At 42.9% G+C, this 144,179-nt stretch overlaps 3 protein-coding genes across 4 annotated transcripts in view; all 3 read right to left on the reverse strand.

Moving 5' to 3' along the window:
- LOC129842085 (neuronal acetylcholine receptor subunit non-alpha-3-like) overlaps window positions 1-2,773 on the reverse strand; it is a 20,595-nt gene extending 17,822 nt beyond the window's left edge. Inside the window, exon 1 of the mRNA XM_055910476.1 lies at window positions 2,257-2,773. Within this exon, the coding sequence (XP_055766451.1) occupies window positions 2,257-2,320 (64 nt within the window). The 5' untranslated portion in view covers window positions 2,321-2,773. The remainder of the gene's footprint in view (window positions 1-2,256) is intronic.
- Window positions 2,774-31,361: 28,588 nt separating this feature from the next.
- chrna6 (cholinergic receptor, nicotinic, alpha 6) lies at window positions 31,362-88,887 on the reverse strand. 2 transcript variants are annotated; one of them, XM_055910473.1, is made up of 10 exons: window positions 88,403-88,887; window positions 71,224-71,363; window positions 69,093-69,137; window positions 64,468-64,577; window positions 63,124-63,331; window positions 62,587-62,817; window positions 60,823-61,049; window positions 38,472-38,619; window positions 37,726-37,992; window positions 31,362-32,619 (listed from the first exon to the last, which is right to left on the reverse strand). In XM_055910473.1, exons 1-10 carry the CDS (start codon window positions 88,458-88,460, stop codon window positions 32,494-32,496), a joined length of 1,560 nt encoding a protein of 519 aa, XP_055766448.1. In that variant the 5' UTR covers window positions 88,461-88,887; the 3' UTR covers window positions 31,362-32,493. The 2 variants fall into 2 exon arrangements, with proteins under 2 accessions (XP_055766448.1, XP_055766449.1); XM_055910474.1 differs by having other exon boundaries at window positions 37,726-37,989; window positions 88,403-88,885.
- A 52,522-nt stretch (window positions 88,888-141,409) lies between these two features.
- Window positions 141,410-144,179, reverse strand: part of LOC129842084 (neuronal acetylcholine receptor subunit beta-2-like) — a 31,122-nt gene continuing 28,352 nt past the window's right edge. Inside the window, exons 7-9 of the mRNA XM_055910475.1 lie at window positions 143,716-144,179; window positions 143,215-143,360; window positions 141,410-142,865 (exon numbers count right to left, since the gene is read on the reverse strand). The exon at window positions 143,716-144,179 is cut by the window's right edge and continues 66 nt beyond it. Of these exons, the coding sequence (XP_055766450.1) occupies window positions 142,850-142,865; window positions 143,215-143,360; window positions 143,716-144,179 (626 nt within the window). The 3' untranslated portion in view covers window positions 141,410-142,849. The remainder of the gene's footprint in view (window positions 142,866-143,214; window positions 143,361-143,715) is intronic.

A 144,179-nucleotide genomic window follows, 5' to 3' on the forward strand; every position in this document is an offset into this window, starting at 1 on the left:
GCACCATGGACAATGACTGTAACTGTGAGTGTACAAAGGTCAGTCTGCTACGGTGTAAAACACTAACACACAGATGGTCTCCAGATATAGACCTTTGACCTCTAGGTATACTCAACCTCTCTGTCTCAACTGTTGTTTACCCACAATGCAAAGGGACAAGGACCCCAGAGGAATGTAACACTTTTCAAAAAGATTAACCCTGTCCCTCATCTCTCATCCTCCCTCGAGGTGTGTGTGTGTGTGTGTCTGTGTGTGTGTGTGTGTGTGTGTGTGTGTGTGTGTGTGTGTGTGTGTGTGTGTGTGTGTGTGTGTGTGTGTGTGTGTGTGTGTGTGTGTGTGTGTGTGTGTGTGTGTGTGTGTGTGTGTGTGTGTGTACATTGTGCCAGACAGGTTGTACTGTTTCCTAGCAGCATACTGTATCTGGGGTCAGATTGTTATTTGACTCCTGGTGGTTCGAGGTCAGGGGTTTGGCACAGAGAGCTGATCTTAGAACAGCACAGGTACAGACATGGACACACACACATGGACACACACACAGGTACACACACACGCATGCACACACACAGGCTGTGTTGACAGTGAGGATTTATATCTGGTTGATGCAGCGACTCCACTTCCCAGGTTAGAGTGGTGTAAAGGCTCGGGAGTTAGCAGATTCACACGCGCACGAGCACGCACACACACACACACACACACACACACACACACACACACACACACACACACACACACACACACACACACACACACACACACACACACACACACACACACACACACTCAAACATATTCAATCTATCTATTACTGTGTGTTGCAATCTATCATATCCCATCTATCTGTTACTGTGTGTTACAATCTATCATATCCCATCTATCTGTTACTGTGTTACAATCTATCATATCCCATCTATCTGTTACTGTGTTACAATCTATCATATCCCATCTACCTGTTACTGTGTTACAATTTATCATATCCCATCTATCTGTTACTGTGTTACAATCTATCATATCCCATCTATCTGTTACTGTGTTACAATCTATCATATCCCATCTATCTGTTACTGTGTGTTACAATCTATCATATCCCATCTATCTGTTACTGTGTGTTACAATCTATCATATCCCATCTATCTGTCACTGTGTGTTACAATCTATCATATCCCATCTATCTGTTACTGTGTTACAATTTATCATATCCCATCTATCTGTTACTGTGTTACAATCTATCATATCCCATCTATCGGTTACTGTGTGTTACAATCTATCATATCCCATCTATCTGTTACTGTGTGTTACAATATATCATATCCCATCTATCTGTTATTGTGTGTTACAATCTATCATATCCCATCTATCTGTTACTGTGTGTTACAATCTATCATATCCCATCTATCTTTTACTGTGTTACAATCTATCATATCCCATCTATCTGTTACTGTGTTACAATCTATCATATCCCATCTATCTGTTACTGTGTGTTACAATCTATCATATCCCATCTATCTGTTACTGTGTTACAATCTATCATATCCCATCTATATATTACTGTGTGTTACAATCTATCATATTCTATATATCTATTACTGTGTGTAATACAGTCTACTACACTATGGAAGAACGATAGATAACACTTTCACAGCTAACGCTGAGTGGACTGAACGGAGAAGTGAACTGAACCGAGCCCTCTATAATGTCACATGGGCCTGATTTAAACTACGCAGACAAAGTGTAGTACAGGCTTTACGTAACGGTTTGAGTCAAGCAACACAACAGTAGGTAGACTCATTTTAAACTTAGGATCGGCAACAGCTGTAGGCTGCCTTTGTAATTGTTTATTTGTTTGTTTGTTTACTTCCATTGAACAATCAATGTTGTTGTCTTTTGTTTTGTATTCAAGGGTCCTTTACTCGACCCAGGGAGGGCGCTACACACCCACCCGTTAAATAAATCATTTTTGCAGCTGTATAGCTTACATTTCCTTCACTTGATCTAACGGATAAACCTAACGGTTTATTGGCACTGCATTGGTGGGAGAGAATGGGACGGTTTGTCTAGCGGTTCTGTGTCCCGTTTGAAATCAAATCAATAGGCCTATCTGATTCTGGACATTTCAAAGTGGACCCTGCGGCAGGATAAACGTCAGGCTGGCTATATAGAACAACACTGCATTCATAGAGAACACTAGTAACTCAAACCGCTGTATATTAGGATCTGCAGTTTCTGTAGCATTGATTATTCCTTATCCCTTATGCCTACCTTCAATAGTGGCATCGCCGACCGAGAACCACACCAGCCACAACACTGCAACCGCAAACTTCATGCTTCCTCTTCGCGCGGCTCCAGTTACCCGTTCTCGTTCTAGTCGTCTTCAAGGTGCGTTATATCATCTCCTGCGAACACAAATCCGTCCGTATCACAATAATCAGTCGGTCCGTAGCCGAGACTAGTATAACAACCGGACGTGCTTTGCCCGCTTCGGAACGATGTAACGATTAAATGATGAAGGACGGACAGGGAAGAAAACGACGATGTTGTTGCTCCATTATGTCCGACGACAACTGTTTTACAGCGGCAGGACTTCTTATTAGTGGGTTTCCCCTGAGGGTTTCCATTTGTGTCCCAGTGTGGACGCTCGAGCAAGCCGACCGGGTGCACGCGCTCAAAATCCGGTGTTCGGTAGGGGGGCTGGCCCAGCGGCAGATGAGGGAGGAGAGACGGTGGAATGTGATGGAGACAGGGGGTGCGCGTAGCGTATGTGTGTTCTATAATAACGGAGGAATATGGCGGTACCGGGGTAGAATGGAGATCCTAGTCCTCCGGGGTAGACTATCACGGACCAGCATAAATTACAACATTCAGTAGCCAACAAAAATTGTGTAGGATTAATTATTTATGAAGTATCTATGAATGAAATTCATAGCCTAATTGTAGGCTACACATTTTACTAAACCATCCAATCTCTTCAGGAATCACCAGTCACATTTGAATGTGAAATGGCCCAGGACCACCAGCGACGTAGAGGGGCCACTGACACACACACGCACACGCTCAAACTCACGCTCACGCACACACGGTGTTACAAGCAGTGAGAATCCCCATGGCAGTAAATCATCAGTCACTGTGACTCCTCACCAGTAGGCTACAGTATAGACTATTTACAGGATCTCTCAAAGCACCATTAGGCTACAGTATAGACTATTTACAGGATCTCTCAAAGCACCATTAGGCTATGGTATAGACTATTTACAGGATCTCTCAAAGCACCATTAGGCTACAGTATATATCTGTTACAGGACCTCTCAAAGCACCATTAGGCTACAGTATAGACTATTTACAGGATCTCTCAAAGCACCATTAGGCTACAGTATATATATATGTTACAGGACCTCTCAAAGCAGCATTAAACTACAGTATATATCTGTTACAGGACCTATCAATGCACCATTGGGCTACAGTATATATCTAATACAGGATCTCTCAATGCACCATTAGGCTACAGTATATATCTAATACAGGACCTCTCAATGCACCATTAGGCTACAGTATATATCTAATACAGGACCTCTCAATGCACCATTAGGCTACAGTATATATCTAATACAGGACCTCTTAATGCACCATTAGGCTACAGTATATATCTAATACAGGACCTCTCAATGCACCATTAGGCTACAGCAGAGTCATATATACACTACCGTTCAAAGTTTGGGGTCACTTAGAAATGTCCTTGTTTTTGAAAGAAAAGCTATTTTTTTGTTCATTAAAATAACATCAAGTTGATCATCAAGTTGAATAACATCAAGTTTGAAATCTTTTTAATGAATTTTTATCTTATTAACACTTTGTTCTAGCTAGCTATTTGTGTAGGTAGCTATCAAGTAAACACAATGTGTTTCCTTGATAGCAGTGTAGACATACAGTGTAGACATTGTTAATGTTGTAAATGACTATTGTAGCTGGAAACGGCCGATTTTTTATGGAATATCTACATAGGCGTACAGAGGCCCAATATTAGCAACCATCACTCCTGTGTTCCAATGGCACGTTGTGTTAGCTAATCCAAGTTTGTCATTTTAAAAGGCTAATTGATCATTAGAAAACCCTTTTGCGATTATGTTAGCACAGCTGAAAACTGTTGCTAATTAAAGAAGCAATTAAACTGGCCATCTTTAGACTAGTTGAGTATCTGGAGCATCAGCATTTGTGGGTTCGATTACAGGCTCAAAAGAAACAAAGAACTTTCTTCTGAAACTCGTCAGTCTATTCTTGTTCTGAGAAATGAAGGCTTTTCCATGCGAGAAATTGCCAAGAAACTGAATATCTCGTACAACGCTGTGTACTACTCCCTTTACAAAACAGCGCAAACTGTCTCTAACCAGAATAGAAAGAGGAGTGGGAGGCCCCGGTGCACAACTGAGCAAGAGGACAAGTACATTAGAGTGTCTAGTTTGAGAAACAGAAGCCTCACAAGTCCTCAACTGGCAGGTTCATTAAATAGTCCCCACAAAACACCAGTTTCAACGTCATCAGGGAAGGCACTTAACCCCAATTGCTCCAGGGGCGCCGTTGATAATTGCTAACACCGGCCGTGACCCCACTCTCCCCACTCTAACACCGGCCGTGACCCCACTCTCCCCACTCTCCCCACTCTAACACCGGCCGTGACCCCACTCTCCGAGAGTGTCTCAGGGTGAATACTTGTACATGCATGAAACAGGAGAAATACAAGCACCCATATCATTATTAGCTCTAAGGTCAACTTAACATCTGCTGAATGTTACCAGTAACATGGAGTCTGTGACAGACAGGAACACAGCTGGTCAGGGACCCGGGTTTGGACAGAGTTGGTGATGGGTGCACAGATCACATGGACCGTACCTCCACTATTCAACGGAACCGTGTTGCCATGTCAACTGGTTTGACTGGCACACCTAAAGTACCATTAACTGTATAGACGGTCTAGCTACTCTAAACTGTATTGGATTGTACCCCCCCCCCCCCCCCCCCCCCCCACACACACACACACATTTAGATGGCTGCACATTCTCAGAGAAACCACAGCACACAGGAGATAATGAGCAGATAATGGTCATTTACCGTACAGCACCTCTCTGGAAAGTGGATTACGTACAGGAGATATCCATCCAGGGTGTTTACATACAGACAGGGGAAAATGATGTTCTCATGTTCTGTTCCCTCTCCTGTTGTAGTCTGTTCTCTTCATGCATTGGTTGGTGGACTTCCAGACTTGTGGAATTAGTATACTGTAAATGGAATGATAGCACTGAGTAGAATGTTCAAGGTAAATAATGTCAGTAGTGAGTAGAATGTTGATGGTAAGTAGAATTGTGTGCGGTGGGTAGAATCACTCGACTGCGTGCTGGATGTCAACAACAACAGAATGTTAGATTTGAGTAGAATTCTCATTGTAAATAGAATGTTGTGCTATGGATAGAATGAACACTGGATGTCAACAACAGACTGTTAGCTCAACTGCAGTGAAAAATAGAATGCTATCTGTCTGGTACATTAGCTACATGGAGAGAGTTAACAGTATAGTGAATCTGTATGCTACAGTGCATAGCTAAGCGGAGGAGGGAGTTATTCCCGCTTCATTCGGTCCATGTTTAATTCATTCTGGCTATTAAAGGGAGTCGTAAACAACGCATGCTGGGCCGGTGAAGGAAATCTCTCTCTATCTACCATTCCCATCTCTCTCTCTATATATATATATATCTCTATCTATCATTCCCATCTCTCTCTCTATATATATATATATCTCTATCTATCATTCCCATCTCTCTCTCTATACATCTCTCTATCTATCATTCCCATCTCTCTCTCTCTCTCTATATATCTCTCTATCTATCATTCCCATCTCTCTCTCTATATATCTCTCTATCTATCATCCCCATCTCTCTCTATCTATCATTCCATCTCTCTCTCTATCTATCATTCCCATCTCTCTCTCTATCTATCATTCCCATCTCTCTCTCTAAATATCTCTCTATCTATCATTCCCATCTCTCTCTCTATCTCTCTCTCTCTATCTATATCTCTCTTACTCCATCTCTCTCTCTCTCTCTCTCTCTCTCTCTCTCTCTCTCTCTCTCTCTCTCTCTCTCTCTCTCTCTCTCTCACTCCATCTCTCTCACTCCATCTCTCACTCCATCTTCATCTCTCTCTCTCTCTCTCTCTCTCTCTCTCTCTCTCTCTCTCTCTCTCTCTCTCTCTCTCTCTCTCTCTCTCTCTCTCTCTCTCTCTTTCTCTCTCACGCCATCGCTCTCTTTCTCTCCATCTCTCTCTCTCTCCGTCTCCATCTGCTAATTAAGAGTGGGCTAAAAGCAGTTGGGGGTAACAGCAAGGGGTACCACTCTACACACACACACACACACACACACACCCACCCACACTAATTAAAATCAAACACTCTCGTGAGGACATATTAACTCTTTGGATCGTGTCAACATGGACGTTTCTACTGGACCACAGTTCTCATCAGTCATCAAACCCAGTCTAACTGGAACACCTGATCACTGTGTTGAAGCTGAGAGACCCTGCCCTGAGGGAGCCCAGCCCTCTCCCCCAACACACACAAACAACTCAGTTCATGTGCTGAAAAAAGTTATGGGCTGTTGTCAATTCAATCATTGATTTTGAATGAATCTCTGGAATGTAAATGGATATGTCATTGATGAACCCTGGTCTGCTCTGTCTGTCAGTATTAAATAATGTCAGGACTGGTCTGGTCTGTCTGTCTGTAATAAATACTGTCTGGGATGGGCTGGAATGGGATGGGATAGATATATAGATAGCTGTAATCATATAAACTGTTGCTCTCTCACTGCTGTTAAGAGCCTGGTAGAGGTTAACTTTAGCTGAGTCAGCACTCTCTCTCACTCACACACACACACACACACACACACACACACACACACACACACACACACACACACACACACACACACACACACACACACACACACACACACACACACACACACACACACACACACAATACTGTCTGGGATGGGCTGGAATGGGATGGGATAGATATATAGATAGCTGTAATCATATAAACTGTTGCTCTGTCACTGCTGTTAAGAGCCTGGTCGAGGGTAACTTTAGCTGAGTCAGCATTCTCTCTCACTCACACGCACACGCACACGCACACGCACACACACACACACACACACACACACACACACACACACACACACACACACACATACATACAGAAACACACACACTCTCTTAATGGGCACCTTATTCCCTATAGCAGGGTTCCCCAACTGGAGGCCCCACAGGCAAATTTGGCCCGTAGCAGATTTTATTTGGCCCCCCAATACTTTAAAAACACCAGCAAATCTGCTCCAAGTTATTTACACTTTGGACCTCTGTTTCAAAGTATTCCCACGGATAATTGAGAGACGTATGACTGGATATAAATGCAAGCATGGTTTGAAATTCTTATGTTTTAGTCAATTTGCAGTCTACAAATTATTTGTTATTATGTTCCGGCCCCCTGACCATCCCTCCAAGAGAAAATCATGACTGAATCTAGATAAAGATCTCAGCCCTATGGAATGTACTACTTTTGACCAGGGAAATATTATATTTTTATAATTACCATGCTATCATTCCCATGTTATAATTAGCATGTTATTATCATCGGGTTATTATTATCATATTATTATAAGGCTATTACTATAATTTTATTATTATCATGTTATTATCATCATGTTATTATCATCTTGTTATTATCTTCATGTTATTATTATCATGTTATTATCATCATGTTATTATCATCATGTTATTATCATCATGTTATTATCATCATGTTATTATTATCATGTTATTAGTATCATGTTATTATCAATCGGGTTATTAGTATCATGTTATTATTATCATGTTATTGTCATAAGGATATTATTATCATGTTATTAGTATCATTTTATTATTATCATGTTATTATTATCACGTTATTATTATTATCATGTTATTATCATAAGGTTACTATTAACATATTATTATTATCATGAGGTTACTATTATCATGAGGTTACTATTAACATGTTATTATTATTATCGTGTTATTATTATCATGTTATTATCATGAGGTTACTATTAACATGTTATTATTAACATGCTGTTATTACCATGTTGTCATGTTCATTTTGTTAAGATCATGTTATTATCCGTATGTCATTAATATCATGTTATTATCATCATTTTATTCTCTTCATGTTATTATTACAATGTAATTAATATCAGGTTATTATGATCATTAAATAATGATGATGTTATTATCATCATGTTATTATTATCATGCTATTATTATCATGTTATTATTATCATGTTATTATCATCATGTTATTATTATCATGTTATTATCATCATGCTATTATTATCATGTTATTATTATCATGTTATTATTATCATGTTATTATCATCATGTTATTATCATCATGTTATTATTATGTTATTATTATCATGTTATTATTATCATGTTATTATCATCATGCTATTATTATCATGTTATTATCATCATGTTATTATTATCATGTTATTATTATCATGTTATTATCATCATGTTATTATTATCATGTTATTATTATCATGTTATTATTATCATGTTATTATCATCATGTTATTATCATCATGTTATTATCATCATGTTATTATTATCATGTTATTATTATCATGTTATTATCATCATGTTATTATTATCATGTTATTATCATCATGTTATTATCATCATGTTATTCATCCTGCTGTACATCTTCCTGGTGTTTGAAAAATGAGTTATATTTACGCACGCACACACACACCCCCACACACACCAATCCCATAGTGCTTTCACATCTGCGTGATGTCCAGACTGACAAGCTATAATTTCCTGTGATTTTGTCTCAACAACCATATTTAACTTCCATCTGGAAATGGACAATAATGATGTTGTTCTCTGACCCTCCCTTTCAACCTGGGGTTCATCCCAAATGCCACCCTATTCCCTATTTAGTGCACAGCAATAGTGCTCTAGGCAAAAGTAGTGCACTACAATAGTGTTATAGTCTAAAGTAGATCACTAAAATAGTGTTCTAGTCTAAAGTAGTGCACTACAATAGCGCTCTAGTCTAAAGTAGTGCACTACAATAGCGCTCTAGTCTAAGGTAGTGCACTACAATAGTGCTCTAGTCTAAAGTAGTGCTCTACAATATTGTTCTAGTCTTAAGTAGTGCACTACAATAGTGCTCTAGTCTTAAGTAGTGCACTACAATAGTGCTCTAGTCTAAAGTAGTGCACTACAATAGTGTTCTAGTCTTAAGTAGTGCACTACAATAGTGCTCTAGTCTAAAGTAGTGCACTACAATAGTGCTCTAGTCTAAAGTAGTGCACTACAATAGTGCTCTAGTCTAAAGTAGTGCACTACAATAGTGCTCTAGTCTAAAGTAGTGCACTACAATAGTGCTCTAGTCTAAAGTAGTGCACTACAATAGTGTTCTAGTCTAAAGTAGTGCACTACAATAGTGCTCTAGTCTAAAGTAGTGCACTACAATAGTGTTCTAGTCAAAAGTAGTTTATTCCAATGACCAGATACTAGACTGGTATATTCTAACCAATGAAGTGATACAATACTGGTATATTTTAACCAATGAAGTGATACAATACAGGTATATTTTAACCAATGAAGTGATACAATACTGGTATATTTTAACCAATTACATAATACTAGACTGGTATATTCTAACCAATGACATAATACTAGACTGGTATATTCTAACCAATGACATAATACTAGACTGGCATAGCGTGACTTTCTGGATCAAACAGTGAGAGAACTAAACCAACTGAATCAAAATGAGAGCAATTACACAACACGAAGTAACAAACATTGTGTGTGCGTGCCTGTGTGTGCTTGTGTCGATGCAAGCATCTGCCCTGCCACATTAGTGGGGTTGTATTTACTGCTGGGTGACCTGCAGACAGACACACACACACACACACACTGGTGACACACACACACTCAAACACACAGTGTGTGTGTGTGTGCCTGTGTGTGAGTGTGGTGTGTGTGTTTCATGGGTTAATACTGGAGGATTTAGAGACTAAACTTAAACACTTCCTCACTCTCAGGCACTTTGATAATTAACAAGCAACTGATATAGTGTACATGTCAACGCTCCAGATTTACGTACCGTCAGACACTGTGTTCAGTACCTGTGGGTGCTGTGTAAGGTACACTGCGTTCAGTACCTGTGGGTGCTGTGTAAGTTACACTGCGTTCAGTACCTGTGGGTGATGTGTAAGGTACACTGTGTTCAGTACCTGTGGGTGCTGTGTAAGTTACACTGCGTTCAGTACCTGTGGGTGCTGTGTAAGGTACACTAAGTTCAGTACCTGTGGGTGCTGTGTAAGGTACACTGCGTTAGGTACCTGTGGGTGCTGTGTAAGGTACACTGCATTCAGTACCTGTGGGTGCTGTGTAAGGTACACTGTGTTCAGTACCTGTGGGTGCTGTGTAAGGTACACTACGTTCAATACCTGTGGGTGCTGTGTAAGGTACACTACGTTCAGTACCTGTGGGTGCTGTGTAAGGTACACTGTGTTCAGTACCTGTGGGTGCTGTGTAAGGTACACTGTGTTCAGTACCTGTGGGTGATGTGTAAGGTACACTGTGTTCAGTACCTGTGGGTGCTGTGTAAGGTACACTGTGTTCAGTACCTGTGGGTGCTGTGTAAGGTACACTACGTTCAGTACCTGTGGGTGCTGTGTAAGGTACACTGTGTTCAGTACCTGTGGGTGCTGTGTAAGGTACACTGCGTTCAGTACCTGTGGGTGCTGTGTAAGGTACACTGAGTTCAGTACCTGTGGGTGCTGTGTAAGGTACACTGTGTTCAGTACCTGTGGGTGCTGTGTAAGGTACACTACGTTCAGTACCTGTGGGTGCTGTGTAAGGTACACTGTGTTCAGTACCTGTGGGTGCTGTGTAAGGTACACTGCGTTCAGTACCTGTGGGTGCTGTGTAAGGTACACTGAGTTCAGTACCTGTGGGTGCTGTGTAAGGTACACTGTGTTCAGTACCTGTGGGTGCTGTGTAAGGTACACTACGTTCAGTACCTGTGGGTGCTGTGTAAGGTACACTGTGTTCAGTACCTGTGGGTGCTGTGTAAGGTACACTATGTTCAGTACCTGTGGGTGCTGTGTAAGGTACACTGTGTTCAGTACCTGTGGGTGCTGTGTAAGGTACACTACGTTCAGTACCTGTGGGTGCTGTGTAAGGTATGCTGTGTTCAGTACCTGTGGGTGCTGTGTAAGGTACACTGTGTTCAGTACCTGTGGGTGCTGTGTAAGGTACACTGTGTTCAGTACCTGTGGGTGCTGTGTAAGGTACACTGTGTTCAGTACCTGTGGGTGCTGTGTAAGGTACACTGTGTTCAGTACCTGTGGGTGCTGTGTAAGGTACACTGTGTTCAGTACCTGTGGGTGATGTGTAAGGTACACTACGTTCAGTACCTGTGGGTGCTGTGTAAGGTACACTGTGTTCAGTACCTGTGGGTGCTGTGTAAGGTACACTGTGTTCAGTACCTGTGGGTGCTGTGTAAGGTACACTGCGTTCAGTACCTGTGGGTGATGTGTAAGGTACACTACGTTCAGTACCTGTGGGTGCTGTGTAAGGTACACTGTGTTCAGTACCTGTGGGTGCTGTGTAAGGTACACTGTGTTCAGTACCTGTGGGTGCTGTGTAAGGTACACTGCGTTCAGTACCTGTGGGTGCTGTGTAAGGTACACTGTGTTCAGTACCTGTGAGTGCTGTGTAAGGTACACTACGTTCAGTACCTGTGGGTGCTGTGTAAGGTACACTATGTTCAGTACCTGTGGGTGCTGTGTAAGGTACACTGCGTTCAGTACCTGTGAGTGCTGTGTAAGGTACACTATGTTCAGTACCTGTGGGTGCTGTGTAAGGTACACTGCGTTCAGTACCTGTGGGTGCTGTGTAAGGTACACTGCGTTCAGTACCTGTGTTCAGTACCTGTGGGTGCTGTGTAAGGTACACTGTGTTCAGTACCTGTGGGTGCTTTGTAAGGTACACTGCGTTCAGTACCTGTGGGTGCTGTGTAAGGTACACTGTGTTCAGTACCTGTGGGTGCTGTGTAAGGTACACTGCGTTTATTATCAATGTGAAACAGTGTACTTCAGCTTTAAAGCTTCAGTCTGTGATTTGTACAGCACATTGGACTTTTCAATTAATGATATATAGCCATTGATTCTAGAAGAATTTAACATAACAAAACAACTGACTGGGCAGCTGTTTTGTTGTTGTTTCAATTACAAACTATAGCTTTAAAGTGACTAACTAGACAACATTGTTCTATAATTGTTTGAGATTAGTGCACGGTCGGTCAGTGGGCCGATGAGAGATGCATCCTATTGCCGTTCAGAGAGAAAGACACACATTGGAGAGGAAGGTATCCTAGTGGTTAGAGCGCTGGGCCAGTAACCAAAAGGTAGCCTAGTGGTTAGAGTGTTGGGCCAGGAACCAGCAGGTAGCCTAGTGGTTAGAGCGTTGGGCAAGGAACCAGCAGGTAGCCTAGTGGTTAGAGTGTTGGGCCAGGAACCAGCAGGTAGCCTAGTGGTTAGAGCGTTGGGCCAGGAACCAGCAGGTAGCCTAGTGGTTAGAGTGTTGGGCCAGGAACCAGCAGGTAGCCTAGTGGTTAGAGCGTTGGGCCAGGAACCAGCAGGTAGCCTAGTGGTTAGAGCGTTGGGCCAGGAACCAGCAGGTAGCCTAGTGGTTAGAGTGTTGGGCCAGGAACCAAAAGTTGCTGAATCGAATCCCTGAGCTGACAAGGTAAACATCTGGTGTTCTGCCCCTGAATAAGGCAGTTAACCCACTGTTCCCCGGTAGGCTGTCATTGTAAATAAGAATTTGTTCTTAAGTGACTTGCCTAGTTACATTAAAATCATCAAACAGGCCAATTATGTGGCAGGGCTTGCAAACTATCACTGATTACAATGGGAAACCCAGCTGCTACCTGCCCAGTGTTGTGAGCCTACCATATGAGCTACTAAGACCTTTAAACAGGTTAACAGTCACAGGGTCAAACAAATTACCAGGAAGTATAATCAGAGCATGTGCTGACCAGCTGTCAAATGTCTTCACTGACATTTTCATCCTCTCCCCGACCCAGTCTGTAATACCTACGTGTTTCAAGCAGACCATAGTCCCTTTGCCCAAGAACACCAAGGTAACCTGTCAAAATGATTATCACCCCGTAGCACTCCCATCTGTAGCAATGAAATGCTTTGAAAGGCTGGTCATGGCTCGCCTCAACACCATCATCCCAGACACCCTGGACTCACTCCAATTCCCATACTGCCCCAACTGCTCGACAGATGACACGATCTCTATTGCACTCCATGCTGCCCTTTCCCACCTGGAGAAGAGGAACACCTACGTGAGAATTCTGTTCATTGACTACAGCTCCGCGTTCAACATCAAATTGCCCTACGAGCTAATCACTAAGCAAAGGACCCTGGGACTGAACACTTGCATCTGAATCCTGGACTTCCTGACGGGCATTTTTTTTACGTTCAAACAACTCTCCTGTGAAGTCGTGACTTGCGACATACGCCTAATTTCCTGAATCCGGTCACATATAGGGAATAGGGTGTGATTTAGACGTGTCCCTGGGTTCTGTTTGTCCTGTCTGCCTCTCTGCAGGGCCCTACAGCTGTGACTGCATTGGGAGGGCATCGACTGTACACACACACACACACACACACACACACACACACACACACACACACACACACACACACACACACACACACACACACACACACACACACACACACACACACACACACACACACACACACACACACACATCTGCATGAGAGTGAGCTAGCATACACGCACACACGAATGCACACACACGTTTACAGAGACACACACGTGTTCACTAACAGAGTCGTCAACACAGACACACACAACACACCATCTCAGACTTCTATACTGTCTCACCCTATGGCAGTGGGGAGTTGGAGAGCGAGAGAGACAAGAAAGAGAGGGACAAGAGAGAAAGAGAGACAGAGACAGAGATATGAATAGAGAGAGAGAGAGTGAGAGAGATTAATAGATAGATAGATAGAGACAGTGATCTGTGACTATGACAATGTGATGATCATGATTTTCCGCCCCAGTTGCCGTGGGATCCCGGGAGCAGCTGCGTGCGCTCCGACGTTCCCAGCTTTCCGATAGACGTTCCGACTGGAACCGGTTGATTCCTAATGATTCGGAAAGGAAGGAATACTGGCAGGCCTGCTGACCAGCACATGCTGAGGGGCGAGAGGGACAGACAGGGAGAAAGAGAGGGATGTAGACGAGAGAGAGAGGGATGTAGATGAGGGAGAGCGAGAGAGATGTAGACGAGGGAGAGAGAGGGAGATGTAGACGAGGGAAGGAAGGGATGGAATAGAGGGAGTTGGTGGAGGGGAGGGAAGGGAGATAGATGGTAGAGAGAGGGAGAGAAAGGGAGGGAGAGAGAGGGAGGGAGAGAGAGAGAGAAAGGTAGATGGTAGAGAGAGGGAGAAACAGAGAGGGATATGGAGAGGTGGTAGAGGGAGAGAGAGAGAGGGAGAGAGGGAGAGAGAAAGAGAGAGGGATATGGAGGTGGTAGAGGGAGGGAGGGAGAGAGAGGGATGTAGACGAGGGAAGGAAGGGATGGAAAGGAAGGATGGAGTGAGAGGGCAGGGAAGGTAGAGAGAGGGAGAGTGAGGGGATATGGAGAGATGGTGGAGGGAGGGAGAAGGAGGAGAGTGAGGGGATATGGAGAGGTGGTAGAGGGAGGGAGAAGGAGGAGAGTGGGGTGTCCCCATAACACAATGAGATTTAACATAGAAACATTCTCATATTGTCCGTATCTGACATGTCTGTCAGTTCGTCGTGATTAAACAGCGTCGTTTGAAACCATGCGATGTTTGTGTGAAAGCATTCATGTAGTTCATGTAGCTGTCAATCCATAAGCATCATTCCATATGTGTACATCACATGTGTAGCTCATGACAATTACAGACAGATGAAAAACAGACACTCTCATACTGTCGAGACAGTTGTCACTAGGTTTTCATGCAGTTGTTATATGGGGAATGTTTGAATTGACAACTGTTGATATCAGCTTGGCTTCTAAGAATAGAATAGATCTTTATTATACATTTCGGAGTAAATTCTTCTACAACAGTACAATACAACAGTAGGGTTATAACAATACAATAGTCTGGTTATAACAATACAATGGTAATACGGTGATGTTTGCTGCAAGGTGGGCACTATGTGAGGTCAGGAGTCTGATGACTGTTTCTGCTGTTATGTAAGTTTGTCTCTTTGAGCCTTCTCTTCCCCTGTTCTTCTCTCATTGAAGCTGTCACAAAGAACCTACTGGATTTAGACAGGGCCTGAATCACAAAGACAAGTTCCCTGCACCTCTCTCTCACACACACACACACACACACACACACACACACACACACACACACACACACACACACACACACACACACACACACACACACACACACACACACACACACACACACACACACACACACACACACACGCTGTACACTCCGTTTAACACACCCACACAGAGAGAGGGATGGATGTACACACACACACACACACACACACATGTCTACTTCCACCCAGGAAGTGGTGTGTAGGGGTTAGAGAGTGGTGATGGTGGTGGTGTTTGAAGCAGCTCTACTATCCTCAGGGTGGTGGAGCTGTGAAGCTCTACAATACAGTTGATAGGAACTCAACATTCTGTAGCCATACAAATATCACTCCTCCACACATGCTACACTGCAGGCCTGGAGCTACTACAGTAGGTGAGCAGGCTTTTGCTCCAGCCCTGCACTAACACAGATGATTCAGCTACACAAGGTTCTGCCCACCCCCCTCCTAGAGAGCTATTGGATGAGCAGGCTTTTGCTCCAGCCCTGCACTAACACAGATGATTCAGCTACACAAGGTTCTGCCCACCCCCCTCCTAGAGAGCTATTGGATGATCAGGCTTTTGCTTTAACATTTAGCTAATTACATTTTCGAGGGAGCAGCTGGGTTTGTGATGTAAGGACTGCAGCCATTTTGTGTCAAAACATTCCCCAGTCACCTCCAAGGCTTTGAGCCAGTACAGTAAAGCAGTTTCATTCACAATAAGACAAACTGCCTTTAGCTAGTGGAAACTGATAGTGTACAGTCATTTTAATGTCAAAACATTCCTCAGTCACCTCCACTTTTTGAACCAGTACAGTAAAGCAGTTTCATTCACAATAACACTGTCACGTCTACTCCCGCTCACCCTCTCCGGCGCTCGACGTCACCGGTCTACTAACCACCGGTCCTGGCAACCCTCATTACCTGGCAACCCTCATTACTCACACCTGGCAAACCCTAATTATGCGTATCTGGCAACCTTCATTGCGCACACCTGGCAACCCTCATTACTCACACCTGGCACCCCTTTTTACTCACACCTGGCAACCTTCATTACGCACATCTGGCAACCCTCATTACTCACACCTGGCAACCTTCAATACGCACTTCTGGCAACCCTCATTACTCACACCTGGCAACCTTCATTATGCACTTCTGGCAACCCTCATTACTCACACCTAGCAACCTTTATTATGTGCACCTGGCAACCTTCATTACGCATATCTGGCAACCTTCATTACGCACATCTGGCAACCTTCATTACGCACACCTGCGTCTCATCATTAGGCACACCTGGACTCCATCACTTCCCTGATTACTTCCCCTTTATTTAGCCATCTGTTGTCCTGAGGTGTTATTGTTTTTTCTCTCACGTTCAGTACACTTCACATGTTTGTTCCTTTGTATCTGTTCAGCATTACAACTCACCTTCTGTACCGGCTTTCTGACTACCGGCGTATACGTTACAAACACAAACTGACGTAAGCGAGTGGAAACTGACGGTGTAGAGACGGGGACGGGGGGTGGGTGGGGGGGTTAAGCTAAACCCTGCTGTGCCAACAATGGTTACTAATTATCACCACCCGCTCCTTCTCTCTCTGGCTCTCGCTCTTAATGAGGGTTCTAACGATTGTTCAAACGAGGGGAGGATTAACAGGAAAAGGGTTCCGAGAGGTTCCAGGAAGTTAGTCATCATTAAATGCGTGATAGAATGAACGGGGCAGAGCTCAGATAGAACGAACGGGGCAGAGCTCATGGACAGGGACAGGGCACGTACAGGGACAGGGACAGGGGCAGGGGCAGGGGCAGGGGCAGGGGCAGGGACAGGGGCAGGGAACGGGGCACGGACAGGGACAGGGACAGGGTTACGGACAGGGACAGGGACAGGGACAGGGACCGGGGCAGGGAACGGGGCACGGACAGGGACAAGGACAGGGTTACGGACAGGGACAGGGACAGGGACCGGGGCAAGGACAGGGACAGGGACAGGGACAGGTACAGGGGCAGGGACAGGAACAGGAACAGGGACAGGGACAGGGACAGGAACAGGGACAGGGACAGGAACAGGGACAGGGACAGGGACAGGGACCGGGGCACGGACAGGGATAGGGACAGGGGCACGGACAGGGACAAGGGCAGCGAAAGGGACAGGGACAGGGGCAGTAACAGGGACAGGGCACGGACAGGGCAGGGACAGGGAACGGACAGGGCAGGGACAGGGACAGGGGCAGGGGCAGGGGCAGGGGCAGGGGCAGGGGCAGGGACACGGACCGGGTTACGGACAGGGACAGGGACAGGGACCGAGGCACGGACAGGGACAGGGACAGGGGCAGGGACAGGGACCGGGGCACGGACAGGGGCAGGGGCAGTGACAGGGACAGGGACAGGGACAGGTACCGGAGCAGGGACAGGGGCAGGGGCAGGGGCAGGGGCAGGGACAGGGACAGGGACAGGGACATGGACAGGGACCGGAGCAGGGACAGGGGCACGGACAGGGACAGGGACAGGGTGAGGGACAGGGTCAGGGACAGGGACAGAGTGAGGGACAGGGACAGGGACAGAGTGAGGGACAGGGACAGGGACAGAGTGAGGGACAGGGGCAGGAACCGGAGCAGGGACAGGGACAGGGACAGGGACAGGGACAGGGGCAGGGACAGGGACAGGGACGGGGACAGGGACCGGGGCACGGACAGGGACAGGGACAAGGGCAGCGAAAGGGACAGGGACAGGGGCAGTAACAGGGACATTGCACGGACAGGGCAGGGACAGGGAACGGACAGGGCAGGGACAGGGGCAGGGGCAGGGGCAGGGACACGGACCGGGTTACGGACAGGGACAGGGACAGGGACCGAGGCACGGACAGGGACAGGGACAGGGGCAGGGACCGGGGCACGGACAGGGACAGGGGCAGGGACAGGGACAGGGGCAGGGACAGAGTGAGGGACAGGGACAGGGACAGAGTGAGGGACAGGGACAGGGAGAGGGACAGAGTGAGGGACAGGGGCAGGGACCGGGACCGGAGCAGGGACCGGAGCAGGGACAGGGACAGGGACAGGGGCAGGGACAGGGACAGGGACAGGGACGGGGACAGGGGCAGGGACAGGGACAGGGTGAGGGACAGGGTCAGGGACAGGGACAGAGTGAGGGACAGGGACAGGGACAGAGTGACAGAGTGAGGGACAGGGACAGGGACAGAGTGAGGGACAGGGGCAGGGACAGGTACATGAACAGGGACAGGGACAGGGACAGGGACAGGGACAGGGACCGGGTTACGGACAGGGACAGGGACAGGGGCAGGGACAGGGACAGGGACAGGGGCAGTAACAGGGACAGGGCACGGACAGGGCAGGGACAGGGAACGGACAGGGCAGGTACAGGGGCAGGGGCAGGGGCAGGGGCAGGGGCAGGGACACGGACCGGGTTACGGACAGGGACAGGGACAGGGACAGGGACCGAGGCACGGACAGGGACAGGGACAGGGGCAGGGACAGGGACCGGGGCACGGACAGGGGCAGGGGCAGTGACAGGGACAGGGACAGGGACAGGTACCGGAACAGGGACAGGGACAGGGGCAGGGGCAGGGGCAGGGGCAGGGACAGGGACAGGGACAGGGACATGGACAGGGACCGGAGCAGGGACAGGGGCACGGACAGGGACAGGGACAGGGTGAGGGACAGGGTCAGGGACAGGGACAGAGTGAGGGACAGGGACAGGGACAGAGTGAGGGACAGGGACAGGGACAGGGACAGAGTGAGGGACAGGGGCAGGAACCGGAGCAGGGACAGGGACAGGGACAGGGACAGGGACAGGGGCAGGGACAGGGACAGGGACGGGGACAGGGACCGGGGCACGGACAGGGACAGGGACAAGGGCAGCGAAAGGGACAGGGACAGGGGCAGTAACAGGGACATTGCACGGACAGGGCAGGGACAGGGAACGGACAGGGCAGGGACAGGGGCAGGGGCAGGGGCAGGGACACGGACCGGGTTACGGACAGGGACAGGGACAGGGACCGAGGCACGGACAGGGACAGGGACAGGGGCAGGGACCGGGGAACGGACAGGGACAGGGGCAGGGACAGGGACAGGGGCAGGGACAGAGTGAGGGACAGGGACAGGGACAGAGTGAGGGACAGGGACAGGGACAGAGTGAGGGACAGGGGCAGGGACCGGGACCGGAGCAGGGACCGGAGCAGGGACAGGGACAGGGACAGGGGCAGGGACAGGGACAGGGACGGGGACAGGGGCAGGGACAGGGACAGGGTGAGGGACAGGGTCAGGGACAGGGACAGAGTGAGGGGCAGGGACAGGGACAGAGTGAGGGACAGGGACAGGGACAGAGTGAGGGACAGGGGCAGGGACAGGTACATGAACAGCGACAGGGACAGGGACAGGGACAGGGACCGGGTTACGGACAGGGACAGGGACAGGGGCAGGGACAGGGACAGGGACAGGAGCAGGGACAGGGACAGGGACAGGGACAGGGGAGGGAGCTAAACTACTAGCAGCACACTGACATCCATTTCAGTTAGAGAGATCAGAATGGAGTGGTCATTTTTAGACCCAAGAAAGTCTGTAGTTATATTTTACCAAATTAAAAACAGCTAAATGTGTAAATGTAATATAGCAGGTTTGACAGAATCGAGCCTTAAATAAACACGTAGTATCCAAAAGAAAACAAAGATGCCAGGTCTTCTCTCTTCACAAGGTCAAAGGTTAACCTTACCATATGGAAACACTGAACATGCCATGTGCCGTGTTGCTATGACCTACTAAAGCACTATGCTGGAAGAAAATCTGTGGAAGTTAAATAGGCCAAGTAGTTGTAGTGGAACCGTAGTGTCTTCACAACACCATCTCTTATTGAGAGAGAGACTCCTTCTGGTTAGCAACGCTTCACTGGGCCCTAGTGATAGCAATTCTCTATCACACACACACACACACATGTGGGCATACACACCCCTTAATGTGTGTTCATAGACATACAAGTGCATTCTTAGAGCCTACACCCATGTGGACCAGAGACGTGGGAACAGATGAGGTAGGTGTTGTATTGGGTGCTATGGGAAGGCACTCTCTAACCTCACAAACTCACGGATCACCGTCTCTCTCTTTCTCTCTCAGGAAAAGTCTGAAATCCTCAGAAAGTCTTGGAGAGGGAAGGTGTTATGGGGATTTGAGATGTCACCATACAGGAAGCCTGTTTCTGATGCTTTCCTCGTGTGTGTGTGTGTGTGTGTGTGTGTGTGTGTGTGTGTGTGTGTGTGTGTGTGTGTGTGTGTGTGTGTGTGTGTGTGTGTGTGTGTGTGTGTGTGTGTGTGTGTGTGTGTGTGTGTGTGTGTGTGTGTGTGTGTGTGTGTGTGTGTGTGTGTGTGTGTGTGTGTAGCACAGCCAGACCAGTGGACTAGAAACACAGTAAAATATTCAGTGTGTTGAATAATGAATGGGTCCATTTGCACCGTAGCTTCACTTCTGTATAGTGTCAGTAAGTCAAGGTCACCGCTGCAGATGTGACGAGGAAAAACTACAGGCCTCAAGTCAAACACTTTGGAAATATTAGGGGAAATGATTTAGACGAATCCACAACAGCAATCAGAAGTCACATGGAAGTATAAACACACACACACACACACACACACAGACACACACACACACACACACACACACACACACACACACACACACACACACACACACACACACACACACACACACACACACACACACACACACACACACACACACACACACACACACACACACACACACACACACACTCACCACCCTAGAGAAATGCTCCAACGTAGGGGAGAAGAGAGTCCTGGGGAGTGATTTGACATTCCCCTGAAGAAGAGAAGGAGAGATTAGTTTGAGTATTTACCTTCTTTTATCCCTCTCTCCTCTCTAATCTGTGTGAAGTGTGTTCTCTCTCCACAGGGTCCATGTGTGTGTGTGTGTGTGTGTGTGTGTGTGTGTGTGTGTGTGTGTGTGTGTGTGTGTGTGTGTGTGTGTGTGTGTGTGTGTGTGTGTGTGTGTCTAGGTGTAGGTGTGTCTTGCGTTTCCACATTACCAACAGCGTACTTCCTTCCCTTCTCAGACACTTTATTCCTTGCATTCATACTGCTCCATCTATTTACCACAAAATAAATAATTCTCCCTCTACATTATCTTCACTTCAGCAGCTTGCCAACAAACGTTCCACAGCAAAAAATGATTATATATCACCATAAATCAGTGGGGGCTCCTCAGAGGGAATTTAATAAAAATGTAAATACTGAAACATTTAAAAAGTTATCCTTTTTAGATAAATGATAGTAAATATATTCACTTCACCAAATAATTGAATAAAACACACTATTTTGCAATGAAGGTCTACAGTAGCCTCAACAGCACTCTGTAGAGTAGCACCATGGTGTAGCTGGAGGACAGACAGCTTCCATCCTCCTCTGGGTACATTGACTTCAATACAAAACCTTGGAGGCTCATGGTTCTGACCGCTTCCTTAGACTTACACAGTAATGATGACAACTTCCGGAGGACATCCACCAACCTATCAGAGCTTTTGCAGCATGAACTGACATGTTGTCCACTCAATCAAAGGATCAGAGAATGAATCTGAAAGTATAAAGTACTGAAAGTATAAGCTACAGATAGCTAGCACAGCAGTGCATAACATGTGTTGAGTAATTGACTCAGAGAAAGACAATAGTTGAACAGTTTTGAACAATGTATTTCCAAATTAAGGACAAGAAGAGAGACAGAGAGAGGTTAAAGGTTAAATTAAATTAATAATAAATTACACCCTAGATCAGCTGGATGCAGGCAAGAGTGTACAAGGCGGTATTGAATGTGTCACTGTCTGTCACCTTGACTACTCAAAATTGTCTTGACCTGTGCACCTACAGTACTGTATGTTGTAAACTTTCATTCATAGGCTAGGTTGTAGCAACCTCATGATGGGTATAGGGAAACATTAGAGCATCATGTAGTAGCCTGAACCCTATCACTGTTACATAGAACTGGGTGAACGGAATATGAATGACAGTCATCCATTATGATGTAATAGACATAAGACCATGCTCATTAAAAAGAAGAATCATCCTCCCTCATCTGAAAGGGCAGCGACCTCCACCACTATGACTATAAGTGGGATTATTACACTGAACCCTTGATGTTGTTGTTCAGGTTGCTTCAGTCCCTGGCTTGTTATTAAGCCCTATGCAATGTGATTATCTTCTTTTGTCACAGTCACTGCATCGTACATTTACTAGGGGTATTTATGAAAACACAGGCGCACACACACACACACACACACACACACACACACACACACACACACACACACACACACACACACACACACACACACACACACACACACACACACACATACAGTGAGAAAAAAAAGAGAGTCAAAGCTGTCCTCCCCCCATCTCTTCTTCTAATGTACACCCTTTCCTTCTATACCCTTTCTACTACCTCCTCCCCTTTCCTACTATACCCTTTCTACTACCTCCTCCCTTTCCTTCTATACCCTTTCTACTACCTCCTCCCTTTCCTTCTATATACCCTTTCTACTACCTCCTCCCTTTCCTTCTATACCCTTTCTACTACCCCCCTTTCCTTCTATACCCTTTCTACTACCTCCTCCCTTTCCTTCTATACCCTTTCTACTACTTCCTCCCTTTCCTTCTATACCCTTTCTACTACCCCCCTTTCCTTCTATACCCTTTCTACTACCTCCTCTCTTTCCTTCTATACCCTTTCTACTACCTCCTCCCTTTCCTTCTATACCCTTTCTACTACCTCCTCCCTTTCCTTCTATACCCTTTCTACTACCTCCTCCCTTTCCTTCTATACCCTTTCTACTACCTCCTCCCTTTCCTTCTATACCCTTTCTACTACCTCCTCCCTTTCCTTCTATTCCCTTTCTACTACCTCCTCCCTTTCCTTCTATACCCTTTAAACTACCTCCTCCCTTTCCTTCTATTCCCTTTCTACTACCTCCTGCCTTTCCTTCTATACCCTTTCTACTACCTCCTCCCTTTCCTTCTATATATCCTTTCTACTACCTCCTCCCTTTACTTCTATACCCTTTCTACCACCTCCTTCCTTTCCTTCTCTAATATAATTTATACCTCCTCTTTCCTTCTCCAATGTCCTTTACGTTATGTGATAATTTTTTTGTCCCACAAAAAACGCAACAACGCTCCAATGCAAAGCCCTTACTCTGTCACTCAGAAATACATCCCAGTGTCTTCCTGCCTGGCAGCTGAAAAGCTTTGCCAGTGTGTGTGTGAGTTTGTAGGCTACCTGCCCCTCCATCTCCGAAGCAGTCTACCGTAGCCCCTCCCCCCTCTGAAGCATAGTCTCCTGTAGCCCCTCCCACCTCTGAAGCATAGTCTACTGTAGCCCCTCCCCCCTCTGAAGCAGTCTACTGTAGCCCCTCCCCCCCGAAGCATAGTCTCCTGTAGCCCCTCCCCCCTCTGAAGCATAGTGTCCTGTAGCCCCTCCCCTCTACGAAGCATAGTCTACTGTAGCCCCTCCCCTCTCTGAAGCATAGTCTCATGTAGCTCCTCCCCTCTCTGAAGCATAGTCTCCTGTAGCCTACTGATGTTACAAGTGTGATTCAGAAATTAGGGAGAGAGATGTTTAATTAGAGAAGAATGGATTAACTTTTTCAATGTTAAGGGTTCTATAGTTATCACGTTTCACATTGCATTCATTAACTACAAAAAGGTAAAACGTGTTTTTATTTTAGTGCCGCTCTGCACACACAGACTTGTTAGCTAGCTGGCTCTGGTCCAATGTTAAGCCAACTCTCTGAAGTACAAAGAAATTCACAGTTCCTTCATAGAAGCTTCTCCTCCGTAGGTATACTTCTGTGGGCCTAACTCAGATTATTCATGTTTTATCAAGAAGATGGCCAGCTCTTCAAGCCAAGCCTCCTCCTCCTCTCTCACTCTCTCCCCAGCTGCTGTATAGCATACCCACGTATATACTACACTACCTAACCAAAGCTCTCTCTCCCTCTCCCTTTCTCTCTCTCTCGCGGGCGCGTGCACTTTCTCTCTCTCGTCATCCCTCCCTCTCTTCACCCCTCCATTCCTCCCTCTATCCATAGCAGAAATAACTCCAGTGAGACTTCAGAAGCCCCTAAACCAAAGACTACTTCCATAACAGCTCTGTGTGTGTGTGTGTGTCTGTGTGTGTGTGTGTGTCTGTCCGCTCAGCCGACCGTGACCATAACAGTTCTGTTCACCCAGTCAGGCCCATCGTCTCCACTTGCCTTTTATTAGGCCCTTATTAACTGTGTCCATGTAGCACCAGGCTACACGCGCACACACACACGCACACACGCACACGCACACACACACACACACACACACACACACACTTCCCTGTCCTCCCCAGTGTCTCTGTCCTCTGGGCTAAAACCTTCATGGCACAATGAGCTGGCCTAGAAGATTACATTACCAAGTGAGTCAAACTGACTGTGATCTTCTGGGTCTCACGGTGCGTGTGTTTGTGTGTACTTCCGTGTACCCAATAGGCCTTCTCCATACAGGGACACGGGCAGGACGGAGTGATGAGCTCTGACAGCTCCAACAGAGGGAAGGAAGGAAGACGGAAAGGTGGAGAGGAAGAAAAGGGATGAAATAGAGGACTAGTCCACAGAGTTTGTCAGCAGCCGTCCCCACGAGGCATGGATCTCAAATCAACCGTGTCCCTTTGAACCCCTGACATGTGCGTAGTGGATGCATAGAGCTTGATTTAAAAAAAATGAGTGTAAGCAATACGTTAGTAGCCTGGTCCAACATCTTTTTGTACTGTTTGGCCAACACAAACAGATATGGAACCAGGCTATGAATGAATGTGAGGACCTCTGACAAAGACGCCATAATGGCTTAATCAATACAGATCAACAGTGAGAGGCTATCAAAGAGAGTGTAGAGGTCAGGGGTCAGGGGTAGGGATTGATTCAGAGATTGATTTTGTCGAAGACGGATGCGCAATCAAAAGAAGATGATTAATTTATTATTTGTGTGTGTAGAAGTGTGTTGGTGCCAACTACCCCTTAAGGGTCTGGTGTAGTACATGGTTGGCCAACGCTTTAACTTGAGGCGTTTTGTTTACACCTTCAGGCAGTTTTCAAAGGTGGATGTTTTAAGCAGAGTTAGGGCATCACTGGTGTGGGTTCTGTATCCATTATGTGGTCTGGGATCACTGGTGTGGGTTCTGTTTCCATTATGTGGTCTGGGATCACTGCTGTGGGTTCTGTATCCATTATGTGGTCTGGGTTCACTGCTGTGGGTTCTGTATCCATTATGTGGTCTGGGATCACTGCTGCTCGTTCTGTATCCATTATGTGGTCTGGAATCACTGGTGTGTGTTCTGTATCCATTATGTGGTCTGGGATCACTGCTGTGGGTTCTGTATCCATTATGTGGTCTGGGATCACTGGTGTGGGTTCTGTATCCATTATGTGGTCTGGGATCACTGGTGTGGGTTCTTTTTCCATTTTGTGACCTGGGATCACTGGTGTGGGTTCTGTATCCATTATGTGGCCTGGGATCACTGGTGTGGGTTCTGTTTCCATTATGTGGCCTGGGATCACTGGTGTGAGTTCTGTATCCATTATGTGTTCTGGGATCACTGGTGTGGGTTCTGTTTCCATTATGTGGTCTGGGATCACTGGTGTGGGTTCTGTATCCATTATGTGGTCTGGGATCACTGGTGTGGGTTCTGTTTCCATTATGTGGCCTGGGATCACTGGTGTGGGTTCTGTATCCATTATGTGGCCTGGGATCATTGGTGTGGGTTCTGTTTCCATTATGTGGCCTGGGATCACTATTGTGGGTTCTGTATCCATTATGTGACCTGGGATCACTGGTGTAGGTTCTGTTTCCATTATGTGACCTGGGATCATTGGTGTGGGTTCTGTATCCATCAGAACCTCTACCTACACAGGAACACCATACTGCTACAGGAGAGCTACAGTCTATGAACAGTTACCATACTGCTACATGCTGGCTACAGTCTATAAACAGACACCATACTGCTACAGTCTATGAACAGACACCATACTTCTACAGTCTAGCTACAGTCTATAAACAGACACCATACTGCTACAGTATAGCTACAGTCTATAAACAGACACCATACTTCTACAGTATACCTACAGTCTATAAACAGACCCCATACTGCACCATACTGCCACAGTATAGCTACAGTCTATAAACAGACACCATAGTGCTACAGTCTAGCTACAGTCTATGAACAGACACCATACTACTACAGTCTATAAACAGACAACATACTGCTACAGTCTAGCTACAGTCTATCAACAGACACCATACCACTACAGTCTGGCTACAGTCTATAAACAGACACCATACTACTACAGTCTAGCTACAGTCTATAAACAGACACTATACTGCTACAGTCTAGCTACAGTCTATACACAGACACCATACTGCTACAGTCTAGCTACAGTCTATAAACAGACACCATAATGCTACAGTCTATAAATAGACACCATACTGCTACAGTCTTGCTACAGTCTATAAACAGACACCACACTGCTACAGTCTAGCTACAATCTATAAACAGACACCATACTGCTACAGTCTAGCTACAGTCTATAAACAGACACGACACTGCTACAGTCTAGCTACAATCTATAAACAGACACCATACTGCTACAGTCTAGATACAGTCTATAAACAGACACCATACTGCTACAGTCAAGCTACAGTCTATACACAGACAACATACTGCTACAGTCTAGCTACAGTCTATAAATATACACTATACTACTACAGTCTAGCTACAGTCTATAAACAGACACCATACTACTACAGTCTATAAACAGACACCATACTGCTACAGTCTAGCTACAGTCTATAAACAGACACCATAGTGCTACAGTCTATAAACATACACCATACTGCTACAGTCTAGCTACAGTCTATAAATATACACTATACTACTACAGTCTAGCTACAGTCTATACACAGACACCATACTACTACAGTCTATAAATAGACACCATACTGCTACATTCTAGCTACAGTCTATAAACAGACAGCATAGTGCTAGAGTCTAGCTACAGTCTATACACAGACACCATACTGCTACAGTCTAGCTACAGTCTATAAACAGACACCATACTGCTACAGTATAGCTACAGTCTATAAACAGACACCATACTTCTACAGTATAGCTACAGTCTATAAACAGACACCATACTGCTACAGTATAGCTACAGTCTATAAACAGACACCATACTTCTACAGTATAGCTACAGTCTATAAACAGACACCATACTTCTACAGTATAGCTACAGTCTATAAACAGACACCATACTGCTACAGTATAGCTACAGTCTATAAACAGACACCATACTGCTACAGTCTAGCTACAGTCTATACACAGACACCATACTGCTACAGTATAGCTACAGTCTATAAACAGACACCATACTGCTACAGTATAGCTACAGTCTATGAACAGACACCATACTGCTACAGGCTAGTCTATAAACAGACACCATAATGCTACAGTCTAGCTACAGTCTATAAACAGACACCATACTACTACAGTCTAGCTACAGTCTATGAACAGACACCATACTGCTACAGTCTAGCTACAGTCTATACACAGACACCATACTGCTACAGTCTAGCTACAGTCTATAAACAGACACCATAATGCTACAGTCTATAAACAGACACCATACTGCTACAGTCTAGCTACAGTCTATAAACAGACACCATAGTGCTACAGTCTAGCTACAATCTATAAACAGACACCATACTGCTACAGTCTAGATACAGTCTATAAACAGACACCATACTGCTACAGTCTAGCTACAGTCTATACACAGACACCATACTGCTATAGTCTAGCTACAGTCTATAAACAGACACCATACTGCTACAGTCTATAAATAGACACCATGCTGCTACAGTCTATAAATAGACACCATACTGCTACAGTCTAGCTACAATCTATAAACAGACAGCATAGTGCTACAGTCTAGCTACAGTCTATAAACAGACATCATAGTGCTACAGTCTATAAACAGACACCATAGTGCTACAGCCTATAAACAGACACCATACTGCTACAGTCTAGCTACAGTCTATAAACAGTCACCATAGTGCTACAGTCTATAAATAGACACCATAGTGCTACAGTCTAGCTACAGTCTATAAACAGACACCATACTGCTACAGTATAGCTACAGTCTATAAACAGACACCATACTTCTACAGTATAGCTACAGTCTATAAACAGACACCATACTGCTACAGTATAGCTACAGTCTATGAACAGACACCATACTGCTACAGTCTAGCTACAGTCTATACACAGACACCATACTGCTACAGTCTAGCTACAATCTATAAACAGACACCATACTGCTACAGTCTGGCTACAGTCTATAAACAGACACCATACTGCTACAGTCTAGCTACAGTCTATACACAGACACCATACTGCTACAGTCTGGCTACAGTCTATAAACAGACACCATACTACTACAGTCTAGCTACAGTCTATGAACAGACACCATACTGCTACAGTCTAGCTACAGTCTATACACAGACACCATACTGCTACAGTCTAGCTACAGTCTATAAACAGACACCATAATGCTACAGTCTATAAATAGACACCATACTGCTACAGTCCAGCTACAGTATATAAACAGACACCACACTGCTACAGTCTAGCTACAATCTATAAACAGACACCATACTGCTACAGTCTAGCTACAGTCTATAAACAGACACGACACTGCTACAGTCTAGCTACAATCTATAAACAGACACCATACTGCTACAGTCTAGATACAGTCTATAAACACACACCATACTGCTACAGTCTAGCTACAGTCTATACACAGACACCATACTGCTACAGTCTAGCTACAGTCTATAAATATACACTATACTACTACATTCTAGCTACAGTCTATAAACAGACACCATACTACTACAGTCTATAAACAGACACCATACGGCTACAGTCTAGCTACAGTCTATGAACAGACACCATACTGCTACAGTCTAGCTACAGTCTATAAACAGACACCATACTGCTACAGTCTAGCTACAGTCTATAAACATACACTATACTACTACAGTCTAGCTACAGTCTATACACAGACACCATACTACTACAGTCTATAAATAGACACCATACTGCTACATTCTAGCTACAGTCTATAAACAGACAGCATAGTGCTAGAGTCTAGCTACAGTCTATACACAGACACCATACTGCTACAGTATAGCTACAGTCTATCAACAGACACCATACTGCTACAGTCTATCTACAGTCTATCAACAGACACCATACTGCTACAGTCTATCTACAGTCTATAAACAGACACCATACTGCTACAGTATAGCTACAGTCTATAAACAGACACCATACTTCTACAGTATAGCTACAGTCTATAAACAGACACCATACTGCTACAGTATAGCTACAGTCTATAAACAGACACCATACTTCTACAGTATAGCTACAGTCTATAAACAGACACCATACTTCTACAGTATAGCTACAGTCTATAAACAGACACCATCCTGCTACAGTATAGCTACAGTCTATAAACAGACACCATACTGCTACAGTCTAGCTACAGTCTATAAACAGACACCATACTGCTACAGGCTAGTCTATAAACAGACACCATACTACTACAGTCTGGCTACAGTCTATAAACAGACACCATACTACTACAGTCTAGCTACAGTCTATGAACAGACACCATACTGCTACAGTCTAGCTACAGTCTATACACAGACACCATACTGCTACAGTCTAGCTACAGTCTATAAACAGACACCATAATGCTACAGTCTATAAATAGACACCATACTGCTACAGTCTAGCTACAATCTATAAACAGACACCACACTGCTACAGTCTAGCTACAATCTATAAACAGACACCATACTGCTACAGTCTAGCTACAGTCTATAAACAGACACGACACTGCTACAGTCTAGCTACAATCTATAAACAGACACCATACTGCTACAGTCTAGATACAGTCTATAAACAGACACCATACTGCTACAGTCTAGCTACAGTCTATACACAGACACCATACTGCTATAGTCTAGCTACAGTCTATTAACAGACACCATACTGCTACAGTCTATAAATAGACACCATACTGCTACAGTCTATAAATAGACACCATACTGCTACAGTCTAGCTACAATCTATAAACAGACAGCATAGTGCTACAGTCTAGCTACAGTCTATAAACAGACACCACACTGCTACAGTCTAGCTACAGTCTATAAACAGACATCATAGTGCTACAGTCTATAAACAGACACCATACTGCTACAGTCTAGCTACAGTCTATAAACAGACACCATAGTGCTACAGTCTATAAACAGACACCATACTGCTACAGTCTAGCTACAGTCTATAAACAGACACCATAGTGCTACAGTCTATAAACAGACACCATATTGCTACAGTCTAGCTACAGTCTATAAACAGACACCATAGTGCTACAGTCTAGCTTCAGTCTATAAACAGACACCATACTACTGCAGTCTATATACAGTCTATAAACAGACACCATATTGCTACAGTCTAGCTACAGTCTATAAACAGACACCATAGTGCTACAGTCTAGCTTCAGTCTATAAACAGACACCATATTGCTACAGTCTAGCTACAGTCTATAAACAGACACCATAGTGCTACAGTATAGCTTCAGTCTATAAATAGACACCATACTACTACAGTCTAGCTACAGTCTATAAACAGACACCATACTGCTACAGTCTATCTACAGTCTATCAACAGTACAGATCAGTGAGAAGCTTTTCATATTTTTGGAGAATATTGCATTTATTCCAAATCCATAAAGTAGTGCATCCATACTATACAGAAAGCAGGAAACATCGGTACCAAAGTGACAGTCACTTGAGAGCGAGGTGTGCATTGCTAATTAAACAAACAACGAAAAGCTTTAATGCGTTGGATTAATGACAATAACCATTAAAAAAAAAACTGTTATCCTAAAATCTGACAGTACTGTATAGTAATATAATTATAATTATTATAGAATTGTCTTATAGTAATTATATATAGATGCAGAGGCCCTGGTCAACCATTGCCTGCATCCCAAATGGCACCCTATTCCCTATATAGTGCACTATTTGTGACCAGGGCCCATAGTGCTGCCCACAGGGCTCTGTCAAAAGCAATGCACTATGTAAGGCATAGGGTGCCAATTGGGAAGCAGCCATTCATGGCTGTCCATCATGCATGATCTACTTATTGTATTTCAGGAGATCGTTGAATCCAGAAACTGAATTAAAAAGAATGAAAAAAAAAACACAAATTAATAGTCATGGAATCGGATGATAGAAATCCCTTAGATTAATTAATATCTGTATAGAAGAGGAAGCTGCTATTTCTGGATGGAAACCGTTCAGGCTAATTTAATCCGGCACGTATTTACTGAGGCCTTGCCAATTATACCTTCTAGAACATTGATAAGAACAACATCGATGTCGTGTTCTAAATCACATGGATGTGTTCTAATCGCCAGGCAAGAACGGGATCTCTGATTGGTTGGTTGTAGTTATTTTTTTTTACAAGAATGCACTGTGTCATGTCAATCTGATTGATTGAGACACAATAGCACAATAACTGGGATTGGTTCACGACAGAAACCTGATTTATGTGATTGGTAATTGGTTATGACTCACATCCAGCGGCTCTGACTGGTTTTTGGTTCTAACTCATACCCGGCGACTCCGATTGGTGACTGTTGATTGGTTCTTGGTGTCTACCATGTATACAGTATGATTGTGTCATTTATTTATTTAGAATTTACAACACAAAACCAACGAGTCCATTTGGTGGCGATGGACTGACAACACTGATTGGTGACTGGTCGAAACGTGGAGGCAGCCGGTGGTGTCAGTGAGCCCTTATTGGTTCTGGGTTATGACAGGAAGCCAATGACAGGCTGCAGGAAGAGGCCGAGGGTTCCGAGGATGCACACCGTCACAAACACCCACAGGAAGATTCTGTCTATCACCATGGCAACGTACTTCCAATCATCCTCCACCTGAGAGAGAGGGATAGAGAGAGAGAAAGAGAGAGAGAGAAAGAGAGAGAGAGAGAGAGAAAGAGAGAGAGAGAAAGAGAGAGAGAGAAAGAGAGAGAGAGAGAGAAAGAGAGAAAGAGAAAGAGAGAAAGAGAAAGAGAGAAAGAGAGAGAGAGAAAGAGAGAGAAAGAAAGAGAAAAAGAGAGAGAGAGAAAGAGAAAGAGAAAGAGAGAAAGAGAGAGAGAGATGATTTTGGACCATGAAGGAAGGCGGAGGTTTGGGTAAAAAGTGAGGATGAGAAGAAAGAAAGAAAGGTAAAACTGAGCTGACTACTTGTGGAAGCGTCCCCCTACTATAACTGACAGATACAACATTAGTATGTTAATGGTATTCATCAGTGTCAGAATCAAACACACACACACACACACACACACACACACACACACACACACACACACACACACACACACACACACACACACACACACACACACACACACACACACACACACACCAAAGTGTCTGAAGCAGACAGGCAGCCTGGCAAAGCTGATTGAGAAGAGAAGTACTTTACATATCAAAGACAGCTTTACCCCCAAGGGGAGAGTTCAACCTCAGAAGACAACACAAAGAACACGGGACTTATTTTTCACTCAAGTTGTCACGCCCTGGCCTTAGTATTCTTTGTTTTCTTTATTATTTTAGTTAGGTCAGGGTGTGATATGGGGAATGTTTTTGTTTTGTTGGTTTTGGGTGTTTTTTATGGTATAGGGGTTGTTGTGTAGTATATGGGTTTGTGTTGAGTGTAGATGTCTAGCGTTGTCTATGTATGTTTAGTTATCTAGGAGAGTCTATGGTTACCTGAATGAGTTCCCAATTAGAGACAGCTGATTTCGGTTGTCTCTGATTGGGAGCCTTATTTAGGGTAGCCATAGGCTCTCATTGGTTGTGAGTAATTGTCTATGTAGAACGTTTGTAGCCTGTATGTATGTGCACAACGTTTGTAGCTTCACGGTCGTTTTGTTGTTTTGTTCGTTTTGTTAAAGTGTTTCGTGTTTATTTTTTGTCATCTTTTAAAATAAAAGAAGATGGCTTATTTTCCAACTGCTGCATTTTGGTCCGTCAATCCGCCACACGATCGTGACAGAATTACTCACCATAGGACCAAGCGGCATGGAAGGCGGCAACAGGACCTACCTACACAGGATTTCTGGAGTTGGGAGGACGAATTGGAAGGAGATGGACCTTGGGATCAACCTGGAGAATATCGCCTCCCTCGTGAAGAGCTGGAGGCAGCGAAAGCCGAGAGGAGGCGATATGAGGAGGCAGCACGGAGACAAGGCTGGAAACCCGTGAGTACAACCCAAAAATTTCTTGGGGGGGGCCTTAAAGGGAGTGTGGCGAAGTCAGGTAGGAAACCTGCGCCTACTCCTTGTACTTACCGTGGAGAGCGAGAGTACGGGCAGACACCGTGTTACGCAGTAGAGCGCACGGTGTCTCCTGTACGCGTGCATAGCCCGGTTCGGTACATTTCAGCTCCACGTATCGGCCGGGCTAGACTGAGCGTTGAGCCGTATGTCATGAAGCCGGCCCAACGCATCTGGTCACCAGTGCGTCTCCTCGGGCCGGCGTACATGGCACCAGCCTTACGCATGGTGTCCCCGGTTCGCCTACATAGGCCGGTGCGGGTCATTCCACCTCCCCGCACTGGTCAGGCGACGGGGAGCATACAACCAGGTAAGGTTGGGCAGGCTCGGCGTTCAAGGGAGCCAGTACGCCTGCACGGTCCGGTATTTCCGGCGCCACCTCCCCGCCCCAATCCAGTACCACCAGTGCCTCCTCCACGCACTAGCTATATGGTGCGTGTCTCCAGCCCTTTACCACCAGTGTCTAAACCACGCACCAAGCCTCCTGTGTGTCCCCAGAGTCCTGTGCATCCTGTTGCTGCTCCCCGCACTAGCCCTGAGATGCGTGTCCCCAGCCCGGTGCCACCAGTCCCGGCACCACGCACCAGGCCTACAGTGCGCCTCAGCCGGCAGGAGTCTGCCGTCTGCACAGCAATGACTGAACTGCCCGTCTCCCCAGCGCCATCTGAGCCATCCGTCTCCCCAGCGCCATCTGAGCCATCTGTCTCCCCAGCGCCATCTGAGCCATCCGTCTGCAATGAGCCTGCAAAGCCGCCCGTCTGCCATGAGCCTGCAAAGCCGCCCGTCTGCCATGAGCCCACTGAGCCGTCCGCCAGACAGGAGCCGCTAGAGCCGCCAGCCAGACAGGAGCCGCTAGAGCCGTCCGTCAGACAGGATCTGCCAGAGCCGCCAACCAGACAGGATCTGCCAGAGCCGCCAACCAGACAGGATCTGCCAGAGCCGCCAACCAGACAGGATCTGCCAGAGCCGCCAACCAGACAGGATCTGCCAGAGCCGCCAACCAGACAGGATCTGCCAGAGCCGCCAACCAGACAGGATCAGCCAGATCAGTCAGCCAGACAGGAGCAGCCAGATCCGTCAGCCAGCCATGAGCAGCCAGATCCGTCAGCCAGCCATGAGCAGCCAGATCCGTCAGCCAGCCATGAGCAGCCAGATCCGTCAGCTAGCCATGAGCAGCCAGATCCGTCAGCTAGCCATGAGCAGCCAGATCCGTCAGCTAGCCATGAGCAGCCAGATCCGTCAGCTAGCCATGAGCAGCCAGATCCGTCAGCTAGCCATGAGCAGCCAGATCCGTCAGCTAGCCATGAGCAGCCAGATCCGTCAGCTAGCCATGAGCAGCCAGATCCGTCAGCCAGCCATGAGCAGCCAGATCCGTCAGCCAGCCATGAGCAGCCAGATCCGTCAGCCAGCCATGAGCAGCCAGATCCGTCAGCCAGCCATGAGCAGCCAGATCTGTCAGCCAGCCATGAGCAGCCAGATCAGTTAGCCAGCCATGAGCAGCCAGATCAGTTAGCCAGCCATGAGCAGCCAGATCCGTTAGCCAGCCATGAGCAGCCAGATCCGTCAGCCAGCCATGGGCCGTCCCTCAGTCCGGAGCTGCAGTCCCTCAGTCCGGAGCTGCAGTCCCTCAGTCCGGAGCTGCAGTCCCTCAGTCCGGAGCTGCCATTCCTCAGTCCGGAGCTGCCCCTTACCCTGGTGCTGCCCCTTACCCTGGTGCTGCCCCTTACCCTGGTGCTGCCCCTTACCCTGGTGCTGCCCCTTACCCTGGTGCTGCCCCTTACCCTGGTGCTGCCCCTTACCCTGGTAATGACCCTGATCCTGGTACTGCCCCTTACCCTGGTACTGGCCCTTAGTCCGGAGCTGTCCCTTAGTCCGGAACTGCCCCTTAATGCAATGGGGTTAATGTGGAGAGGGGTCATTTTGAAGAAGCTAAGGAGGTGGTTAGGTACTGTGGTGACGTGGGGACCGCGACCAGAGCCGGAGCCGCCACCGTGGATGGAAGCCCACCCAGACCCTCCCCTAGACTGTGTATGGTGCGCCCGGAGTTCGCGCCTCAAGGGGGGGGTTATGTCACGCCCTGGCCTTAGTATTCTTTGTTTTCTTTATTATTTTAGTTAGGTCAGGGTGTGATATGGGGAATGTTTTTGTTTTGTTGGTTTTGGGTGTTTTTTATGGTATAGGGGTTGTTGTGTAGTATATGGGTTTGTGTTGAGTGTAGATGTCTAGCGTTGTCTATGTATGTTTAGTTATCTAGGAGAGTCTATGGTTACCTGAATGAGTTCCCAATTAGAGACAGCTGATTTCGGTTGTCTCTGATTGGGAGCCTTATTTAGGGTAGCCATAGGCTCTCATTGGTTGTGAGTAATTGTCTATGTAGAACGTTTGTAGCCTGTATGTATGTGCACAACGTTTGTAGCTTCACGGTCGTTTTGTTGTTTTGTTAAAGTGTTTCGTGTTTATTTTTTGTCATCTTTTAAAATAAAAGAAGATGGCTTATTTTCCAACTGCTGCATTTTGGTCCGTCAATCCGCCACACGATCGTGACACAAGTCTTGTAACTATTTTCTCTTGTATTGTACAGAGAGAGAACTTTTTAAACTCATTAGGGATATTGAACAGTGTTCCATCCAACAATAATCCACTTGGTTGATATTATAAACAAGGGAGTGTCAACAAACAATGGGTGAACATCCCGAAAAACAGAGTTGCGAACATGATCTTTGTTATGAAGACCCAGTGCGAGAGAACTATTCCCTCAACGTTAACAGAGCTTTGTATGGGCTAACTGTACACACGTTCTTGGCCTTGGTTAAAGCTAAAGCTTTTATTGTTTGCCGAAGCTAAAGCTATTTGTTGTTTGCCTAAATTAAATCTATTTTTATATTGTGCGCTAACGAAGCGAACATATACTGTACGCTAATGCTTTCCCACCCAGTCACATCGTTGACCTTGTCGTTAGTGGAAGATATTTGTTGTTAGCCGAAGTTAAACCTATTTCTCCATTGTACGCTAATAAAGCTAATGGTAGCAGCTAATGCTAGTCCACCCACTCACCTCTTTGGCATTTTTAAGCTAAAGCGATTTGTTTTTAGTCAAAGCTGAACCTATTTCTCCATTGTGCGCTAACAAAGCTAACATATGCACCAATTCTAGCCCACCCTATAACCTCTGTGGCCTTGGTCTTTAGCTGTATTGTAAAAGTTCTCTGAATAAACGCATGTGCTAAATGACAGACAAAATGTCACTCACCTCTTTGGCCTGATAAAGCTAAAGTTAGTTGGTGTTTACCCAAAGTTAAACCTACTGTATTTCTCCATTGAACTCCAACAAAGCTAACTTGCAGGCCCACCCACTTGTTAAACCTACTGTATTTCTCCATTGAACTCCAACAAAGCTAACTTGCAGGCCCACCCACTTGTTAAACCTACTGTATTTCTCCATTGAACTCCAACAAAGCTAACTTGCAGGCCCACCCACTTGTTAAACCTACTGTATTTCTCCATTGAACTCCAACAAAGCTAACTTGCAGGCCCACCCACTTGTTAAACCTACTGTATTTCTCCATTGAACTCCAACAAAGCTAACTTGCAGGCCCACCCACTCACCTCTTTGGCCCTGTTGAAGGTAAAGCTAGTTGGTGTTAATTAATCTAAACCTAATGTATTTCTCCATTGCAGGCTAACACTAGCTTGCCACTCACCTCTTTGGCCTTGTTGCGGCTCCTCATGTTCTCGGCGATGTACTTGACGCTCTCGATGGCCTGTTTAATCTCCGGGGACAGGACGGAGAAGGCCACCACCGTGTTGATGCTCTGAGGACTCAGCTGGCGGCTCAGTTTCCCCGGATCTGTTGTCTCTGGGGTCTCCTTCCCATGTTGGCAGGGGCAAGGGCACTTCTTTCCCCCTCTTTCTCCACATCCTCCCTCAGTCAGTTTGTTGTCTCCGAACTCCAGGCAGTTCCCTCCCTGCTGGGAATAGAATAGAATGCAATGGAATGGAAAAGGAGAGAGTAGAATAGAATAGAATAGAATTCATAAGGTTCCTAGAAATCCCAGTTGAACGATTCCTGCATGTCCTGCTTATTTGATCCTGACTCCAGGAAAGTCACCAGATTTTTGTAACCCTAATCCAGAGGCCAAAGATTTACTCAGTGTATTATCTACCCCACATGTTAACCTCTACCATTATGGGAATACATCAGGGACTAGGTGGAACAACAGAAAGGAATATTGATACTTGAAGGAATTAAACCATTCAGTCATCTATTGATCAGTGTGTCAATCCCAACCAACCGACCGACCGACCGACCGGCGGACCCACCAACCCACCCACCCGCCAGCCAACAAACCAGACACCCTCCCACCCAACCAGACACCCACCCAACCAACCACCCACCCACCCACCAACCCACCCACCCACCAACCCACCCACCCACCAACCAACCCACCGTCAGACTATTCTTTCTCTTCTTTCCTCCTTTCCCTCCTCCTCCTCCTCCTCCACCTCCTGCTCCTCTATCCTCTCCGCTGTCTGAACAGAGGGCCTTGCCGTCCTGGTCTATGGGCCGTCTCATCAGCATGATTCTTGGTAGCACCCTGATGGACACAGAACAATTAACGATACTGTCATCACTAGGACTCTGGGTAGCACCCTGACGAACACAGAACAATTAACAATACTGTCATCACTAGGACTCTGGGTAGCACCCTGACGAACACAGAACAATTAACAATACTGTCATCACTAGGACTCTGGGTAGCACCCTGACGAACACAGAACAATTAACAGTACTTCAGTGTATTGTAAATATAATAAAGTAGTATTGGTATGGTATATTATAGTATTGTATAGTATTGTATTGTTTTCTATAGTATTGTATAGTATCATATTGTATAGTATTGTATAGCAGTGTATAGTATAGTAGTGTATTGTATTGTCTATTATTGTATAGACATTGTATTGTATTGATAGTATTGCATTTTATTGTATAGTATTGCATTGCATTGTATTTCATTGCATTGCATAGTAGTGTATAGTATTATATTGGTACTGGTATTGGTATTGTATTCTATAGTGTTGTATGTATAGCTATTGTATTCTATAGTAATGTATTGGTATTCTATTGTATTCTATTGTATTGTATTGTATTGTGTAGGCATTGTGTTGTATAATATTGTATTATATAGGTAGTACACTGATGAACAACAAACACAGAAAACAAAATAAATAAGAACTTAAGTGTATTGTAATAGAATCTACACTGATACAAAACACTAAGAACACCTTCCTAATATTGAGTTGGCCTAAGAGTTGGTCTAAGAGTTGGCATAAGAGTTGGGCTAAGAGTTGGGCTAAGAGTTGGGCTAAGAGTTGGTCTAAGAGTTGGTCTAAGAGTTGGTCTAAGAGTTGGTCTAAGAGTTGGTCTAAGAGTTGGTCTGAGTGTTGGTCTGAGAGTTGGGCTAAGAGTTGGTCTAAGAGTTGGTCTAAGAGTTGGTCTAAGAGTTGGTCTAAGAGTTGGTCTAAGAGTTGGTCTAAGAGTTGGTCTAAGAGTTGGCTTAGGAGTTGGCTTAAGAGTTGGGCTGAGAGTTGGGCTGAGAGTTGGGCTGAGAGTTGGTCTAAGAGTTGGTCTAAGAGTTGGTCTAAGAGTTGGTCTAAGAGTTGGGTTAAGAGTTGGGCTAAGAGTTGGGCTAAGAGTTGGGCTAAGAGTTGGGGTAAGAGTTGGGCTGAGAGTTGGGCTAAGAGTTGGGCTAAGAGTTGGGCTAAGAGTTGGGCTAAGAGTTGGGCTAAGAGTTGGGCTGAGAGTTGGTCTGAGAGTTGGTCTGAGAGTTGGTCTGAGAGTTGGTCTGAGAGTTGGGCTAAGAGTTGGGCTAAGAGTTGGGCTAAGAGTTGGGCTAAGAGTTGGGCTAAGAGTTGGGCTAAGAGTTGGGCTAACAGTTGGTCTAAGAGTTGGGCTAACAGTTGGTCTAAGAGTTGGTCTAAGAGTTGGTCTAAGAGTTGGTCTAAGAGTTGGTCTAAGAGTTGGCTTAGGAGTTGGGTTAAGAGTTGGGTTGAGAGTTGGGCTGAGAGTTGGGCTAAGAGTTGGGCTGAGAGTTCAGCTAAGAGTTGGTCTAAGAGATGGCTTAAGAGTTGGGTTAAGAGTTGGGCTAAGAGTTGGGCTGAGAGTTGGGCTGATAGTTGGGCTAAGAGTTGGGCTGAGAGTTGGGCTGAGAGTTGGGCTAAGAGTTGGGCTAAGAGTTGGGCTGAGAGTTGGGCTAGGAGTTGGGCTGAAAGTTGGGCTGAAAGTTGGGCTAAGAGTTGGTTTAAGAGTTGGGCTAAGAGTTGGGCTAAGAGTTGGTCTAAGAGTTGGTCTAAGAGTTGGTCTGAGAGTTGGTCTGAGAGTTGGGCTAAGAGTTGGGCTAAGAGTTGGGCTAAGAGTTGGGCTAAGAGTTGGGCTAAGAGTTGGGCTTAGTGTTGGGCTAAGAGTTGGGCTAAGAGTTGGGCTGAGAGTTGGTCTAAGAGTTGGTTTAACAGTTGGGCTGGGAGTTGGTTTAAGAGTTGGGCTGACAGTTGGGCTGACAGTTGGGCTGAGAGTTGGGCTAAGAGTTGGTCTAAGAGTTGGTCTAAGAGTTGGGCTGAGAGAAGGGAGTTGAGCTAAGAGTTGAGCTAAGAGTTGGGCTGAGAGTTGGTCTAAGAGTTGGGCTTAGTGTTGGGCTAAGAGTTGGGCTAAGAGTTGGGCTGAGAGTTGGTCTAAGAGTTGGTTTAACAGTTGGGCTGGGAGTTGGTTTAAGAGTTGGACTAAGAGTTGGACTAAGAGTTGGTCTAAGAGTTGGATTAAGAGTTGGGCTAAGAGTTGGTCTGAGAGTTGGGCTGAGAGTTGGATTAAGAGTTGGTCTAAGAGTTGGTCTGAGAGTTGGGCTAAGAGTTGATTTAACAGTTGGTCTAAGAGTTGGTCTAAGAGTTGGTTTAAGAGTTGGATTAAGAGTTGGATTAAGAGTTGGATTAAGAGTTGGTCTGAGAGTTGGTCTGAGAGTTGGTCTGAGAGTTGGTCTGAGAGTTGGTCTGAGAGTTGGTCTGAGAGTTGGTCTGAGAGTTGGGCTAAGAGTTGGGCTAAGAGTTGGGCTAAGAGTTGGGCTAAGAGTTGGGCTAAGAGTTGGTTTAAGAGTTGGTTTAAGAGTTGGTTTAAGAGTTGGTTTAAGAGTTGGTTTAAGAGTTGGTTTAAGAGTTGGTTTAAGAGTTGGTTTAAGAGTTGGTCTAAGAGTTGGTCTAAGAGTTGGTTTAAGAGTTGGTTTAAGAGTTGGTCTAAGAGTTGGTCTAAGAGTTGGTCTAAGAGTTAGTCTAAGAGTTGGTCTAAGAGTTGGTCTAAGAGTTGGTCTAAGAGTTGGTCTAAGAGTTGGTCTAAGAGTTGGTCTAAGAGTTGGTCTAAGAGTTGGTCTAAGAGTTGGTCTAAGAGTTGGGCTAAGAGTTGGGCTAAGAGTTGGGCTAAGAGTTGGGCTAAGAGTTGGGCTAAGAGTTAGGAGTTGGGCTGAGAGTTGGATTAAGAGTTGGTTTAAGAGTTGGTTTAAGAGTTGGTTTAAGAGTTGGTTTAAGAGTTGGATTAAGAGTTGGTCTAAGAGTTGGTCTAAGAGTTGGTCTAAGAGTTGGTCTAAGAGTTGGTCTAAGAGTTGGTCTAAGAGTTGGATTAAGAGTTGGTCTAAGAGTTGGTCTAAGAGTTGGTTTAAGAGTTGTTCTAAAAGTTGGGCTAAAAGTTGGGCTAAGAGTTGGGCTAAGAGTTGGGCTAAGAGTTGGGCTAAGAGTTGGGCTAAGAGTTGGGCTAAGAGTTGGGCTAAGAGTTGGGCTGAGAGTTGGGCTGAGAGTTGGGCTGAGAGTTGGGCTGAGAGTTGGGCTGAGAGTTGGGCTGAGAGTTGGGCTGAGAGTTGGGCTGAGAGTTGGGCTGAGAGTTGGGCTGAGAATTGGTCTAAGAGTTGGTTTAACAGTTGGGCTGGGAGTTGGTTTAAGAGTTGGGCTGACAGTTGGGCTGACAGTTGGGCTGAGAGTTGGGCTAAGAGTTGGTCTAAGAGTTGGTCTAAGAGTTGGGCTGAGAGAAGGGAGTTGAGCTAAGAGTTGGGCTGAGAGTTGGGCTGAGAGTTGGTCTAAGAGTTGGACTAAGAGTTGGACTAAGAGTTGGTCTAAGAGTTGGATTAAGAGTTGGATTAAGAGTTGGGCTAAGAGTTGGTCTAAGAGTTGGTCTAAGAGTTGGTCTAAGAGTCGGTCTAAGAGTCGGTCTAAGAGTCGGTCTAAGAGTCGGTCTAAGAGTCGGTCTAAGAGTCGGTCTAAGAGTCGGGCTACGAGTCGGGCTACGAGTCGGGCTACGAGTCGGGCTACGAGTCGGGCTACGAGTCGGGCTACGAGTCGGGCTACGAGTCGGGCTACGAGTCGGGCTACGAGTCGGGCTACGAGTCGGGCTACGAGTCGGATTGAGAGTCGGATTGAGAGTCGGATTGAGAGTCGGGCTGAGAGTCGGGCTGAGAGTCGGGCTGAGAGTCGGGCTGAGAGTCGGGCTGAGAGTCGGGCTGAGAGTCGGGCTGAGAGTCGGGCTAAGAGTCGGTTTAAGAGTCGGTTTAAGAGTCGGATTAAGAGTCGGATTAAGAGTCGGATTAAGAGTCGGATTAAGAGTCGGATTAAGAGTCGGTCTAAGAGTTGGTCTAAGAGTTGGGCTAAGAGTTGGGCTAAGAGTTGGGCTAAGAGTTGGTTTAAGAGTTGGTTTAAGAGTTGGATTAAGAGTTGGATTAAGAGTTGGATCTAGAGTTGGATTAAGAGTTGGGCTAAGAGTTGGGCTAAGAGTTGGGCTGAGAGTTGTGCTAAGAGTTGGGCTAAGAGTTGGTTTAAGAGTTGGTTTAAGAGTTGGATTAAGAGTTGGATTAAGAGTTGGATTAAGAGTTGGATTAAGAGTTGGTCTAAGAGTTGGTCTAAGAGTTGGTCTAAGAGTTGGTCTAAGAGTTGTGCTAAGAGTTGGGCTAAGAGTTGGGCTAAGAGTTGGTTTAAGAGTTGGTTTAAGAGTTGGATTAAGAGTTGGATTAAGAGTTGGATCTAGAGTTGGATTAAGAGTTGGGCTAAGAGTTGGGCTAAGAGTTGGGCTGAGAGTTGTGCTAAGAGTTGGGCTAAGAGTTGGTTTAAGAGTTGGTTTAAGAGTTGGATTAAGAGTTGGATTAAGAGTTGGATTAAGAGTTGGATTAAGAGTTGGATTAAGAGTTGGTCTAAGAGTTGGTCTAAGAGTTGGTCTAAGAGTTGGTCTAAGGGTTGGTCTGAGAGTTGGGCTGAGAGTTGGTCTAAGAGTTGGTTTAAGAGTTGGTTTAAGAGTTGGTTTAAGAGTTGGTTTAAGAGTTGGGCTAAGAGTTGGGCTAAGAGTTGGGCTAAGAGTTGGGCTAAGAGTTGGATTAAGAGTTGGTTTAAGAGTTGGTTTAAGAGTTGGGCTAAGAGTTGGGCTAAGAGTTGGGCTAAGAGTTGGGCTAAGAGTTGGGCTAAGAGTTGGTCTAAGAGTTGGATTAAGAGCTGGTCTAAGAGTTGGTCTAAGAGTTGGTTTAAGAGTTGGTTTAAGAGTTGGATTAAGAGTTGGTTTAAGAGTTGGTTTAAGAGTTGGTTTAAGAGTTGGGCTAAGAGTTGGGCTAAGAGTTGGGCTAAGATTTGGGCTAAGAGTTGGGCTAAGAGTTGGGCTAAGAGTTGGGCTAAGAGTTGGGCTGAGAGTTGGTCTGAGAGTTGGTCTGAGAGTTGGTCTGAGAGTTGTTCTGAGAGTTGGTCTGAGAGTTGGGCTAAGAGTTGGGCTAAGAGTTGGTCTAAGAGTTGGTCTAAGAGTTGGTCTAAGAGTTGGTCTAAGAGTTGGTCTAAGAGTTGGTCTAAGAGTTGGTCTAAGAGTTGGTCTAAGAGTTGGTCTAAGAGTTGGTCTAAGAGTTGGTCTAAGAGTTGGTCTAAGAGTTGGTCTAGGAGTTGGGCTGAGAGTTGGGCTAAGAGTTGGGCTGAGAGTTGGGCTGAGAGTTGGGCTGAGAGTTGGGCTGAGAGTTGGGCTGAGAGTTGGGCTGAGAGTTGGGCTGAGAGTTGGGCTGAGAGTTGGGCTGAGAGTTGGGCTGAGAGTTGGTCTAAGAGTTGGTCTAAGAGTTGGTCTGAGAGTTGGTCTGAGAGTTGGTCTGAGAGTTGGTCTGAGAGTTGGTCTGAGAGTTGGTCTGAGAGTTGGTCTGAGAGTTGGTCTGAGAGTTGGTCTGAGAGTTGGTCTAAGAGTTGGGCTAAGAGTTGGGCTAAGAGTTGGATCAAGAGTTGGTTTAAGAGTTGGTTTAAGAGTTGGTTTAAGAGTTGGTTTAAGAGTTGGTTTAAGAGTTGGTCTAAGAGTTGGTCTAAGAGTTGGATTAAGAGTTGGTCTGAGAGTTGGGCTAAGAGTCGGGCTAAGAGTCGGGCTAAGAGTCGGGCTAAGAGTCGGGCTAAGAGTCGGTCTAAGAGTCGGTCTAAGAGTCGGTCTAAGAGTCGGTCTAAGAGTCGGTCTAAGAGTCGGTCTAAGAGTCGGTCTAAGAGTCGGGCTAAGAGTCGGGCTAAGAGTCGGGCTAAGAGTCGGGCTAAGAGTCGGGCTAAGAGTCGGGCTAAGAGTCGGGCTAAGAGTCGGGCTAAGAGTCGGGCTAAGAGTCGGGCTAAGAGTCGGGCTAAGAGTCGGGCTAAGAGTCGGGCTAAGAGTCGGGCTAAGAGTCGGGCTAAGAGTCGGGCTACGAGTCGGGCTACGAGTCGGGCTACGAGTCGGGCTACGAGTCGGATTGAGAGTCGGGCTGAGAGTCGGGCTACGAGTCGGGCTACGAGTCGGGCTACGAGTCGGGCTACGAGTCGGATTGAGAGTCGGATTGAGAGTCGGGCTGAGAGTCGGGCTGAGAGTCGGGCTGAGAGTCGGGCTGAGAGTCGGGCTGAGAGTCGGGCTGAGAGTCGGGCTGAGAGTCGGGCTGAGAGTCGGGCTGAGAGTCGGGCTGAGAGTCGGGCTGAGAGTTGGTCTAAGAGTTGGTTTAACAGTTGGTTTAACAGTTGGGCTGGGAGTTGGTTTAAGAGTTGGGCTGACAGTTGGGCTGACAGTTGGGCTGAGAGTTGGGCTAAGAGTTGGTCTAAGAGTTGGTCTAAGAGTTGGGCTGAGAGAAGGGAGTTGAGCTAAGAGTTGGGCTGAGAGTTGGTCTAAGAGTTGGACTAAGAGTTGGACTAAGAGTTGGTCTAAGAGTTGGATTAAGAGTTGGGCTAAGAGTTGGTCTAAGAGTCGGTCTAAGAGTCGGTCTAAGAGTCGGTCTAAGAGTCGGTCTAAGAGTCGGTCTAAGAGTCGGTCTAAGAGTCGGTCTAAGAGTCGGTCTAACAGTCGGATTAAGAGTCGGATTAAGAGTCGGATTAAGAGTCGGGCTAAGAGTCGGGCTAAGAGTCGGGCTAAGAGTCGGGCTAAGAGTCGGGCTACGAGTCGGGCTACGAGTCGGGCTACGAGTCGGGCTACGAGTCGGGCTACGAGTCGGGCTACGAGTCGGGCTACGAGTCGGGCTACGAGTCGGGCTACGAGTCGGGCTACGAGTCGGGCTACGAGTCGGGCTACGAGTCGGGCTACGAGTCGGATTAAGAGTCGGATTAAGAGTCGGATTAAGAGTCGGATTGAGAGTCGGGCTGAGAGTCGGGCTGAGAGTCGGGCTGAGAGTCGGGCTGAGAGTCGGGCTGAGAGTCGGGCTGAGAGTCGGGCTGAGAGTCGGGCTGAGAGTCGGGCTAAGAGTCGGGCTGAGAGTCGGGCTGAGAGTCGGGCTGAGAGTCGGGCTGAGAGTCGGGCTGAGAGTCGGGCTAAGAGTCGGGCTGAGAGTCGGGCTAAGAGTCGGGCTAAGAGTCGGGCTGAGAGTTGGTCTAAGAGTTGGTCTAAGAGTTGGTTTAACAGTTGGGCTAAGAGATGGGCTAAGAGTTGGTCTAAGAGTTGGTCTAAGAGTTGGTCTGAGAGTTGGTCTGAGAGTTGGTCTGAGAGAAGGGAGTTAAGCGAAGAGTTGGGCTGAGAGTTGGTCTAAGAGTTGGACTAAGAGTTGGTCTAAGAGTTGGTCTAAGAGTTGGATTAAGAGTTGGTCTAATAGTTGGGCTAAGAGTTGGGCTAAGAGTTGGGCTAAGAGTTGGGCTAAGAGTTGGGCTAAGAGTTGGGCTAAGAGTTGGGCTAAGAGTTGGGCTAAGAGTTGGGCTAAGAGTTGGGCTAAGAGTTGGGCTAAGAGTTGGGCTAAGAGTTGGGCTAAGAGTTAGGAGTTGAGCTGAGAGTTGGGCTGAGAGTTGGATTAAGAGTTGGTCTAAGAGTTGTTCTGAGAGTTGGGCTAAGAGTTGATTTAACAGTTGGGCTAAGAGTTGGATTAAGAGTTGGATTAAGAGTTGGATTAAGAGTTGGATTAAGAGTTGGATTAAGAGTTGGTCTAAGAGTTGGTCTACGAGTTGGTCTACGAGTTGGTCTACGAGTTGGATTAAGAGTTGGATTAAGAGTTGGGCTAAGAGTTGGGCTAAGAGTTGGGCTGAGAGTTGGGCTGAGAGTTGGATTAAGAGTTGGTCTAAGAGTTGTTCTGAGAGTTGGGCTAAGAGTTGATTTAACAGTTGGGCTAAGAGTTGGATTAAGAGTTGGATTAAGAGTTGGATAAAGAGTTGGATTAAGAGTTGGTCTAAGAGTTGGTCTACGAGTTGGTCTACGAGTTGGTCTACGAGTTGGATTAAGAGTTGGATTAAGAGTTGGGCTAAGAGTTGGGCTAAGAGTTGGGCTGAGAGTTGGGCTGAGAGTTGGGCTGAGAGTTGGTCTAAGAGTTGGATTAAGAGTTGGATTAAGAGTTGGTCTAAGAGTTGGTCTAAGAGTTGGTCTAAGAGTTGGTCTAAGAGTTGGTCTAAGAGTTGGTCTAAGAGTTGGTCTAAGAGTTGGTCTAAGAGTTGGTCTAAGAGTTGGTCTAAGAGTTGGGCTAAGAGTTGGTCTAAGAGTTGGTCTACGAGTTGGATTAAGAGTTGGATCTAGAGTTGGATCTAGAGTTGTATTAAGAGTTAGGCTAAGAGTTGGGCTGAGAGTTGGGCTGAGAGTTGGGCTGAGAGTTGGGCTAAGAGTTGGGCTAAGAGTTGGGCTAAGAGTTGGTTTAAGAGTTGGTTTAAGAGTTGGTTTAAGAGTTGGTTTAAGAGTTGGATTAAGAGTTGGATTAAGAGTTGGTTTAAGAGTTGGTCTAAGAGTTGGTCTAAGAGTTGGGCTAAGAGTTGGGCTAAGAGTTGGGCTAAGAGTTGGGCTAAGAGTTGGGCTGAGAGTTGGTCTGAGAGTTGGTCTGAGAGTTGGTCTGAGAGTTGGTCTGAGAGTTGGTCTGAGAGTTGGTCTGAGAGTTGGTCTGAGAGTTGGGCTAAGAGTTGGGCTAAGAGTTGGGCTAAGAGTTGGGCTAAGAGTTGGTCTAAGAGTTGGTCTAAGAGTTGGTCTAAGAGTTGGTCTAAGAGTTGGTCTAAGAGTTGGTCTAAGAGTTGGTCTAAGAGTTGGTCTAGGAGTTGGGCTAAGAGTTGGGCTGAGAGTTGGGCTGAGAGTTGGGCTGAGAGTTGGGCTGAGAGTTGGGCTGAGAGTTGGTCTAAGAGTTGGTCTAAGAGTTGGTCTAAGAGTTGGTCTAAGAGTTGGTCTAAGAGTTGGTCTGAGAGTTGGTCTGAGAGTTGGTCTGAGAGTTGGTCTGAGAGTTGGTCTGAGAGTTGGTCTGAGAGTTGGTCTGAGAGTTGGGCTAAGAGTTGGGCTAAGAGTTGGATCAAGAGTTGGATCAAGAGTTGGTTTAAGAGTTGGTTTAAGAGTTGGTTTAAGAGTTGGTTTAAGAGTTGGTTTAAGAGTTGGTTTAAGAGTTGGTCTAAGAGTTGGTCTAAGAGTTGGATTAAGAGTTGGTCTGAGAGTTGGATTAAGAGTTGGTCTGAGAGTTGGTCTGAGAGTTGGGCTAAGAGTTGGGCTAAGAGTTGGGCTAAGAGTCGGGCTAAGAGTCGGGCTAAGAGTCGGGCTAAGAGTCGGGCTAAGAGTCGGGCTAAGAGTCGGGCTAAGAGTCGGGCTAAGAGTCGGGCTAAGAGTCGGGCTAAGAGTCGGGCTAAGAGTCGGGCTAAGAGTCGGGCTAAGAGTCGGGCTAAGAGTCGGGCTAAGAGTCGGGCTAAGAGTCGGGCTAAGAGTCGGGCTAAGAGTCGGGCTAAGAGTCGGGCTAAGAGTCGGGCTACGAGTCGGGCTACGAGTCGGATTGAGAGTCGGGCTGAGAGTCGGGCTGAGAGTCGGGCTGAGAGTCGGGCTGAGAGTCGGGCTGAGAGTCGGGCTGAGAGTCGGGCTGAGAGTCGGGCTGAGAGTCGGGCTAGAGTTGGGCTGAGAGTTGGTCTGAGAGTTGGATTATGAGTCGGTCTGAGAGTTGGGCTAAGAGTTGGGCTTAGAGTTGGGCTGAGTGTTGGGCTAAGAGTTGGGCTGAGAGTTGGTCTAAGAGTTGGTTTAACAGTTGGGCTGGGAGTTGGTTTAAGAGATGGGCTAAGAGTTGGTCTAAGAGTTGGTCTAAGAGTTGGTCTAAGAGTTGGTCTAAGAGTTGGTCTAAGAGTTGGTCTGAGAGTTGGTCTGAGAGAAGGGAGTTAAGCTAAGAGTTGGGCTGAGAGTTGGTCTACGAGTTGGACTAAGAGTTGGTCTAAGAGTTGGATTAAGAGTTGGATTAAGAGTTGGTCTAATAGTTGGTCTAATAGTTGGTCTAAGAGTTGGGCTAAGAGTTGGGCTAAGAGTTGGGCTAAGAGTTGGGCTAAGAGTTGGGCTAAGAGTTGGGCTAAGAGTTGGGCTAAGAGTTGGGCTAAGAGTTGGGCTAAGAGTTGGGCTAAGAGTTGGGCTAAGAGTTGGGCTAAGAGTTAGGAGTTGAGCTGAGAGTTGGGCTGAGAGTTGGATTAAGAGTTGGTCTAAGAGTTGTTCTGAGAGTTGGGCTAAGAGTTGATTTAACAGTTGGATTAAGAGTTGGATTAAGAGTTGGATTAAGAGTTGGATTAAGAGTTGGATTAAGAGTTGGTCTAAGAGTTGGTCTACGAGTTGGTCTACGAGTTGGTCTACGAGTTGGATTAAGAGTTGGGCTAAGAGTTGGGCTAAGAGTTGGGCTAAGAGTTGGGCTGAGAGTTGGGCTGAGAGTTGGATTAAGAGTTGGTCTAAGAGTTGTTCTGAGAGTTGGGCTAAGAGTTGATTTAACAGTTGGGCTAAGAGTTGGATTAAGAGTTGGATTAAGAGTTGGATTAAGAGTTTGATTAAGAGTTGGATTAAGAGTTGGTCTAAGAGTTGGTCTACGAGTTGGTCTACGAGTTGGTCTACGAGTTGGATTAAGAGTTGGGCTAAGAGTTGGGCTAAGAGTTGGGCTGAGAGTTGGGCTGAGAGTTGGGCTGAGAGTTGGGCTGAGAGTTGGGCTGAGAGTTGGTCTAAGAGTTGGATTAAGAGTTGGATTAAGAGTTGGTCTAAGAGTTGGTCTAAGAGTTGGTCTAAGAGTTGGTCTGAGAGTTGGTCTAAGAGTTGGTCTAAGAGTTGGTCTAAGAGTTGGTCTAAGAGTTGGTCTAAGAGTTGGTCTAAGAGTTGGTCTAAGAGTTGGTCTGAGAGTTGGGCTGAGAGTTGGGCTGAGAGTTGGGCTGAGAGTTGGGCTGAGAGTTGGGCTGAGAGTTGGGCTAAGAGTTAGGAGTTGAGCTGAGAGTTGGGCTGAGAGTTGGATTAAGAGTTGGATCTAGAGTTGGATCTAGAGTTGGATTAAGAGTTGGGCTAAGAGTTGGGCTGAGAGTTGGTTTAAGAGTTGGTCTAAGAGTTGGTTTAAGAGTTGGTCTAAGAGTTGGTTTAAGAGTTGGTTTAAGAGTTGGTCTAAGAGTTGGGCTAAGAGTTGGGCTAAGAGTTGGGCTAAGAGTTGGGCTAAGAGTTGGGCTAAGAGTTGGGCTAAGAGTTGGGCTAAGAGTTGGGCTAAGAGTTGGGCTAAGAGTTGGGCTAAGAGTTGGGCTAAGAGTTGGATTAAGAGTTGGTCTAAGAGTTGGTCTAAGAGTTGGTTTAAGAGTTGTTCTAAAAGTTGGGCTAAAAGTTGGGCTAAGAGTTGGGCTAAGAGTTGGGCTAAGAGTTGGGCTAAGAGTTGGGCTAAGAGTTGGGCTAAGAGTTGGGCTAAGAGTTGGGCTGAGAGTTGGGCTGAGAGTTGGGCTGAGAGTTGGGCTGAGAGTTGGGCTGAGAGTTGGGCTGAGAGTTGGGCTGAGAGTTGGGCTGAGAGTTGGGCTGAGAGTTGGGCTGAGAGTTGGGCTGAGAGTTGGGCTGAGAGTTGGTCTAAGAGTTGGTCTAAGAGTTGGTTTAACAGTTGGGCTGGGAGTTGGTTTAAGAGTTGGGCTGACAGTTGGGCTGACAGTTGGGCTGAGAGTTGGGCTAAGAGTTGGTCTAAGAGTTGGTCTAAGAGTTGGGCTGAGAGAAGGGAGTTGAGCTAAGAGTTGGGCTGAGAGTTGGTCTAAGAGTTGGACTAAGAGTTGGACTAAGAGTTGGTCTAAGAGTTGGATTAAGAGTTGGGCTAAGAGTTGGTCTAAGAGTCGGTCTAAGAGTCGGTCTAAGAGTCGGTCTAAGAGTCGGTCTAAGAGTCGGTCTAAGAGTCGGTCTAAGAGTCGGATTAAGAGTCGGATTAAGAGTCGGATTAAGAGTCGGATTAAGAGTCGGGCTAAGAGTCGGGCTAAGAGTCGGGCTAAGAGTCGGGCTAAGAGTCGGGCTAAGAGTCGGGCTACGAGTCGGGCTACGAGTCGGGCTACGAGTCGGGCTACGAGTCGGGCTACGAGTCGGGCTACGAGTCGGGCTACGAGTCGGGCTACGAGTCGGGCTACGAGTCGGGCTACGAGTCGGGCTACGAGTCGGGCTACGAGTCGGGCTACGAGTCGGGCTACGAGTCGGGCTACGAGTCGGATTGAGAGTCGGATTGAGAGTCGGGCTGAGAGTCGGGCTGAGAGTCGGGCTGAGAGTCGGGCTGAGAGTCGGGCTGAGAGTCGGGCTGAGAGTCGGGCTGAGAGTCGGGCTGAGAGTCGGGCTGAGAGTCGGGCTGAGAGTCGGGCTGAGAGTCGGGCTGAGAGTCGGGCTGAGAGTCGGGCTGAGAGTCGGGCTGAGAGTCGGGCTAAGAGTCGGGCTAAGAGTCGGGCTAAGAGTTGGGCTAAGAGTTGAATTAAGAGTTGGATTATGAGTCGGTCTGAGAGTTGGGCTAAGAGTTGGGCTGAGAGTTGGTCTAAGAGTTGGTTTAACAGTTGGGCTGGGAGTTGGTTTAAGAGATGGGCTAAGAGTTGGTCTAAGAGTTGGTCTAAGAGTTGGTCTAAGAGTTGGTCTGAGAGTTGGTCTGAGAGAAGGGAGTTAAGCTAAGAGTTGGGCTGAGAGTTGGTCTAAGAGTTGGACTAAGAGTTGGTCTAAGAGTTGGATTAAGAGTTGGTCTAATAGTTGGGCTAAGAGTTGGGCTAAGAGTTGGGCTAAGAGTTGGGCTAAGAGTTGGGCTAAGAGTTGGGCTAAGAGTTGGGCTAAGAGTTGGGCTAAGAGTTGGGCTAAGAGTTGGGCTAAGAGTTGGGCTAAGAGTTGGGCTAAGAGTTGGGCTAAGAGTTGGGCTAAGAGTTGGGCTAAGAGTTGGGCTAAGAGTTGGGCTAAGAGTTAGGAGTTGAGCTGAGAGTTGGGCTGAGAGTTGGATTAAGAGTTGGTCTAAGAGTTGTTCTGAGAGTTGGGCTAAGAGTTGATTTAACAGTTGGGCTAAGAGTTGGATTAAGAGTTGGATTAAGAGTTGGATTAAGAGTTGGATTAAGAGTTGGATTAAGAGTTGGTCTAAGAGTTGGTCTACGAGTTGGTCTACGAGTTGGTCTACGAGTTGGATTAAGAGTTGGGCTAAGAGTTGGGCTAAGAGTTGGGCTGAGAGTTGGATTAAGAGTTGGTCTAAGAGTTGTTCTGAGAGTTGGGCTAAGAGTTGATTTAGCAGTTGGGCTAAGAGTTGGATTAAGAGTTGGATTAAGAGTTGGATTAAGAGTTGGATTAAGAGTTGGATTAAGAGTTGGTCTAAGAGTTGGTCTACGAGTTGGTCTACGAGTTGGTCTACGAGTTGGATTAAGAGTTGGATTAAGAGTTGGGCTAAGAGTTGGGCTAAGAGTTGGGCTGAGAGTTGGGCTGAGAGTTGGGCTGAGAGTTGGGCTGAGAGTTGGTCTAAGAGTTGGATTAAGAGTTGGTTTAAGAGTTGGTCTAAGAGTTGGTCTAAGAGTTGGTCTAAGAGTTGGTCTGAGAGTTGGTCTAAGAGTTGGTCTAAGAGTTGGTCTAAGAGTTGGTCTAAGAGTTGGTCTAAGAGTTGGTCTAAGAGTTGGTCTAAGAGTTGGTCTAAGAGTTGGGCTAAGAGTTGGGCTAAGAGTTGGTCTACGAGTTGGATTAAGAGTTGGATCTAGAGTTGGATCTAGAGTTGGATCTAGAGTTGGATTAAGAGTTAGGCTAAGAGTTGGGCTAAGAGTTGGGCTGAGAGTTGTGCTAAGAGTTGGGCTAAGAGTTGGTTTAAGAGTTGGTTTAAGAGTTGGATTAAGAGTTGGATTAAGAGTTGGATTAAGAGTTGGATTAAGAGTTGGTCTAAGAGTTGGTCTAAGAGTTGGTCTAAGAGTTGGTCTAAGAGTTGGTCTGAGAGTTGGTCTGAGAGTTGGTCTAAGAGTTGGTTTAAGAGTTGGTTTAAGAGTTGGGCTAAGAGTTGGGCTAAGAGTTGGGCTAAGAGTTGGGCTAAGAGTTGGTCTAAGAGTTGGATTAAGAGCTGGTCTAAGAGTTGGTTTAAGAGTTGGTTTAAGAGTTGGATTAAGAGTTGGATTAAGAGTTGGTTTAAGAGTTGGGCTAAGAGTTGGGCTAAGAGTTGGGCTAAGAGTTGGGCTAAGAGTTGGGCTAAGAGTTGGGCTAAGAGTTGGGCTAAGAGTTGGGCTAAGAGTTGGGCTGAGAGTTGGGCTAAGAGTTGGGCTAAGAGTTGGTCTGAGAGTTGGTCTGAGAGTTGGTCTGAGAGTTGGTCTGAGAGTTGGTCTGAGAGTTGGTCTGAGAGTTGGGCTAAGAGTTGGGCTAAGAGTTGGGCTAAGAGTTGGTCTAAGAGTTGGTCTAAGAGTTGGTCTAAGAGTTGGTCTAAGAGTTGGTCTAAGAGTTGGTCTAAGAGTTGGTCTAAGAGTTGGTCTAAGAGTTGGTCTAAGAGTTGGTCTAGGAGTTGGGCTGAGAGTTGGGCTGAGAGTTGGGCTGAGAGTTGGGCTGAGAGTTGGGCTGAGAGTTGGGCTGAGAGTTGGGCTGAGAGTTGGTCTAAGAGTTGGTCTAAGAGTTGGTCTAAGAGTTGGTCTAAGAGTTGGTCTAAGAGTTGGTCTGAGAGTTGGTCTGAGAGTTGGTCTGAGAGTTGGTCTGAGAGTTGGTCTGAGAGTTGGGCTAAGAGTTGGGCTAAGAGTTGGGCTAAGAGTTGGGCTAAGAGTTGGATCAAGAGTTGGTTTAAGAGTTGGTTTAAGAGTTGGTTTAAGAGTTGGTTTAAGAGTTGGTTTAAGAGTTGGTTTAAGAGTTGGTCTAAGAGTTGGATTAAGAGTTGGTCTGAGAGTTGGGCTAAGAGTTGGGCTAAGAGTTGGGCTAAGAGTTGGGCTAAGAGTTGGGCTAAGAGTTGGGCTAAGAGTTGGGCTAAGAGTCGGTCTAAGAGTCGGTCTAAGAGTCGGTCTAAGAGTCGGTCTAAGAGTCGGTCTAAGAGTCGGTCTAAGAGTCGGATTAAGAGTCGGATTAAGAGTCGGGCTAAGAGTCGGGCTAAGAGTCGGGCTAAGAGTCGGGCTAAGAGTCGGGCTAAGAGTCGGGCTAAGAGTCGGGCTAAGAGTCGGGCTAAGAGTCGGGCTAAGAGTCGGGCTAAGAGTCGGGCTAAGAGTCGGGCTAAGAGTCGGGCTAAGAGTCGGGCTAAGAGTCGGGCTACGAGTCGGATTAAGAGTCGGATTAAGAGTCGGATTAAGAGTCGGGCTGAGAGTCGGGCTGAGAGTCGGGCTGAGAGTCGGGCTGAGAGTCGGGCTGAGAGTCGGGCTGAGAGTCGGGCTGAGAGTCGGGCTAGAGTTGGGCTAAGAGTTGAATTAAGAGTTGGTCTGAGAGTTGGATTATGAGTCGGTCTGAGAGTTGGGCTAAGAGTTGGGCTTAGAGTTGGGCTAAGTGTTGGGCTAAGAGTTGGGCTGAGAGTTGGTCTAAGAGTTGGTTTAACAGTTGGGCTGGGAGTTGGTTTAAGAGATGGGCTAAGAGTTGGTCTAAGAGTTGGTCTAAGAGTTGGTCTAAGAGTTGGTCTAAGAGTTGGTCTAAGAGTTGGTCTAAGAGTTGGTCTGAGAGTTGGTCTGAGAGAAGGGAGTTAAGCTAAGAGTTGGGCTGAGAGTTGGTCTACGAGTTGGACTAAGAGTTGGTCTAAGAGTTGGATTAAGAGTTGGTCTAATAGTTGGTCTAATAGTTGGTCTAAGAGTTGGGCTAAGAGTTGGGCTAAGAGTTGGGCTAAGAGTTGGGCTAAGAGTTGGGCTAAGAGTTGGGCTAAGAGTTGGGCTAAGAGTTGGGCTAAGAGTTGGGCTAAGAGTTGGGCTAAGAGTTGGGCTAAGAGTTGGGCTAAGAGTTGGGCTAAGAGTTGGGCTAAGAGTTGGGCTAAGAGTTGGGCTAAGAGTTAGGAGTTGAGCTGAGAGTTGGGCTGAGAGTTGGATTAAGAGTTGGTCTAAGAGTTGTTCTGAGAGTTGGGCTAAGAGTTGATTTAACAGTTGGATTAAGAGTTGGATTAAGAGTTGGATTAAGAGTTGGATTAAGAGTTGGTCTAAGAGTTGGTCTACGAGTTGGTCTACGAGTTGGTCTACGAGTTGGATTAAGAGTTGGGCTAAGAGTTGGGCTAAGAGTTGGGCTGAGAGTTGGGCTGAGAGTTGGATTAAGAGTTGGTCTAAGAGTTGTTCTGAGAGTTGGGCTAAGAGTTGATTTAACAGTTGGGCTAAGAGTTGGATTAAGAGTTGGATTAAGAGTTGGATTAAGAGTTTGATTAAGAGTTGGATTAAGAGTTGGTCTAAGAGTTGGTCTACGAGTTGGTCTACGAGTTGGTCTACGAGTTGGATTAAGAGTTGGGCTAAGAGTTGGGCTAAGAGTTGGGCTAAGAGTTGGGCTGAGAGTTGGGCTGAGAGTTGGGCTGAGAGTTGGGCTGAGAGTTGGGCTGAGAGTTGGTCTAAGAGTTGGATTAAGAGTTGGATTAAGAGTTGGTCTAAGAGTTGGTCTAAGAGTTGGTCTGAGAGTTGGTCTAAGAGTTGGTCTAAGAGTTGGTCTAAGAGTTGGTCTAAGAGTTGGTCTAAGAGTTGGTCTAAGAGTTGGTCTAAGAGTTGGTCTAAGAGTTGGTCTAAGAGTTGGTCTGAGAGTTGGTCTGAGAGTTGGTCTGAGAGTTGGTCTGAGAGTTGGGCTGAGAGTTGGGCTGAGAGTTGGGCTGAGAGTTGGGCTGAGAGTTGGGCTGAGAGTTGGGCTAAGAGTTGGGCTAAGAGTTAGGAGTTGAGCTGAGAGTTGGGCTGAGAGTTGGGCTAAGAGTTGATTTAACAGTTGGGCTAAGAGTTGGTCTAAGAGTTGGATCTAGAGTTGGATCTAGAGTTGGATTAAGAGTTGGGCTAAGAGTTGGGCTGAGAGTTGGTTTAAGAGTTGGTCTAAGAGTTGGTTTAAGAGTTGGTCTAAGAGTTGGTTTAAGAGTTGGTTTAAGAGTTGGTCTAAGAGTTGGTCTAAGAGTTGGGCTAAGAGTTGGGCTAAGAGTTGGGCTAAGAGTTGGGCTAGGAGTTGGGCTAAGAGTTGGGCTAAGAGTTGGGCTAAGAGTTGGGCTAGGAGTTGGGCTAAGAGTTGGGCTAAGAGTTGGGCTAAGAGTTGGGCTAAGAGTTGGGCTAAGAGTTGGACTAAGAGTTGGGCTAAGAGTTGGGCTAAGAGTTGGACTGAGAGTTGGTCTGAGAGTTGGTCTGAGAGTTGGTCTGAGAGTTGGTCTGAGAGTTGGTCTGAGAGTTGGGCTAAGAGTTGGGCTAAGAGTTGGGCTAAGAGTTGGTCTAAGAGTTGGTCTAAGAGTTGGTCTAAGAGTTGGTCTAAGAATTGGTCTAGGAGTTGGGCTGAGAGTTGGGCTAAGAGTTGGGCTGAGAGTTGGGCTGAGAGTTGGGCTGAGAGTTGGATTAAGAGTTGGTCTAAGAGTTGGTCTAAGAGTTGGTCTAAGAGTTGGTCTACGAGTTGGTCTACGAGTTGGATCTAGAGTTGGATCTAGAGTTGGATCAAGAGTTGGGCTAAGAGTTGGGCTAAGAGTTGGGCTGAGAGTTGTGCTAAGAGTTGGGCTAAGAGTTGGTTTAAGAGTCGGGCTAAGAGTCGGGCTACGAGTCGGGCTACGAGTCGGATTAAGAGTCGGATTAAGAGTCGGGCTGAGAGTCGGGCTAAGAGTCGGGCTAAGAGTCGGGCTAAGAGTCGGGCTAAGAGTCGGGCTAAGAGTCGGGCTAAGAGTCGGGCTAAGAGTCGGGCTAAGAGTCGGGCTAAGAGTCGGGCTAAGAGTCGGGCTACGAGTCGGGCTACGAGTCGGATTAAGAGTCGGGCTGAGAGTCGGGCTGAGAGTCGGGCTGAGAGTCGGGCTGAGAGTCGGGCTGAGAGTCGGGCTGAGAGTCGGGCTGAGAGTCGGGCTGAGAGTCGGGCTAGAGTTGGGCTGAGAGTTGGGCTAAGAGTTGAATTAAGAGTTGGTCTGAGAGTTGGATTATGAGTCGGTCTGAGAGTTGGGCTAAGAGTTGGGCTTAGAGTTGGGCTAAGTGTTGGGCTAAGAGTTGGGCTGAGAGTTGGTCTAAGAGTTGGTTTAACAGTTGGGCTGGGAGTTGGTTTAAGAGATGGGCTAAGAGATGGGCTAAGAGTTGGTCTAAGAGTTGGTCTAAGAGTTGGTCTAAGAGTTGGTCTAAGAGTTGGTCTAAGAGTTGGTCTAAGAGTTGGTCTGAGAGTTGGTCTGAGAGAAGGGAGTTAAGCTAAGAGTTGGGCTGAGAGTTGGTCTACGAGTTGGACTAAGAGTTGGTCTAAGAGTTGGATTAAGAGTTGGTCTAATAGTTGGTCTAATAGTTGGTCTAAGAGTTGGGCTAAGAGTTGGGCTAAGAGTTGGGCTAAGAGTTGGGCTAAGAGTTGGGCTAAGAGTTGGGCTAAGAGTTGGGCTAAGAGTTGGGCTAAGAGTTGGGCTAAGAGTTGGGCTAAGAGTTGGGCTAAGAGTTAGGAGTTGAGCTGAGAGTTGGGCTGAGAGTTGGATTAAGAGTTGGTCTAAGAGTTGTTCTGAGAGTTGGGCTAAGAGTTGATTTAACAGTTGGATTAAGAGTTGGATTAAGAGTTGGATTAAGAGTTGGATTAAGAGTTGGTCTAAGAGTTGGTCTACGAGTTGGTCTACGAGTTGGTCTACGAGTTGGATTAAGAGTTGGGCTAAGAGTTGGGCTAAGAGTTGGGCTGAGAGTTGGGCTGAGAGTTGGATTAAGAGTTGGTCTAAGAGTTGTTCTGAGAGTTGGGCTAAGAGTTGATTTAACAGTTGGGCTAAGAGTTGGATTAAGAGTTGGATTAAGAGTTGGATTAAGAGTTTGATTAAGAGTTGGATTAAGAGTTGGTCTAAGAGTTGGTCTACGAGTTGGTCTACGAGTTGGTCTACGAGTTGGATTAAGAGTTGGGCTAAGAGTTGGGCTAAGAGTTGGGCTAAGAGTTGGGCTGAGAGTTGGGCTGAGAGTTGGGCTGAGAGTTGGGCTGAGAGTTGGTCTAAGAGTTGGATTAAGAGTTGGATTAAGAGTTGGTCTAAGAGTTGGTCTAAGAGTTGGTCTGAGAGTTGGTCTAAGAGTTGGTCTAAGAGTTGGTCTAAGAGTTGGTCTAAGAGTTGGTCTAAGAGTTGGTCTAAGAGTTGGTCTAAGAGTTGGTCTAAGAGTTGGTCTAAGAGTTGGTCTGAGAGTTGGGCTGAGAGTTGGTCTGAGAGTTGGGCTGAGAGTTGGGCTGAGAGTTGGGCTGAGAGTTGGGCTGAGAGTTGGGCTGAGAGTTGGGCTGAGAGTTGGGCTAAGAGTTGGGCTAAGAGTTAGGAGTTGAGCTGAGAGTTGGGCTGAGAGTTGGGCTAAGAGTTGATTTAACAGTTGGGCTAAGAGTTGGTCTAAGAGTTGGATCTAGAGTTGGATCTAGAGTTGGATTAAGAGTTGGGCTAAGAGTTGGGCTGAGAGTTGGTTTAAGAGTTGGTCTAAGAGTTGGTTTAAGAGTTGGTCTAAGAGTTGGTTTAAGAGTTGGTTTAAGAGTTGGTCTAAGAGTTGGTCTAAGAGTTGGGCTAAGAGTTGGGCTAAGAGTTGGGCTAAGAGTTGGGCTAGGAGTTGGGCTAAGAGTTGGGCTAAGAGTTGGGCTAAGAGTTGGGCTAGGAGTTGGGCTAAGAGTTGGGCTAAGAGTTGGGCTAAGAGTTGGGCTAAGAGTTGGGCTAAGAGTTGGACTAAGAGTTGGGCTAAGAGTTGGGCTAAGAGTTGGACTGAGAGTTGGTCTGAGAGTTGGTCTGAGAGTTGGTCTGAGAGTTGGTCTGAGAGTTGGGCTAAGAGTTGGGCTAAGAGTTGGGCTAAGAGTTGGTCTAAGAGTTGGTCTAAGAGTTGGTCTAAGAGTTGGTCTAAGAATTGGTCTAGGAGTTGGGCTGAGAGTTGGGCTAAGAGTTGGGCTGAGAGTTGGGCTGAGAGTTGGGCTGAGAGTTGGATTAAGAGTTGGTCTAAGAGTTGGTCTAAGAGTTGGTCTAAGAGTTGGTCTACGAGTTGGTCTACGAGTTGGATCTAGAGTTGGATCTAGAGTTGGATCAAGAGTTGGGCTAAGAGTTGGGCTAAGAGTTGGGCTGAGAGTTGTGCTAAGAGTTGGGCTAAGAGTTGGTTTAAGAGTTGGTTTAAGAGTTGGTTTAAGAGTTGGTTTAAGAGTTGGATTAAGAGTTGGATTAAGAGTTGGATTAAGAGTTGGATTAAGAGTTGGATTAAGAGTTGGTCTAAGAGTTGGTCTAAGAGTTGGTCTGAGAGTTGGGCTAAGAGTTGGGCTAAGAGTTGGTCTAAGAGTTGGTCTAAGAGTTGGATTAAGAGTTGGTTTAAGAGTTGGGCTAAGAGTTGGGCTAAGAGTTGGGCTAAGAGTTGGGCTAAGAGTTGGGCTAAGAGTTGGGCTAAGAGTTGGTTTAAGAGTTGGTTTAAGAGTTGGGCTAAGAGTTGGGCTAAGAGTTGGGCTAAGAGTTGGGCTAAGAGTTGGTCTAAGAGTTGGATTAAGAGTTGGATTAAGAGTTGGATTAAGAGTTGGGCTAAGAGTTGGGCTAAGAGTTGGGCTAAGAGTTGGGCTAAGAGTTGGGCTAAGAGTTGGGCTAAGAGTTGGGCTAAGAGTTGGGCTAAGAGTTGGGCTAAGAGTTGGGCTAAGAGTTGGGCTAAGAGTTGGGCTAAGAGTTGGGCTAAGAGTTGGTCTGAGAGTTGGTCTGAGAGTTGGTCTGAGAGTTGGTCTGAGAGTTGGTCTGAGAGTTGGTCTGAGAGTTGGTCTGAGAGTTGGTCTGAGAGTTGGTCTGAGAGTTGGTCTGAGAGTTGGTCTGAGAGTTGGTCTGAGAGTTGGTCTGAGAGTTGGGCTAAGAGTTGGGCTAAGAGTTGGGCTAAGAGTTGGTCTAAGAGTTGGTCTAAGAGTTGGTCTAAGAGTTGGTCTAAGAGTTGGTCTAAGAGTTGGTCTAAGAGTTGGTCTAAGAGTTGGTCTAAGAGTTGGTCTAAGAGTTGGTCTAAGAGTTGGTCTAAGAGTTGGTCTAGGAGTTGGGCTGAGAGTTGGGCTGAGAGTTGGGCTAAGAGTTGGGCTGAGAGTTGGGCTAAGAGTTGGGCTAAGAGTTGGGCTAAGAGTTGGGCTAAGAGTTAGGAGTTGAGCTGAGAGTTGGGCTGAGAGTTGGATTAAGAGTTGGTCTAAGAGTTGGTCTGAGAGTTGGGCTAAGAGTTGATTTAACAGTTGGGCTAAGAGTTGGATTAAGAGTTTGGAGTTGAGCTGAGAGTTGGGCTGAGAGTTGGATTAAGAGTTGGTCTAAGAGTTGGTCTAAGAGATGGTCTAAGAGTTGGTCTACGAGTTGGATTAAGAGTTGGATCTAGAGTTGGATTAAGAGTTGGATTAAGAGTTGGGCTGAGAGTTGTGCTAAGAGTTGGGCTAAGAGTTGGTTTAAGAGTTGGTTTAAGAGTTGGTTTAAGAGTTGGTTTAAGAGTTGGTTTAAGAGTTGGTTTAAGAGTTGGTTTAAGAGTTGGATTAAGAGTTGGTCTAAGAGTTGGTCTAAGAGTTGGTCTAAGAGTTGGTCTGAGAGTTGGGCTAAGAGTTGGGCTAAGAGTTGGGCTAAGAGTTGGTCTAAGAGTTGGATTAAGAGTTGGTTTAAGAGTTGGGCTAAGAGTTGGGCTAAGAGTTGGGCTAAGAGTTGGGCTAAGAGTTGGGCTAAGAGTTGGATTAAGAGTTGGTTTAAGAGTTGGTTTAAGAGTTGGATTAAGAGTTGGTTTAAGAGTTGGTCTAAGAGTTGGGCTAAGAGTTGGGCTAAGAGTTGGACTAAGAGTTGGTCTAAGAGTTGGTCTGAGAGTTGGGCTAAGAGTTGATTTAACAGTTGGGCTAAGAGTTGGATTAAGAGTTTGATTAACAGTTGGTCTAAGAGTTGGTCTCCGAGTTGGATTAAGAGTTAGATTAAGAGTTGGATTAAGAGTTGGACTAAGAGTTGGTCTAAGAGTTGGGCTAAGAGTTGGGCTAAGAGTTGGGCTAAGAGTTGGGCTAAGAGTTGGGAGCTGAGCTGAGAGTTGAGCTGAGAGTTGAGCTGAGAGTTGAGCTGAGAGTTGAGCTGAGAGTTGAGCTGAGAGTTAGCTAAGAGTTGAGCTAATTCTCTCTTTACCTGAGGAAGACGGACCTGACCCAGCCCGGCATGGTGTGGGTCATTGGTGTACGGTAGTGGACGTTCAAGACGAACACGGTGATGACGATGGAGAGGGTGACGAAGATCATAGTGAAGAGGAGGTACTCCCCGATGAGGGGGATGACCAGGGAGGTGGACGGGATGGTCTCAGTGATCACCAGAAGAAACACAGTGAGGGAGAGGAGGACAGAGATACAGAGGGTCACCTGTTGGGTGAGGGGGAGAGAGAGAGAGAGAGAGCGAGCGAGCGAGCGAGCGAGCGAGAGAGAGAGAGAGAGAGAGAGAGAGAGAGAGAGAGAGAGAGAGAGAGAGAGAGAGAGAGAGAGAGAGAGAGAGAGAGAGAGAGAGAGAGAGAGAGAGAGAGAGAGAGAGAGAGAGAGAGAGAGAGAGAGAGAGAGAGAGAGAGAGAGAGAGAGAGAGAGAGAGAGAGAGAGAGAGAGAGAGATATGAACGCTGTAAGAGGCCCAGCGTGTGTTGTTTATTGACCTAGGAGGAAGCAATTATTATTTCATTCCATTGCATGTACACTAGACACACAATTCCAACAACACCATCATCACCCAGAACGAACGTCGGTTGATTTAGTCCGGGCATTCACACCAATCCCACTGTAGCTAACATTGTCCAACATTTCACACGGTGGCTCATTCTGAACACACAACAAATTGACTGCAGTGCCCGATTACGGAACACATCCCATATTTACTGGGTGCTAGGCAGATTAAAAAATAAATTATAATATAATTATAATAATAATTATAAACTGGGTGGTTCGAGCCCTGAATTCTGATTGGCTGACAGCCGTGGTATATCAGACCGTATACCACAGGTATGACAAAACGTTTATTTTTACTGCTATAATTACTTTGGTAACCAGTTTATAATAGCAATAAGGTACCTCGGGGGTTTGTGGTATACGGCCAATATACAACGGCTAAGGGCTGGGTCTAGGCACTCCGCTTTGCGTCATGGCTAAGAACAGCCCGTAGCCGTGGTATATTGGCCATATACCACACCCCCTCGTGCCTTATTGATTGAATATAATATAATAAAACGAGTAGTTTAATATAATAATGTAATATATAACATATCTCATGAAGCAGACACTTTTATCGATAGCAACTTACAGTAGTTGATGTGAAGTAGGGTCTGCACACTCAGTTTCTCCGACACATGACCTTGTGTTGGTGGATTTGAGTGGGCGGACCCTACTTCATTACTATAGCAACATGCTATAACATTATTACAGTGCCTATAGGAAGTATTCATCCCCCTTGGACTTTTTCCACATTCTGTTGTGTTTCAACCTGGAATTCAAACACATTTCATTGAGATCTCCTTGTCACTGACTTTGACAGGAAGTGATTTTTTTATTGTCAAAGTCAAAAGAGAATTCGACAAATGTTAATGATTAATGAATTAATGATTAATGAAAGTATTAAAATAAGTACAAATTGTGTAATTTTTTAAGGACAATTTCTACAACATCTTCATTTTATAATTTGTAGCAATTCATAATTTGTATTTTGTTTAATTTCTTTGACTGCAGAATGTATAAAATATAAAATGGCAGTTTTCACATACTATATACTGTAGATGCTGGTTTGTTGCTGGAGATAATGGAAAATAGATTGTAACACAACAACATGACAACATACATGACCACAAAGACGTTCAACACAGTCAACTCAACAAGATGTGGTAAAGTCCAAGGGGTGGGGACACTTCCTGCAGGCACCGTACCTTCTCTCCGCAGTCGGAGGGCAGGTAGAAGACCAGGACTGTTAAAAAAGAGATGAGGAGACAGGGGATGATGAGGTTGATGGTGTAGAAGAGAGGCAGGCGTCTGATGTAGAAGGAGTAGGTGATGTCTGGGTAAATCTCCTCGCAACAGTTGTACTTGATGTCGTGCTTGTAGCCCGGAGCATCGATGATCTCCCACTCGCCGCTCTCCCAGAAGTCTTTGAGGTTGACCTGAGGTAGGTGACATCAGGTTTATTGAGGCCTTGATTCTGAGTAGCTATTTCATAAACATGCATTAATCTTGGTTGGATTACACAATTCTGGAGAACGGATTCAGTAACTGAGACTTAGATTAAAAGACTTACAATAGTCAATAATTGAACACTGGACAAGACTGTAACTACCAATAGGATACCACAAAATTGGGGGGAAAAAGGGGTAAAAAAAACAAAGATTTGAACACTACCCATAATTCCTTTATAGCTCTATACCACTAAATGGTGTATCAGAAAATGGATGTGCAAATATTTTTCTAACCTTTGACCCAATGAGCACCAGGTCGATCTTGGCCTTGTCGTAGGTCCAGGAGCCAAACTTCATGGAGCAGTTCTGGTAGTCGAAGGGGAAGTAGGTGATGTCCATGGGGCAGGAGGACTTAAAGATGGCGGGGGGAACCCAGGTGACTGTACCGTCAAACTTCAACAGAGCTTTGGTCTTATCTTCAACCAGGAAGTCTCCCACAGCACTGAAGTTGGGGGGTGGAGAGAGAGGAAAGAGATGTGTTGGAGAGAGAGGAAAGAGATGTGTTGGAGAGAGAGGAAGAGGGAGATATGGGGAAGGTGAGAGGATCAGAAAGAAAGAAACAAGGGAAGTGAGGAGGATATTGTCGTTACACCATGAGAAGAGATGTCCTTTGTGATAAGGGCATTTTAGTGTTATTGTTTTGCATTGTATATTGGAATAAAAGCTAAATAAAATAATAAGGATATGAAATTAATCGAAAATTAAATCCATAGAAAATGGAAATAGTTTGTATAAATGTCTTTAAAATCTCTCTTCACAAACAGTTCAGTTCAGCACCTACTTTAGTACTTGGTCCTGTGTGACTCAGTTGGTTCAATATCCACATTGATCTCATACACATACTAAAAATGACTGCTCTCACAGAAAAACACATCTGCTAAGTGACATGGCAAAATCACTTGTTATAAAACACTAAGTCATGACTCACTTGTTATACAACACTATGTCAGGTTGTGATAGAGTACTATGTCATGTTGTTATAGAGTACTATGCCAGGTTGTTATAGAGCACAATGTCAGGTTGTTATAGAGCACTATGTCAGGTTGTTATGGAGTACTATGTCAGGTTGTTATAGAGTACTATGTCCGGTTGTTATAGAGTACTATGTCAGGTTGTTATAGAGCACTATGTCAGGCTGTTATAGAGTACTATGTCAGGTTGTTATAGAGTACTATGTCATGATGTTAAAGAGTACTATGTCAGGTTGTTATAGAGTACTATGTCATGTTGTTATAGAGTACTATGCCAGGTTGTTATAGAGCACAATGTCAGGTTGTTATAGAGTACTATGTCCGGTTGTTATAGAGTACTATGTCCGGTTGTTATAGAGTACTATGTCCGGTTGTTATAGAGTACTATGTCAGGTTGTTATAGAGCACTATGTCAGGTTGTTATAGAGTACTATGTCAGGTTGTTATAGAGTACGATGTCAGGTTGTTATAGAGTACTATGTCATGATGTTATAGAGTACTATGTCATGTTGTTATAGAGTACTATGTCCGGTTGTTATAGAGCACTATGTCAGGTTGTTATAGAGCACTATGTCAGGTTGTTATAGAGCACTATGTCTGGACTCACTTGTTATAAAGCACTATGTCAGGTCTCCAGATCTTGTTGGATGGAACTCTGATGAACTCAATCCCATCAAACTCTACTGGGGCCCAGCTCAGTTTGCAGTCGTTCCAGATCTGAAACACAAACACAGCATGAATGAGTGTGTGTGTGTGTGTTAGGGAGTCACCTTAAGAAGAAAGGAAGATAGCAAGATACACACGCACAAATATGCACACACACACACACACACACACATACAGCATTGATTACTTTATCCAACACACCCCCTCGTGGATTTGTCCGAATGATCTTGAACTGAAACTTAACTATATTTTTTATATTTTTTTCTTCCTTTAACCCCCTAGAGTCTATTGATGCACCGGTGCGTCAATCTAAATAATAGTAAAATAATAATAAATAATCATAAAATCTGTCGGTTTAAGCTAGAGATTTCCTTCTGATATAGATATTAGAGATATTCTTCTGATATAGATATTAGAGATATCCTTCTGATATAGATATTAGAGAGTTCCTTCTGATATAGATATTAGAGAGTTCCTTCTGATATAGATATTAGAGATATCCTTCTGATATAGATATTACAGATTTCCTTCTGATATAGATATTAGAGAGTTCCTTCTGATATAGATATTAGAGATATCCTTCTGATATAGATATTACAGATTTCCTTCTGATATAGATATTACAGATTTCCTTCTGATATAGATATTACAGATTTCCTTCTGATGTAGATATTACAGATATCTTTTTGCATTGGATCCGCCGACGCTGCACTGCAGAGCTAGAGCGGTTTGTCAGACCATGAAACATCCCGGAAATCAGTCTTCTCACGAAGACGTCTGTAGCGTCCGGACGGTTTGACCTACAAACTATGAGTCTCTATGAAAGTCTCTATAAATATAAATAAATATTAAATATGTGTGCAAAATAATATATATATATATATATATATATATATATATATATATATATGTCCTGAGCGTTCTTATATCTCCTAGATTTAGGAAAGACACTTCAAAACCTTGTTTCTATAAGGATATATTATATTATATTATATATTATATAATACAAGCCAAATTCAATACTTTATCAAATATATATTTATATACCTAAAAAGGTCCTAAAATTCCAAATCAAAAACTGAAATGATCCATAGTATGACCGTCTTAAAACAATTCCATGTGTTAGCTTAGATTGGACTTAGACTTTTAAGAATTAAAATAAAGTGTAGCCTACTGAATATTATTCAATCACCACGAATGCCTTTGATTGGCTCTTCAATCAAATAACTACAGGTCTTATGGTAAAAAATGTTCTTCAAAGCAGCTTGCCTGGTAACACACACACACACACACAAGCAAACACACACACACGATTGATTCTCTTATTAATATGTGGAAGTAAGCAGCTGTAATAATGGGGGGCCTATTTAACTTCCTGTTTCATGCTACGCTTGCGTTCCCATTTGGTTCCTATGAGAGCGCTAACATTTGTCAGACGTGTAACTTCATGCTAGGCTAGCTTTCCCATTTGGTTCCTATGAGAGCGCTGAGGTTTGTTAGTCACGTCATGATCTGAAAAGGGATTGTGTTGATATGATGGGATCTTTGAATACTAAACAAGCTTCTAAGCTTCAATTACTAAATTCACAGCTGCTATTGCAAAGATAAGCCACAAATGACGTGTGAATCAATGTTTCTTAAAGTCTTTAGTTGTTAGGCACTATGTCAGTTTGCCTGTCTCTTTCAACTCATAATATTATCATGAAAGAGACAGAACTCATTTCACATTTCTACATTACATTTTTATTTCAAATGAGTCCTGAGTAAATAACGGTGCACAACATATTAAGAACACCTTCCTAATGTTGAGTTTCCCTCAGAACAGCCTCAATTCATCAGGGCATGGACTCTACAAGGTGTTGAAAGCGTTCCACAGGGATGCTGGCCCATGTTGACTCCAACGCTTACTAAAGTTGTGTCAAGTTGGCTGGATGTCCTTTGGGTGGTGGACCATTCTTGATACACAGAGGAAATTGATGAGTGTGAAAAACCCAGCAGAGTTGTAGTTCTTGACACACTCAAACTGGTGCACCTGGCACCTACTACCATACCCCGTTCACACACTTAAATCTGTTGTCTTACCCATTCACCCTCTGAATGGCTCACATACACAATCCATGTCTCAATTGTCTCAAGGCTTAAAAGTCCTTCTTTAACCTGTCTCCTGCCCTTCATCTACACTGATTGAAGTGGATTTAACAAGTGACATCAATAAGGGATCATCGCTTTCACCTGGATTCTCCTGGTCAGTCTATGTCATGGAAAGAGCAGGTGTTCCTAATGTTTTGTACCCTCAGTGTATGTCTGGCAGACAGTTAAATATTGAAATGATGCCCGAATTGCAAACGTACAACACTAGCCATTTTGGACAGGTATACACAGTTTAAAGTGTTGACGTGTGTACTGAAGTACTGGGAGTGTATGTTACTCTCTGTAAGAGCTTTAACATGTTAACTCTAACGAGCATGCTTGACTGATCGCATTGATTGATTGATGAGAGAGAGATCTTTATATTATAGTGTTTAGGCCAGTACCAGTATACTCAAGGTTAGAATGTGTATATCACCCTCCTGTTCTACAGAGACAGATGGAAAGAGCTAGAAAAGGGAGAGAAGGAAAAGGAGAGAGAGAGAGGAAGGTATGGAGGGAAATAATGATGGAGAGAGAGCGAGAGTAATAAACAGAGAAAGAAAGGAAGAAACAGAGAGAGAGAGAGAGAGTGAGAGAGAAGACTAATTCATTGCTTAGTACAGTATGTAGTAGTTCCAGACAAGTCACCTGGCTATCTAGAGGTCAGTAGGTCATATAGTTCCAGAGAAGTCACCTGGCTATCTAGAGGTCAGTAGTTCATGTAGTTCCAGACAAGTCACCTGGCTATCTAGAGGTCAGTAGGTCATATAGTTCCAGAGAAGTCACCTGGCTATCTAGAGGTCAGTAGGTCATGTAGTTCCAGAGAAGTCACCTGGCTATCTAGAGGTCAGTAGGTCATGTAGTTCCAGAGAAGTCACCTGGCTATCTAGAGGTCAGTAGGTCATGTAGTTCCAGAGAAGCCACCTAGCTATCTAGAGGTCAGTAGGTCATGCAGTTCCAGAGAAGTCACCTAGCTATCTAGAGGTCAGTAGGTCATGTAGTTCCAGAGAAGCCACCTAGCTATCTAGAGGTCAGTAGGTCATGTAGTTCCAGAGAAGTCACCTAGCTATCTAGAGGTCAGTAGGTCATGTAGTTCCAGAGAAGCCACCTAGCTATCTAGAGGTCAGTAGGTCATGTAGTTCCAGAGAAGCCACCTAGCTATCTAGAGGTCAGTAGGTCATGTAGTTCCAGAGAAGCCACCTAGCTATCTAGAGGTCAGTAGGTCATGTAGTTCCAGAGAAGCCACCTAGCTATCTAGAGGTCAGTAGGTCATGTAGTTCCAGAGAAGCCACCTAGCTATCTAGAGGTCAGTAGGTCATGTAGTTCCAGAGAAGCCACCTAGCTATCTAGAGGTCAGTAGGTCATGTAGTTCCAGAGAAGCCACCTAGCTATCTAGAGGTCAGTAGGTCATGTAGTTCCAGAGAAGCCACCTAGCTATCTAGAGGTCAGTAGGTCATGTAGTTCCAGAGAAGTCACCTAGCTATCTAGAGGTCAGTAGGTCATGTAGTTCCAGAGAAGTCACCTAGCTATCTAGAGGTCAGTAGGTCATGTAGTTCCAGAGAAGTCACCTAGCTATCTAGAGGTCAGTAGGTCATGTAGTTCCAGAGAAGTCACCTAGCTATCTAGAGGTCAGTAGGTCATGTAGTTCCAGAGAAGTCACCTAGCTATCTAGAGGTCAGTAGGTCATGTAGTTCCAGAGAAGCCACCTAGCTATCTAGAGGTCAGTAGGTCATATAGTTCCAGAGAAGCCACCTAGCTATCTAGAGGTCAGTAGGTCATGACAGCGGGTCATAGATCCTCCAGAGGCTCTGTTCAGTGTAGCATGGCCACAGTGGAAGCATATTGATTAACGACTGGATAAATGTCTCTACACAGAGGGACACACAAACACAGAGGGACATACGCACACACACACACACACACACACACACACACACACACACACACACACACACACACACACACACACACACACACACACACACACACACACACACACACACACACACACACACACACACACACACACACACACACACACACACACACACACACACACACACACACACGAACGCAGGCACACACACACACACACACAGTGGAAGCAAGGGTCCTACATTCATATTGATGTTTGACATGAACAAAATCAGACGGCTCCCTTCCCTCCCTGCCTCACCCCTCCCGGCCTCACCCCTCCCTGCCTCACCCCTCCCTGCCTCACCCCTCCCTGCCTCACCCCTCCCTGCCTCACCCCATCCCTGCCTCACCCCATCCCCTAGTAGTTCTCTGAGGGAACATATTAGTCATCAATAAGATCATTGTTGTGTGTGTGTGTGTGTGTGTGTGTGTGTGTGTGTGTGTGTGTGTGTGTGTGTGTGTGTGTGTGTGTGTGTGTGTGTGTGTGTGTGTGTGTGTGTCGTGCGTGTGTGTACTTACGTGTCTCAGCCACAGATTTGTCTCCATGATCTGATTCACTTCATCCTACAGACAAGAAACAGATCATAGGTTAGCCTACGGCAGTGTGTGTGTGTGTGTGTGTGTGTGTGTGTGGTGTGTGTGTGTGTGTGTGTGTGTGTGTGTGTGTGTGTGTGTGTGTGTGTGTGTGTGTGTGTGTGTGTGTGTGTGTGTGTGTGTGTGTGTGTGTTTGTGCAATGACTGTGTGTGTATTAATCCTATTTGTGCCATACACAGCCGCCACAGTCAGATAACCAGTCAAAACAACATGAGTATTCTTATTAAATGTCACCTCTAACAACTGAAAAACTCAGCTGCATCCCTATTCCCTACATAGAGCACTTCTTAACTACCTATTCCCTACATAGTGCACTATTTAGCTACCTATTCCTTATATAGTGCACTACTTTACTACCTATTCCCTACATAGTGCACTACTTAACTACCTATTCCCTATATTAAGGTAGAATTAGAATTGTTACCGGCGGTAGAATTAGAATTGTAACTGGGTAGAATTAGAATTGTAACTGGGTAGAATTACAATTGTAACTTGGGTAGAATTAGAATTGTAACTGGGGCAGAATTAGAATTGTAACTTGGGTAGAATTAGAATTGTAACTGGGTAGAATTAGAATTGTAACTTGGATAGAATTAGAATTGTAACTGGGTAGAATTAGAATTGTAACTGAGTAGAATTAGAATTGTAACTGGGGTAGAATTAGAATTGTAACTGGGGTAGAATTAGAATTGTAACTGGGGTAGAATTAGAATTGTAACTGGGGTAGAATTAGAATTGTAACTGGGGTAGAATTAGAATTGTAACTGGGGTAGAATTAGAATTGTAACTGGGGTAGAATTAGAATTGTAACTGGGGTAGAATTAGAATTGTAACTGGGGTAGAATTAGAATTGTAACTGTGGTAGAATTAGAATTGTAACTGGGGTAGAATTAGAATTGTAACTGGGGTAGAATTAGAATTGTAACTGGGGTAGAATTAGAATTGTAACTGGGGTAGATTTAGAATTGTAACTTGGGTAGAATTAGAATTGTAACTTGGGTAGAATTAGAATGTTAACTGGGGTATAAATAGAATTTAAAAGGCATAGAATTGGAATTAAAGTGACTGAGAATTGTAATGGAATTGAGCCCCTATCTCTTATCCTTTCCCTCCCATTCTTAATGCTTGGTTGAACTGACAGGCCTGAATGACTGACAGGCTTGGTTTGACTGACATGCCTGAATGACTGCCAGGATGTATCACAACCGGCCGTGATTGGGAGTCCTATACAGCGGCGTACAATTGGCCCAGCGTAGTCCAGGTTTGGCCGTCATTGTAAATAAATCATTTGTTCTGAACTGACTTGCCTAGTTAGATAAAGGTTAAATTAAACAAATGTAAATAACTGATTGACAGGCCTGAATGACTGACAGCTGCAGTCGTAGTATTCAGGTGGAAGTCAATGACCCTGTCCCCCTCAACCCTCATTAATACACTGACTCATCTGACCTCACACACGCACACGCACACAGGCACGCACACATGGACCTAAGATCACCTGCTGACAGTGCTGATGTGGCACTCATTCCTAATCGTCATAGCAGTAAACTGTCCACCTGCATATTTGTCTTAATCCAAGCTTTACCCTGACAATAGGTTTATAACCTGATTGTTTCATTCACTTTGAACCATGCCTTTGTTATCTTCCCAAGGTGGAATTCTTTCTCTATTCTGTTCTTTACGTGAGAGAAATCTAATCTGACTAAAGCAGGGGCATTATTCACAGAGCAGATGAGTGCATGTACACACACACACACACACACACACACACACACACACACACACACACACACACACACACACACACACACACACACACACACACACATACACTCAGCTGAGTGGGCACTTTTAGTGAGATTAGATTCTGACCACATTACTCTCGTTCATCAGAGAAAAGCTAATGGAATGTGGGTGTGTGTGTGTATCTGTGCACGGTACATGGTGTGTTTCTGTGTGTATGCTCAGGTACGTGTGTGTGCATTCACGCTTGTTTGTGTGTATTTGTGTGTGCATGCGTGCCTGTGTGTGTACATATGTGTGTGTGTGACATACCACTTTTACGAGCTGTGACATGGAAACCTCAAACTCCACGGTGACGGGGTCTGAGACGTTCTCCACCGGCCTGATAAACTGGTTGTAACTCCGGAACAGCCTCCTGAACAACCTGTCCTCCCCTTTAGAGGAGAAGCAGTCTGGAGGGAGGAGAGAGGAGGGGTAGGAAAGAAATGAAGGAGAGGGGGAGAGGAGGAGAGGGAGAGGAGAGTGGGAGGAGAGAGGGGGGGTAGGAAATAAATGGAGGAGAGGGGGGGAGGAGGAGAGGGAGAGGAGAGTGGGAGGAGAGGGGGGGGTAGGAAAGAAATGGAGGAGAAGGGGAGGGGAGAGGGGGAGGGGTTGAAGAGAGAGAAAGAAGATAAACAGAATCAGTAAACAGACCCTTTTCCTATTTCTATGTCTTGGTGTCACCTGCTGTTAGCAAACTGAAATATTACAATTCACTTCACTCATTGTTGTTCCTTGGATTGTATTTGGTCAAGGTTTAGTTTACCAACATAGCAGCTGAACCCAGAATCAGACTGTGTCACTAACAGAGACACAGAGGGAGGAATGTGAATGTTAACCTGTTTAAAGATCTTACTCACATCGACTACAGAGAGCATGATCACACAGTCATCCAGAACATCTGGTGTTCTCATGCATGCTTCAGTGTTGCTCGCCTCTAAACGAGCATGGAAGGCATTTGGCAGGCTCTTGCAACAGGGCAGCTCACGGCTTGGTTTCTCTTTTGCAATCCGTGATAGTTTGCAAGCCCTGCAACATCCGACGAGCATCAGAGCCGGCGTAGTAGTAGGATTCTTAGTCCTGTGTTGACATTTTCTCTGTTTGATGGCTCAGCGGAGGTTGTATCGTGATTTCTTATAAGCATCTGGATTAGTGTCAAGCTCCTTGAAAGCGGCAGCTCAAGCCTTTAGCTCAGTGTGGATGTTGCCTGCAATCCATGGCTTCTGGATGGAATATGTATGTACGGTCACTGTGGGGATGACATCATCGATGCCCTTATTAAATGTATTAATGAATTTGATGACTGATGTGGTGAACTCCTCAATGTCATCGGATGAATCCTGGAACATATTCCAGTCTGTGCTAGCGAAACAGTCCTGTAGCTTAGCATCCGTTCATTGAACCACTTCCTTCTTGAGCGCGTCACTGGAACTTCCTGTTTGAGTTTTTGCTTGTAAGCAGGAATCAGGAGGTTGGACTTATGGTCAGATTTGTCAAATGGAGAGTGAGTGAGAGTTTCGTAAACATTGCTGTGTGGAGTAGAGATGATCTAGAGTTTTGTAAGCATCGCTGTGTGTGGAGTAGAGATGATCTAGAGTTTTGTAAACATCGCTGTGTGTGGAGTAGAGATGATCTAGAGTTTTGTAAACATCGCTGTGTGTGGAGTAGAGATGATCTAGAGTTTTATAAACATCACTGTGTGTGGAGTAAAGATGATCTAGAGTTTTGTAAACATCGCTGTGTGTGGAGTAGAGATGATCTAGAGTTCTGTAAACATCACTGTATGTGGAGTAGAGATGATCTAGAGTTTTGTCTCCTCTAGTTGCACAGGTGACATGCTAGTAAAAATGAGGTAAAACAGATTTCAGTTTCCCATTTTCTTGTTTGCTTATGGCCATATCCAGCTCGTTGAGTACGGTCTTGGTGACAGCATCGGTTTGTGGTGGTATACAGGGTCTGAATACTTACGTAACTAAGGTATTTCTGTTTTGTACTTTTAATTAATATGCAACATTTTCTACAAACCTAGTTTTGCTTTGTCATTATGGGGTATTGTGTGTAGATTGATGAGGAATAACGTAACAAAATGTGGAAACTAAAGGGGTCTGAGTACTTTCTGAATGTATATTATCCATGTCCTTGTTCAGCCACGACTCAGAGAAACATACCATAATACAGTTCTTCAACCCCAAAACACACAAAATAGTCCATAAAAAAGCAGCTATCCAATCCAGAGCCATCCCACATCAATCTATGACATGGGTCTGTCACAGAGACAGAGGGCGAGATGGATTTAGGGAGAGAGACAGAGAGAGAAAAAGAGAGATGGACAGAGAGATGGACAGAGAGACAGACAGAGAGAGAGACATAGAGAGAGGGGGGGAGAAGAGAGATCGAGATAGAGATAGAGAGATCGAGAGAGAGATAGACAGAGACAGAGAGAGAGAGACAGAGAGATCAAGGGATAGATAGAAGCAAGAGACAGAGAGAGAGAGAGAGAGAGAGACAGAGAGAGAGAGCGGGGGGTAGAGAGGGAAAGAGAGAGATCGAGAGAGGGGGTGGGGGGAGAGAGAGATCGAGAGAGAGGTCGCTTAAGCTTTTAGCATGTTCCTCTGGATCCCAGCACCAATGTAACATGGACGGGGCCAGTTCAAAGGTCATTGATAATAACCTCTCTCTCTCCCTACCATTGTCACGGCAGCTCCACATATCCAGCCAGATGGAAAATGGACTGGGCTACACACACACACAAGCACAGAAAGGCACACACATTTTTTTAAGAAGATGGCCGCTAGCCTCTAGCGTTCCTCTGGAGGGCTGCACACACACACACACAAAGAGAGAGAGAGAGAGAGAGAGAGAGAGAGAGAGAGAGAGAGAGAGAGAGAGAGAGAGAGAGAGAGAGAGACACACACACACACACACACACACACACACACACACACACACACCACACACACACACACACACACACACACGTCTCATGGGGAGCAGTAGGGTTGAGGGAGATGGAAGGGGAAACACTCCTAGACAGTACAGCATGTTCTGTCCTCTACTCAGGCCTCTAACTATCTCTGTGTGTGCGTGTGCGTGTGTGCGTGTGTGCGTGTGTGTGTGTGTGTGTGTGTGTGTGTGTGTGTGTCTCTCTCTTTGTGTGTGTCTCTCTCTTTGTGTGTGTGTGTGTCCTGTCCTCTCCTCTCTCCCTCAGTAACAGTCTGGTCGTTCTCTACCAGACTGCAGCTTTACTCACAGGAACAGGATATATAGTATAGTTGTTCCAAAGTTCAAATTTCAAAGTGTTCAGGGTTAAGTTCAGGAATTAACTCCAATGTATTGAGGGTTAGGTATAAACTCTGAGTGGTTAAGGTAAAGGTCGAGACTAAACTGTCAAAAACAACTTTCTATCATTGGATTTGAACTTTGAACTTTTGGATTCAGAGGCAAATGCTTACAACCATCCACCAGCGCCGTCCACAATGCCCAAGCAATACCAACAATTATTTGCGCGTTTTACATAGAAGCAATTCAAATGTTTGTATTTTCAAATGCGAGCATTAATAAAATGAATGGATGTTGTAAATGAGAGAATTATACAAAAAGGTTTTAGTTTTTACTAAAGAAAATGTGGGATCTTGGATTTCAAATCAGTAAATCAGTAAATCAGTAATTTATTTCATCCACACTTTCCTTCACTCACACTGCTGTCCTTTAATGTACACATCAATAATATCTATAATATATAACTACTGTACAGAGAGAGAGAGAGAGAGAGAGAGAGATAGAGGGTTGGCAGAGATAGAGGGGGCAGAGAGAGAGCGAGAGAGAGGGAACTTGTACTTTAACTATTTGCCCATCACTACAACACTCTATATCTACATATTATGACATTTGAAATGTCTTTATTCTTTTGGAACCTTTGCGAGTGTAATATTTACTGTTAATTTGTTATCATGTATTTCTCTCCCGCCTCTCTCTCCTCTCTCTCCTCTCTCTCCTCTCCCTCATCTCCCACCTCTCTCTCCTCTTCCTCATCTCCCACCTCTCTCTCCTCTCCCTCCTCTTCCTCCTTTCCCGCCTCTCTCTCCTCTCTCTCCTCTCTCTCCTCTCTCTCCTCTCCCGCCTCTCCCGCTTCTCTCCCGCTTCTCTCTCCTTCCTCTCTCTCCTCTCTCTCCTCTCTCTCCTCTCTTCTCTCCTCAGGGGCTCAAACCAAGTCCTTTGACTTAACTACCCTCTTTTAAACATAAAGATACCGTATTACTATGCACCCTAGATACTTGTTTTCCATTGTATCATTTTATCTGGTGTTTAATGAGGACACTGTAAATTGGGTTTAAAAGGTGGAGATGGAAGAACTTATGAAATTATGAATATTAACAGTTACAACACAGTAATGAACTTTTACAGAAGATGTGCGATGATATAATATCTACATTATGACCCTAAGAAGGATATTTCTCTTAAAGCCTGACAATAATACTTAAAATGACAATGAGACATGAAACACAGCGGGTGATGCTGAATTAGTGTGTGTGTGTGTGTGTGTGTGTGTGTGTGTGTGTGTGTGTGTGTGTGTGTGTGTGTGTGTGTGTGTGTGTGTGTGGGTGTGTGTGTGTGTGTGTGTGTGTGGTGTGGTGTGTGTGTGTGTGTGTGTGTGGGTGTGTGTGGTGGGGGTGGAGACAGCCCTTGAGAGGAACACTAGAGACTGGCGGCAGTCTTCTTAAAATGTCATCCTGCAGATGAAGTTTTAAAGCACCAACGTCATACTCTTCAGAGTTGGGCTGAGTTGCGTGTGCATTCATCTTACCACACTAGCTGTATATGTCACTTAGGAGACACACAGACACACTTAAGCGCTCCATATCCTCGTTAGCAAACTTCTTATGGCTGCAGTCCCGATATCGGGACCAATATGACAACGGCCAGTCCAAGTGCAGGGCGCCAAATTCAAAAAAACAGAAATCTCATAATTAAAATTCCTCAAACATACATGTGTCTTATATAATTGTAAAGGTAATCTTGTTGTTAATCCCACCAAAGTGTCCGATTTCAAATAGGCTTTTCAGCGAAAGCACTACAAACGATTATGTTAGGTCACCACAAAACCAAAAATAATCACAGCCGTTTTTCCCAACTAATGATAGCTTCACAAAAACCAGAATAGAGATAAAATGAATCACTAACCTTCAATTATTGTCATCAGATGACACTCATAGGACTTCATGTTACACAATACATGCATGTTTTGTTTGATTAAATTCATATTTATATAAAAAAAATCTGAGTTTACATTGAAGCTACAAGATTCACTAAATGCAAAAACATCAAGTGACTTTGCATAGCCCATCGTTTCAACATGAATACTCATCATAAATATAGATGATAATACAAGTTATACACATTGAATTATAGATATACCTCTCCTTAATGCAACCGCTATGTCAGATTTCAAAAAAACTTTACGGAAAAATAATTGCACGCTATAATCTGAGACAGCGCTCAAACTAGCATACCACAGCTGCAAAGATAGCGTCACTATAAACAATAAAATACATGATAAATATTTCATTACCTTAGTTGATTTAGATCAGAAAGCACAGCAGGAATCCCAGGTCCACAATAAATGTTTGTTTTGTTCGAAAAAATCCGTCTTTTGTTAGCGCCTCTGGTTTACATATCCAAACGCTAATTCTGGTCAGCGTTATATCGGACAAAAACTTCAAAATGTGATATTACCGGTCGAAGAAACATTTCAAACTAAGTACTGAATCAATCATTAGGATGTTTTTACATGTAGCTTCAATAAAGTTCCAACCGGAGTGTTCCTTATTGTCTGCGTGAGCGATGGAATGTCAGTGCCTTGCATGAGGAAAAGACATGATCAGGGCCTGGCTGCTTGATGGACACCTGACTGATTCTGCTCTCATTCTCTCCCACAACATCATAGAAGTCTCATTGGAATTTCTATTGATTGCTCACATCTAGTGGAACCCCAACATCATTCATAACACAATTGGATTTCTTAAGGGACTCTGGTGAATACAGACAAGTTCAGATTTCTGACTTCCTGTTTTGATTTCAACTCAGGATTTTGCCTGCCAATATGAGTTCTGTTAATCTCACAGACATAATTCAAACAGTTTTAGAAACTTTGGAGTGTGTTCTGTCCAATACTACTAATAATATGCAAATATTAGGAACTATGACTAAGGAGCAGGCCGTTTGAAATGTGCACCTTTCATCCAAGCTACTCAATACTGCCCCTGCAGACTGTGAGCGTTCTGCTCTGTGTGACTCACAGAACGGTGACTAAACCACTGGTAGGATGAAGACAGTATAAACCACTGGTAGGATGAAGGCAGTACAAACCACTGGTAGGATGAAGGCAGTATAAACCACTGGTAGGATGAAGGCAGTATAAACCACTGGTAGGATGAAGGCAGTATAAACCACTGATAGGATGAAGGCAGTATAAACCACTGCTTTGATCAAAATATTCTCTGGCTGCAGTTTGAACACACACACACACACACACACACACATACACAGGCACACACACACACACACACACACACACACACACACACACACACACACACACACACACACACACACACACACACACACACACACACACACACACACACACACACACACACACACACACACAGAGGCACCTTTGATGTGGTCAGATAGATTTCACATGGAGCTTAATAAAAGAGGTAATTATATCAGAACATTTCCAGCAGCTTCCATCGCTGTTTCAGCTATTTTATCCCTTTCCAACTCCCTACCCGTCCGTCACTGACTAGTCCTCTCTTTCTCTCTGCTTCCCCCTCTCTTATTCTCTCTCTTCCTCAACAGATCAGCGCTGGGCAATAATTGTGGCTCGAGGGCCACATCGGATTTCAAAATTCAGCGGTGGGCCGGACAAGTTTTTTCCTGAACGATTTGCTTATCAGAAAAAAGGGGCAGATACATGAAAAAGTTTAGATTCATTATAATTTCTATATACTTTCACATGTTGGATGTTCAAGAGCGGCCTGGAGTGTTTTGTAATCCAAAACGTTTCAACCAAAACACTCCAACCTCCGCAGGCCAGATTGAACATGCTGGATGTTGCCCTGCAATAGAGGAAAGAGCCTTGTTAAAATGTCATCCTGCAGATTACGTCTTAAAGCACAGACTTCATCCTACCACACTAGCTGTATACTGCCTTCATCCTACCACACTAGCTGTATACTGCCTTCATCCTACCACACTAGCTGTATACTGCCTTCATCCTACCACACTAGCTGTATACTGCCTTCATCCTACCACACTAGCTGTATACTGCCTTCATCCTACCACACTAGCTGTATACTGCCTTCATCCTACCACACTAGCTGGAGACAGATATGTTGATGTTGGATGAAGGAAACGGTTGAGGTCAATTCCAGAAGAGGAGAACAAACCTATAGGCTGTTTAAGAGGTGCATGGAGATGAGTCTCTCTCACGTGTGTGTGTGTGTGTGTGTGTGTGTGTGTGTGTGTGTGTGTGTGTGTGTGTGTGTGTGTGTGTGTGTGTGTGTGTGTGTGTGTGTGTGTGTGTGTGTGTGTGTGTGTGTGTGTGTGTGTGTGTGTCTAATACAGAGATTGAGTTATGGATGAGGTCTCAGTCATGTAATAGTCATGACTGTCCCAGTATCATGTAGCTTTTAGAGGAGGAGGGAGAGAGGAGAGAGGGTGGGTTGGGAAGAGAGAGAGAGAGAGGGGGGGAGAAAGAGATAGAGAGAGAGAGAGAGGGGAATGGAGAGGAGAGAGTGAGAGGAGGGAGAGAGAGAGGAAGAGAGAGAGAGAGAGAGAGAGAGAGAGAGAGAGAGAGAGAGAGAGAGAGAGAGAGAAAGGGAGAGGAGAGAGTGGTAGAGAGAGATATTAGGAGCTTAAATGTGAGATGGTGCAGGGTGTGTGTGTCTAGTAATGGGAAGAGACAGTAGAGGTGTTGGTGCCAGTGGGACTGCTCTCTTCCAGCATGGCTACACATGCCCAACCTCCCCAGGCACACTGTGTGTGTGTGTGTGTGTGTGTGTGTGTGTGTGTGTGTGTGTGTGTGTGTGTGTGTGTGTGTGTGTGTGTGTGTGTGTGTGTGTGTGTGTGTGTGTGTGTGTGTGTGTGTGTGTGTGTGTGTGTGTGTGTGTGTGTGTGTGTTATGACATAGACCTTCTGTGTTTGTATGTGTGTAGAATAAACTGAATAAAGTGATATTTTGAATGACATTATGGTACTGTCAGGATGTATATCACCACACCTTGAAATAAATGGTGATTTATATCACCACACCTTGAAATAAATGGTGATTTATTCAACCATTCAATGGGTCCTAGACAGGCAGAGGCTACGTCCAAAACGGCTCCCTATGTAGCGCACTACTTTTGACCAGGGTCTATAGGGTAGTGCACTACTTTTGACCAGGGTCTATAGGGTAGTGCACTACTTTTGACCAGGGCGTCTAGAGTAGTGCACTACACAGGGAATAGGGTGCCACGTGGGATAGACTCATTTCAGAAGCAATGAAAGAGCCAATCACAGAGCCACACATGACCTTTAACCTCCAATAGAATGTAATTTAAATGAGACGGTGAAGAGAGACAGAGTGACATTCCCAGACGACACGCAGGCGTCTACCCTGAGGATTCTGTTATACATCAACTCTCTTCCCATCCGGCTTTGATTAGGAAAGTGGCTAATAACTCCACAGGATCAACACACAGACATCAGCTGTCTCCAACCACCTTTATCAGTCCTCTGTATGTGGTCATGACCTCATCAACATGGGACATGGAGCCGTGACACACACACACACACACACACACACACACACACACACACACACACACACACACACACACACACACACACACACACACACACACACACACACACACACACACACACACACACACACACACACACAACCAATTAAATTAAATTCAAGGGGCTTTATTGGCATGGGAAACATGTTTTAACATTGCGCAAACAAGTGAGGTAGATAATATACAAAAGTGAAATAAACAATAAAAATCAACAGTAAACATTACACATACAGAAGTTTCAAAACAATAAATGTCATGTTATGTATATATACAGTGTTGGAACAATGTACAAATGGTTAAAGTACACAAGGGAAAATAAATAAGCATAAATATGGGTTGTATTTACAATGGTGTTTGTTCTTCACTGGTTGCCCTTCTCTTGTGGCAACAGGTCACAAATCTTGCTGCTGTGATGGCACACTGTGGAATTTCCCCCCGTAGATATTGGAGTTTATCAAAATTGGGTTTGTTTTCGAATTCTTTGTGGATCTGTGTAATCTGTGGGAAATATGTGTCTCCAATATGGTCATACATTGGGCAGGTGGTTAGGAAGTGCACCTCAGTTTCCACCTCATTTTGTGGGCAGTGTGCACATAGCCTGTCTTCTCTTGAGAGCCATGTCTGCCTACGGTGGCCTTTCTCAATAGCAAATCTATGCTCACTGAGTCTGTACATAGTCAAAGCTTTCCTTAAGTTATGGTCAGTCACAGTGGTCAGGTATTCTGCCACTGTGTACTCTCTGTTTAGGGCCAAATAGCATTCTAGTTTGCTCAGATTTTTTGTTAATTCTTTCCAATGTGTCAAGTAATTATTTTTTTGTTTTCTCATGATTTGGTTGGGTCTAATTGTGTTGCTGTCCTGGGGCTCTGTGGGGTGTGTTTGTGTTTGTGAACAGAGCCCCAGGACCAGCTTGCTTAGGGACTCTTCTCCAGGTTCATCTCTCTGTAGGTGATGGCTTTGTTATGGAAGGTTTGGGGATCGCTTCATTTTAGGTGGTTGTAGAATTGAAAGTCTCTTTTCTGGATTTTGATGACTTGTGGGTATAGGCCTAATTCTGCTCTGCATGCATTATTTGGTGTTCTACGTTGTACATGGAGGATATTTTTGCCGAATTCTGCATGAAGAGTCTCCATTTGGTGTTTGTCCCATTTTGTGAAATCTTGGTTGGTGAGCGGACCCCAGACCTCACAACCATAAAGGGCAATGGGCTCTATGACTGATTCAAGTATTTTTAGCCAGATCCTAATTGGTATGTTGAATTTGATGTTCCTTTTGATGGCATAGAATGCCCTTCTTGCCTTGTCTCTCAGATCGTTCACAGCTTTGTGGAAGTTACCTGTGGCGCTGATGTTTAGGCCAAGGTATGTATAGTTTTTTGTGTGCTCTAGGGCAATGGTGTCTAGATGGAATTTGTATTTGTGGTCCTGGCGACTGGACCTTTTTTGGAACACCATTATTTTGGTCTTACTGAGATTTACTGTCAGGGCCCAGGTCTGGCAGAATCTGTGCAGAATATCTAGGTGCTGCTGTAGGCCCTCCTTGGTTGGTGACAGAAGCACCAGATCGTCAGCAAAGAGTAGATATTTGATTTCAGATTCTAGTAGGGTGAGGCTGGGTGCTGCAGACTTTTCTAGAGCCCGCGCCAATTCGTTGATATACACTGCTCAAAAAAATAAAGGGAACACTTAAACAACACAATGTAACTCCAAGTCAATCACACTTCTGTGAAATCAAACTGTCCACTTAGGAAGCAACACTGATTGACAATAAATTTCACATGCTGTTGTGCAAATGGAATAGACAAAAGGTGGAAATTATAGGCAATTAGCAAGACACCCCCCAAAACAGGAGTGATTCTGCAGGTGGTGACCACAGACCACTTCTCAGTTCCTAGGCCACAAATGTGCATGTGTCAGCATATGGTCTCCCAAGGGCTCTGAGGATCTCATCTCGGTACCTAATGGCAGTCAGGCTACCTCTGGCGAGCACATGGAGGGCTGTGCGGCCCCACAAAGAAATGCCAACCCACACCATGACTGACCCATTGCCAAACCGGTCATGCTGTAGGATGTTGCAGGCAGCAGAACGTTCTCCACGGCGTCTCCAGACTCTGTCACGTCTGTCACATGTGCTCATGTGCTCAGTGTGAACCTGCTTTCATCTGTGAAGAGCACAGGGCGCCAGTGGCGAATTTGCCAATCTTGGTGTTCTCTGGCAAATGCCAAACGTCCTGCACGGTGTTGGGCTGTAAGCACAACCCCCACCTGTGGACGTCGGGCCCTCATACCACCCTCATGGAGTCTGTTTCTGACCGTTTGAGCAGACACATGCACATTTGTGGCCTGCTGGAGGTAATTTTGCAGGGCTCTGGCAGTGCACCTCCTTGCACTAAGGCGGAGGTACCGGTCCTGCTGCTGGGTTGTTGCCCTCCTACGGCCTCCTCCACGTCTCCTGATGTACTGGCCTGTCTCCTGGTAGCGCCTGCATGCTCTGGACACTACGCTGACAGACACAGCAAACCTTTTTGCCACAGTTCGCATTGATGTGCCATCCTGGATGAACTGCACTACCTGTGCCACTTGTGTGGGTTGTAGACTCCGTCTCATGCTACCACTAGAGTGAGAGCACCGCCAGCATTCAAAAGTGACCAAAACATCAGCCAGGAAGCATAGGAACTGAGAAGTGGTCTGTGGTCACCACCTGCAGAATCACTCCTGTTTTGGGGGGTGTCTTGCTAATTGCCTATAATTTCCACCTTTTGTCTATTCCATTTGCACAACAGCATGTGAAATTTATTGTCAATCAGTGTTGCTTCCTAAGTGGACAGTTTGATTTCACAGAAGTGTGATTGACTTGGAGTTACATTGTGTTGTTTAAGTGTTCCCTTTATTTTTTTGAGCAGTGTATATGTTGAAGAGGGTGGGGCTTAAGCTGCATCCCTGTCTCACCCCACGGCCCTGTGGTAAGAAATGTTTGTTTTTTGCCAATTTTAACCACACACTTGTTGTTTTACATGGATTTTATAATGTCGTATGTTTTACCCTCAACACCACTTTCCATCAATTTGTATAGCAGACCCTCATGCCAAATTGAGTCGAAGGCTTTTTTGAAATCAACAAAGCATGAGAAGACTTTGCCTTTGTTTTGGTTTGTTTGCTTGTCAATTAGGGTGTGCAGGGGGAATACATGGTCTGTTGTACGGTAATTTAGTAAAAAGCCAATTTGACATTTGCTCAGTACATTGTTTTCAATGAGGAAATGTACGAGTCTGCTGTTATTGACAATACAGAGGAATTTCTCAAGGTAGCTGTTGACGCATATCCCACGGTAGTTATTGGGGTCAATTTTGTCTCCACTCTTGTGGATTGGGGTGATCAGTCCTTGGTCCCAAATATTGGGGAAGATGCCAGAGCTGAGGATGATGTTAAAGAGTTTTAGTATAGCCAATTGGAATTTGTTGTCTGTATATTTGATCATTTCATTAAGGATACCATCAACACCACATTACTTTTTGGGTTGGAGGGTTTTTATTTTGTCGTGTAGCTCGTTCAATGTAATTGGAGAATCCAGTGGGGTTTGGTAGTCTTTAATAGTTGATTCTAAGATTTGTATTTGATCATGTATATGTTTTTGCTCTTTATTCTTTGTTATAGAGCCAAAAAGATTTGAGAAGTGGTTTACCCATACATCTCCATTTTGGATAGATAATTCTTTGTGTTGTTGTTTGTTTAGTGTTTTCCAATTTTCCCAGAAGTGGTTAGAGTCTATGGATTCTTCAATTACATTGAGCTGATTTCTGACGTGCTGTTCCTACTTTTTCCGTAGTGTATTTCTGTATTGTTTTAGTGATTCACCATAGTGAAGGCGTAGACTCAGGCTTTTTGGGTCTCTATGTTTTTGGTTGGACAAGTTTCTCAATTTCTTTCTTAGATTTTTGCATTCTTCCTCAAACCATTTGTCATTTCGGTTTCTATTTGAGATTTTTAGATTTGATAGGGAAGCTGAGAGGTCAAATACACTGTTAAGATTTTCTACTGCCAAGTTTACACAATCACCATTACAGTGGAACGTTTTACCCAGGAAGTTGTCTAAAAGGGATTGGATTTGTTGTTGCCTAATTGTTTTTTGGTAGGTTTCCAAACTGCATTCCTTCCATCTATAGCATTTCTTAATGTTACTCAGTTCCTTTGGCTTTGATGCCTCATGATTGAGTATTGCTCTGTTCAAGTAGACTGTGATTTTGCTGTGGTCTGATAGGGGTGTCAGTGGGCTGACTGTGAACGCTCTGAGAGCCTCTGGGTTGAGGTCAGTGATAAAGTAGTCTACAGTACTACTGCCAAGAGATGAGCTATAGGTGAACCAACCATAGGAGTCCCCTCGAAGCCTACCATTAACTATGTACATACCCATCCCTCTATATCCCTGCATGTTATAGGGACCCTATCCCTCATCAACATAAGGGGACATACATGATACATGCAGCAGCTCAGTTCAGTGACCTCATCATCAATCATTCATGCAGATGCAGAGAGAGAGGAGGAGTAGGTAAATGATTTGACAGACAAACTAATGTAACGACACACACACACACACACACACACACACACACACACACACACGCGCACACACACACACAGAGAGAGAAACCGTTATAGCCACAGGCTACAGGGACTTGTAATGGAGCAGCCACAGTACTGGAGTTATGATACATGTTTACTGGAAGTGATGTGTAGCAGACAGCAGCGGAAGACCCAGAGAGAGACAGAGACAGAGACAGAGACAGAGACAGAGACAGAGACAGAGACAGAGACAGAGACAGAGACAGAGACAGAGACAGAGAGAGAGAGAGAGAGAGAGAGAGAGAGAGAGAGAGAGAGAGAGAGAGAGAGAGAGAGAGACAGAGAGAGACAGAGAGAGACAGAGACAGAGACAGAGAGAGAGACAGAGAGAGAGACAGAGAGAGAGACATAGAGAGACAGAGAGAGACAGAGAGAGACAGAGAAACAGAGAGAGAGAGAGAGAGAGAGAGAGAGAGAGACAGAGAGAGAGAGAAACAGAGAGAGAGGGAGAGAGAGAGCGAGACAGAGAGAGAGAGAAACAGAGAGAGAGGGAGAGAGAGAGCGAGACAGAGAGAGAGAGAGAAACAGAGAGAGAGGGAGAGAGAGAGAGAGAGAGAGAGAGAGAGAGAGAGAGAGAGAGAGAGAGAGAGAGAGAGAGAGAGAGAGAGAGAGAAAGAGTAGTGGAGCACAACCAACATTGTAAATACAACCTATATTTATCTGTTTATTTATTTTCCCTTTCACACTTCAACTATTTGACATTGTTACAACACTGTACATAGTCATAATACATAATACAACATTTGAAATGTCTATATTCTTTTTAAACTTTTGTGAATCTAATGTTTAACAATTGTTTATTTTTCCTTTTGTTTATTGCATATTCCATTTTCTTTGACAATGTAAACATACACTACATGACCAAAAGTATGTAGTCACATGCTTGTTAAACATCTCATTTCAAAATCATGGGCATTAATATGGATTTGGTCCCCCCTTTGCTGCTATAACAGCCTCCACTCTTCTGGGAGGCTTTCCACTAGATGTTGGAACATTGCTGCGGGGACTTGCTTCCATTCAGCCACAAATAGCATTAGTGAGGTTGGGCACTGATGTTGGGTGATTAGGCCTGGCTCGCAGTCGGCATTCCAATTCATCCCAAAGTTGTTTGATGAGGTTGAGGTCAGGGCTCTGTGCAGGCCAGTCAAGTTATTCCACACCGATCTCAACAAAGCATTTCTATATGAACCTCTCTCTGTACACAGGGGCATTGTCATGATGAAACAGGAAAGGGCCTTCCCCAAACCGTTGCCACAAAGTTGGAATATATTTACCACGTCGGCACCGGTGCCCCAGCACCTTGACACATTGACTCTGTACTGGTACCCCCTGTATAAAGCCCTGCTATTGTTATTTACTGCTGCTCTTTAATTATTTGTTAATTAAACAACATTAGGAATCCCTTAACGCTCAAATCCCATTAGCGGGATAGATTTGACAACATCCGGTGAAATTGCAGAGCGCCAAATTCAAACTACGGAAATATAAATATTTAACATTCATATAAATACAAGTGTAATACATCAAAATAAAGCTTCACTTCTTGTTAATTGAGCCGCTGTGTCAGATTTCAAAAAGGCTTTACGTCAAAAACACACCATGTGATTATCTGAGGACAGCGCCCCGCATACAAAAACATCAAAAGAAAATTTCAACCAGTCAGGTGCGACACGAAAGTCAGAAATAGTGATATAATAAATGCCTTACCTTTGAAGATCTTCATCTTTTTGCAATCTCAAATGTCTCAGTGACACAATGAATGGTCGTTTTGTTCGATAAATTCCTTCTTTACATCCCCAAAATGTACATTTATTTGACCCGTTTGATTCAGAAATACACCGGTTCCAACTCGCCCAACATGACTACAAAGTATCAAATAAGTTAACTGTAAACTTGGTCCAAACATTTCAAACAACGTTTCTAATCCAACCTCAGGTACCCTAAAATGTAAATAATCGATAGAATTTAAGACGGAATAAAATGTTTCCAATACCGGAGAGAAATAACGTGGAGCGTGCTACTGTTCACGCGCACCAAATGACTTGAGTCCATCTGAGTGACACAAGGAAATAATAGGACTACTTCTTCATTTCTCAAAAGAAAAACATTGAACAATTTCTAAAGACTGTTGACATCTAGTGGAAGCCATAGGAACTGCAATCTAGGCCCTAATAAATCAGGTTTCCCATGGAAAAGTATTGGAAAACAAAATGACCTCAACATTTTTCCCCCTTAATGGATTGTGCTCAGGGTTTCGCCTGCCAAATCAGTTATTTTATACTCACAAACATTATTTTAACAGTTTCAGGAACTTTCGAGTGTTTTCTATCCAATACTACCATGCATATGCATATCCTAGCTTCTGGGCCTGAGTAACAGGCAGCATTTCATTGTAAGGTCTGCACCTGTTTTATTCTGCGCATGTGACTAATACAATTTGATTTGATTTGATCTGAATGTTATTGTATGCTGTAGGGTAAAGTTGTCCCTTCACTGGAACTAAGTGGCCTAACCTGAACCATAAAAAACAGCCCCAGACCATTATTTTTTCTCCACCAAACTTTACAGTTTGCACTATGCATTGGGGAAGGTAGCGTTCTCCTAGCTTCCATCAAACCCAGATTCATCCGTCAGACTGCCAGATGGTGAAGCGTTATTCATCACTCCAGAGAATGCGTTTCCACTCCTCCAGAGTCCAATGGCGGCGAGATTTACACCACTCCAGACGACGCTTGGCATTGCGCATAGTGATCTTAGGCTTTTGTGTGGCTGCTCGCCCATGGAAACCCATTTCATGAAGCTCCCAATTAACAGTTATTGTGCTGACATTGCTTCCAGAGGCAGTTTGGAACTCGGTATTGAGATCGCATGGCTGTGTGCTGGATTTTATACACCTGTCAGCAACAGGTGTGTCTGAAATAGCTGAATCCACTAATTTGAAGGGGCTTCCAGCATATATAGTGTGTTTCCCAGCCAATAAAGCCCTTTTAATTGATTTGAATTGAGAGAGAGAGAGAGAGAGAGAGAGAGAGAGAGAGAGAGAGAGAGAGAGAGAGAGAGAGAGGGAGCGAGTGGGGGAGATAGAGAGAGAGAGAGAGAGAGCGATAGAGAGAGTAAATTATGTTAGAAATGTTTATTAGGCCTGCAGTTCCATAATCAGATTCTGTTTTTGTTTACTCTCTCTCTCTCTCTCTCTCTCTCTCTCTCTCTCTCTCTCTCTCTCTCTCTCTCTCTCTCTCTCTCTCTCTCTCTCTCTCTGTTTGTTAACAATAACATAAACAGCATCACAAATTCCGGAGATAAATTATTTCGACTCAAAACACATTTTGCATACAGGCCTACATCAAACTCCCCCGCTTCTAGGAGCCGTGGATCGGCTATGATGACAGTGTTCCCCGATATTCAATCATGTCGGTGTACTTCGCACGACAACGCTTCACTTCCCCATGGATGTTGTCCGAAGAACAACGTTCAACATGTTAAATGATGGGCATATAGGCGCTATGATGATGTATAGTCTAACTTTCTGTACGTACCTTGTAAACAGAGAAGCTATATATGATGTCAATCTATTTTGGCTAATAGAATGTGTCCGCAAAAGTGAATCCTAAATATTGCACGTCACTTTCTCTATTCCTCTTCAATAGACACACCCAGTATCACACAGTTTACATTCGTCAAATTAAATTTACATTCGTCAAAACATGCAATTTTCACACAGTTTCACACAATGTTGTAAGACAGGACTATAATTTATAAGGAAATTCGCCTTTAGATACTGTATGTCACTATGACAGTTCACCGTTTCCAAGTGAAGTACACCCGACTCTGCGACGTAAACACAACAGCATCTTCTGCCTCTATCACGTTCTCTTCAAAAACAAGGAAAGGTTGAAATGCATATTGCTCATTATAAAAACGAACCAAAATACAACAAACAATTGAATTCCACAACACTGTCGTTTAGTTATTAAAGTAGCTTACCTTGCATTATCAACACAAAGACGAGGAGTAGCAAAGTCCCTCGCGCAGCTTGATTCATCTCTCGTCCGGTAGTCTACTGGGGAACTGTCCCTACCCTGTGAAACAACGGCGATTTAGTCCGTTAACAGAAAACACCAGGCTACAAACAGCACGAAATGTATGTCTCTCTCTGGTAAGCGTATTGCGCTGTGTCTGCCCGTATGCAGCTTGGCTCACGAGAGAGATACGGAACTTCGCTTCGTTCCACCCCTTTGGGCACTACCTCACGCGCACCACTCCAAACCCGACACAGGGAGATAGATAAGTGCACAAACACATCAAAGAAGTCTATGTAATAGACGAGTTTAATAAGCCGAAGAAGACATTTTAACGGGATTGATGTATTCGCAGTTTCCGACTGAAGTCCTGAACCGGAGGAAACGATTTTAGCACCATGGACAGCGCATCATAAACCGTTTGTTGCCTCAAACTGCTGAAATCTATCTATTCATTTCGCGCAGCTGGCGTTGGATAAGAACTTGATAGACTATGTTACAAACGGTTGGCCGGGTTGAAGATTAATTTTATATCGAAAAAGTTGATAATAACACATTTGGAGAGGATTTAACCTAAATTACGTATAGCCTTTGCGTAGGCTTCGACATAACAATGATATCGCTCAAATTGTCGCGTTGAAAGTTGTTGACTAGGCAGTTGAGTTAACTTATCTGAACTCCCATGAGTTCAGACGCTGATTCATGATTTATGATTATGATTCATTTTCGCCTCCAATTGTAACGCTTGACTTGACGTCATCAAACGGAGTCATTAGGAATGTGGTACCTAGTCTAGCGCGAGGCGAACGAGTCAACACAAATCTTTCATCAACGGGACAGCGTGACCAGGACCAAGGGAGCGGTTTCGTTTTGTCGGCCGTAGCGTATAGGCCGTACGGTGTAATTCAACTATGGGTAACGGATTAAACATACATGGCACTATAAATGTGTGCGTGTGTGTGCGTATGTGTGTGTGTGTGTGTGTGTGTGTGTGTGTGTGTGTGTGTGTGTGTGTGTGTGTGTGTGTGTGTGTGTGTGTGTGTGTGTGTGTGTGTGTGTGTGTGTGTGTGTGTGTGTGTGTGTGTGTGTGTGTGTGTGTGTGTGTGTGTGTCTGTGTGTCTGTGTGTGTGTGTGTTAATATTTAATCACACAGCTCTAATATGAGACAGTAAGCTTAACTCAATAGTTTAATGAGACAATGAATTACAGAGAAAACAACATCTGTACCGCCATGTGAGGCCCTCTGGGTGAGAGAGAGAGAGAGAGAGAGAGAGGGAGAGCGTGAGAGAGAGAGAGTGTCAGAGAGAGAGAGAGAGAAAGAGAGAGAGAGAGAGAGAGGGAGAGAGAGGGGGAGAGAGAGAGAGAGAGAGACCAAGAGAGAGAGAGGGAGAGAGAGAGAGAGAGAGAGAGAGAGAGAGAGAGAGAGAGAGAGAGAGAGAGACAGAGAGAGAGACAGAGAGAGCTCTATAACTGTCAGGCCTGAACTTAGAGATCCTTTTTATGTCTCTATTAAGGTTGGTCAGGCTGTGAGTTGGGGTGGGAATTCTATGTTTTTGTTCTATGTTGTCTATTTCTATGTGTTTGGCCGGGTGTGGTTCTCAATCAGAGGCAGCTGTCTATCGTTGTCTCTGATTGAGAACCATACTTAGGTAGCCTTTTCCCACCTGTGTTTTGTGGGTAGTTGTTTTCTGTTTTGTGTCTGCACCAGACAGGACTGTTTCGTTTGTTCCGTTTTGTTATTTTTTGTTCTAGTGTTCAGTGTTATTAAAAGTCATGAACACGTACCACGCTGCACCTTGGTCCTCTCCTTCTTCCTCAGACGAACATCGTTACAATAACACAGCAAAAACATATACATTATCAATTAAAAAAGAGAAAGAGAGATTTCCTTTCGCTATTTTCTTTGTTTATTTGGTCAGGACGTGAGCTGGGAGGGCATTCTATGTTATGTGTTTCTTTGTTGGGTTCATTCAACTAGCCTGATATGGTTCTCAATCAGGGGCAGGTGTTTTACGTTTCCTCTGATTGAGAACCATATTAAGGTAGACTGTTTCTCACTGTTTGTTTGTGGGTGATTGTTCCTGTGTCAGTGTTTGTGCCACACGGGACTGTTTCGTTCGTTCGTGTTTTCCTTCCTGTTCGTGCGTTCTTTCCTGTTTGTGCGTTCTTGTTTTATGTTCTCAAGTACAGGTCTGTTCACGTCGTTTTGTTATTTTGTATTTTGTCAAGTGTTCTTCGTGTTCGTCTTTCGCTAATAAATCATTATGTATTCATAATACGCTGCACTTTGGTTCGATCCTTGCTCCTCCTCAGACGAGGAGGAAGACGAGCGTTACAGAATCACCCACCAACCAAGGACCAAGCAGCGTGGTAACGGGCAGCAGCGACAGCAGCGGCAACATACACAGGATTTCTGGACATGGGAGGAAATTCTGGACGGTAAGGGACCCTGGGCACAACCTGGAGAGTATCGCCACCCTCGTGAAGAGCTGGAGGCAGCTAAAGCCGAGAGGCGGTGGTATGAGGAGGCAGCACGGAAGCGAGGCTGGAAGCCTGTGAGTCAGTCCAAAAATGTTCTTGGGGGGAGGCTACAAGGGAGTGTGGCGAAGTCAGGTAGGAGACCTGCGCCAACTCCCCGAGCTTACCGTGGAGAGCGAAAGTACAGGCAGACACCGTGTTATGCGGTAAAGCGCACAGTGTCTCCTGTACGTGTGCGTAGCCCGGTGAGGGTTATTTCACCTCCCCGCACTGGCCGGGCTAGATTGAGCCAGGTGCCATGAAGCCGGCTCAACGCGTCTGGTCTCCAGTGCGTCTCCTCGGGCCGGCATACATGGCACCAGCCTTACGCATGGTGTCCCCGGTTTGCCAACACAGCCCAGTGCAGGTTATTCCACCTCCCCGCACTGGTCGGGCTACGGGGAGCATTCAAGCATTCAGGTAAGGTTGGGAAGGCTCGGTGCTCAAGGGAGCCAGTACGCCTGCACGGTCCGGTATATCCGGCGCCACCTCCTCGCCCCAGCCCAGTACCACCAGTGCCAACACCACGCACCAGGCTTCCTGTGCGTCTCCAGAGCCCTGTTCCTCCTCCACGCACTCTCCCAGTGGTGCGTGTCTCCAGCCCAGTACTTCCAGTTCCGGCACCACGCACCAAGCCTCCTGTGCGTCTCCAGAGTCTTGTGCGCCCTGTTGCTGCTCCCCGCACTAGCCTTAACGTGCGTGTCCTTAGCCCGGTACCACCAGTTCCGGCACCACGCACCAGGCTTACTGTGCGCCTCAGCCGGCCAGAGTCGGCCGTCTGCCCAGTGCCGCCTGCACTGCCCGTCTGCCCAGTACCGCCTGCACTGCCCGTCTGCCCAGTGCCGTCTGCGCTATCCATCTGCCCAGCGCCATCTGAACTGCCCGTCTGTCCTGAGCCTTCAAAGCCGTCCGCCAGACAGGAGCCACTAGAGCCCCCCGCCAGACAGGAGCAGCCAGAGCCGCCCGCCAGACAGGAGCAGCCAGAGCCGCCCACCAGACAGGAGCAGCCAGAGCCGCCCGCCAGACAGGAGCAGCCAGAGCCGCCCGCCAGACAGGAGCAGCCAGAGCCGCCCGCCAGCTATGACCTGCCAGAGCCGTCAGCCAGCCATGACCTGCCAGAGCCGTCAGCCAGCCATGACCTGCCAGTGCCGTCAGCCAGCCATGACCTGCCAGTGCTGTCAGCCAGCCATGACCTGCCAGAGCCTTCAGCCAGCCATGACCTGCCAGAGCCGTCAGCCAGCCATGACCTGCCAGAGCCGTCAGCCAGCCATGACCTGCCAGAGCCGTCAGCCAGCCATGACCTGCCAGAGCCGTCAGCCAGCCATGACCTGCCAGAGCTGCCCCTCAGTCCGGTGTTGCCCCTTAGTCCGGTGCTGTCCCTTAATCCAGTGGGGTTAATATGGTGGGTAGCCATTAGGAGGAGGCCACGGAAGCGGGGATTAACTATGGTGGGGTGGGGGCCATGTCCAGAGCCAGAGCCGCCACCGTGGACAGATGCCCACCCAGACCCTCCCCTATAGGTTCAGGTTTTGCGGCCGGAGTCCGCACCTTTGGGGGTACTGTCACGTTCCTGACCTTATTTCCTTTGTTTTGTCTTTGTTTAGTTGGTCAGGACGTGAGTTGGGTGGGCATTCTATGTTATGTGTTTCTATGTTGGGTTCATTCAACTAGCCTCATATGGTGCTCAATCAGGGGCAGATGTTTTACGTTTCCTCTGATTGAGAACCATATTAAGGTAGACTGTTTCTCACTGTTTGTTGGTGGGTGATTGTTCCTGTGTCAGTGTTTGTGCCACACGGGACTGTTTCGTTCGTTCGTGTTTTCCTTCCTGTTCGTGCGTTCTTGTTTTTTGTTCTCAAGTACAGGTCTGTTCACGTCATTTTGTTATTTTGTATTTTGTCAAGTGTTCTTCGTGTTCGTCTTTCGCTTATAAATCATTATGTATTCACACTACGCTGCACTTTGGTCCGATCCTTGAGCAGAATTAGGCCGATACCCGCAAGTTATCAAAACCCAGAAAAGAGCCATTCAATTCTACAACCACCTAAAAGGAAGTGATTCCCAAACCTTCCATAACAAAGCCATCACCTACAGAGAGATTAACCTGGAGAAGAGTCCCCTAAGCAAGCTGGCCCTGGGGCTCTGTTCACAAACACACCCCACAGAGCCCCAGGACAGCAACACAATTAGACCCAACCAAATCATGAGAAAACAAAAAGATAATTACTTGACACATTGGAAAGAATTAACCAAAAACTGAGCAAACTAGAATGCTATTTGGCCCTAAACAGAGTGTACACAGAGTGACAGAATACCTGACAACTGTGACTGACCCAAACTTAAGGAAAGCTTTGACTATGTACAGACTCAGTGAGCATAGCCTTGCTATTGAGAAAGGCCACCGTAGGCAGACCTGGATCTCAAGAGAAGACAGGCTATGTGCACTCTGCCCACAAAATGAGGTGGAAACTGAGCTGCACTTCCTAACCTCCTGCTAAATATCTTACCATATTAGAGACACATATTTCCCTCAGATTACACAGATCCACAAAGAATTTAAAAACAAATCCAATTTTAATAAACTCCCATATCTATTGAAATACCACAGTTATGCCATCAGAGCAGCAAGATGTGTGACCTGTTGCCACAAGGAAAGGTCAACCAGTGAAGAACAAACACCATTGTAAATACAACCCATATTTATGTTAATTTATTTTCCCTTTTGGATTTGAAGTATTTGCACATAATATGACGTTTGACATGTCTTTATTCTTTCGGAACTTCTGTGAGTGTAATGTTTACTGTTCATTTTGATTGTTTATTTCGCTTTTGTTTATTATCTAATTCACTTGCTTTGGCAATGTAAACATGTGTTTCCCAAGCCAAGAAAGCCTTGAATTGAAATTGAAAATTCAATTGAGAGAGAGAGAGAGAGAGAAAGAGAGAGTGAGAGAGAGAAAGCAAGAGAGAGAGAAAGAGAGAGGGAGTGTGTGTATGTGTGTGTTTGAGAGAGAGCGAGAGAGAAAAAGCGAGCGAGAGAGAGAGAGAGAAAGAGAGAGAGAAAGAAAGAGAGTGAGAGAAAGAGAGAGAGAGAAAGTGCGTGCGAGAGAGAGAGGGAGCGAGAGAGAGAGAAAGAGAGTGAGAGAGAGAAAGCAAGAGAGAGAGAGAGAGAGAGAGGGAGAGAGAGAAAGCAAGAGAGAGAGAAAGAGAGAGGGAGTGTGTGTATGTGTGTGTTTGAGAGAGAGCGAGAGAGAAAAAGCGAGCGAGAGAGAGAGAGAGAGAAAGAGAGAGAGAAAGAAAGAGAGTGAGAGAAAGAGAGAGAGAGAAAGTGCGTGCGAGAGAGAGAGGGAGCGAGAGAGAGAGAAAGAGAGTGAGAGAGAGAAAGCAAGAGAGAGAGAGAGAGAGAGAGGGAGAGTGTGTATGTGTGTGTTTGACAGAGAGCGAGAGAGAAAGAGAGAGACCTGGATCCTCAGTCTGTGTGATAGAAGAGTATAGACCTCTGTAAACAGCTTCACTTATACTTTGTATATGTATATATACAGTATATACAATGAATATGGTATTTCTGTGAGGTACAGTATCCTGCTAAATATATTACCATATTAGAGACACAAATTTCCCTCAAATTACAAAGATCCACAAAGAATTAAAAAACTATTGTTACTGTTTGCATGCATGATGTTGATATGTGCTAATGAGGTTGTTCAGACAGTACATTTACAATTAGACACAAACACAAGAATGCGCACAAGCCACATGCACAGACACACAAAGAAACACACAAATACACATACACATACACTGGAATACACACACGCACAAACACATTGAAACCATGTGGGCTAATTTAATTTCATTGTATATCTTTCATTGTCTATTTCATCCCCTTTGTTCCTATTCAACATCTACCTCCTCTCTCTATCCTCTCTGACACTCATCTACCTCCTCTCTCTATCCCTCTGTCACTCATCTACCTCCTCTCTCTATCCCTCTGTCACTCATCTACCTCCTCTCTCTATCCCTCTGTCACTCATCTACCTCCTCTCTCTATCCCTCTGTCACTCATCTACCTCCCCTCTCTATCCCTCTGTCACTCATCTACCTCCTCTCTCTATCATCTCTGTCACTCATCTACCTCCTCTCTCTATCCCTCTGTCACTCATCTACCTCCTCTCTCTATCCCTCTGTCACTCATCTACCTCCTCTGTCTATCCCTCTGTCACTCATCTACCTCCTCTCTCTATCCTCTATGTCACTCATCTACCTCCTCTCTCTATCCTCTCTGTCACTCATCTACCTCCTCTCTCTATCCTCTCTGTCACTCATCTACCTCCTCTCTCTATCCCTCTGTCACTCATCTACCTCCTCTCTCTATCCCTCTGTCACTCATCTACCTCCTCTCTCTATCCCTCTGTCACTCATCTACCTCCTCTCTCTATCCCTCTGTCACTCATCTACCTCCTCTCTCTATCCCTCTGTCACTCATCTACCTCCTCTCTCTATCCCTCTGTCACTCATCTACCTCCTCTCTCTATCCCTCTGTCACTCATCTACCTCCTCTCTCTATCCCTCTGTCACTCATCTACCTCCCCTCTCTATCCCTCTGTCACTCATCTACCTCCTCTCTCTATCATCTCTGTCACTCATCTACCTCCTCTCTCTATCCCTCTGTCACTCATCTACCTCCTCTCTCTATCCCTCTGTCACTCATCTACCTCCTCTGTCTATCCCTCTGTCACTCATCTACCTCCTCTCTCTATCCTCTATGTCACTCATCTACCTCCTCTCTCTATCCTCTCTGTCACTCATCTACCTCCTCTCTCTATCCTCTCTGTCACTCATCTACCTCCTCTCTCTATCCCTCTGTCACTCATCTACCTCCTCTCTCTATCCCTCTGTCACTCATCTACCTCCTCTCTCTATCCCTCTGTCACTCATCTACCTCCTCTCTCTATCCCTCTGTCACTCATCTACCTCCCCTCTCTATCCCTCTGTCACTCATCTACCTCCTCTCTCTATCATCTCTGTCACTCATCTACCTCCTCTCTCTATCCCTCTGTCACTCATCTACCTCCTCTCTCTATCCCTCTGTCACTCATCTACCTCCTCTCTCTATCCCTCTGTCACTCATCTACCTCCTCTCTCTATCCTCTCTGTCACTCATCTACCTCCTCTCTCTATCCCTCTGTCACTCATCTACCTCCTCTCTCTATCCCTCTGTCACTCATCTACCTCCTCTCTCTATCCCTCTGTCACTCATCTACCTCCTCTCTCTATCCCTCTGTCACTCATCTACCTCCCCTCTCTATCCCTCTGTCACTCATCTACCTCCTCTCTCTATCATCTCTGTCACTCATCTACCTCCTCTCTCTATCCCTCTGTCACTCATCTACCTCCTCTCTCTATCCCTCTGTCACTCATCTACCTCCTCTCTCTATCCCTCTGTCACTCATCTACCTCCTCTCTCTATCCCTCTGTCACTCATCTACCTCCCCTCTCTATCCCTCTGTCACTCATCTACCTCCTCTCTCTATCATCTCTGTCACTCATCTACCTCCTCTCTCTATCCCTCTGTCACTCATCTACCTCCTCTCTCTATCCCTCTGTCACTCATCTACCTCCTCTCTCTATCCCTCTGTCACTCATCTACCTCCTCTCTCTATCCTCTCTGTCACTCATCTACCTCCTCTCTCTATCCTCTCTGTCACTCATCTACCTCCTCTCTCTATCCTCTCTGTCACTCATCTACCTCCTCTCTCTATCCCTCTGTCACTCATCTACCTCCTCTCTCTATCCCTCTGTCACTCATCTACCTCCTCTCTCTATCCCTCTGTCACTCATCTACCTCCTCTCTCTATCCCTCTGTCACTCATCTACCTCCTCTCTCTATCCTCTCTGTCACTCATCTACCTCCTCTCTCTATCCCTCTGTCACTCATCTATTCTTGCTCTGATCTACCTCCCTCACTCCCTCCATCTCTCTCTGCAGTCACTCTGGGCCTGTATGTGTGTGTGCGTGCTGCCCGTGCAAGTCTTTCTCTCTCTCTGTGTATGTGTGTGTGTCTGTGTGTGTGTCTGTGTGTGTGTGTGTGTGTGTGTGTGTGTGTGTGTGTGTGTGTGTGTGTGTGTGTGTGTGTGTGTGTGTGTGTGTGTGTGTGTGTGTGTGTGTGTGTGTGTGTGTCTGTGTGTATGTCTGTGTGTGTGTGTGTGTGTGTGTGTGTATGTGTGTGTGTGTGTGTGTGTGTGTGTGTGTGTGTGTGTGTGTGTGTGTGTGTGTGTGTGTGTGTGTGTGTGTGTCGTGTGTGTGTGTGTCATTGTCAATCAGACTCTTGTTGTCAATCACACACTCTGAAGGAGACAGTCCCACACAAACACACACACACACACACACACACACACACACACACACACACACACACACACACACACACACACACACACACACACACACACACACACACACACACACACACACACACACACACACACACACACACACACACACACACGACCAGCGCACCAACACTAGAGAGATGACTCCAGATTCAAGTGTAAATTGAATCTGAAGTGACATTTTTTGCAGGTCACCAGGACGTCGGGAGATACAGTCAAAACCGTCCACTAGCCAATCAGGATACTCTCGATGATGCAGCTGTATAACTTATTGAGGATGTGAGGGCCCATGCCACATCTTTTCAGCCTCCTGAGGGGGAAGAGGTTCTGTCGTACCCTCTTCACCACTGTGCTGGTGTGTGTGGACCATGGTCGATCCTTAGTGGTGGACACCGAAGAACTTGAAGCTCTTGACCCACTACAGCCCCATCGATGTGAATGGGGACATGCTCGGCCATATGTTTCCTCTAGTCCACGATCAGACTTGCCGAGTTAAATAAAGGTTAAATAAAAAATATAAATAAATAAAGGTCTTATTCACATCGGCTTTGGAGAGTGTGATCACACAGTTGTCCAGAACAGCTGGTGCTCCTATGCATGGTTCAGTGTTGCTTGCCTCGAAGCGAGCCGAGAAGGCACTTAGTCCATCTGGTAAGCTCGAGTCATTGGGCAGCTCGTGGCTGGGTTTCCCTTTGTAATCCGTGATAGTACAATCCATGACTTCATCAGTAGTACAATGCATTTCCTACCTCTCTGCACCATGACAATTCCAAATTCCAAACTGCAGGTCTAGAATCCCAGCCAACATACCACCATGCTTCCCAAATATACGACTGACTACATCTCTGTCCAGGGCTAGGACATCTATAGTTATAATGATGCACACTGTCAGGCAAATCATTTACAAATGAGCATATTAGAAAGAGACATCTCATCCTCACACTATGTGAATCCAAAATGGCAGTCTATTCACTACATAGTGCACGACTTTGGACCAGAGTCCATGGGCTATTTTTTTGTTTGTTTTTTTGTTTTTGTTTTTTTTCACCTTTATTTAACCAGGTAGGCTAGTTGAGAACAAGTTCTCATTTGCAACTGCGACCTGGCCAAGATAAAGCATAGCAGTGTGAACAGACAACAACACAGAGTTACACATGGAGTAAACAATAAACAAGTCAATAACATGGTAGAAAAAAAGAGAATCTATATACAATGTGTGCAAAAGGCATGAGGAGGTAGGCAATAAATCGAATAATTACAATTTAGCAGATTAACACTGGAGTGATAAATCATCAGATGATCATGTGCAAGTAGAGATACTGGTGTGCAAAAGAGCAGAAAAGTAAATAAATAAAAGCAGTACGGGGGTGAGGTAGGTAAATTGGGTGGGCTATATACCGATGGACTATGTACAGCTGCAGCGATCGGTTAGCTGCTCGGATAGCAGATGTTTAAAGTTGTTGAGGGAGATAAAAGTCTCCAACTTCAGAGATTTTTGCAATTCGTTCCAGTCGCAGGCAGCAGAGAACTGGAAGGAAAGGCGCCCAAATGAGGTTTTGGCTTTAGGGATGATCAGTGAGATACACCTGCTGGAGCGCGTGCTACGGGTGGGTGTAGCCATCGTGACCAGTGAACTGAGATAAGGCGGCACTTTACCTAGCATAGCCTCGTAGATGACCTGGAGCCAGTGGGTCTGACGACGAACATGTAGCGAGGGCCAGCCGACTAGAGCATACAGGTCGCAGTGGTGGGTCGTATAAGGTGCTTTAGTAACAAAACGGATGGCACTGTGATAAACTGCATCCAGTTTAGTGAGTAGAGTATTGGAAGCTATTTTGTAGATGACATCGCCGAAGTCGAGGATCGGTAGGATAGTCAGTTTTACTAGGGTAAGTTTGGGGGCGTGAGTGAAGGAGGCTTTGTTGCGAAATAGAAAGCCGACTCTAGATTTGATTTTGGATTGGAGATGTTTGATATGAGTCTGGAAGGAGAGTTTGCAGTCTAGCCAGACACCTAGGTACTTATAGATGTCCACATATTCTAGGTCGGAACCGTCCAGGGTGGTGATGCTAGTCGGGCGTGCGGTGCAGGCAGCGAACGGTTGAAAAGCATGCATTTGGTTTTACTTGCGTTTAAGAGCAGTTGGAGGCCACGGAAGGAGTGTTGTATGGCATTAAAGCTCGTTTGGAGGTTAGATAGCACAGTGTCCAAGGAAGGGCCAGAAGTATACAGAATGGTGTCGTCTGCGTAGAGGTGGATCAGGGAATCGCCCGCAGCAAGAGCAACATCATTGATATATACAGAGAAAAGAGTCGGCCCGAGAATTGAACCCTGTGGTAGCCCCATAGAGACTGCCAGAGGACCGGACAACATGCCCTCCGATTTGACACACTGAACTCTGTCTGCAAAGTAGTTGGTGAACCAGGCAAGGTAAACATTAGAAAAACCGAGGCTACTGAGTCTGCCGATAAGAATATGGTGATTGACAGAGTCGAAAGCCTTGGCCAGGTCGATGAAGACGGCTGCACAGTAATGTCTTTTATCGATGGCGGTTATGATATCGTTTAGTACCTTGAGCGTGGCTGAGGTGCACCCGTGACCGGCTCGGAAACCGGATTGCACAGCGGAGAAGGTACGGTGGGATTCGAGATGGTCAGTGATCTGTTTGTTGACTTGGCTTTCGAAGACCTTAGATAGGCAGGGCCGGATGGATATAGGTCTGTAACAGTTTGGGTCCAGGGTGTCTCCCCCTTTGAAGAGGGGGATGACCACGGCAGCTTTCCAATCCTTGGGGATCTCAGATGATACAAAGGAGAGGTTGAACAGGTTAGTAATAGGGGGTGCGACAATGTTCACGCACAGCTTCAGAAACAGGGGGTCCAGATTGTCAAGCCCAGCTGATTTGTATGGGTCCAGGTTTTCCAGCTCTTTCAGAACATCTGCTATCTGGATATGGGTAAAGGAGAAGCTGGGGAGGCTTGGGCGAGTAGCAGCGGGGGGGGGGTGCTGTTGGCCAAGGTTGGAGTCGCCAGGAGGAAGGCATGGCCAGCCATTGAGAAATGCTTGTTGAAGTTTTCGATTATCACGGATTTATCGGTGGTGACCGTGTTACCTAGCCTCAGTGCAGTGGGCAGCTGGGAGGAGGTGCTCTTGTTCTCCATGGACTTTACAGTATCCCAGAACTTTTTGGAGTTAGAGCTACAGGATGCAAATTTCCGCTTGAAAAAGCTGGCCTTTGCTTTCCTGACTGACTGCGTGTATTGGTTCCTGACTTCCCTGAACAGTTGCATATCGCGGGGGCTCTTCGATGCTATTGCAGTTTATGTTTTTGTGCTGGTCGAGGGCAGTCAGGTCTGGAGTGAACCAAGGGCTATATCTGTTCTTAGTTCTGCATTTTTTGAACGGAGCATGCTTGTCTAATATGGTGAGGGAGTAACTTTTAAAGAATGACCAGGCATCCTCAACTGACGGGATGAGGTCAATATCCTTCCAGGGTACCCGGGCCAGGTCGATTAGAAAGGCCTGCTCGCAGAAGTGTTTTAGGGAGTGTTTGACAGTGATGAGGGGTGGTCGTTTGACCGCGGACCCGTAGCGGATACAGGCAATGAGGCAGTGATCGCTGAGATCTTGATTGAAGACAGCAGAGGTGTATTTGGAGGGCAAGTTGGTCAGGATAATGTCTATTAGGGTGCCCATGTTTACGGATTTAGGGTTGTACCTGGTGGGTTCCTTGATGATTTGTGTGAGATTGAGGGCATCAAGCTTAGATTGTAGGACTGCCGGGGTGTTAAGCATATCCCAGTTTAGGTCACCTAACAGAAAAAACACTGAAGCTAGATGGGGAGCGATCAATTCACAGATGGTGTCCAGGGCACAGCTTGGAGCTGGGGGGGGTCGGTAGCAGGCGGCAACAGTGAGAGACTTATTTCTGGAGAGATTAATTTTTAAAATTAGAAGTTCAAACTGTTTGGGCATAGACCTGGAAAGTATGACAGAACTTTGCAGGCTATCTCTGCAGTAGATTGCAACTCCTCCCCCTTTGGCAGTTCTATCTTGACGGAAAGTGTTATAGTTGGGTATGGAAATCTCAGAATTTTTGGTGGCCTTCCTAAGCCAGGATTCAGACACGGCAAGGACATCAGGGTTGGCAGAGTGTGCTAAAGCGGTGAGTAAGACAAACTTAGGGAGGAGGCTTCTGATGTTGACATGCATGAGGCCAAGGCTTTTTCGATCACAGAAGTCAACAAATGAGGGTGCCTGGGGACATGCAGGGCCTGGGTTTACCTCCACATCACCCGAGGAACAGAGGAGTAGTAGGATGAGGGTGCGGCTAAAGGCTATCAAAACTGGTTGCCTAGAGCGTTGGGGACAAGGAATAAAAGGAGCAGATTTATGGGTGTGGTAGAATAGATTCTGGGCATAATGTCAGACAGGGGTATGGTGGGGCACGTGTACAGCGGAGGCAAGCCCAGGCACTGGGTGATGATAAGAGAGGTTGTATCTCTGGACATGCTGGTCTCAATGGGTGAGGTCACCGCATGTGTGGGAGGTGGGACAAAGGAGGTATCAGAGGTACGGAGAGTGGAACTACGGGGTCCATTGCAAACCAAAACAATGATAACTAGCCTGAACAACAGTATACAAGGCATATTGATATTTGAGAGAGACATACAGTAAGGCATAAAGTGATTGCAGGTCTTGATTGGGAGAGCTAGCTAAAACAACAGGTGAGATAACAGCAGCTAGTCAGCTAACACAGCAACAGCAGGTAAAAATGGCGACGACTAGGCAGAGAGGGTCGGATTAACTACACACAGAGCCTGAGTTAAAACACAGAGCCGACAGATAAAACACAAATAAACAGAATGGAGTACCGTGAATTAATGGACAGTCAAGCAGGCATCAGCTATGTAGCCAAGTGATCATAGTGTCCAGGGGGCAGCCGTAGATGGAGCAGGGAAGCCGCCACTAAGCTAGCACGCGGCGTTTAAAGTTAGTAGCCCGGGGGGTGGTCTGCTCAGACGGAGGGGGTCTGCTCAGACGAAGGCCGGTTGAGGACACAGCGGATGGGGTATTCGTCTGCAGACCAGACGTGGTCGTGTCGACAGAGAATCCAAGCCGGATGGCGATGGCGAAAGAGAGGTTGTGATTGTAGAATTGTGTTTGCTAACTGGTGCTAGCTTCGTGGCAGTGGCGCTAGCTGCGCTAGCTGCAAGCTAGCTGTGAGGATCAGAAGTAGTGGCTCAGGGATTACGGCAGGAATCCGGCGTTGTTGTCGAGAGACAGTCCGATGCTGGTAAATTGGTGAGTAATATCCAGGCTAATAACAGGGCTGGTGTCTGTGCAGAAGGTAAAAGCTGCTAGCAGCGGCTAAAAATGGCTAAATAGCTTGTAGCTGATTAGCTGGTTAGCTACTGGGGGTTCTTGAATGTGTTCCAAAGTTAAAAAATAATAGCTATTCCGTATCACATTGGGTGAGGTAGGTTACCGTAAGGCACAGGTGTCAAACTCATTCCACGGAGGGCCGAGTGTCTGCGGGTTTTCGCTCCTCCCTTGTACTTGATTGATGAATTAACATCACTAATTAGTTAGGAACTCCCCACACCTGGTTGTCTAGGGCTTTATTGAAAGGAAAAACCAAAAACCTGCAGACACTAGGCCCTCCGTGGAATGAGTTTGACACCCCTGCCGTAAGGTATAATCGAATTAAAAATCGAAAAGAGATTTTTTTTTTTTTATATATACAAGAAATACGAAAAATACAAACGTACACGAGAGGACTAAGCAAACACGTCTACACTGCTACGCCATCTTGGAACTAGGGAACTATAGGGAATAGGCTGCCATTTCAGACATAACCTAGGTGTTGATTTGCGAATTTCTGTTGAAGAAGTCAGTCACAAACCTTGGTCCTGTAGACTAGAGGTGTTGAAGTAGTCAGTCACAAACCTTGGTCCTGTAGACTAGAGGTGTTGAAGAAGTCAGTCACAAACCGTGGTCCTGTAGACTAGAGGTGTTGAAGAAGTCAGTCACAAACCGTGGTCCTGTAGACTAGAGGTGTTGAAGAAGTCAGTCACAAACTGTGGTCCTGTAGACTAGAGGTGTTGAAGTAGTCAGTCACAAACCTTGGTCCTGTAGACTAGAGGTGTTGAAGTAGTCAGTCATAAACTGTGGTCCTGTAGACTAGAGGTGTTGAAGTAGTCAGTCACAAACCTTGGTCCTGTAGACTAGAGGTGTTGAAGTAGTCAGTCACAAACCTGGGTCCTGTAGACTAGAGGTGTTGAAGTAGTCAGTCACAAACTGTGGTCCTGTAGACTAGAGGTGTTAAAGAAGTCAGTCACAAACCTGGGTCCTGTAGACTAGAGGTGTTGAAGAAGTCAGTCACAAACCATGGTCCTGTAGACTAGAGGTGTTGTTGATGCTCTTCTAAAATCACAGTTGGTTAAAATAATCAACCAATAACCAAGACGTTGATTATTGAAGAACTGAGTCAGGTGTCCAGAACCTCTCGCTGTCCAGGACCAGCGTTGGGGATCACTGTTCTATGCTCGTATAATCTATAGAATCTACATCTATATTGTTTGCTGTTTGGGGGTTTAGGCTGGGTTTCTGTAGAAGCATTTTGTGACATCTGCTGATGTAAAAAGGGCTTTAGAAAGAAATTTGATTTGATAGGCCCTGGTCAAAAGTAGTCCACTAAATAGAAAATCAGATGCCATTTGGGATGTTCACTTCACAATTGACTACTGCAAAACAATACAACTGAATATAAAGGACTGAGCCTCAATTAACTTACAAATGAATACATTGCAAGACAATTTGAATTAAAGGAAAAGACTGCCATGGGTAATATTTTTTTGTTGTACATTTCATAAGTCAATCAATGATAAGCAGAAATCTGGGACATATAAGCTTTTCCCAATTGTTATCTTTATTTATCCATATCCTATCGGAAACCATATTCTATAGGAAAATGTACATGTCAGTCTTCAGACTAAACAAAAACGATTTATTTTTAAATTCTCTATAAATGAGATACAGATAGACATTTCATTTGGTCCTTTATGTTCAACTTATTTATGTTTCAAATCCTGGTGAAGAGTGTCTATTTCCAAGTTCTGACAGGATGTTGTTTTCTAAATCAGAGTGCCCTGGTGAGAGCACAAAGTCCTTACCCTGGGCTATTTCACCCAGGACAAATACAATACGTTTCCACATCCAGGCACCTCCATCCGACAGGCCGTGTCACGCTAATACTTGTCCCCCCCCATCTGGACAAAAGGACCCATCACACCAAATGTAAATTTCATCCTCTCTCCCCTATCTTTAGATGCTAAAAGGACTTAGCCCGATTGCTTTAAACATGCTGTGTTAGAAGAAATGTCCCAAAAAGGCTGGGTAATGTATTTTTCCAGTCTCGGCCGGGAACCTAAGTTGCCTCTGACAGGTGAGCATGAAGCCTCACAGAGAGGAGTCACAATATACCTGTTCCTACCCCTTCTATTAGTATGGATGGTGTGGGGGGAGAACTGGATGGGAATTAGTGTTTCCGTCAGGACTGATTAGTGCGACGTGCCAGAGCACATCCTGGTTAGCTAATGCTGGGGTTCTGTGTCTGTGTCCGTGTGTGTGTCTCCACACATCTTTTATTCATGTTTTCCTAAAATCCCGGGGCAACGAGTCATGACGACCATTACTGTTCACCCTTTCCTCCCTCTTCTTCTCTCCTTTCCTCTCATCTTCATCATCATCATCATCAGCTTCTTCTTCCTCCATCTTTTTCTTCTTCTCCATCTTCTTCTCATCTTCCTCTTCTTATCTTCTTCTTCTTCGCCCATCTTCTTCTTCTTCTCCATCTTCTTCTTCATCTTCTCCTCATCTTCCTCTTCTTATCTTCTTCTTCTTCCCCATCTGTTCTTCTTCTTCTCCTCCATCTTCTTCTTCTCATCTTCTTCTTCTCCATCTTCTTCTTCTTCTCCATCTTCTTCTTCTCCTTCTCCTCCATCTTCTTCTTCTCATCTTCTTCTCTTTCTTTTGCTCCCTCTTCTCCTCTCACCTATTGTCCTTTCTTCCCCTCTCCTCCGTTCTCTTTTTATTACCCCCTCCCTTCTCTCCTCTCTCCTCACCCCCGTCCCTCCTCCACCCTCCACTTATCCCTCCTCCTTATCCCCCTCTCTCGCTTCACCTCTCTATCTCTCAAATGCGTTCTCACCCACTCAACTCATCTAAAGCTTTTTCATGCTCAGGCCAGGAGTGCCGTCTCTCTGTCTCTTCCCAAACAGACGATAAGAATACCTTCTCCGCTGGAACTTTTAGACCTCCCTGAATTATTCATCCCCAGCATTTCAGCCATTCGCACACGACCCTGAGAAAATGCTTTTCTGCTTTTTATTTGAAAACATCGAGTAAATGGAGCTTCGGTGTTTAGAACCTTGGGGATGGATTCTAGAAGACATGAGAATGACATAACGTTCTCTATAAAGAATGGGAAAAGAAAATAAGAAAATGTCGGCCATCTTGAAGGAAGTAGGATAATGGCTGGATAGGACTAGGACAAAAATACAAAGAACACAGACAGAATCCAACACGTTTTACTGTAGACTTTATCACAACTGTATCCAAAGAAACCTAACTGTGTATCTATGGGTATGTAGGTATTTAAGTGAAGTGGAGCATATCAGTCTCTAAGACTATGGATAATCATCGACACACTTGTCTTACTTCAAACTTTTTGAAGACTCTGTTAATTAATACAGAGTAAACACACAGTATTATGACGCTGAAGGACACACACACACACACACACACACACACACACACACAACAACGCACACACACACAAACACCCAACAACGCACACACACACACACACACACACACACACACACACACACACACACACACACACACACACACACACACACACACACACACACACACACACACACACACACACACACACACACACACCGACCCAACGACGCACACACAGGCAGGGGAATGTCAATACTCAGGAGTCATAAATTAAAGCTTTTAAAGCTTATGGGACAAATATCCTCTTATCATAACATACATTCACACATTACTCCATTTACAAGCCACTTGAACCCACCCTAACAAAGACAAGTCATGAATTAAATATATATAACCATACCGTCTGTATAACCATACAGTCTGTTATAGATAGTGATATAATATAACCACACAGTCTGTTATAGGTAGTGATACAATATAACCATACAGTCTGTTATAGATAGTGATATAATATAACCATACAGTCTGTTATAGGTAGTGATATAATATAACCATACAGTCTGTTATAGGTAGTGATATAATATAACCATACAGTCTGTTATAGGTAGTGATATAATATAACCAAACAGTCTGTTATAGGTAGTGATATAATATAACCATACAGTCTGTTATAGGTAGTGATATAATATAATATAACCATACAGTCTGTTATAGATAGTGATATAATATAACCATACAGTCTGTTATAGATAGTGATATAATATAACCATACAGTCTGTTATAGATAGTGATATAATATAACCATACAGTCTGTTATAGATAGTGATATAATATAACCATACAGTCTGTTATAGATAGTGATATAATATAACCATACAGTCTGACTGTTATAGGTAGTGATATAATATAACCATACAGTCAGTCTGTTATAGATAGTGATATAATATAACCATACAGTCTGTTATAGGTAGTGATATAATATAACCATACAGTCTGACTGTTATAGGTAGTGATATAATATAACCATACAGTCAGTCTGTTATAGATAGTGATATAATATAACATTACAGTCTGTTATAGGTAGTGATATAATATAACCATACAGTCTGTTATAGGTAGTGATATAATATAACCATACAGTCTGTTATAGATAGTGATATAATATAACCATACAGTCTGTTATAGATAGTGATATAATATAACCATACAGTCTGTTATAGATAGTGATATAATATAACCATACAGTCTGTCTGTTATAGGTAGTGATATAATATAACCATACAGTCTGTTATAGGTAGTGATATAATATAACCACACAGTCTGTTATAGGTAGTGATATAATATAACCATACAGTCTGTTATAGATAGTGATATAATATAACCATACAGTCTGTTACAGGTAGTGATATAATATAACCATACAGTCTGTTATAGATAGTGATATAATATAACCATACAGTCTGTTATAGGTAGTGATATAATATAACCATACAGTCTGTTATAGATAGTGATATAATATAACCATACAGTCTGTTATAGATAGTGATATAATATAACCATACAGTCTGTTATAGATAGTGATATAATATAACCATACAGTCTGTTATAGGTAGTGATATAATATAACCAAACAGTCTGTAATAGGTAGTAATATAATATAACCATACAGTCTGTTATAGGTAGTGATATAATATAACCAAACAGTCTGTAATAGGTAGTAATATAATATAACCATACAGTCTGTCTGTTATAGGTAGTGATATAATATAACCATACAGTCTGTTATAGGTAGTGATATAATATAACCATACAGTCTGTCTGTTATAGATAGTGATATAATATAACCATACATTCTGTCTGTTATAGATAGTGATATAATATAACCATACAGTCTGACTGTTATAGATAGTGATATAATATAACCATACATTCTGTCTGTTATAGATAGTGATATAATATAACCATACAGTCTGTCTGTTATAGATAGTGATATAATATAACCATACAGTCTGTTATAGATAGTGATATAATATAACCATACAGTCTGTCTGTTATAGATAGTGATATAATATAACCATACAGTCTGTTATAGATAGTGATATAATATAACCATACAGTCTGTCTGTTATAGATAGTGATATAATATAACCATACAGTCTGACTGTTATAGATAGTGATATAATATAACCATACAGTCTGTTATAGGTAGTGATATAATATAACCATACAGTCTGTTATAGGTAGTGATATAATATAACCATACAGTCTGTTATAGGTAGTGATATAATATAACCATACAGTCTGTTATAGGTAGTGATATAATATAACCACACAGTCTGTTATAGGTAGTGATATAATATAACCATACAGTCTGTTATAGATAGTGATATAATATAACCATACAGTCTGTTATAGGTAGTGATATAATATAACCATACAGTCTGTTATAGATAGTGATATAATATAACCATACAGTCTGTCTGTTATAGGTGGTGATATAATATAACCATACAGTCTGTTATAGGTAGTGATATAATATAACCATACTGTCTGTTATAGGTAGTGATATAATATAACCATACAGTCTGTTATAGATAGTGATATAATATAACCATACAGTCTGTTATAGATAGTGATATAATATAACCATACAGTCTGTTATAGATAGTGATATAATATAACCATACAGTCTGTTATAGATAGTGATATAATATAACCATACAGTCTGTTATAGGTAGTGATATAATATAACCATACAGTCTGTTATAGGTAGTGATATAATATAACCATACAGTCTGACTGTTATATGTAGTGATATAATATAACCATACAGTCTGTTATAGGTGGTGATATAATATAACCTTACAGTCTGTCTGTTATATGTAGTGATATAATATAACCATACAGTCTGTTATAGGTAGTGATATAATATAATATAACCATACAGTCTGTTATAGATAGTGATATAATATAACCATACAGTCTGTTACAGGTAGTGATATAATATAACCATACAGTCTGTTATAGGTAGTGATATAATATAACCATACAGTCTGTTACAGGTAGTGATATAATATAACCATACAGTCTGTTATAGGTAGTGATATAATATAACCATACAGTCTGTTACAGGTAGTGATATAATATAACCATACAGTCTGTTATAGGTAGTGATATAATATAACCATACAGTCTGTTACAGGTAGTGATATAATATAACCATACAGTCTGTTACAGGTAGTGATATAATATAACCATACAGTCTGTTATAGGTAGTGATATAATATAACCATACAGTCTGTTATAGGTAGTGATATAATATAACCATACAGTCTGTTACAGGTAGTGATATAATATAACCATACAGTCTGTTACAGGTAGTGATATAATATAACCATACAGTCTGTTACAGGTAGTGATATAATATAACCATACAGTCTGTTATAGGTAGTGATATAATATAACCATACAGTCTGTTACAGGTAGTGATATAATATAACCATACAGTCTGTTATAGGTAGTGATATAATATAACCATACAGTCTGTTATAGATAGTGATATAATATAACCATACAGTCTGTTACAGGTAGTGATATAATATAACCATACAGTCAGTCTGTTATAGGTAGTGATATAATATAACCGTACAGTCTGTCTGTTATATGTAGTGATATAATATAACCATACAGTCTGTTATAGGTAGTGATATAATATAACCATACAGTCTGTTATAGATAGTGATATAATATAACCATACAGTCTGTTATAGGTAGTGATACAATATAACCATACAGTCTGTTATAGATAGTGATATAATATAACCATAGAGTCTGTTATAGATAGTGATATAATATAACCATACAGTCTGACTATTATAGATAGTGATATAATATAACCATACAGTCTGTTATAGATAGTGATATAATATAACCATACAGTCTGTTATAGGTAGTGATATAATATAACCATACAGTCTGTCTGTTATAGATAGTGATATAATATAACCATACAGTCTGTTATAGGTAGTGATATAATATAACCATACAGTCTGTCTGTTATAGATAGTGATATAATATAACCATACAGTCTGTTATAGATAGTGATATAATATAATATAACCATACAGTCTGTTATAGATAGTGATATAATATAATATAACCATACAGTCTGTTATAGATAGTGATATAATATAACCATACAGTCTGTTATAGGTAGTGATATAATATAACCATACAGTCTGACTGTTATAGATAGTGATATAATATAACCATACAGTCTGTTATAGATAGTGATATAATATAACCATGCAGTCAGTTATAGATAGTGATATAATATAACCATACAGTCAGTCTGTTATAGGTAGTGATATAATATAACCATACAGTCTGACTGTTATAGATAGTGATATAATATAACCATACAGTCTGTTATAGATAGTGATATAATATAACCATACAGTCTGTTATAGGTAGTGATATAATATAACCATACAGTCTGTCTGTTATAGATAGTGATATAATATAACCACACAGTCTGTTATAGGTAGTGATAGAATATAACCACACAGTCTGTTATAGGTAGTGATATAATATAACCATACAGTCTGTTATAGGTAGTGATATAATATAACCACACAGTCTGTTATAGATAATGATATAATATAACCACACAGTCTGTTATAGGTAGTGATATAATATAACCACACAGTCTGTCTGTTATAGGTAGTGATATAATATAACCATACAGTCTGTTATAGATAGTGATATAATATAACCATACAGTCTGTTATAGGTAGTGATATAATATAACCATACAGTCTGTTATAGATAGTGATGTAACATAACCATACAGTCTGTTATAGATAGTGATATAATATAACCATACTGTCTGTTATAGATAGTGATATAATATAACCATACAGTCTGTTATAGGTAGTGATATAATATAACCATACAGTCTGTTATAGGTAGTGATATAATATAACCATACAGACTGTAATAGGTAGTGATTTAATATAACCATACAGTCTGTTATAGGTAGTGATATAATATAACCATACAGTCTGTTATAGGTAGTGATATAATATAACCATACAGTCTGTTATAAATAGTGATATAATATAACCACACAGTCTGTTATAGGTAGTGATATAATATAACCATACAGTCTGTTATAGATAGTGATATAATATAACCATACAGTCTGTCTGTTATAGATAGGGATATAATATAACCATACAGTCTGTTATAGGTAGTGATATAATATAACCATACAGTCTGTTATAGGTAGTGATATAATATAACCATACAGTCAGTCTGTTATAGATAGTGATATAATATAACCATACAGTCTGTTATAGGTAGTGATATAATATAACCATACAGTCTGTTATAGATAGTGATATAATATAACCATACAGTCTGTTATAGGTAGTGATACAATATAACCATACAGTCTGTTATAGATAGTGATATAATATAACCATAGAGTCTGTTATAGATAGTGATATAATATAACCATACAGTCTGACTATTATAGATAGTGATATAATATAACCATACAGTCTGTTATAGATAGTGATATAATATAACCATACAGTCTGTTATAGGTAGTGATATAATATAACCATACAGTCTGTCTGTTATAGATAGTGATATAATATAACCATACAGTCTGTTATAGGTAGTGATATAATATAACCATACAGTCTGTCTGTTATAGATAGTGATATAATATAACCATACAGTCTGTTATAGATAGTGATATAATATAATATAACCATACAGTCTGTTATAGATAGTGATATAATATAATATAACCATACAGTCTGTTATAGATAGTGATATAATATAACCATACAGTCTGTTATAGGTAGTGATATAATATAACCATACAGTCTGACTGTTATAGATAGTGATATAATATAACCATACAGTCTGTTATAGATAGTGATATAATATAACCATGCAGTCAGTTATAGATAGTGATATAATATAACCATACAGTCAGTCTGTTATAGGTAGTGATATAATATAACCATACAGTCTGACTGTTATAGATAGTGATATAATATAACCATACAGTCTGTTATAGATAGTGATATAATATAACCATACAGTCTGTTATAGGTAGTGATATAATATAACCATACAGTCTGTCTGTTATAGATAGTGATATAATATAACCACACAGTCTGTTATAGGTAGTGATAGAATATAACCACACAGTCTGTTATAGGTAGTGATATAATATAACCATACAGTCTGTTATAGGTAGTGATATAATATAACCACACAGTCTGTTATAGATAATGATATAATATAACCACACAGTCTGTTATAGGTAGTGATATAATATAACCACACAGTCTGTCTGTTATAGGTAGTGATATAATATAACCATACAGTCTGTTATAGATAGTGATATAATATAACCATACAGTCTGTTATAGGTAGTGATATAATATAACCATACAGTCTGTTATAGATAGTGATGTAACATAACCATACAGTCTGTTATAGATAGTGATATAATATAACCATACTGTCTGTTATAGATAGTGATATAATATAACCATACAGTCTGTTATAGGTAGTGATATAATATAACCATACAGTCTGTTATAGGTAGTGATATAATATAACCATACAGACTGTAATAGGTAGTGATTTAATATAACCATACAGTCTGTTATAGGTAGTGATATAATATAACCATACAGTCTGTTATAGGTAGTGATATAATATAACCATACAGTCTGTTATAAATAGTGATATAATATAACCACACAGTCTGTTATAGGTAGTGATATAATATAACCATACAGTCTGTTATAGATAGTGATATAATATAACCATACAGTCTGTTATAGATAGGGATATAATATAACCATACAGTCTGTTATAGGTAGTGATATAATATAACCATACAGTCTGTTATAGGTAGTGATATAATATAACCATACAGACTGTTATAGGTAGTGATATAATATAACCATACAGTCTGTTATAGATAGTGATATAATATAACCATACAGTCTGTTATAGATAGTGATATAATATAACCATTCAGTCTGTCTGTTATAGGTAGTGATATAATATAACCATACAGTCAGTCTGTTATAGATAGTGATATAATATAACCATACAGTCTGTCTGTTATAGATAGTGATATAATATAACCATACAGTCTGTTATAGATAGTGATATAATATAACCATACAGTCTGTTATAGGTAGTGATATAATATAACCATACAGTCTGTTATAGGTAGTGATATAATATAACCATACAGTCTGTTATAGGTAGTGATATAATATAACCATACAGTCTGTCTGTTATAGGTAGTGATATAATATAACCAAACAGTCTGTTATAGATAGTGATATAATATAACCATACAGTCTGTTATAGATAGTGATATTATATAACCACACAGTCTGTTAAAGGAAGTGATATAATATAACCATGCAGTCAGTTATAGATAGTGATATAATATAACCATACAGTCAGTTATAAATAGTGATATAATATAACCATACAGTCTGTTATAGGTAGTGATATAATATAACCATACAGTCTGTTATAAATAGTGATATAATATAAACATACAGTCTGTCTGTTATAGGTAGTGATATAATATAACCATACAGTCTGTTATAGATAGTGATATAATATAACCATGCAGTCTGTTATAGATAGTGATATAATATAACCATACAGTCTGTTATAGGTAGTGATATAATATAACCATACAGTCTGTTATAAATAGTGATATAATATAACCAAACAGTCTGTTATAGGTAGTGATATAATATAACCATGCAGTCAGTCTGTTATAGATAGTGATATAATATAACCATACAGTCTGTTATAGGTAGTGATATAATGTAACCACACAGTCTGTTATAGGTAGTGATATAATATAACCATACAGTCTGTTATAGGTAGTGATATAATATAACCATGCAGTCAGTCTGTTATAGGTAGTGATATAATATAACCACACAGTCTGTTATAGGTAGTGATATAATATAACCATACAGTCTGTTATAGATAGTGATATAATATAACCATACAGTCTGACTGTAATAGGTAGTGATATAATATAACCATACAGTCTGTTATAGGTAGTGATATAATATAACCATACAGTCTGTTATAGATAGTGATATAATATAACCATACAGTCTGTTATAGATAGTGATATAATATAACCATACAGTCTGTTATAGGTAGTGATATAATATAACCATGCAGTCTGTTATAGGTAGTGATATAATATAACCATACAGTCTGTTATAGATAGTGATATAATATAACCATACAGTCTGTTATAGGTAGTGATATAATATAACCATACAGTCTGTTATAGATAGTGATATAATATAACCATACAGTCTGTTATAGGTAGTGATATAATATAACCATACAGTCTGTTATAGATAGTGATGTAACATAACCATACAGTCTGTTATAGATAGTGATATAATATAACCATACTGTCTGTTATAGATAGTGATATAATATAACCATACAGTCTGTTATAGGTAGTGATATAATATAACCATACAGTCTGTTATAGGTAGTGATATAATATAACCATACAGACTGTAATAGGTAGTGATTTAATATAACCATACAGTCTGTTATAGGTAGTGATATAATATAACCATACAGTCTGTTATAGGTAGTGATATAATATAACCATACAGTCTGTTATAAATAGTGATATAATATAACCACACAGTCTGTTATAGGTAGTGATATAATATAACCATACAGTCTGTTATAGATAGTGATATAATATAACCATACAGTCTGTCTGTTATAGATAGGGATATAATATAACCATACAGTCTGTTATAGGTAGTGATATAATATAACCATACAGTCTGTTATAGGTAGTGATATAATATAACCATACAGTCAGTCTGTTATAGATAGTGATATAATATAACCATACAGTCTGTCTGTTATAGATAGTGATATAATATAACCATACAGTCTGTTATAGATAGTGATATAATATAACCATACAGTCTGTTATAGGTAGTGATATAATATAACCATACAGTCTGTTATAGGTAGTGATATAATATAACCATACAGTCTGTTATAGATAGTGATATAATATAACCATACAGACTGTTATAGGTAGTGATATAATATAACCATACAGTCTGTTATAGATAGTGATATAATATAACCATACAGTCTGTTATAGATAGTGATATAATATAACCATACAGACTGTTATAGGTAGTGATATAATATAACCATACAGACTGTTATAGATAGTGATATAATATAACCATACAGACTGTTATAGGTAGTGATATAATATAACCATACAGTCTGTTATAGATAGTGATATAATATAACCATACAGTCTGTTATAGATAGTGATATAATATAACCATTCAGTCTGTCTGTTATAGGTAGTGATATAATATAACCATACAGTCAGTCTGTTATAGATATTGATATAATATAACCATACAGTCTGTCTGTTATAGATAGTGATATAATATAACCATACAGTCTGTTATAGATAGTGATATAATATAACCATACAGTCTGTTATAGGTAGTGATATAATATAACCATACAGTCTGTTATAGGTAGTGATATAATATAACCATACAGTCTGTTATAGGTAGTGATATAATATAACCATACAGTCTGTCTGTTATAGGTAGTGATATAATATAACCAAACAGTCTGTTATAGATAGTGATATAATATAACCATACAGTCTGTCATAGATAGTGATATTATATAACCACACAGTCTGTTAAAGGAAGTGATATAATATAACCATGCAGTCAGTTATAGATAGTGATATAATATAACCATACAGTCAGTTATAAATAGTGATATAATATAACCATACAGTCTGTTATAGGTAGTGATATAATATAACCATACAGTCTGTTATAAATAGTGATATAATATAAACATACAGTCTGTCTGTTATAGGTAGTGATATAATATAACCATACAGTCTGTTATAGATAGTGATATAATATAACCATGCAGTCTGTTATAGATAGTGATATAATATAACCATACAGTCTGTTATAGGTAGTGATATAATATAACCATACAGTCTGTTATAAATAGTGATATAATATAACCAAACAGTCTGTTATAGGTAGTGATATAATATAACCATGCAGTCAGTCTGTTATAGATAGTGATATAATATAACCATACAGTCTGTTATAGGTAGTGATATAATGTAACCACACAGTCTGTTATAGGTAGTGATATAATATAACCATACAGTCTGTTATAGGTAGTGATATAATATAACCATGCAGTCAGTCTGTTATAGGTAGTGATATAATATAACCACACAGTCTGTTATAGGTAGTGATATAATATAACCATACAGTCTGTTATAGATAGTGATATAATATAACCATACAGTCTGACTGTAATAGGTAGTGATATAATATAACCATACAGTCTGTTATAGGTAGTGATATAATATAACCATACAGTCTGTTATAGATAGTGATATAATATAACCATACAGTCTGTTATAGATAGTGATATAATATAACCATACAGTCTGTTATAGGTAGTGATATAATATAACCATGCAGTCTGTTATAGGTAGTGATATAATATAACCATACAGTCTGTTATAGATAGTGATATAATATAACCATACAGTCTGTTATAGATAGTGATATAATATAACCATACAGTCTGTTATAGATAGTGATATAATATAACCATGCAGTCAGTTATAGATAGTGATATAATATAACCATACAGTCAGTCTGTTATAGGTAGTGATATAATATAACCATACAGTCTGACTGTTATAGATAGTGATATAATATAACCATACAGTCTGTTATAGATAGTGATATAATATAACCATACAGTCTGTTATAGGTAGTGATATAATATAACCATACAGTCTGTTATAGGTAGTGATATAATATAACCATACAGTCTGTTATAGATAGTGATATAATATAACCATACAGTCTGTTATAGATAGTGATATAATATAACCATGCAGTCTGTTATAGATAGTGATATAATATAACCATACAGTCTGTCTGTTATAGATAGTGATATAATATAACCATACAGTCTGTTATAGATAGTGATATAATATAACCATGCAGTCAGTCTGTTATAGGTAGTGATATAATATAACCATACAGTCTGTTATAGATAGTGATATAATATAACCATACAGTCTGTCTGTTATAGATAGTGATATAATATAACCATACAGTCTGTTATAGATAGTGATATAATATAACCATGCAGTCAGTCTGTTATAGGTAGTGATATAATATAACCATACAGTCTGTTATAGATAGTGATATAATATAACCATGCAGTCTGTTATAGATAGTGATATAATATAACCATGCAGTCTGTTATAGGTAGTGATAGAATATAACCACACAGTCTGTTATAGGTAGTGATATAATATAACCACACAGTCTGTTATAGATAATGATATAATATAACCACACAGTCTGTTATAGGTAGTGATATAATATAACCACACAGTCTGTCTGTTATAGGTAGTGATATAATATAACCATACAGTCTGTTATAGATAGTGATATAATATAACCATACAGTCTGTTATAGGTAGTGATATAATATAACCATACAGTCTGTTATAGATAGTGATGTAATATAACCATACAGTCTGTTATAGATAGTGATATAATATAACCATACTGTCTGTTATAGATAGTGATATAATATAACCATACAGTCTGTTATAGGTAGTGATATAATATAACCATACAGTCTGTTATAGGTAGTGATATAATACAACCATACAGACTGTAATAGGTAGTGATTTAATATAACCATACAGTCTGTTATAGGTAGTGATATAATATAACCATACAGTCTGTTATAGGTAGTGATATAATATAACCATACAGTCTGTTATAAATAGTGATATAATATAACCACACAGTCTGTTATAGGTAGTGATATAATATAACCATACAGTCTGTTATAGATAGTGATATAATATAACCATACAGTCTGTCTGTTATAGATAGGGATATAATATAACCATACAGTCTGTTATAGGTAGTGATATAATATAACCATACAGTCTGTTATAGGTAGTGATATAATATAACCATACAGTCAGTCTGTTATAGATAGTGATATAATATAACCATACAGTCTGTCTGTTATAGATAGTGATATAATATAACCATACAGTCTGTTATAGATAGTGATATAATATAACCATACAGTCTGTTATAGGTAGTGATATAATATAACCATACAGTCTGTTATAGGTAGTGATATAATATAACCATACAGTCTGTTATAGATAGTGATATAATATAACCATACAGTCTGTTATAGATAGTGATATAATATAACCATACAGTCTGTTATAGATAGTGATATAATATAACCATACAGACTGTTATAGGTAGTGATATAATATAACCATACCGACTGTTATAGATAGTGATATAATATAACCATACAGACTGTTATAGGTAGTGATATAATATAACCATACAGTCTGTTATAGATAGTGAAATAATATAACCATACAGTCTGTTATAGATAGTGATATAATATAACCATTCAGTCTCTCTGTTATAGGTAGTGATATAATATAACCATACAGTCAGTCTGTTATAGATAGTGATATAATATAACCATACAGTCTGTCTGTTATAGATAGTGATATAATATAACCATACAGTCTGTTATAGATAGTGATATAATATAACCATACAGTCTGTTATAGGTAGTGATATAATATAACCATACAGTCTGTTATAGGTAGTGATATAATATAACCATACAGTCTGTTATAGGTAGTGATATAATATAACCATACAGTCTGTCTGTTATAGGTAGTGATATAATATAACCATACAGTCTGTTATAGATAGTGATATAATATAACCATACAGTCTGTTATAGATAGTGATATAATATAACCATACAGACTGTTATAGGTAGTGATATAATATAACCATACAGACTGTTATAGATAGTGATATAATATAACCATACAGACTGTTATAGGTAGTGATATAATATAACCATACAGACTGTTATAGATAGTGATATAATATAACCATACAGACTGTTATAGGTAGTGATATAATATAACCATACAGTCTGTTATAGATAGTGATATAATATAACCATACAGTCTGTTATAGATAGTGATATAATATAACCATTCAGTCTGTCTGTTATAGGTAGTGATATAATATAACCATACAGTCAGTCTGTTATAGATAGTGATATAATATAACCATACAGTCTGTCTGTTATAGATAGTGATATAATATAACCATACAGTCTGTTATAGATAGTGATATAATATAACCATACAGTCTGTTATAGGTAGTGATATAATATAACCATACAGTCTGTTATAGGTAGTGATATAATATAACCATACAGTCTGTTATAGGTAGTGATATAATATAACCATACAGTCTGTCTGTTATAGGTAGTGATATAATATAACCATACAGTCTGTTATAGATAGTGATATAATATAACCATACAGTCTGTTATAGATAGTGATATTATATAACCACACAGTCTGTTATAGGTAGTGATATAATATAACCATGCAGTCAGTTATAGATAGTGATATAATATAACCATACAGTCAGTTATAAATAGTGATATAATATAACCATACAGTCTGTTATAGGTAGTGATATAATATAACCATACAGTCTGTTATAAATAGTGATATAATATAACCATACAGTCTGTCTGTTATAGGTAGTGATATAATATAACCATACAGTCTGTTATAGATAGTGATATAATATAACCATGCAGTCTGTTATAGATAGTGATATAATATAACCATACAGTCTGTTATAGGTAGTGATATAATATAACCATACAGTCTGTTATAAATAGTGATATAATATAACCAAACAGTCTGTTATAGGTAGTGATATAATATAACCATGCAGTCAGTCTGTTATAGATAGTGATATAATATAACCATACAGTCTGTTATAGGTAGTGATATAATGTAACCACACAGTCTGTTATAGGTAGTGATATAATATAACCATACAGTCTGTTATAGGTAGTGATATAATATAACCATGCAGTCAGTCTGTTATAGGTAGTGATATAATATAACCACACAGTCTGTTATAGGTAGTGATATAATATAACCATACAGTCTGTTATAGATAGTGATATAATATAACCATACAGTCTGACTGTAATAGGTAGTGATATAATATAACCATACAGTCTGTTATAGGTAGTGATATAATATAACCATACAGTCTGTTATAGATAGTGATATAATATAACCATACAGTCTGTTATAGATAGTGATATAATATAACCATACAGTCTGTTATAGGTAGTGATATAATATAACCATGCAGTCTGTTATAGGTAGTGATATAATATAACCATACAGTCTGTTATAGATAGTGATATAATATAACCATACAGTCTGTTATAGGTAGTGATATAATATAACCATACAGTCTGTCTATTATAGATAGTGATATAATATAACCACACAGTCTGTTATAGGTAGTGATATAATATAACCATACAGTCAGTCTGTTATAGATAGTGATATAATATAACCATACAGTCTGTCTGTTATAGATAGTGATATAATATAACCATACAGTCTGTTATAGGTAGTGATATAATATAACCATACAGTCTGTCTGTTATAGATAGTGATATAATATAACCATACAGTCTGTCTGTTATAGATAGTGATATAATATAACCATTCAGTCTGTTATAGATAGTGATATAATATAACCATACAGTCTGTCTGTTATAAATAGTGATATAATATAACCATTCAGTCTGTTATAGATAGTGATATAATATAACCATACAGTCTGTTATAGATAGTGATATAATATAACCATGCAGTCTGTCTGTTATAGGTAGTGATATAATATAACCATACAGTCTGTTATAGATAGTGATATAATATAACCATACAGTCTGTTATAGGTAGTGATATAATATAACCATACAGTCAGTCTGTTATAGATAGTGATATAATATAACCATTCAGTCTGTTATAGATAGTGATATAATATAACCATACAGTCAGTCTGTTATAGGTAGTGATATAATATAACCATACAGTCTGTTATAGATAGTGATATAATATAACCATGCAGTCTGTTATAGATAGTGATATAATATAACCATGCAGTCTGTTATAGGTAGTGATAGAATATAACCACACAGTCTGTTATAGGTAGTGATATAATATAACCACACAGTCTGTTATAGATAATGATATAATATAACCACACAGTCTGTTATAGGTAGTGATATAATATAACCACACAGTCTGTCTGTTATAGGTAGTGATATAATATAACCATGCAGTCTGTTATAGATAGTGATATAATATAACCATACAGTCTGTTATAGGTAGTGATATAATATAACCATACAGTCTGTTATAGATAGTGATGTAATATAACCATACAGTCTGTTATAGATAGTGATATAATATAACCATACTGTCTGTTATAGATAGTGATATAATATAACCATACAGTCTGTTATAGGTAGTGATATAATATAACCATACAGTCTGTTATAGGTAGTGATATAATATAACCATACAGACTGTAATAGGTAGTGATTTAATATAACCATACAGTCTGTTATAGGTAGTGATATAATATAACCATACAGTCTGTTATAGGTAGTGATATAATATAACCATACAGTCTGTTATAAATAGTGATATAATATAACCACACAGTCTGTTATAGGTAGTGATATAATATAACCATACAGTCTGTTATAGATAGTGATATAATATAACCATACAGTCTGTCTGTTATAGATAGGGATATAATATAACCATACAGTCTGTTATAGGTAGTGATATAATATAACCATACAGTCTGTTATAGGTAGTGATATAATATAACCACACAGTCTGTTATAGGTAGTGATATAATATAACCATACAGTCTGTCTGTTATAGATAGTGATATAATATAACCATACAGTCTGTTATAGATAGTGATATAATATAACCATACAGTCTGTTATAGGTAGTGATATAATATAACCATACAGTCTGTTATAGGTAGTGATATAATATAACCATACAGTCTGTTATAGATAGTGATATAATATAACCATACAGACTGTTATAGGTAGTGATATAATATAACCATACAGTCTGTTATAGATAGTGATATAATATAACCATACAGTCTGTTATAGATAGTGATATAATATAACCATACAGACTGTTATAGGTAGTGATATAATATAACCATACAGACTGTTATAGATAGTGATATAATATAACCATACAGACTGTTATAGGTAGTGATATAATATAACCATACAGTCTGTTATAGATAGTGAAATAATATAACCATACAGTCTGTTATAGATAGTGATATAATATAACCATTCAGTCTGTCTGTTATAGGTAGTGATATAATATAACCATACAGTCAGTCTGTTATAGATAGTGATATAATATAACCATACAGTCTGTCTGTTATAGATAGTGATATAATATAACCATACAGTCTGTTATAGATAGTGATATAATATAACCATACAGTCTGTTATAGGTAGTGATATAATATAACCATACAGTCTGTTATAGGTAGTGATATAATATAACCATACAGTCTGTTATAGGTAGTGATATAATATAACCATACAGTCTGTCTGTTATAGGTAGTGATATAATATAACCATACAGTCTGTTATAGATAGTGATATAATATAACCATACAGTCTGTTATAGATAGTGATATAATATAACCATACAGACTGTTATAGGTAGTGATATAATATAACCATACAGACTGTTATAGATAGTGATATAATATAACCATACAGACTGTTATAGGTAGTGATATAATATAACCATACAGTCTGTTATAGATAGTGATATAATATAACCATACAGTCTGTTATAGATAGTGATATAATATAACCATTCAGTCTGTCTGTTATAGGTAGTGATATAATATAACCATACAGTCAGTCTGTTATAGATAGTGATATAATATAACCATACAGTCTGTCTGTTATAGATAGTGATATAATATAACCATACAGTCTGTTATAGATAGTGATATAATATAACCATACAGTCTGTTATAGGTAGTGATATAATATAACCATACAGTCTGTTATAGGTAGTGATATAATATAACCATACAGTCTGTTATAGGTAGTGATATAATATAACCATACAGTCTGTCTGTTATAGGTAGTGATATAATATAACCATACAGTCTGTTATAGATAGTGATATAATATAACCATACAGTCTGTTATAGATAGTGATATTATATAACCACACAGTCTGTTATAGGTAGTGATATAATATAACCATGCAGTCAGTTATAGATAGTGATATAATATAACCATACAGTCAGTTATAAATAGTGATATAATATAACCATACAGTCTGTTATAGGTAGTGATATAATATAACCATACAGTCTGTTATAAATAGTGATATAATATAACCATACAGTCTGTCTGTTATAGGTAGTGATATAATATAACCATACAGTCTGTCTGTTATAGGTAGTGATATAATATAACCATACAGTCTGTTATAGATAGTGATATAATATAACCATACAGTCTGTTATAGATAGTGATATAATATAACCATACAGACTGTTATAGGTAGTGATATAATATAACCATACAGACTGTTATAGATAGTGATATAATATAACCATACAGACTGTTATAGGTAGTGATATAATATAACCATACAGTCTGTTATAGATAGTGATATAATATAACCATACAGTCTGTTATAGATAGTGATATAATATAACCATTCAGTCTGTCTGTTATAGGTAGTGATATAATATAACCATACAGTCAGTCTGTTATAGATAGTGATATAATATAACCATACAGTCTGTCTGTTATAGATAGTGATATAATATAACCATACAGTCTGTTATAGATAGTGATATAATATAACCATACAGTCTGTTATAGGTAGTGATATAATATAACCATACAGTCTGTTATAGGTAGTGATATAATATAACCATACAGTCTGTTATAGGTAGTGATATAATATAACCATACAGTCTGTCTGTTATAGGTAGTGATATAATATAACCATACAGTCTGTTATAGATAGTGATATAATATAACCATACAGTCTGTTATAGATAGTGATATTATATAACCACACAGTCTGTTATAGGTAGTGATATAATATAACCATGCAGTCAGTTATAGATAGTGATATAATATAACCATACAGTCAGTTATAAATAGTGATATAATATAACCATACAGTCTGTTATAGGTAGTGATATAATATAACCATACAGTCTGTTATAAATAGTGATATAATATAACCATACAGTCTGTCTGTTATAGGTAGTGATATAATATAACCATACAGTCTGTTATAGATAGTGATATAATATAACCATGCAGTCTGTTATAGATAGTGATATAATATAACCATACAGTCTGTTATAGGTAGTGATATAATATAACCATACAGTCTGTTATAAATAGTGATATAATATAACCAAACAGTCTGTTATAGGTAGTGATATAATATAACCATGCAGTCAGTCTGTTATAGATAGTGATATAATATAACCATACAGTCTGTTATAGGTAGTGATATAATGTAACCACACAGTCTGTTATAGGTAGTGATATAATATAACCATACAGTCTGTTATAGGTAGTGATATAATATAACCATGCAGTCAGTCTGTTATAGGTAGTGATATAATATAACCACACAGTCTGTTATAGGTAGTGATATAATATAACCATACAGTCTGTTATAGATAGTGATATAATATAACCATACAGTCTGACTGTAATAGGTAGTGATATAATATAACCATACAGTCTGTTATAGGTAGTGATATAATATAACCATACAGTCTGTTATAGATAGTGATATAATATAACCATACAGTCTGTTATAGATAGTGATATAATATAACCATACAGTCTGTTATAGGTAGTGATATAATATAACCATGCAGTCTGTTATAGGTAGTGATATAATATAACCATACAGTCTGTTATAGATAGTGATATAATATAACCATACAGTCTGTTATAGGTAGTGATATAATATAACCATACAGTCTGTCTGTTATAGATAGTGATATAATATAACCACACAGTCTGTTATAGGTAGTGATATAATATAACCATACAGTCAGTCTGTTATAGATAGTGATATAATATAACCATACAGTCTGTCTGTTATAGATAGTGATATAATATAACCATACAGTCTGTTATAGGTAGTGATATAATATAACCATACAGTCTGTCTGTTATAGATAGTGATATAATATAACCATACAGTCTGTCTGTTATAGATAGTGATATAATATAACCATTCAGTCTGTTATAGATAGTGATATAATATAACCATACAGTCTGTCTGTTATAAATAGTGATATAATATAACCATTCAGTCTGTTATAGATAGTGATATAATATAACCATACAGTCTGTTATAGATAGTGATATAATATAACCATGCAGTCTGTCTGTTATAGGTAGTGATATAATATAACCATACAGTCTGTTATAGATAGTGATATAATATAACCATACAGTCTGTTATAGGTAGTGATATAATATAACCATACAGTCAGTCTGTTATAGATAGTGATATAATATAACCATTCAGTCTGTTATAGATAGTGATATAATATAACCATACAGTCAGTCTGTTATAGGTAGTGGATATAATATAACCATACAGTCTGTCTGTTATAGGTAGTGATCTAATATAACCATACAGTCTGTTATAGGTAGTGATATAATATAACCATACAGTCTGTCTGTTATAGGTAGTGATATAATATAACCATACAGTCTGTTATAGGTAGTGATATAATATAACCATACAGTCTGTTATAGGTAGTGATATAATATAACCATACAGTCTGTTATAGGTAGTGATATAATATAACCATACAGTTTTCTTCACATATCTTTTATTTATTTTATTATCCAAGAACTCAACTACAAAAGCTTTCCTGCAAAAGCTTTCCTGCAACCCGCTTCACCAATTACAATAAGTATTATTTACCTCAATCTGAAAACCCATCGTGGAAGATAGCCAGGGGCTAATTCAGAAGCTAGCCTGAAAGCTAACCAGAAGCTACTCCGATAGCTAGCCAGAAGCTAATCTGTAGCTGCCCCGAAATTAGCCGGTTTGCTGGCTAGCGTTGGTGTTTCAGCTGCCCACGTTTTGCGGTCATCAGCCATTCCTTTAACTCGATAATCTACCGGCACTTTTGTGCAACGCGACTCGGACCGGAGCATTCCGGGACTTTTTTTCTCTCAGTTTCCCCGGATTCCAACCGCAGGCTCTGGACACTTGCACCTTGATTTCGCAGCTAGCTAGCTGCATACCGTGTGACTATTGGCTTACGTCGACCCCGGAGCAAACTCAAATCATGCTGGAGCTAGCCAGCTGAGGAGTTCCATCACCATCCGGATCCGTTCCTTTTGTTGCTGCTGCAGATACGGAACCCCACCGGGCCTTCATGACTGACTGCCGACGTTATCTGCCCGAGGGATTTATCCAACCGGCACCTCCGTCCCGACGTTACCTGAACGCTCATCTGAGGCCCGCTAATCGTTAGCTGTCTTATCGGCTGCTATCTGAACAAAACCCCACTACACGGAACCTACCGACGGAAACGCACGAGGTATCTACAAACAGACCTCCATCCTATGCTGCTACCGATAGCCATATACCCGGCCAGCTGTCTGGATCGCCACGACCCCAACCAACCTCTACTCACTGGACCCTTATTGATCACTCGATTAAGCATGCCTCTCCTTAATGTAAATATGCCCTGTCCATTGCTGTTCTGGTTAGTGTTTATTGGCTTTTTCACTGTAGAGATTCTAGCCCTGCTCTCTATACCATATCCAACCTCTCAGTTCCACCACCCACATATGCGATGACATCACCTGGTTTCAATGATGTTTCTAGAGACAAGATCTCTCTCATCATCACTCAATACCTAGGTTTACCTCCACTGTATTCACATCCTACCATACCTTTGTCTGTACATTATTCCTTTAAACTATTTTATCGCCCCCAGAAACTTCCTTTTACTCTCTGCTCTAGTAGCTCTAGGCGACCAATTCTCATAGCTTTTAGCCGTACCATTATCCTACTTCTCCTCTGTTCCTCTGGTGATGTAGAGGTGAATCCAGGCCCTGCAGTACCTGGCTCCACTCCTATTCCCCAGGCGCTCTCTTTTGATGACTTCTGTAACCGTAATAGCCTTGGCTTCATGCATGTTAACATTAGAAGCCTCCTCCCTAAGTTTGTTTTGTTCACTGCTTTAGCACACTCTACCAACCCGGATGTTTTAGCCGTGTCTGAATCCTGGCTTAGAAAGACCACCAAAAATTCAGACATTTTTATCCCCAATTACAATATTTTCAGACAAGATAGAACGGCCAAAGGGGGCGGTGTTGCAATCTACTGCAAAGACTGCCTGCAGAGTTCTGTTATACTATCCAGGTCTGTTCCCAAACAATTTGAACTTCTACTTTTAAAAATCCACCTCTCTAAAAACAAGTCTCTCACCGTTGCCGCCTGCTATAGACCACCCTCTGCCCCCAGCTGTGCTCTGGACACTATATGTGAACTGATTGCCCCCCATCTATCTTCAGAGCTCGTGCTGCTAGGCGACCTAAATTTGAACATGCTCAACACCCCAGCCACCCTACAATCTAAGCTTGATGCCCTCAATCTCACACAAATTATCAATGAACCTACCAGGTACCACCCCAATTCCGTAAACACGGGTACCCTCATAGATATCATCCTAACAAACTTGCCCTCCAAATACACCTCTGCTGTTTTCAACCAAGATCTCAGCGATCACTGCCTCATTGCCTGCATCCGTAATGGGTCAGCGGTCAAACGACCTCCACTCATCACTGTCAAACGCTCCCTGAAACACTTCAGCGAGCAGGCCTTCCTAATCGACCTGGCCGGGGTATCCTGGAAGGATATTGATCTCATCCCGTCAGTAGAGGATGCCTGGTCATTTTTTTAAATGCCTTCCTCACCATCTTGAATAAGCATGCCCCATTCAAGAAATTTAGAACCAGGAACAGATATAGCCCTTGGTTCTCTCCTGACCTGACTGCCCTTAACCAACAGAAAAACATCCTATGGCGTTCTGCATTAGCATCGAACAGCCCCCGTGATATGCAACTTTTCAGGGAAGCCAGAAACCAATATACACAGGCAGTTAGAACAGCCAAGGCTAGCTTTTTCAAGCAGAAATTTGCTTCCTGCAACACAAATTCTAAAAAGTTCTGGGACACTGTAAAGTCCATGGAGAATAAGAACACCTCCTCCCAGCTTCCAACCGCTCTGAAGATAGGAAACACTGTCACCACCGACAAATCCACTATAATTGAGAATTTCAATAAGCATTTTTCTACGGCTGGCCATGCTTTCCACCTGGCTACCCCTACCCCGGACAACAGCACTGCCCTCCCCTCTGCTACTCGCCCAAGCCTTCCCCATTTCTCTTTCTCCCAAATACAGTCAGCTGATGTTCTTAATGAGCTGCAAAATCTGGACCCTTACAAATCAGCCGGGCTAGATAATCTGGACCCTTTCTTTCTAAAACTATCTGCTGAAATTGTTGCCACCCCTATTACTAGCCTCTTCAACCTCTCTTTCGTGTCGTCTGAGATCCCCAAAGATTGGAAAGCAGCTGCGGTTATCCCCCTCTTCAAAGGGGGGGACACCCTTGACCCTAACTGCTACAGACCTATATCTATCCTACCCTGCCTTTCTAAGGTCTTCGAAAGCCAAGTCAACAAACAGATTACCGACCATTTCGAATCACACCACACCTTCTCCGCTATGCAATCTGGTTTCAGAGCTGGTCGTGGGTGCACCTCAGCCACGCTCAAGGTCATAAACGATATCGTAACCGCCATCGATAGGAAACAATACTGTGCAGCCGTATTCATTGACCTGGCCAAGGCTTTTGACTCTGTCAATCACCACATCCTCATTGGCAGACTCGACAGCCTTGGTTTCTCTAATGATTGCCTCGCCTGGTTCACCAACTACTTCTCTGATAGAGTTCAGTGTGTCAAATCGGAGGGTCTGTTGTCCGGGCCTCTGGCAGTCTCTATGGGGGTGCCACAGGGTTCAATTCTTGGACCGACTCTCTTCTCTGTTTACATCAATGATGTCGCTCTTGCTGCTGGTGATTCTCTGATCCACCTCTACGCAGACGACACTATTCTGTATACTTCTGGCCCTTTTTTTGACACTGTGTTAACAACCCTCCAGGCGAGCTTCAATGCCATACAATTCTCCTTCCGTGGCCTCCAACTGCTCTTAAACACAAGTAAAACCAAATGCATGCTCTTCAACCGATCGCTGCCTGCTCCTGCCCGCCTGTCCAACATCACTACTTTGGACGGCTCTGACTTAGAATATGTGGACAACTACAAATACCTAGGTGTCTGGTTAGACTGTAAACTCTCCTTCCAGACCCACATCAAACATCTCCAATCCAAAGTCAAATCTAGAATTGGCTTCCTATTCCGCAACAAAGCATCCTTTACTCATGCTGCCAAACATACCCTTGTAAAACTGACCATCCTACCAATCCTCGACTTCGGTGATGTCATTTACAAAATAGCCTCCAAAACCCTACTCAATAAATTGGATGCAGTCTATCACAGTGCCATCCGTTTTGTCACCAAAGCCCCATATACTACCCACCACTGCGACCTGTACACTCTCGTTGGCTGGCCCTCGCTTCATACTCGTCGCCAAACCCACTGGTTCCAGGTCATCTACAAGACCCTGCTAGGTAAAGTCCCCCCTTATCTCAGCTCGCTGGTCACCATAGCAGCCCCTACCTGTAGCACGCGCTCCAGCAGGTATATCTCTCTAGTCACCCCCAAAACCAATTCTTCCTTTGGACGCCTCTCCTTCCAGTTCTCTGCTGCCAATGACTGGAACGAACTACAAAAATCTCTGAAACTGGAAACACCTATCTCCCTCACTAGCTTTAAGCACCAGCTGTCAGAGCAGCTCATAGATTACTGCACCTGTACATAACCCATCTACAATTTAGCCCAAACAACTACCTCTTTACCTACTGTATTTATTTATTAATTTATTTTGCTCCTTTGCACCCCATTATTTCTGTCTCTACTTTGCACTTTCTTCCAATGCAAACCAACCATTCCAGTGTTTTTTTTTAGTTTTTATTTTACTTGCTGTGTTGTACTCACTTCGCCTCCATGGCCTTTTTATATTTTTATTTATTTATACATATATCTGTTTGCCTTCACCTCCCTTATCTCACCTCACTTGTTCACATTGTATATAGACTTATTTTTATTTTTTTTCACTGTATTATTGACTATATGTTTGTTTTTACTCCATGTGTAACTATGTGTTGTTGTATGTGTCGAACTGCTTTGCTTTATCTTGGCCAGGTCGCAATTGTAAATGAGAACGTGTTCTCAATTTGCCTACCTGGTTAAATAAAGGTTAAATAAATAAATAAAAAACAGTCTGTTATAGATAGTGATATAATATAACCATACAGTCTGTAATTGGTAGTTATGGGACAACAGAGCTATTTAATCACTTTGACATTTCTATTTGTAAATCAGAAGCACTATAATATATATATATATATATATATATATATATATATATATATATATATATATATATATATATATATAGTTTATATATTATATAAAGAGGCTGTTTAATAATATTAACATTCATTAATTTCACCATCATGGTGGGGTCCATTTGATATTGTGAATGTTATACTGTGAAAGGTCTTTGTGAAAACGATACCTCACTACCCCAGTATGGCCCAGCATGAGGAAATAATGTCAATTTAACTAAACTATACTGCAGTTTGAACTAAACTTAATCTAACACGAGTTACAATGGTAGAGGCAGGTCATAGACTGGCTATGTTACATCGTTTTGACCAGAGCGTTGTGTTCTAATTCCAGACACTCAGTAACATAGTATTATTTGAATATCCTCCATGTAATGTTAATGGGGAGCCAACATGGCTGCCATAGAATGTTGAGGTGTCATGTACATGTATCATAATGCAGAATCCTCAGTGTCCCAACTCTCTCAACACATGGCTCTGGTTTGGACCAGATTTCTGCTCGTCCTCAGGCTGCTGCCATTGTCTTTTTGGAGATTCTCCCTGCATGTGGCCTTCTTCTCCACTGAGCCTTAGTCCCCGTATCAAATTACACCCTATTCCCTGTATAGTGCACTACTTACTCCCTGTATAGTGCACTACTTATTCCCTATATGGTGCACTACTGCTGTATGGGCAATGGGATGCCATTTGGGACTCAGGCTAAAATGCTGATTTTCCCACTTGAAAACCTAGCATGAGAGGAGAGAGTTAGATTACCCTGTAGTGTCTCTATGACCCTTCTAGTTAATCTATCTCTACATACACAGTCAGACTAGTTAATCTAGCTCTATATTCTGTCTCTCCTATGTCCTTTCTAGTTAATCTAGCTCTATATTATGTCTCTACTATGTCCTTTCTAGTTAATCTAGCTCTATATTATATCTCTACTATGTCCTTTCTTGTTTATCTAGCTCTATATTATGTATCTACTATGTCCCTTCTTGTTAATCTAGCTCTATATGCTGTCTCTACTATGTCTCTTCTAGTTAATCTAGCTCTTTAATCTGTCTCTACAATGTCCTTTCTTGTTAATCTAGCTCTATATTCTGTATCTACTATGTCGCTTCTAGTTAATCTAGCTCTATATGCTGTCTCTACTATGTCTCTTCTAGTTAACCTAGCTCGAAATTCTCTCTACCTGCCCCTTCTAGTTAATATATCTCTATTATTTCTCTACTATGTCCCTTCTAGTTAATCTAGCTCTATATTCTATCTCTACAATGTCCCTTCTAGCTATTCTAGCTCTATATTATGTCTCTACTATGTCCCTTCTAGCTCTATATTATATTTGTACTTTGTCCATTCTAGTTAATCTAGCTCTAAATTCCTGCCCTCTGTGTAAGAGTACTCTGCGGTCAGCTCTAATCTACAACTGGCTGATCAAACACTGCTCCTCTGTGTGTGTGTGTGTGTGTGTGTGTGTGTGTGTGTGTGTGTGTGTGTGTGTGTGTGTGTGTGTGTGTGTGTGTGTGTGTGTGTGTGTTTGTGTGTGTGTGTGTGTGTGTGTGTTTGTGTGATCAAACACTTGTGTACAGCAGAACGAGTCAGTCCCTCGGCAACGCCTGACCTTAACATTAACAGGCGCTATCTGTGGGCACCACACAGAAGTGTGTGTGTGGTGTTTGCGTGTGTGCGCACGTGTCAACATTTCTGTGTGTGTTTGAGTGCATGCGTGACAAACATTGTGTGTGTGTGTGTGCTGCCGCAGTGACTCGACTTTAAGTTCATCACCGCAGTATTTTTAGTTCAATTGCTCACACAATTTAGAATTTAAAAAAAACAGCTTGGCGGTTTTCCAGTTTTAAAATCCTTGTAATTTTTTTGCAGACTCCCTGCTGGCAGCAGAACAGACTGAGCTACAGCACCAGAACACTGCAAGATGATGACAATTGCTCATTTTGGAAACCAAAAATGAGAGATAGAGAGAGAGAGAGAGAGAGAGAGAGAGAGAGAGAGAGAGAGAGAGAGAGAGAGAGAGAGAGAGAGAGAGAGACAGACAGAGACAGAGACAGAGACAGACAATGACAGAGAGCAAGAGAGACAGAGGCAGAAAGAAATAAGGGACACGACAGTGTACAGGGGACACTCTTGAATAAGGGACACGACAGTGTACAAGGGACACTCTTGAATAAGGGACACGACAGTGTACAAGGGACACTATTGAGTAAGGGACACGATAGTGTACAAGGGACACTCTTGAATAAGGGACACGACAGTGTACAAGGGACACTCTTGAATAAGGGACACGACAGTGTACAAGGGACACTCTTGAATAAGGGACACGACAGTGTACAAGGGACACTCTTGAATAAGGGACACGACAGTGTACAAGGGACACTCTTGAATAAGGGACACGACAGTGTACAAGGGACACTATTGAGTAAGGGACACGATAGTGTACAAGGGACACTCTTGAATAAGGGACACGACAGTGTACAGGGGACACTCTTGAATAAGGGACACGACAGTGTACAAGGGACACGACAGTGTACAAGGGACACGACAGTGTACAAGGGACACTCTTGAATAAGGGACATGACAGTGTACAAGGGACACTCTTGAATAAGGGACACGACAGTGTACAAGGGACACTCTTGAATAAGGGACACGACAGTGTACAAGGGACACTATTGAGTAAGGGACACGATAGTGTACAAGGGACACTCTTGAATAAGGGACACGACAGTGTACAGGGGACACTCTTGAATAAGGGACACGACAGTGTACAAGGGACACGACAGTGTACAAGGGACACAACAGTGTACAAGGGACACTCTTGAATAAGGGACATGACAGTGTACAAGGGACACTCTTGAATAAGGGACACGACAGTGTACAAGGGACACTCTTGAATAAGGGACACGACAGTGTACAAGGGACACTATTGAGTAAGGGACACGATAGTGTACAAGGGACACTCTTGAATAAGGGACACGACAGTGTACAGGGGACACTCTTGAATAAGGGACACGACAGTGTACAAGGGACACTCTTGAATAAGGGACACGACAGTGTACAGGGGACACTCTTGAATAAGGGACACGACAGTGTACAAGGGACACTCTTGAATAAGGGACACGACAGTGTACAAGGGACACTATTGAGTAAGGGACACGATAGTGTACAAGGGACACTCTTGAATAAGGGACACGACAGTGTACAGGGTACACTCTTGAATAAGGGACACGACAGTGTACAAGGGACACTCTTGAATAAGGGACACGACAGTGTACAGGGGACACTCTTGAATAAGGGACACGACAGTGTACAGGGGACACTCTTGAATAAGGGACACGACAGTGTACAAGGGACACTCTTGAATAAGGGACACGACAGTGTACAGGGGACACTCTTGAATAAGGGACACGACAGTGTACAGGGGACACTCTTGAATAAGGGACACGACAGTGTACAAGGGTCACCCAACAGGCGGTTGGGCCCGCAACGTTCTATCTAATACCGACTGGGACTATAGACCAATGACTGTTCATCTAGGTAACGGAGTGGGGTCTAGACCATCCTATCAGCCAATCAGGGCTGTATGTAAATATCTTCAAACGTGTTTCCCAACACTCCCACACAATCAGACTGAGCATTTCAAGGGCCAAGGGAGGCTCAGGGAAATAAAAGGGAAATAAAAGATAACAAATATTATTTGAAGTTATTTTCATCAAATATTAGACCTGACAATGACGATTTAAAAATAAAACGACAAAGACTGCATGGGGGCTTTAACATTGAGCATTCACCTGTGTATACCAATGACTTACAGTATACGACTGTGAAAACGTACCGCATCAAGATGGATACCAGAAGACTTCTGAGTTAGACAGCACAGCACTTTGCAGTATCTTCACTAGCTCCTAAATAACACCCTGTCCAGGCCGGCGTCTCTAATGACACACTTGTTTTTCTATTTAATGCACTACTGTTGTAGAAGGAGTGCACTAAATAGGATGTAGGGGGGCATTTGGGACGCAGGACAAGGTCTCTACGTTGTCCACACCAGAAACGCATCACTCAGCTTTATGTCCGTATCATGACACGTTAATAGGTAGCGGGGCACACAGTAAATATAGGGCCCCTGTCGATATCCCTCCGCCACGTGAAGTAACTTACGGTGTTCTGGGCCTGTGTTTCACACAGTTTGTGCTGAGAGAAAGGATTTTGATGAGCTAGATCTTCTCCGCATGACAGTGGAGTTGATGTGAATGGTATTAACTTCTTGACGCTAGGAGGCAGAATTTTTATGTTTGGAAAAATAACGTTCCCAATGTAAACGGCCTATTTTTCAGGCCCAGTTGCTAGAATATGCATATAATTAACAGATTAGGATAGAAAACACTCTTAAGTTTCCAAAACTGTCAAAATGTTGTCTGTGAGTATAACAGAACTGATTTTGCAGGCGAAAACCTGAGGAAATCCAACCCGGAAGTGCCTCTTATTTTGAAAAATCCCTGTTCCATTGCCTGCCTATCCTCCATTTAAAGGTATATCAACCAGATTCATTTTCCAATAGCTTCCACAGGTTGTGAACAGGCTTTAGACATAGTTTAACTTCTTATGGCTGCAAGGCAAAGTGTTGAGTAGCCAGTGAAATCGTGCCCATTTCAAACGGCCTCCTACTCAAATCTTGCTCGTACAATATGAATATTATTATTCTTTTTGGATAGAAAACACTTTCTAGTTTCTAAAAGAGTTGGAATTATTTCTCTGAGTGAAACAGAAGTCCTTCTGCAGCACTTTTCCTGACCAGGAAGTAAAATGTCAGAAATCGATGCTCTTTTCAATTTGATGCCTATACATGGTCTTAACACTTAGGAGTCTGCGGACAATCTATACGCCTTCCTATTGGTGTAAAGAGGATGTCAGAGAAGAAATTTTTCTGCTCATCTTGTTCTGTGGTGGAAAAAAAACTATTTCTTTGTCCTGACCGTCCTCTTCCGGTACTCTGGAGGAAGTGGGATGGACTTCTGTTTTGCTGCCGTAACGAACGGCTAACGTCTCCGGCTCAAATTTTTTTTGCTACATGTGACCATATCATCGTAATGTATGTTTTTTCAATATAGTTTAATCAGATTATTGAAACTTTATTCGGGAGTTTTGCCGTGTTCCGTCCTCTGACTGTGTTTACGTTGGAGAAATTTATGCCACTACGCTAGTGCCAATGCTAATTAAAGAGGGACATTTGCCATTCTGAATCGAAACAACGACTCATCTGGACAGAGGACACGTTCTTCAACATTCTGATGAAAGATCAGCAAAAGTAAGACCCATTTTATGATGTTATTTCATATATCTGTCGTGCATGTGAATTGGCCGTGGGCGCCCAATTATTTCTGTCTATTGTAGCTACGCTAATATAGCGATACATTTTGTTTGCACTGTAAAACATTTAATAAATCGGAAATATTATTTGGAATCACAAGATGCCTGTCTTTCAATTGCTGCAGACTATGTATTTTCAGAAATGTTTTATGATGAGTAATTAGCTATTTGACGTTGGTGTCTGTAAATATTATGGCTGCTTTTGGTGCAATTTCGGATTGTAGCTGAAATGTAAACTATGGTTTATACATGAAATATGCAAATTTTTTGAACAAAACATATGCTATACAATAAATATGTTATCAGACTGTCATCTGATGAATTTGTTTCTTGGTTAGTGGCTATTTATATCTTTATTTGGTCGAATTTGTGATAGCACCTGATGGAGTAAGAAACTGATGGAGTTAGAAAAAGTTGTGTCTTTTGCTAACGTGGTTAGCTAATAGATTTACATATTTTGTCTTCGCGCCAGATTTTGAATTTCGCGCCGTGCAGTTTGAGCTGGATGTTGTCATAAGTGTACCGGTGTCGGGCTGCCCCCGTAAAAGGTTAAAGCTTTTATTCTGAAAAATGAGCGAGATTTATCACATCGCGTCAGTGGATAGCCAGATGTCCTTCGTTTAGTTCATGCGCGCGACAGTGGTAGCTCAAAATTTTCTTTCTCTCTTGTATTGAATAGTTTACCGTCCGGTTGAAATATTATCGATTATTTATGTTAAAAACAACCTGAGGATTTATTATAAAAACGTTTGACATGTTTCTACGAACTTTACGGATACTATTTGGAATTTGTCTTCCCTCCACTGCCTAAGGCTGTGGAATACTGAACATAACGCTCCAAACAAATGGAGGTTTTTTGATATAAAAATAATCTTTATCGAACAAAAGGAACATTTAGTGTGCAACTGGGAGTCTCGTGAGTGCAAACATCCGAAGATCATCAAAGGTAAGCGATTCATTTTATTGCTTTTCTGACTTTCGTGACCAATCTACATTGCTGCTAGGTGTTTGTAATGTTTTGTCTAGTGATCGATAAACTCACACAAACACTTGAATTGCTTTCGCTGTAAAGCATATTTTCAAAATCTGACATGACAGGTGGATTAACAACAAGTTAAGCTGTGTTTTGCTATATTGCATTTGTGATTTCATGAAATTTATTTATTTATTTTTTAATTTTTAAATTTGGCGCTCTGCAATTCAGCGGTTGTTGATGAAAATGTTTCCGCTAAAGGGATCCGTGCGCCAAGAGGTCATGAAACTGAGTTGACCTCTAGTGTGGATGAAGTGTCATTTAAAGTCCTGTGTAATTAAGTAATAAGGCACAAGGAGGTGTGGTATATGGTCAATATACCACGGCTAAGGGCTGTTCTTAGACACGACGCATGTGCCTGGATACAGCCCTTAGCCGTGGTATATTGCCAATATACCACAAACCCCCGAGGTGCCTTATTGCTATTATAAACTGGTTACCAACGTAATTGGAGCAGAAAAATACATGGTTGTCATACCCGTGGAATACGGTCTGATATACCAAGCTGTCAGCCAATCAGCATTCAGTGCTCGACCCACCCAGGTTAGAGACCAGAAGAGGAGGAAGGTTTACTACAGTACAGCTGAAGACACACTTTGAGTATATGTACTGGACCTGGACCTGGACCTGGACACACACACACACACACACACACACACACACACACACACACACACACACACACACACACACACACACACACACACACACACACACACACACACACACACACACACACACACACACACACACACACACACACACACACACTGTCCCAGTGTCCATTAAAGTCGGAGTGCATTTGGCCTCACGTCTGCTAGGATACATAGAGACAATCTGAGTGTAAGTGTGAGTGTGTGCACTTGAGTGTGTGTTTGTGTGTGTTGAGTGTCTCCTGTGTAGCCTTGAGCAGTCTCTGGGTGGTAGGTAATGTTACAGTGTCTACAGAGAGAGTAGTGTACCAGTCTCTGGGTGGTAGGTAATGTTACAGTGTCTACAGAGAGAGTAGTGTACCAGTCTCTGGGTGGTAGGTAATGTTATAGTGTCTACAGAGGGAATAGTGTACCAGTCTCTGGGTGATAGGTAATGTTACAGTGTCTACAGAGGGAATAGTGTACCAGTCTCTGGGTGGTAGGTAATGTTATAGTGTCTACAGAGAGAGTAGTGTACCAGTCTCTGGGTGGTAGGTAATGTTACAGTGTCTACAGAGAGAGTAGTGTACCAGTCTCTGGGGGGTTGGTAATGTTATAGTGTCTACAGAGAGAGTAGTGTACCAGTCTCTGGGGGGTTGGTAATGTTATAGTGTCTACAGAGAGAGTAGTGTACCAGTCTCTGGGTGGTAGGTAATGTTACAGTGTCTACAGAGAGAGTAGTGTACCAGTCTCTGTGTGGGAGGTAATGTTACAGTGTCTACAGAGAGAGTAGTGTACCAGTCTCTGGGTGGTAGGTAATGTTAAAGTGTCTACAGAGAGAGTAGTGTACCAGTCTCTGGGTGGTAGGTAATGTTATAGTGTCTACAGAGAGAGTAGTGTACCAGTCTCTGGGTGGTAGGTAATGTTACAGTGTCTACAGAGAGAGTAGTGTACCAGTCTCTGGGTGGTAGGTAATGTTATAGTGTCTACAGAGAGAGTAGTGTACCAGTCTCTGGGTGGTAGGTAATGTTATAGTGTCTACAGAGAGAGTAGTGTACCAGTCTCTGGGTGATAGGTAATGTTACAGTGTCTACAGAGAGAGTAGTGTACCAGTCTCTGGGTGGTAGGTAATGTTACAGTGTCTACAGAGAGAGTAGTGTACCAGTCTCTGGGTGGTAGGTAATGTTATAGTGTCTACAGAGAGAGGAGTGTACCAGTCTCTGTGTGGTAGGTAATGTTATAGTGTCTACAGAGAGAGTAGTGTACCAGTCTCTGGGTGATAGGTAATGTTATAGTGTCTACAGAGAGAGTAGTGTACCAGTCTCTGGGTGGTAGGTAATGTTACAGTGTCTACAGAGAGTGTAGTGTACCAGTCTCTGGGTGGTAGGTAATGTTATAGTGTCTACAGAGAGAGTAGTGCACCAGTCTCTGGGTGGTAGGTAATGTTAGTCTACAGAGAGAGTAGTGTACCAGTCTCTGGGTGGTAGGTAATGTTACAGTGTCTACAGAGAGGGTAGTGTACCAGTCTCTGGGTGGTAGGTATTGTTAGTCTACAGAGAGAGTAGTGTACCAGTCTCTGGGTGGTAGGTAATGTTAGTCTACAGAGAGAGTAGTGTACCAGTCTCTGGGTGGTAGGTAATGTTACAGTGTCTACAGAGAGGGTAGTGTACCAGTCTCTGGGTGGTAGGTAATGTTAGTCTACAGAGAGAGTAGTGTACCAGTCTCTGAGTGGTAGGTAATGTTAGTCTACAGAGAGAGTAGTGTACCAGTCTCTGGGTGGTAGGTAATGTTACAGTGTCTACAGAGAGAGTATTGTACCAGTCTCTGGGTGGTAGGTAATGTTAAAGTGTCTACAGAGAGAGTAGTGTACCAGTCTCTGGGTGGTAGGTAATGTTACAGTGTCTACAGAGAGAGTAGTGTACCAGTCTCTGGGTGGTAGGTAATGTTACAGTGTCTACAGAGAGGGTAGTGTACCAGTCTCTGGGTGGTAGGTAATGTTAGTCTACAGAGAGAGTAGTGTACCAGTCTCTGGGTGGTAGGTAATGTTAGTCTACAGAGAGAGTAGTGTACCAGTCTCTGGGTGGTAGGTAATGTTACAGTGTCTACAGAGAGAGTATTGTACCAGTCTCTGGGTGGTAGGTAATGTTATAGTGTCTACAGAGAGAGTAGTGTACCATTCTCTGGGTGGTAGGTAATGTTACAGTCTACTATAGTCTAACAAATCTTGTGAAGGCAGTCAGAATGACAATTCTCCTCTCAGACTAAACCCATCTTGTGAAGGCCAGTCAGAATGACAATTCTCCTCTCAGACTAAACCCATCTTGTGAAGGCCAGTCAGAATGACAATTCTCCTCTCAGACTAAACCCATCTTGTGAAGGCCAGTCAGAATGACAATTCTCCTCTCAGACTAAACCCATCTTGTGAAGGCAGTCAGAATGACAATTCTCCTCTCAGACTAAACCCATCTTGTGAAGGCCAGTCAGAATGACAATTCTCCTCTCAGACTAAACCCATCTTGTGAAGGCCAGTCAGAATGACAATTCTCCTCTCAGACTAAACCCATCTTGTGAAGGTCCTTCAGAATGACAGTTCTCCTCTCAGACTAAACAAATCTTGTGAAGGCCAGTCAGAATGACAATTCTCCTCTCAGACTAAACGCATCTTGTGAAGGTCCTTCAGAATGACAGTTCTCCTCTCAGACTAAACCCATCTTGTGAAGGCCAGTCAGAATGACAGTTCTCCTCTCAGACTAAACCCATCTTGTGAAGGTCCTTCAGAATGACAGTTCTCCTCTCAGACTAAACGCATCTTGTGAAGGCCAGTCAGAATGACAGTTCTCCTCTCAGACTAAACCCATCTTGTGAAGGCCAGTCAGAATGACAGTTCTCCTCTCAGACTAAACCCATCTTGTGAAGGTCCTTCAGAATGACAGTTCTCCTCTCAGACTAAACGCATCTTGTGAAGGCCAGTCAGAATGACAGTTCTCCTCTCAGACTAAACCCATCTTGTGAAGGCCAGTCAGAATGACAGTTCTCCTCTCAGACTAAACCCATCTTGTGAAGGTCCTTCAGAATGACAGTTCTCCTCTCAGACTAAACGCATCTTGTGAAGACAGTCAGAATGACAGTTCTCCTCTCAGACTAAACCCATCTTGTGGAGGTCTGTCAGAATGACAGTTCTCCTCTCAGACTAAACCCATCTTGTGAAGACAGTCAGAATGACAGTTCTCCTCTCAGACTAAACCCATCTTGTGAAGGTCCTTCAGAATGACAGTTCTCCTCTCAGACTAAACCCATCTTGTGAAGACAGTCAGAATGACAGTTCTCCTCCTGAAGATGTGAATCAAGTTGTTTCTCGTTCCACCGCTCCTCTGTAGCTTCTAGGGTGCATCCCAAAAGGCACCCTATTCCCTCCATAGTGCACTTCTTTTGACCAGGGCCCACAGGGTGCCAGCTGGGACCTGGTGTTTCCCCGTCTCACACCTCAGTGAAACAGACAAAAGGTGTTTTTAAGAGCATTTTATTTGACATGATACAAAGGAGCTCATTGTTGCTCTTGTTGTTTTTCTCCAGATTTCATATTGATTTGGAATCAATAATATCCTGGTGTTAAAACCCTTGTATTTTTCCTCTTGTAATAATTAGTCTACCGTCATTGGCTGTATTCATCTATTATTAAGGCAGATACAAAGTGAACGTCCCAGCTAAATCCTGGAACATGGGCTACATCCAAAAACCACACCCTATTCCCTAGATAGTGCACTCCTTTTGATCAAAAGTAGTCCACTATGTAGGAAATAAGGTGCCATTTTGGACTCAGCCATGTAGTCAGATATGTGGGAAGTAGAGTAGCATACTGACAGGTTTAACTTCTGTTTTCATACAGTTGTTATTTAAACACAATAAGCAGAGTGTTGTGTGGAACTAGGGAGCAGCGTGATCATTAGGCTTTTAAAAAACATATTTTAATAACAAGTCTCTTCACAATTTTTTTATTTATTTTTTATTTTATTTTACCGTTATTTTACCAGGTAAGTTGACTGAGAACACGTTCTCATTTGCAGCAACGACCTGGGGAATAGTTACAGGGGATGTGTCAGTCCTTCAAATGAGGTTCCTTCCTTTAGCTTTAAGTGTAGAGTCTTAGGCCTATACGTTTGATAGGCTACTGCAAGTGTTATGGCTTGAGAGCGAGAGAGACAGAGAGAGAGAGAGACAGAGAGAGAGAGAGACAGAGAGAGAGAGAGAGAGAGAGAGAGACAGAGAGACAGAGAGAGACAGAGAGAGAGAGAGAGAGAGAGAGAGAGAGAGAGAGAGAGAGACAGAGAGAGAGAGAAAGAGAGAGACAGAGAGAGACAGAGAGAGACACAGAGAGAGAGAGAGAGAGAGAGAGAGAGAGAGAGAGAGAGAGAGAGAGACAGAGAGAGAGAGAGACAGAGACAGAGAGAGAGAGAAGAAACCCACATTTTCCAAACATAAGACAATGCAATTATAACTACTGAACACTCTCTTAAAGAGGAGAACACAGTTCAAAGTGTGTCCATGTGAAATCTTCCTCAAAAGAAGAGAGAGAACAAGAGACAGAGAGAGACAGAAAGAAAGAAAAAAAGAGACAAACAGAAAGAAGAAAGAAAGAAAGAGAGAGCGAACAAACAAGCGAAAGAGAGACAGTGTTCATGAATAGTACATGAGAAGGAAGAGAAGAGAACCTGAAAGCCTCCTGTTGTTAGTTGAGATCTAGCTTGTCTTGAAGACTGGAGAGCCCAGAGAGAGTTAGAGAGAGAGATCCAGCATACGGCTCACAGTAGACCGTATAGTACCTCTAGAATGTCTTATAATGCTTCATGAGCTACTGACGAGGGTAGAAGTACTACTGACGGTGCTGGCTTTGGCACAGGTTGCTCCAGAGTTCGTAGGACAGTGGGTCCGTTTAGCTGCTACGGGGTTTCCCTCTCCAACGCCCACTCTCAGGGGCTCTCAGAAATCACCATACCTGAGAGAGGAGAAATAAAACATGTTGAAATATTACAATGATACGGGAATATAGAAGAGAATTTATGTGTATTTCATCTGTTTATTTGACCATGTCTACGTGTGTGTATTGGTGTGTGTTTGTGTCTATCTGTAAGTGTGTGTGGGTGCCTGTGTGTGTACATGTACGTCAGCCTCTCTGTGTGTCGTGTGTGTGTGTGTGTATGTGTGTGTGTGTGTGTGTGTGTGTGTGTGTGTGTGTGTGTGTGTGTGTGTGTGTGTGTGTGTGTGTGTGTGTGTGTGTGTGTGTGCGTGCGTGCGTGCGTGCGTGTGTGCGTGCGTGCGTGCGTGCGTGTGTGTCTGTGACTCACTCGTTGCTGTCTGCAGTAGGAGTGTTGTAGCTCTGGAAGAGGGGCTGCATGAAGAGACCCAGGGTTCCCACCACACACACCAGGATGAAGATCCACAGGAACAGACGGTCAATTACCATCGCTACGTACTTCCAGTCCTCTATGATCTACAGGGGGGAGAGGAAGAGAGAGAGGGAGAGGGGAGAGGGAGAGAGGGAGAGAGGGAGAGAGGGAGAGGGGGAGAGAGAGGGGGGGAGAGGGAGAGAGAGAGAAGGGGGAGAGGAAGAGAGAGAGAGAGAGAGGGGGAGAGAGGGGGGAGAGGGAGAGAGAGCGAGAGGGGTAGAACGAGGGGGAGAGAGAGAGAGAGGGGGAGGGAGGGAGAGAGACGGAGGGGGGCGAGAGAGAGGGAGAGAGAGAGGGAAGGAGAAAGATAGATCGTGTAATTGTAAAAAATGTATATGCCAATTACAAATCTACACAAATCATTTGAACAGATTCCATTCTCCTCCTCCTCCTCCTCACCCCTTCATCTCCGTCCTCCGTCTTCATGTGTTCAGCGATATACCTCACTCCATCCACCGCCTCCTCCAGGTCAGCGTCCCACTGGACCGCCACGCGACGCCTGATCTCCGGAATACCGCCGCCCCCCGACACGTCTCCCACCTTCCAGACAAACTTCCGGGCCAAATCCTCCTTCACATAGAACGAGTCGGAGTCCGTCTGGATTCCTCCCAGCTTGATGTCGGAACACCGCCTTCTCGCCCCGCCTCGGGACTTCCCAGGGTTCCCGGAGGTGGGGTTCCCGGAGGTGGGGTTCCCGGAGGTGGTGTTCCCGGCAGCGGCAGTGGCTTGCTTCCGTCTAAGTTTTTCCTGGACATTATTGTTCCCGGGTTGTCTCATGAGAAGGAAGGCGGGGAGGCGGAGCAGGAAGAGGCGTTTGACCCAGTCAGGCATGCGGTGGGTGGACGGGGAGCGGTGGTGAACGT

The sequence above is a fragment of the Salvelinus fontinalis genome, unplaced genomic scaffold (genome assembly GCF_029448725.1).
Source record: "Salvelinus fontinalis isolate EN_2023a unplaced genomic scaffold, ASM2944872v1 scaffold_0011, whole genome shotgun sequence".
Classification (NCBI taxonomy): Eukaryota; Metazoa; Chordata; class Actinopteri; order Salmoniformes; family Salmonidae; genus Salvelinus; species Salvelinus fontinalis.

Coding starts and splice junctions, on each gene's coding strand:
- chrna6 (XM_055910473.1), bottom strand. CDS start 88,460: ATGAATCAAGCTGCGCGAGGGACTTTGCTACTCCTCGTCTTTGTGTTG. Junction 64,578..69,092: donor CAAATCTGTGGCTGAGACAC/GTAAGTACACAC, acceptor TTTGTGTTTCAG/ATCTGGAACGACTGCAAACT. Junction 63,332..64,467: donor GACATAGTGCTTTATAACAA/GTGAGTCCAGAC, acceptor CCCCAACTTCAG/TGCTGTGGGAGACTTCCTGG.